The following is a 119,408-nucleotide window of genomic DNA, read 5'->3' as shown; positions in this document are numbered from 1 at the left end:
ACTTTAATTAAATTAGCTGTTAGCAATCTTATTTAGTTCTTTAATTTAATTTTAAAAGCCTTTATATATCTTATTATATAATAACTATAACTTAATTTAACTTCTCATTACTTTTATGCTAAGATTTAATTATTAATTTAATATTAATTGCTCGCAATTATTTAAATAATTGCATTCCCTTAGCATATAATTAATTTAATAACCTTATTAATCTTAGCTTAATTAGCTAAAGGCTTTAAATATTATTAATAATGCTTTAAATAATTATTAATAAGTCTTATGCTTATTAAATTATAATATTTATTAGCTTAATAGCTTTAATAAACTTTTAATTATTAAAACCCCTTAATTAAATAACTTTTAATTTTAATTTAAAACCATTTTATAAATAATTTTATAAGTAAAATAAGAAATAAGCTTCCTTAAAATATAAAAGAATATTTTATTATTGCTAAATTGCCTTAATTAAAATTAAATTAGCCTTTTAAATTTATTAGCGCATTAAAATCGGCTTAAAAAGCTTTTCCCATTTTTACATAATTAATACTAGCCTTTGCTTTTACTTAACAAGAACTTTAAGTATAATTTATAATAATTAAGGCATTAAATTATAACTTTCTTTTAATAAAATATAACTTAAGAAGGTATAAAGCATTAATTAAGCTTTATTAAGCTTTATTAATTTCCTTAATTTAATTTAATAACTTTTTTTAATTCTTTATTTTAAAATTCCTTAAGAGTTCCTTAGTTTTAAAAGCTAGCTATTCTTTATAATTAGTTTTTTAATTAAAATAAGTTTAATATTAGCCTATTTTCTTTAATTAAAGTTAATTAAAATAAAGTATATAAAACCTTTTTATTAAAATAAGCTAATAAAATAGCTAAGGTAGGATTATTTTAAAATTATACTTATTTATTAAGACTTAAGAATTACTTTAAGAAGCTTTATTTTAAACCTATTAAACGCTTTGCATATATTAAGCCCCTAGCTTTTCTTATATAAATATTTTTATATACTTAAAGCAATTATTTTTTTAATATAGCTATTATTTATATTATTAAGTAAAGTATAGCTTTAAAAATATACTTAAAGCTTTATTCCGTTATATTAAATTAACTCTTTACTTAAGTTTAATATATTATAAAGAACTTTAGCAAGGTAAAATATTAAAATTAAGTAGCAGCAGCTTATTATTTCTTTATAAAACTTATAAATATTACTTCTTCCTTAAAAGCTTTTTTTATATTAATTAGCTATTTTATTTTTAATTTTTAATAAGCCTTCTTTAAGCTAAAGAATTATAAAAATAAATAAAATATAAATAATTAACTAATTTGCTTTTTTTATTATAAGCATTGCTTTAATTTCCCTTATTTATTAGCTAAAGATCGCAGCTTTTTTAATTAATGCCTTATTTATAATATTCCCCTTAAATTAAATATAAAGGATAAAATTAATAATTGCCATTAACACTCTTGCTAAAAATACTTTCCTTAATAAGAAGCTTTTTGCCCTTAAAACTGCTCTTATTATAATTAAGATTATTATACTCAATAAAGTAATTTAAATTAAATATTTATATTAACTTATAAAAATAATTTATACTTAAAGTTAAAAGTATTTAAGTTTTATAGCTTTAAAATAAATATATATATTGCTTATATTTAATATTTTATAAAGACTTGCGGTAAAGTTATAATTTTTATTAATCTTTTTATTAAAATTATCTTAAATTTAAATTTAAATAGCGCTTATTAATTTATATTATTAATTAAATATAAGCAAAAAGATCTTATTAATAATTTAAGTTTATAAAAAGTTAAGCTTTATTAATGCTTTTATAAGAATTATAATAACCTTATAATTAAAATAAATAAAATATTTTACTTTTTTAATAAGGAAAATGCTTTATTTTTATATAAGTATATTAATAATAAGATTTATCTTTATAATAAGGCTAAAAAGTTAAATAAAAATATTTATATTTATTAAATTTATATTAAATTAAATCTTAAGTTATATATAATAATTATTTTATAAACTTAATATAATAAACTTAAAGATTTTAAGTAACTTATTAATTAAAATAAGTATAATATTTATTAAAAGTAGTAAAAGAATAAAAAAGCGAAAGAAGCTTAAAGCTATAAGATTTATAAATTATAAAAGTAATTTATTACCCTTTAAAAAAATAATAATTATTATAAAAAACTTAAATAATTTAATTATTTCTTATAATATAATAATTAAGAATAAATTTCTTACCCTTATTATAATGCTTATAAGTAAACTTATAATTATAGCTTTAATTATTTATATAATTTAATATATTTGCATAACTTTAGTTATAAATATAAAGCAATACATAATATTTTACTTTTAATTAAGAAGATAGTTAATAATTTTATAGCTAATAAAAATAAAGGGTATGGAAATTATTTTAATTAAATTACTTATAATAAGTTAAATAAGCTAAATTACTTTACTTATAAACATTTCTTTTTATAAAAGTATTAAAATGGCATTTTATAACCCTTTTTATAAGCATATATTATAAATATTAATAAAAAACTTAAAATCCTTTCTTAAAAAGTTTTTAATAATATTTAATGATTTTATAATTTAATATAGAATTTACTTAATATAAGTAATAATTTTAAATTAAACCTTAATTTAAAATTAAAATAAGAAAAATAACTTAATAAATGCTCTTAAGGATATATTTATTATATAAAAAGTTCTTAATTTCTCTTATTTTTAACTTTATTATAGCTAATATTATTATTAAGTTTTTAAAATAATTTCTTTATAACTTATTTTTATAAAAAAAATAATAAAAAGCTTAAGCTTATGCTAGCATTTATTCCTATATTTAAGTTAAAGATTCCTTTAAGATAGGATAATTTTATTATTTTAATAATATATAAAAATATTATAAAAAGCATTATTAATATTATTCTTTTATATTTAATAAAATAAAATGCATTTTATCCTTTTTATTCTTTATTTAAGTTAAATTATTTTTATATTATACTTATTATGCTTAATAAAAAGCTTATTAATAATATTCTTAATATTGCTTTAAGTACTTTGCTTATATCTTAAAAAGTACTTTTATTATATTATCTTAAATTAAAATATAAATTATTATAAACTCTTTTTTCCTTAATTAAAGTTAAAGTTAACCTTATTATTACTTATAAAGTTAAATTATTCATTAATATTCTTAATTAAAATAGGTAATCTTAGCTTATTAAGGAAGATGCTTATATTATTAATAATTTATTTTATAGCTTGCTTTTTAATCTTTCTTTTCTAAAAAAGCATTAATTATATATATATTATGGTTTTTTAAATAATAATAAATTAATTATTATTTTAAATATAAATTAAAAGATTTATATTACTTATATTAAATACCTTCTTGCTTAATATAAAATAGCTATTATTAAGGCAACTTATAAATATTTTAATTTGCTTAATAAAGGTTTTAATATTTAAATTTATTTTTAAGAATTCTTAATTTAAGCTTTTAAATATTTTATTAAGCTTAAAGTTATTTTAAATTATTATAACTTAATTTATAGCTCCCTTATTAATAGCATTATAAATAATGTTGCTATTATCCTACTCTTTTTTAATTTTAAAGATTAATTTATAATGATTTATAAAGGGTAGCTTTTTAAATACCTTAAGGCTATATTTATCGCTCTTAACTTAAAAATCTTTTTAATATAAAAGGATTTTATTTTAATTACCATTTTCTTATTAAATATACTTAGTAATATACCCCTTAATAAAAAGGAAAAATAATTCTTAAATAATTACCCCTTTAATATATTAATTTTAAATTTATAGTTTAATATTAATAATATAAATATAAACCTTAGCTAAGGCTTTAATAAGGTATATAAAATTAAATAAACTATTCTTTAATATATTTAATTATTTTAATTAAAGCTAGGATAATTTAATAATAATATAGAAATAAAGATTTTTTTAAATTTAAATGCTGATTTTAATAACTTAGTTTAAAAGCTATATAATATATTATAAAAAGATTATAAAGCCTTTAATAAAATTATTAATAAATTAATTAAGATGGGTGTAATGAAATTAGTTTAATTAAAAGAAAATTGCATAGTTATAACGCTAGCCTTTATTATTTAGCATAATAATAAATCTTAAGTAATTATTAACCTTTATTAAATTAATATTAAGCTTATTCTTTATAGCTATTTATTATTTTAAAAAGATAATATACTTAACTTTTTTAAAGATTATAATATATTTATTATTATAAATATCCTTAAAAGCTTCTTTTAGCAATTTATTACCCTTAGGGATTATTAAAAGATAACTTTTATTACTTTTTATTAAGGCCTTAAATATATAGCTATTGCTATTATAAGTCTTATAATCTCCCCCCCCTTTTTTTAATATTATATAAAGAGCCTTTTTAATATATATCTTTATAAATTTATATTAATTTATATTAATAATATTATAATCTTTTCTTACTTTATTAATAAATATATTTAATATTTTAAGCTTATCTTTATAGTATTAAAAAATAGTAATTATATAATATCTTTATTAAAGTGCTATTTTACTTAGGCTAAATTAAAGGCTTTTAAGCATTATATATTTAAATTTAGATTTTTTATAATTATAAATAAGATAAAGGCTATTTGCAACCTTAAAATGCCATTTAATTTTATAAAATTAAAATAAGATACTAGCCTTATAAGTTATTATTATAATTTTATCCTGGATTATATTATTATTGTTAATTTATTAAATAAATTTAAAATCTTAAAATTTAAAAGTAATTTATAAGTAAACTTATAAAGAAATACCTATGCTTAATATTATTTATTTCCTCTTTAAGTAATATATCTTGCCTTAAATATAAAGCTTAAGAAATTATAAGCTTAAAAGAAGAAATAAAAATATTATTAATAATTTTAGTTTTATTTTATTAAGGCTTAGGAATAGCTTAAGATAGTCTTTATTAATTGCGTTAATTTAGCTTTTTTAAACTTTATTAAGCTATTTATTTTTTTATATAAATATTAATAATAAGGGCATTAAAATTAGTTTATATTAAATTTAAGTAAATAATAAAAGCTAATTTACTTTATTCCTTTTTTATACCTTAAATTTCATAAAAAAGAATTATTTTACATTAAAGTTAAAGATGCTTGGATTTATTTAAGCCTTGGAAAAGTATTTATATTATTTTAATTATAATATTATTTAAGTTATTATAAATTATAAATTTATTAAATACTTTTTTAAGATAACTATATGTTTTTTATAAAATGCTTGCTATATTATTAAATAGCAATTACTCTTTATATAATATACTTATAAAATTATAATTATTTATTATCTTAATAAAATTTATATTAACGCTAATGCTTTATTATAATTGCTTAAGGATAAGGAGCTTATTATTAAAATTAAAAGAATAATAATTAAATTTTTAATATGCTTTTATACTATTATTTAAAGCTAGGCTTATTATATTATAAAATTAATTTAATTTAAGTTATAAGCTTTTAATATTCCTTGGATTTTAATAATCTTATTAATTCCTTTAATATATAAAATAAATGTTTTATTAAAACTTATTATTAAAATACTTATATATAATATACTTTTAATTAAAATAATTATAGCTTAAAATGCTAATAAAATTATAACGTAGCTTTATATATTTAAACCCTTTTAAGAGGATATTATTTAAGCCCTTTAATAAAACAAAATATTCCGCTTTATTTATAACTGCCTTACATTTTAGCTTAATTAAATATAGGATAATTTAAAAGGCTTAAATTTAACTCTTTATAATTTTATTATATATTTTTAAAGTTATTTCCTTTATTATTTTAAAAAGAATGTTATGTAGCTAATTATACTTATGTTGTATATTAAGTGATTGCTTTGCTTAACTTATAATAACTAAGTATATATGGGAGTTAATTAAACTTTAGATTATATTTAAGATATAGCCTTTTTTTTATAAATAAGTTATTAAGTATAGGAATATATTGCTAATTATGCAACTTATAATGCTTATAAATTAGCTAAATATTTACCTTTTAATAATTTACAACCTATTAAAACTTTTAAAATCTTATTATTTACGCTTTATCTTAATTTCATTATTAGCTTACCGTTATTTATAAAAAGTTATAATTATATCTTTTTTATAATATATAAAACTTTTAAGTTTATTTATAATTTAATTAATAAGATTAACTATATAGCTAAAAATTAAGCTAAGCTTTATATTAAGCATATTTACTTAAATTAAGGCTTTTTAAATATTTTTGTATTTAATATAAATAGTAAGTTTATAAGCGCATTATAAAAAGGACTTTATAAACCAGCTTGCATTAATATTTATATAATGGCAGTAAATTATATTATAATAAATATATAAGTAAAATAATTTATTTAAATTATTATTGCTAGCTTAATTATATATATTAATATATTATAAAACCTTTCTTCTTAAAAATGTTATTTATTATATATTTTATTTATTATAAATATATTTTAATTAGCTTTAATAAAGTAAATTTTATTTATTATGCTTTATAAATATCTTTTAAAAGGCTTTTTGCTTATTATATATTTAGCATTTTATAAATTTAAATTAACTTAATAAGTAATATATAAAGAAGCCTTTAAATATATATAAATTATATAAGCTAAGATAAAGGCTTATTATAATAATAAGCATTAATATTTACTTACTTTAAAAAAAGGAAACTTTATATATATTAAATTAATAAAACCTAGCTATTATAAATATTATTTTAATTACTAAATAAAGCTTTCCTTCCCTTACGTTAAACTATATTTAATTATTAAAAAGATTAATTTATTTAAGTATAAACTTAAGTTTCCCCCTTAACTTAAATAGTTTAAAGAAATGTTTATTAAATATTTTTAACTTATAGCGTTAAATTATGCATTATAAGTGCCTTTATTTTTAAGTCTTTTAATATAAGATAATTATAAAAAATTCATTATTAAATTTATTATTAATTATATTATATTAAAAAAGCTAAGTAATTGCTTTAAATAATAATATTATAAAGTTAAGTAAATAAACTATAAAAAAATAACTTAAAAGCCTTATAATACTCTTATTTTTAATATTCTTTATTTTATTAATAAATATTAAAGATATTATAAACTTAAGAAGTTAGCAACCCTTATATTTACCTCTTAAAATTCCTTATAAATAATATACTTATATTATATTGCTAAATAATTAATTAATTATATTAAATTTTTATTAAGAGTAAGTATTAATAAAACTTATCTTAACTTTAATGCATAATTATTATTAAAAATAAATTGCTATTTATTATTATAATAATAATTTTAATTTATTTATAAGTAGCTATTTTAAAAATTAAAAACTTTTTAAAGCTTACTTTTAATTATTACCTTATTAATATTAATTTTTACCTTTAACCTTTACTTATAATAACCTTTACTTTTTACTTTTATTTAATTTAAACCTTTTTATATATATTATTTTTAATTATATAATAATTCTTTCTTTTTAAATTCATTTTATGTATTATTAAAATAGCATATAATAAAATAATTATTATTATATCTTTATATATATTAATAAATGCGCTTAAGTATCTTTAAAAAGGTACTTTTATTTTATTTAATACCTTTATTCCCCTTTTTATAAAGATTATTATTTCTCCTATTTATATAGCTATTATTCCATATATTAATGATTTTATAAATAATCTTTTAAGTAAGTTATATTTATTATTATGGTTATAAAGTAAGGCAAGTAGTTATAATAATATTGCTAATTTACATTAAGTTTAAAGTAAGTTTAATTTTAATATTTAATAATTTAAATAAGATAAGCTAAAAATAAGTAATAACTTTCTTAAATGGTAATTAAATAACATTAATAATAGAAACTTTATTATATTTAAGTATATTATTACCTTAGAAAATAGTGAATATTTACTTAAGTATAATAATATAATTAATATATTAATGAATTTTAATTCTTTTATAATAAAGGTATTAATTAAGGTTAATAATAATATTAATTTTATTATTATTTTAAATAATATTATTAATTTAATAATTAATTATAATTTAAAATAATTAATTTATAAATTATAAAAGGCTTTTACTTAAGATGTTTTTATAATATAGGATATAGCCTTATTTTACTTTAGCGGCATTTTATTATAAGCTAATCTTTTAATTATATCTTCCCTTAATATTATATAATAAGATTTTTTATTAAACTCCTTAAATAATATTTTATTTAATATAATGTTAAATAAAAAGCTTTTTTATAATAAGTAATTTTTATTATTCTTAATATTTAAAGAAAATGGTTTTAAATTATATTAGCTTATTTATGCTTAAAACTTAAGGCTTAGCCTTGCTTAACTTAAGGAAAAGGAAGAAATAAATAAAGAGTTAATTAAAAAAGTTAAGTATATTTTCCTCTTTTTTATTTATATTGCTTTTATCTTAGGGAAGTTAATAATATTATATACTTAAGAAACCGCGGCAATTATTAGCAATATTCCTATATTTAAGTTTATTATAATTATTTAAATTTTTAATTATTTATATTAATACTATTAGCTTAAAATAAATATTAATATTTATTATAGCATAATTAATATAAAGATTACTTTTATTTTTATTCCCTTTAATAGCCTAGTTATTATACTTTAAGTAATTATAATATTATAAAATTAATTAAAAAGCTTGCTAGCAGCATAAGGTTTTGCTAAGTTGCTATAAAGAAGCACTTTCTTACTTAATGTAATAATAATTAATAATAATATTAATATTAATTTCCAAAGATATATAATAAATAATCTTTATAATTTATATATGCTTAGTTTTATATAGCTTTATAACTTTATTAAAATAGCCTTTTTTATTAAATCTTTGCAGCTTATCTTTTTAATTATTAAGGAATGGAAAAATTTTAATAATTAATTTTTTTATCTTAGTTAAGAATATATAAATTTCCTTTTTAATTTAGTAGGACCCTTAAAGATTGCCGCTTGCAATTAGCTTATTATTATTTATAATTATATTATTAATTTCCTTAATAATGCTTATAAGCTGTTAATTTATATATTTTTTTATAATATAAATAAAATGCTAATAAGCTTAGGAAATAATGCAGTATATAAATTTATTTATAAGAAATAGGTAGCTTTAAAGCTTAATAAAATTAATTATAAGGTATTTATAATATTAATTAATACCTAAATATATATTATTAAGTAAGATAAAAAAAAAGTTAAAGTTCCTTACTTATATTACTTTTTTATACTTAAGATATTTAATAAGAAATAATTTATATAATTAATGCTATTTATAAATGCCTTATGCAAGGTTTAAGTATAAGTTTTATATATTAAGGTCCCTACCTTTATAAATAATAAGTTTAAAAAAGAAATTATTAATATAATTATAAAAGCAATATATAATTAGCTTTAATTTTATTATATTCCTTATAATAAAAATAAGATAAATATTAAGTAATAATAAATTAATATATATGCTATAATTATTAAGTTATTTATAATAATAAAGAAGTTTAATAATAAAGAGAAGCTTATTTATAGCTTTGCTTATATATTTTTATAAAAGCTTTAAAAGCATTATATAAATAAGGAAAATAATATTAAAGGTAAAATCCTAAAGGAATATTACGTTAAAACTATAAAAAAAGTTAATAAGTATTATAATTACTTTATATTGCTAATAAATATAATAATTAATATTTTATAATTTATATTAATTTATATATTGCATAATAATTTATTAAATAAGCTATTTAACTTTTAATTTATAATATATTAGCTTAAATAAATAAGTTAGCTTAAGAAGGAATTAATAATAGCTTTAGCCTTATTTCTTAACTTTAAGTAACCTTAATTTTCTAAATATAATAAATTAAATAAATTTATAAAGATTTTTAGTTTTAATAAAGAAAAGATAAAAAAGTTTATAATTAATCTTTATTTTATTAAAGTTAATAATAATATTATAGCTAAATTAAAGGTTTAAGGTCTTCTTAAGATAAAGAAATTTTAAGATACCTTCTTAATTTAATAATTTATTATATTTAATGGTAATTTTATTACTATAAATATTATGCAAATTTCTTTTGTTTTAAGTTAAGTAATATCTTAATTTTATTATAACTTAGCCCTTTTATTTTATAAATTAAATAATATTTAAAATAAGTATAAAGGTTTCTTTTACTTAAAAATGCTTTAAGATATAAATAATAAAATCATTATCATTACTATATTAAAGTTTTAATATTATAAAGCTATTATTATTTAACATATCTTATAAATATTATATATATATTTTAAGGATTAAAGGCATATCTTAATTATGCTTATTAAGGTGCCTTTTGCAGCTTTAATTATTAAAGGCATTCTTAATAATAGCAAGATTATATTAACTTATATTATCCTTCTTGCTTATATATACTTATTTATTTAAAATACATTATATATAATTTATTAATTAAAAATAATAAAAATCTTTAATAAGAATAATACAAATCTTAACTTCTTAAATAATAAGCATTAATTTAATAAAAATAATATATGGTATAATATTAAGCTAGTTATTATAATATCCTTAAATAATAATAATAATGCTTATTTAATTAAAGGTAAGTAATATAAGAATAATATTAATAAATATAACTAAAAAGTTTAAAATTGCTATAAAATTCTTAACCTTGCATTTAACTTAAGTCTTGCTTAATAATAATATATTTATTAATTTATTAAAGTAAATATTATAAAGTAAAAGATATATTATAAATTTTTATTTATTGCTATTTAAAATACTTATTATTATAACTTTAATTATAATTATTTTTCTTTAATAATAAATAATTATGCTAAGTTAATTTATAAGAAGTATTAAAATTTATAATACTTATTAATATTATTAATAATAAGGTTTAAGGATAAAACTATTTATAATATAATTTTAATTATAAAGATTAAGGAAAAGGTAATTATTATAAATAATATTTATAAAGAAATGGCTTTATAAGTTAAATAGCTTAAACTTAAAAACTTTAATTATAATTCTTAAGTTATAATTATTATTAATTAAAATATAAATAATAATAATATTATAATCTTAATATATAAGATGTTTAATATTAATTTATAATTTAATAAATTTATTATTTATGTTATTAATTTATAATTAAAAAGTAAGGCATTAAAGAAAAGCTTTTACCTTAAGTATAATAAGGGTATATATTAAGTTTTAAGAATTTTTAATATCTTATGCTTAGGTATATAACTTAAGAAGCTATATAATTTTATAAATTATATTAAGGAGTTTACTTATAATAAGTATAATAATATTTAAAAATTAAAAAACATTATACTTTAAAAATTATAAAATAAATATAAGCTTAGCTTAATGCGCTTATTATATTAACTTAATAATTTAATTAATATTTTAACTTTAAATAAGATAAAGATTTTAAATAAAAATATTAATAAGTTTATAAAAAAGATTTTTAATAAAATTAAGATTATTATTTATATATTTATTATTGCTTAATTCTTAATATATAAGGAACTTATAAACCTTATAATTATTTTTATTAATAAAGCATTATAAAAATTTAAATTATATATTCATTAAGCGTAAATTGCATTTAATTACTACCTTTTTATACTTATTAATAATTATTGCTAAGATAAATTATTTATTAATAAATAATATAATACAAATAATAAATATAAAAATATTTACTTTAATTAGCTTTTAATACCCCTTTTTTATTAAGTTATAGCTATAAAATTTAATTATATTACCTTTTTTATGAAAAATTATTAATAATATAAGAAACTTTAAGATTTTGCATTTAATGTTTTTTATAAAGGAAATATATAAATTATTTTTAATTTTTATACGCCTTTTAACTTAACCTATGCTTAATATATATTTATTTAGCAGCTTATTTATAATATATATATTTTTAAAATAAATTTTAATTTTATTAATAGTAAGATAATTAAGTTGCTTTTTAATAATTATATCTTTTTAATATATTAATTTATAATAATTAAGAAAGGCATTAGCTTTATTAATATAATATAAGCTTAGCTATTAATAGAAATAATAGCTTGTATTTATTAATCTTATATTTTAAGTATTAGTATAATAATAAGGCTTTAAATTTATATTATTATGCCTTATAATGCCTAAGTTAATAAGATTAAGACTTACTTTTAAGCTTTATTTAATAAGAAAGTTTATTATAATTTTATTAAAGTTTATACTTAAATAATTATAATAAGTAGTAAATAAGATATTATAATTTTTTACTTTATTTAAGATAATAATATAGGATTTCTTTTTAAAGTTAATTATATTAATATTATATAAATATGCTTTAAGTATTTATTAATTAATATTTTAAATAAAAACTTTTTTATTAAGCTTAAAGGATAAAATATAAAGATTATAGCTTAATATATAGCAATTTAAGCATTTTATAATATATATTATAAGGATTTTTGCAATTAAGGCAGCGTTTATTATTAATATTATATTCCTTATTATATTATTAAGAAGGTTACTTAAAAGAATTATAATAAGCTTATTTTTTTTAATAAGTTTAAACATTATTATGCTTATAATTATTAAAAAAAGGGTTTGCTTAATTTAATTATAAATCTTAATATTATTAACCTTTTATAATAAAATATTAAGTAAAACTATAGCAATAAGGAGATTATTAATTAATAAAAAGATAATAAATATAATCTTAATATAAATTCTTTTATATAGCTTAAGAAAGATTTTTAAATAAATTAATAAAATAATAATAATAATGTTAATTACAATAAGATTAAGAAATTAGCAAAGGAATTTTACTTAAATTTAAAGGCTTAATTAAATGAATTGCTTTAAGATAATGCTTTAAAAATACTTAATATATAGCCTTTTATTATATTAATAAAAGATATAAAGCTTAATGAATTTAAATAGTTTAATAATAAAGATAAAGAGAAAAATAAGGATTAAGTTAAAGACTTAAATAACTTTAAAGAATTCTTAATAAGCAAGAAGATTATTAAGCTTAAAAAGGTTTATTAAGGCTTAAAGAAGAAAAAGAAAAGTATATAAATTAATGTTTATATTATAAATAATAATAAAGTTATTAATTAAAATCCTTAGGTTATAGCTATTAATGCTTTTATTTTAATTATGGCCGTTATAAATATATTTATTATAAATCTAGATTTAGCTTTTATTAATTAAGCTAATAAGTTTAATTAAGCTAATAAATTTAGTTAAGCTGTTAAATTAAGTAAGTTAATAAATTTAATAAGTTTATTAAATAAGCTATTAAACTTAATAAGTTTATTAAATAAGCTGTTAAACTTAATAAATTTATTAATTAAGCTGGTAAATTTAATAAGTAGGATAATAAAAACGAATAGTAAATGGATTGGGATTAAGGATTTTTAAAGAAGAATTAATTAAGATTATTTAATAACATTAAAGTGCATAAGGATATATACATTTTTTAAGGGCTGGGTATATTGGGGAATGATTAAGCACTCTCCTCTCTTTTAATATACTATATCTTTTATAGCCTGTTTAGCATTAGCTTTTCTTAATATATATACACTTTGCAAGATACTTTAATTAAATTGGCTATTAGCAATCCCATTTGGTTCCCTAATCTGGTTCTAGAAGCCCTCGTGTGTCTCGTTACAAGATTTGCCCTTTTCGAGACTATGTCGTTGTCGTCGAGCGTTGCAGCGATTCTGTCCATCATACCGGAGTTGACTTTAAAGTCTGCCGGCGATTGCCAATTCAGTTATTGTCCAAGCCCGTAGAACATTACGGGCACAAAGTAGTACGTGTTGCAGTGCTTCCGGATAGATCCATCTTATGGACAGCTATCTCAAGGTACCTATCCTACGAAGCTTGATCGATGTGATGTTCGATATGTCGAATATGGTGGCCATGTCCTTATCTTCATTTCTGCGTACATCATCACCAAGGCTGTTGTAGTGGGCGACCAATGTCTCCCTGCTTGTATTCAAGCCGTCAACCACAAGAAAGCTCTGGTTGTTGGTAGGTCTCTCATATGTATGATAATCGTATGGGGAAGCAATTATTTATTGGTGTTATTTTGTTTAAGTTTTAAGAAGCTATATGCCCTATAGGGAATAATTAAAATAGCTGAGTAAAGATAAGGGTTATGCTTGCTAATACTTATAATTTTCTTTTCTTTTAATAAATATATATAATCTTTATTATAAATATTATTAAAATAACTTAAAATTATAACTTATTATAAATTTTAAAATAAATCTTTATAATCTTTATTATTATATTATTTTTTAAATCTTAAATATTATATTTATTAATTTTAAATAAAAGCTTATTATTAAGCTTATTATTTTAATATTTAACTTTTTTCTTTATAAGAAAAGTTAATATTTATAAAATTAATATTAAATTCTTTAAATTATATTTATTTTTATTATATATTTTTATAATATAAATATTATTAAATTTATCCTTTTTTTATTATTAAAATATAATTAATATTACTTTAAATTAATCTTTTTAATTACTTTTTATTCTTTTAAAATTAAGCATTATAATTAATTTATTTATTTATTAACTTTTTCTTTTACTTTTTATTATTTTTTATAATTTCTTTAATAATTATCTTTTATTTAAATTATTTAAGCAATAATATATATTTCTTAATAAATTATTTTATATATTAATTTTATATATATTTATTAATACTTTAATATTAAAAGCGTAAATTTAAGTTAATATAATAATTTAACTTTTTAATAGCTTAATCTTTTTAATTTAATATATATAAAAAATACTTAAAATTAAAATTCTTATTAAATTATTTATTATAATAATATTATATAAGAAAAGTATTTTAATTTAAGTTATAATTATAATCTTTAGCTTATTAATTTTAATAATTGTTTAAAAATTAATTATAATAAACAGCTTATTGTTTTTAATTTCTTATATAATAATTAAGTTATAAGTATTTTTTATAATTTTTATTAAGATTTTATTAACTTAATTTTAATTATTTTTATTATTAATATTAAGTAAATAAGAATTATTATTATTAATATTTATATTAATATTTATTAAATAAGCATTATTAATAATAATATTATTATTAAAATTAATAAGTTTATCTTTATTTTTATTATAAGCTAGCCTTGGGTTGTTTGCTATAAGGTGCTTAAATAAAGTTTATATTTAAAGTATAAAGAAAGAAATCCGCTCCCTATTTATACCTGCGTTAAAGCTTATTTTTATAAGGCTAAAGCTCGCTAATTAATTATAATAAGCAAAGCTTAAACTATAATAGATTTTCTTTCTTTAAGTCTTTATAATAAGCCTTAAAGAATAGCTATATAATAAAAAATAAAGAATATTATAATTTAATTATAAATTAAATATTACCTTTTGCTTAATTACTTAATTATACCTTAATACCTTTTAAATATATTAAAGGCTTAGCTTATTCTTTATAATTAACATACCTTTAATTCTTATAATTTAATATATTAATTAAAGTAAATTAATAAAAGATAATTATTTAAGCATAAGTTAATAATTAAATTAACGGCATTTTTATAATCCTTTAATTTAAGCTTTTATATAAGCTTTTTTATTTAAAACTTTAAAATTATAAATTTATTATATAATTTGCAATTAATTAATGCTTAATTATAAATAATTTGCTTTATTAATAAAATTCTTAAATTTTAAGCATTTTATAATGCTAAATTAATTAATATATAGCTAGCTTGCTTTAAGCTTAAGCTAGCATTAAGCTAATAATATTTTAAATCTTACCTTATAAAAGAATTTTATACCCCCTTAAATAAATTCCTTCTTTTTATTAATCTTAATTAATAAAGATTATACTTTTATTTTCTTATAATAATTAAGATAATTATATTTATAATAGCTAAGCTAATTATATATAAAATACTTAATTTTACTTATTAAAATTATTATAATATTAATATTTATTACTTTATTATTTTAAGATTAAGTATTATCTTTCTTTATTATAATATTAAAAACATTTTTATATTATTATAAAGTAAAGTAAAAAGTTTTAAATATATTTAATTATTTCTTATAATTAAGCTAAGCTTTTATTATAAAGGTTAAAGTATTAATTATTAATAATATTTTATATTTATTTAATTAATTTTAAGTTTTTATTATTTAAGTTAATTAATTAAATTAAGTAAGAAATTTTGCTATTTCTTTTTTATAATATTATTATAATATAATTAAGCTAAGCTTAATATATTTATATTTAAAAAGGGTTTTAAGCATAAAGTAAACCTTTTTTAAAAAGCTTTTTAATTACTTTTTAAATATTTTTATAAAATTAATATAAAGTAAAAATTAATTATAAAAAGTTCTTAATTAATTAAATATATAAAAGAATTAAACCTTTTTAATATTAATTAATTTTTTATTTATTATAAACTTAACTTTTATTTTTATTAATTAAATTTATTAAGTATTTTTAAAATAAAAGTTTTTTAAAATAAAGAAAAGCTTAATAAGTTATTATTATGCTTTTTAAGTTTTATTATATTAAGTTTTATATAATTATATTATAAGTTTATAATATAAAAGAACTTTAAATATATATTATAAATTAATTTTAAATTATTTATTATAAAGTATTTAAATAAAGTTTATATTTAAAATATAAAGGAAAAGATTTGCTTTTTATTTATATTTATATTAAAATTTATTTTTATAAAGCTAAAGCTTATTAATTAATTATAATAAATAAAGCTTAAATTATAATAATTTTTATTATTTAAAGTTATTTTAACCCTTTTTATAATTTTAATAATAATTATAATTTTTATTTTATTATTTATTTAAATTATAATTATAATAAAGCTACTTTTAATATTAATTATATTAAAAATAATTATAATAATAATTATATTAAATACATTTTTAATATAAATAATAAATATAATATTTATTTAATACTTTTACTTATTATTATTATTTTTATAAAGTATATTAATAAAAATATTAAATAACTTTTATAAGTTATTATTAGTATTTTTTATTATAATAAAAAAAGATTTTATAAAAATTTAATAATTAAAATAAATTTTTATAATATAAAACTTTATAATTATTATATAATAATTATTAATAATATTAATAATTATAATATTATCTTTATATATAATAAAGTATTAAAGAAGTTTAAATTAAAATATAAAAATTTAAAGTATAAAAGGTTAGTAAGTTTATATTAAGGGTTTAAGTTTAAAAAATATAAAGTTTTATAATTAATAGTAATAAAGTTAAAAGAAAAAAAAGCTAGCGGTAAATTACTTTTTCTTTAATAAAAAAAAGGTTACTTTAAGTTTTATAATTAACTTATTTACTTATATATAAAGCTTATTATTATTAATAAGCTTTTATAATATAATATTTAAAATTAATTTTATTATTATATTAATAAAATTATCTTTTTTATTTATTTACCTTATTTTAATAATCTTTCTTATTTTATATAACTTTTATAATAATATAATATTATTTATAAGGTATTTATATAAATTATATAAGTTTATATAAATAATTAAAGATATATTTAATAATAAAAATTATCTTATAATTATTTTAATTATTATAATTAAAGAAACTTTAATATTTAATTTATTTATTATATTGTAAATTTTATTTATTAATATATTTTAAATAATATATTTATACTTTATTAATAATTAATAAAAAATATTATTAATTATTATAAATCCCTTAATTTCCTTATAAATCTTATTTATAAAAATAATAATATATTTAAATTATAATATTAAGTTTTAATTATTTATAAATAATTTATTTATAAATATAAAAAGTTTTATTATTTTAAACTTTAAGGGCATATATTTAATTCCTTATATATATAATTAGCTTAAATTATTATTTAAATTATAATATATACTTATATTAAGCTTATATTATACTTAACCCTTTTATATAATAAGGTATATATTTAAAAGATAAATTTAAAGTTAAGCCTTTTTAAGGCTTAACTTACTTTTTAAATATTATAATTTATAACTCCTTTTAAATACCTTTTAATAAACGTTTAAAGTTAACTTATAATATTAAAATATAATTTTTAAATTATATTAAGAAAAATATTTATATTATAATAATAAATAACCTTATATTTAAAATATTAAGCTTTTTATAAAATATATAACTAAGGATTCCTTAACTTATTTTAATATTAAGTTATAAAAATATTTAAGAAATACCTTAACCCCTTTAATTATTTATAGCAATATTTATTAATATTAATAATAATATTATTATATTTTTCCTTATAATAATACTTTATTAATTTATAAAGCTTAAAATATATATAAATCTTTTTAATTTATCTTTAATTTAATATAAATTACTTTTAATTAAGCCTTTATTTAATAATAATTAAAATAGCCTTTTAATTTAAAAGATTATAATATAATATAAATTATAAATTAATATAAACTTTATTAATGGTTTTTAAAAATATTAAATCTTTTTATAAAGTTAATTATTTATTAAAATATAATTATATATTATAATATTTTATAAATAAAATAAGCCTTAAAATAGCTTTAATATAAATAAATTCTTTAAATATTTAAAATATTATTATAAAAACTTATATTAATAAATAATTACTTTAATTAAACTTAAGATATTTTAAATATAAAATTATAATAGCTTTATTTAATTTTATATTTAATTTAAATAATTAATAATATAAATTAAGATATTTTAAATATAAAATTATAATAGCTTTATTTAATTTTATATTTAATTTAAATAATTAATAATATAAATTAAGAATTTTAATTAATTAAGTAAAGTAAAGTTAAATTATTTTTATAATTAACTTTTTTTATAGCTTTATAATAAGGTTATTAAGGTATTAATTTTATATATAAATTATAATAAAATAATAAATATATATTATTAAATTACTTATAAGTTAAAAGTATAAAACTTTAAGTAATAATAATATATAAGTTTACTTTTATATTATTTAAAGCTCTTAACTTAAAAATAATAAGTAATAAATTAAGATATAATAATAATAAATATAATTATAATAAATATAATAAAAAGCTAAAATATTAAAAATAAAAAATTATAAGAATAATAAAATACCTTTTCTTTTTAATTAATAAATAGCTAAGTTAAAATACCTTAAGTTTTTAAGTTTAAAAAGAAAGCTTAATAAAAATATAAGGTATGCTTATATTATAATTAATAAAAATACTTTATAATAAATTATAAATTCTTTTTTATAATTATATTAATTTAAGTTTAAATTATAAAGCTAGCTATATTTTATAAAGAAAATCTTATTAACTTTAAAAGAAAAGATTAACTTTTAAATAAAGTTTTACTTAAAAATATAAGCTTTTTTTATAAGCTTAATTTATATAAAAATAATATTAATAAATATAATTATTATATTATTATAAATAAATAATAAATATAAAAAGTAAAATTAAAATAAATAGCTTTATTTATTTTAAAAAACTTAAAAATAATTATTAACTTATTATAAAGTTAATATATTATATATATAATATAACTTTTTTTAAATATTAATATATAATAAGCTTTTATTTTAATTTATATAATTTTAAATATAACTTATTTCTTTTTATTAAGTTTATTTTAATTATATTATTATAATATTTTATTAAATTTAACTTATAATTATATAATAATTAATATAACTTAAAAAATAATTATAAAGAAAAAAAGTTAATAAAATATAAATAATTTAACTTAATTTATTTTTAAAGTAGCTATAAAAATATAAATAAATTACTTATTTTATAATAAAATAATAAATATTATTTTAATAAAAATAAACCTAAATAAGATTATATAAATATTTTAAATTATAATTTTTTTAGAAAATAATAATAATAATATAAAATAATATAAAGTTAAGCTTTTATTAAAAAAAGTATAAAACTTTATTAACTTTTTTAATAAAAAATAAGCTTTTATTTTTTTATTATATTAAAATTAATTTACTTATTATATTTATTTATTATTAATAAAAAATAAGTTTATATTAATATTATTATAAAGCTTATTATATAATAAATTTTAAAATTAATTATTTAAATTATAAAAATAAGTTATAAAACTTTATAATAAAGATTAAATAAAAGTTAACTTTTTATTATAATAGCTTTAATTTTCTTAATATATAAAATAAATAAAAAATAATAATTTTATATAAATTATTATATTTTTAATAAAATAACTTAATAAAATTATAATTTTCTTTTTTTTATTAAGGAAATATTATACTTTATTTTAATACTTAATAATTTATAAAGTTAAATATTTATATAGCTTTTTATTAAATATAAATAATAAAAAAATAAAAGCATTTAATAATATTTTAAATTTAATTTAAATTATTTAAATTATTAATTTACTTATTTTTTTCATTTAATATATTAATTTAATTGTAATTATAAACGTGCTATAAAGGGATAACAGCACTAGGCATTATAGGCATTATAAGCAATTAGCACTAAAGCATTAATAAGCAAGGATTATGTATAGCAGTATGTAACCACCCTTAAATAATTTATAGCTAAAAGAAAGTTTTATAGCTTATGGCTGCAACCCTTCTTCCTTTTATATAGCTAATTTAAATATAATTAGTTTATTATTAATTAATATATATTAACTTAATTAATATTAATTAGTAATTACCTATAAGTAATTATAAATAGTAAGGTAAGTAAGTAATAAATTTATATTATTATTAATTAAGTAATAATTATTAATAATAAAAATTATTATAATTAAGTTGCGATATTTATATTAAATACTTAATATTAATATTATAAAGGTAAGTAATTATTAATAATAAAACCTTACTTAACTAAATGCTAATAGCTATATTATAATTAAAACTAATAAAAAGAAATTAATAATGCCTTAATCTTTTTATTATAGAAATTCAACCTATTAATTAATAAATCCTTAATAATGCCTTGGATTTATTAACTATATAATGCATTTTATTATATAATTAATGTTAAAAGTATTTATAATTACTTTATTTTAATATAAATAACAACTTATATTTACTTAAGTTAATAAATACTTTTTAATAAATACTTTTTTATTATATAATTAATACTTTCTTTCTATATTTTAAAATAACCTTATTATATCCCCTTAATTACCCTTTTTCTTTTCCTTTATATATAAATTACTTAAATATTTTAATAATTTAACAAGATAGCTAAATTTAATAGTAATGCTAAGGAAATATTTTTAAATATTAATAATGCTTTTATATAAGAACTTTAATTACTTTTTAACCTTAATGAAAGATTTTAAAGTTAATAAATTAATCTTAACTATTAAGATAAACTAATAATAAAGGTAAATAGCATAATTAATTAAGTAAACATTATTATTCTTAAATTTATAAAGAAAATAATAAAATGTTAAAATATAAATAATAATTTATTTTAATGCTTTATAGAAAACTTTGCTTTTTAAAATATAATAATATTTAAAAAATTAACCATTATTTAAAACTTTAAGAAATTCCTTTAAGAAAAAGAAATTAATATTAAAGGAAGCGCTAATAAGTAATATATTAACCTAAAAGTATTACTTATATATAATAAATATTCTTTATAGTAAAAAAAGAAATTATATAAAGCAGCTAATATGCATAAACTCTTTAAGTTTTATACTTAATAGCTTTAATTTTAAAAGCTAAAAATAATAAATACTTAAGAAATACCTATTATTTAAAAAATTTAAGAAACCTTAACTCTTAATATAATTTCGCTATTTATAGCTTTTACTTCTTCTTATTAAAATTTAAAGCAATTAATTCCCTTTATTAAAAATAATAAAGAATCTTAAAAACTATAATTTCCTTATCTTTAATTATTTATAAAATTAAGATAAAACTTTATTTAACTAACTTCCTTATAATAAGTATTATAATTATTATCTTATAAAAAAGAAACCCTTAATTAATTAAATATAAAGGCTTTCTTAAGATATTAAGAAATATTATTTTAATAAAAACTAAGTTTATTAAAATATTTAAAAACTTTATAACTTAAGGAATAATTTATAAATATTTCCCTTAAGGAATTAATAAAAACTTTATACTTAATATTACTATTTATTATAGCATTAAAGCCTTTATAAATATATAATTTATATTAAAACTTATTTCCTTAAAAAATAATAAATAATCTTTTTAATATTAATAATAATATATAATTTAATAAAATATAAGATAAAAATAAGAATTAAGGTAGTAAACTATATAATTTACTAAATAATAAGATAAGGATTTTCCTTAATATTTATTAAATAATAAATATTAAATTTAAATAATTCCATGCAATATTTCCCTTAATTCTTAAAGATTATATTAAGATTTATTATATTTATTATATTAATATAAGATTCTTTATTTATAATATATATTTAAAGCTTAAAGCTTACTTTAATATAAAGGTTAATTATTAATAATACTTTTATAACTAAACCTTAATTATATTTAATAAAATGCATGCTAACTTAAAAAATATTAGCAAATATCCTTAAGAGATTCTTATTATAATATTTAATAAATTATAATTATATTAATAAGCACTTAGCATACTTTATTAAGAAAATAACTTTTTATAAATAATAATTATTTACGCTTATATAAGTATATTAAAATTATAATATATACTTTTTAATCCTAAGTACTTATATAAAGCATTATTTTTAAAATTAAAATCTTTTCTTAAACTTAATCTTTAATATAATGCTAATTAATATTATAATAAAAATAATTAAAATGTTAATAATAAGGGAAATAAAGTATATTATATTAACCGTTAATATTAAGATAATAAGCTGTTAAATTATAATAAATATAGCTAAAAAGGCTTTAGCTATAATAACTTTAATTAAAATAACTTTAATAATAATAATTTTTATTTTTAATATAATTCTTATTATAATAATTAATATAATACCTTAAGAAATAAAAAGTATTATATTTATAGCAAAACTAGTTGTTAATTTTTAAATTACTTATTAATAAAGCATTAATAATATTATAATTAATATCTTATATAAGCAAAATATATTAATTATAAAGTTATTAATATTAACTATATTGCATTCCTTATAAAATATAAAGTTATTAATATTAACTATATTGCATTCCTTATAAAATATAAAGAACTTAATATAAGAATTACTTTTAATAAGAAAGAAAATAATTATAAGGATAATATAGCATATTATTAAACTATTATAAATAATGCCTTTCTTTATAATTTCTTTTTAAAAAACATAATTATTAAGAAGAATAATATTAATAAAGATAAAAAAAATATAATATTTACTTTTACTTTTTAATTTACCTTAATTAAAAAATATATTTATATTTAATTTTAAAGCATTATTCTTAATATAAATATTATAATCTTCTTTATAATAAAATATAAATAATACCTTATTCTTTAATGCAAAAATCCTTTTATTTAACTTAATACCTTATAAATAAAAAAGTACTTATTAAATTTAATAAGGAATTATAAGCTTTATCTTTAAAAATAATAATAATAAAGGTTATAATTAATTTAATTACTTTTTATATTATTAAAAATATATCCCTTTTTTATTTTATATAAATAATATAAATAAGTTATATATTTATTTATAAAATATAATAAATAAATTAATTTAATAATAATTAAATAGCTTTAAAAAGATATTTTTAATTACTTAAAAATAAAAATACTTATAATACTTTCCATATACCCTTACTATATTCTTTATAAAAAAGGAATTATATTAATTATATTAATATTTTAAATACTTATTAATTAAATATCTTAATTACTTATTAAAAAACGCTAAATATAATATAAAGATAAAAACTTTAAAAACTATTATAAAGTTTTACTATTATTATTAGCTTTATAATTTTACTTTATAAAGATTTAAGTTTACTTTAAAAAATAATTATAACTTTAATTATAAATTATTATTAATATTATATATTTTTTTAAAAATAAACTTATTCTTTATATTATTAATTTAATAATAATATTTTAAGCAGCTTAATTTCTTAAGTTACTTTTAATTAAAAATATATAAAAAGCATTATATAAGTATTAAATTAATACTTATCTTAGCCCCCTTAATTAAATCCTTTATAATGTTAATATAAACTTTATATTTACTAAATTCCAAGGAATAGCATAAATAATAAGAATTGCTTATAAATAAGTTTTAATAAAAGCTTATTAATTTATTAATAAAGTTAAACGCTATTATACTCCTTTTTAATAAGCATTTAATATCTTATATATTAAGTTAACTATTACCTATATAAAAAAGATTATTCTTTAAATAATAATAAAGGCTATTAATAATACTTATAGCTTTTAAGGCATTATACTTATATTACTTATCTTTAAAGCTTATTTATATTTTATAAAAAACTTAGCTTTAACTCTTTTAATATAAAAGTAAGCTAAAGCTATTAAAATAATTATAAAGTTTTTAAGAAGAATAAATATTAAATAATAAGTAAATATAGCTTTTAATACTTATAATAAACTTAATATTATAAAAACTTTTAATTTATTATTATAAAGTAATATAAAAGTATAATAAGAAAAGAATAAATAATAAAGCCTATATAAACTTTTTGCTATTAATAATTATAACCTTACTTTAAATCTTTTAAATAGCTTAATAATCTTTTAATTTATAATAATATAGCTATATTATTATAATAAAATAAAGAATATTATAATTTAAACTTTATAGCTAAATAATAATTTACAATATATTATATATTTTAAGCTAAATCCTTTAAATATATACTTAAATCCTTTAAAACCAAGATAATAAAAATAATCTTTAAAAATAAAAAATAAGCTAAAAATTCCTATTAAGGCATTTTTAATATAAATATTTATTATTTAAATATTCCTTAATTAAATATTTATTACTTAATGCAAGAAAAATAATTATAAACTTATATTAAAGCTTTAATAAAACAATATAATTATTATACTTAAAAACTTATTTAAGAAATTTAATTATAAGAAAGTATTAAACTTAATTAAATGCAATATCTTTAAGTTTATACTTTATAATAAGAAAATATATAATAATATATAATTCTTTAAATTTTAAATAATATATAAAATTAAAAATAAAATTAAAAAGCCTTATAAAAAGTTATGCCTTATAATAATTAATTATAGTAATTATAATAAGAAAGAAATTTTTATTTAATCCCTTATTATTTAGCAATTAAGCTAATAACTTTTAATTACTTTAGCATTATTTCTTTTTTAATAAGGAATGCATATTAAGCTTTAAGATATTACTTAAGCCTATTTATAATTAAAATTAAAACTTAAATATATAATATTTATAAAGTTATTGCTAAAGATTTATAATAAGTATTTTCTTAATATTATTATATTATTTATATATATTATTAAATCTTTATATAACATTATTAAGTTTAATATATATTAATAAATAACATATTATAAATATTATTATAAGAAACTAAGTATAATTATTTTTGCTTATAACCTATATTTCCTTATTTTAAATAATAATATAAATAACTTTAGCATTATAGCTATATAAATAAATAACACTCTCTTTATTATTACTTTAACATTTTTAATAATAAAGAAAAAGAAAATTAAAAAGGTAAATATTTAATACAAGCTAAAAATAATACTTACCCTTAAAACAGCACTTAACTTTAATAATATAAAAATCATTATTATAAAGAATAATATTATAAATATATATTAAAAGGGCTAAAACATAAAGATTGCCCTTATTTAAACTACTTCTCCTAATTAAGGATAATAATATATTAAGCAATAAATTTATAATGCCTACTTAGTTTTTATTTATTAATTAAAAGCTGCATTTAATTTATTTATAGCTACTTAAATTATTAATTTAAGCAAAGAAAACTATATTAAGCTTAATAAAAGGCTTTAATAGCAAGCTAATTATCTTAAATATAATATATAATATATATTACTTAACTTAACTATAGCTAAATTACTTATCTTTATTAATAATTTTTTTACTAATAATTAAAATCTTAACTCTTAAATAAGCTTTATTATTACTTTTATTAATAAAACTTAAGGTAATAGCTTTATGGAATTAAATATTTATAGCAATATTATTTATTAATCCTTCATTAAATATAAAAAAGTTATTAAAAGCATTTTAGCTTTTAAAATTTATAGTATAATTTATAAATTTAATATAAGTATTATTTTAGCAGTTACTTTACATTAAATCACCACTTATCTTAATATTAATATTATTCCTTTTATAATTTATATAAATTTATACTCTTTATATAAATGCTTAATTAAGCTTAATATAATTAAAAAAACGCCTTATAATTAACTTAATAGCACTTTAATAATTATATAAAAAACATAAAATCTTTAAAATTTAATAAATTGCTAATAACTATAACTTAATAAACGCCTTTATAAAAAGTATGCTAAATAAAACTCTTAAGCAGCTTATAAATATTAATAAGATTATAATTAAGATATAAAGATATATTAATTAAAAATAATTATTTACTTAAGTAAAAAGAAAAAGTATATTAAGGCTTATTATATTACTTATTATTAAAGAAAATATTTAAATAAGAATTAATAAAAGCTAATAAGTTAAGTTAATTATAAATAAGGCCGCAAAGAAAAGATTATTAAAGCAACTTAATCTTTATTTTTATTTAATAAAAGTATATAAAATTAATAAAAGTTTAAATCTTCTTTTTATTAATTAATTATAAATTACCTTAAGGAATAATATAATATAACTTATATTTAAAATTACTTCCCTTTTAAGGGTAAACCTTATAGCTAAGATTTTTATAATAATGCCTATATATTAAAAGTTTAAGTAATAAGGGTTACCATTATTTTATAAATACTATTATGGGCTAGCCTTGAGTTGTTTGCCGTAAGGTATTTAAATAAGGTTTATATTTAAAGTGCAAAGGAAAAGGTTTACTTCCCGTTTGCATTCACGCTAAAGCCTATTCTTATAAGGCCAAAGCCCATTAATTAATTATAATGAATAAAGCCTAAACCATAATATATCCTCCTTTTTTAAGTTTTTATAGCGAGCCTTAAAGGGTAGCTATATAATAAAAAATAAAGGATATTATAGTTTAATTATAAATTAAATATTGCTCTTTGCTTAGCTATTTAATTATACCTTAGCGCCTCTTAATTACGCTAAAGGTTTAGCTTATTATTTATAATTAATATACTTTAATCCTTATAATTTAATATACTAGCTAAAGCAAGTTAATAAAAAATAATTATTTAAGTATAAGTTAGCGGCTAAGTTAATAGCATTTTTATAATCCTTTAATGCAAGCCTTTTATATAAGCTTTCTTACTTAAAATCTTAGGATTATGAATTTATTATATAATTTACAATTAATTAATACTTAATTATAAATAATCCACTTTATTAATAGGAATTTCCTAAATTTTAAGTATTTTCATAAGGCTAAATTAGCTAGCATATAACTAATTTACTTTAAGTTTAAGCTAGCATTAAGCTAACATTACTTTTAAGCTTTACTTTATAAAAAAAATTTTATGCTCCCTTAAATAAACTCCTTTTCCTTATTAGCCTTAATTAATAAAAACTATATTCTTATTTTTTCATAGCAGTTAAAATAATTATGCTTATAATAGCTAAGTTAGCTATATATAAAATACTTAACTTTACTTATTAAGATCGCTATAATATTAATATTTATTGCTTTACCATTTTAAGGTTAAGTATTATTCTTTCTTATTATAATATTAAAAACGCCTTTATATTACTATAAGGTAAAGTAAAAGGCCTTAAATATATTTAGCTATTCCTTATAATTAAGCTAAGCTTTTATTATAAAGATTAAGCTATTAACTATTAATAATATTTTATATTTATTTAGCTAACTTTAAATCTTTACTATAAATTAATTAATTAAATTAAGTAAGAAATTTTATCATTCCCTTTTTATAGCGCTATTATAACATAATTAAGCTAAGCTTAACATACCTTTGCTTAAAAGGGTCCTTAAGTGCAAGATAAACCTTTTTTAAAAAGCTTTTTAACTATTTCTTAAATATCTTTATAAAATTAATATAAAGTAAAAAGTAATTATAAAAAGTTTTTAATTAATTAAATATATAAAAGAATTAAGCCTTTTTAATATTAATTACTTCCTTATTTATTATAAACTTAACTCTTATTTTTATTAATTAAGTTGCTAAGTATTTTTAAAATAAAAGTTTCTTTAAATAGGAAAGGGCTTAATAGGTTGCTATTATTCTTTTTAAGTCTTGCTATACTGGGTTTTATATAATTATATTATAAGTTTATAATGCAAAAGGACTTTAAATATATATTATAAGCTAGCCTTAGGTTGTTTATCATAAGGTGTTTAAATGGGGTTTATATTTAAAGTATAAAGGAAAAGGTTTACTCCCTGTTTATACTTGCGCTAAAGCCTATTCTTATAGGGCTAAAGCCTATTAATTAATTATAATAGGCAAAGCTTAAACCGTAATAAATACTTAAATTACTAGCTTATATTTAATAAGCATCCTTAATTAAATTTTATAATTTAATACTTATATATTAATTTTATATATATTTTTATTTACTAATTTAATTAATATTAAATAATTTCTTAATACTTAACTTCTTTCCTTTATTTAAATACCTTATTTACCAACCCCTATAACTCATCCTACCCATCCTTCCTTTATAATTAATTAATCTTTATTTAATTATAAAGATTAAGCATAATTAAGCTTAAGCTAAACTAAATTAAAGTATATTATAAGCTAAAGATTAAATAATAACATTATTAATCCAAGAATTAATTTAATCCTTATTTAACTTAAGCACTATAAGTAATAAAAGCATAAATTTATAAAATGCATTATAAATAAAATATTTATATAATAAAAGCAATAATTTACACTTTATTAATTAACGCAATTAAAATAATTTACTATATATAATTATTAAAACAACCTTTATTTATTAATTATGCACTTTAATAAAATAATTAACTTTCAACCCCTTAATAATAACCTAAGTTTTTTTATATACCTGCCTTTTATAAGCATTTAATATAATTAAATAAGCATACACCTTTAATTAATTTAATTAATTAATAAATCTAAACTTAGCAGCTTTAAGTTTAATTTAACTTCTTTTTCTTATATACTTTTTAAAAACATATATTAATTACTTAATTAAAGATTGCTAATATAATTATAAATATATTATAAGAAAATAGCAGCATTAAGCATAATAAGCATTATAAGCAATTAACATTAAAGCACTAATAAGCAAGGATTATATGCAGTAGCATATAACTACCCTTAAATAGTTTATAGCTAAAGAAAGGTTTTGCAACTTATAGCTGCAACCCTTTTTCCTTTTATATAGCCAATTTAAATATAACCAGTCTGCTATCAACCAACATATATTAACTCAACCAATATTAATCTTAATTAATATTTTAAAAGATTATATAATAATATATTTAAATAATATATTAATATTTTCTTTAAGCTTAAAAAGAAATTATATAAAAAAGGTATAAAAAGTTTTATATTATTTATAAAATATTAAATTGAATTTAAATTAAAATAAATATAAATTTATAATAAAAAAGGTAAAATATTTAAATTTTATTATTATAATTAAAATAAATATTTAAATAAATTTAAAAAAAATTAAAATAATTTAAAAAAAATTAAAATAATTTAAAAATAAAAAGTATTATAAATAATTTATAATATTTAAAACTTTATAAAGTTTATAAACTTTTATTATAATTTTATTAAAAACCTTTTTAAAGTTATTAATTTCTTTTCTTTATTTTATTATTAAAAATTTTTTTTTAATAAAACAATAAAAAAAATAAAGCTTTTTATTATTTTAAAGTAATATTTATAAAGGTATTAATTTTAATTACATAAAATTTAAACTTAAGTATAATAATAAAGATAAATTACTTAAAAATAGCTTTTAATATATATTTATTAATTTTTAAAAAAAGCCTTTTATTTAATTATTTATTATTTTATAAAGCTTTTTTTAATATAATAAAATTATATTATTTATAATAAAGAGTTATTAATAATAATTAAGGCTTTAAAAGTATAATTATTTATATTTTAAAATATATTTTATTTATTTATAATATTTATAAATTATAAAAGCTTTAAATGTTTTATTAACTTTTAATTTCTTTTAAAAAATAAACTTAATAAATTAAAACTTTATTCTTTTTTTATTATAATTTTTAATATTACTTAAAAATATAAATATAATATTTTAATATATTATTATAATAAAAATAAAATAAAATAATTTTAAAAGAAAATTATGTAATTAAAATATTTTAATTAATTTTAATAATAATTTTTAATACTTATATTATTAATATTTATAAAGCTATAATTATTTAATAGGCTGCGTGGCGCACTGGTTATGCGTTTAGCTTTTCTTTATAAAGAGCATAGGTTTAAACCCTGCCGCGGCCATTAAGATCTTTTTTAAGAATTTTCCCCTTAATTACGTTATAGCAAATCGCGGCCTATTTACCCATAACCCCCTTAGCTAAAAAAGGGGCTTATGCTTAAAGCCTTAAAAACTTTATTAAAGCTAATAAAAATAAGTACTTAAAGAAAGCCTTAAGCCCTTAAAATCTTAAGTTAATAATGCCTTAAAATATATTTTATAAAAAAGCCTTTTTATAAAGGGCCTTTAAAATTAATTAATAAATAAGCCTTATTATAAACCTTAATTAACTTTATTAAAAGCCTTATATTAATAAAGGCAGCTTTATAATTTTGCATTAAAATAATCGCAGCCCTTAATAAGAAAGTAATAACTCCTTATTAAGTAATTATAAGGGATTTACTTATAAAAAACGGCCCTTATTAAGATTAGGATCAAAAGAGAGAATTATTAAGAGAGAGGAGTAAAGAAGGGCTTTATAAATCTTAGGAAAGGTTAAGGGAGGAGCTCTTAATTAAAAGAATTAAAAGGCGTATTGGTTTTTATTTAGCTTTAAGGCATGGTTTTTTTAATATGGGTGAATTTATAAAGGGACTGCATGCTAATTGGCAAGCTTTATATATATATATATATATATATATTATAGCTTTACGTAAATAAAATATTATTATTATTATTATTATAATTATTTAATAAATTAATATTAATTATACTTTAAAATAAGAAAGTTTAATAAAACTTATAATATAAAATTTATTTTAAAGTAATTATATTAAATTAATAATAATTTCTTAAAAAAATTAAAATAATAATTTAAATTATTAATTATATTTTTAATATATATAATATACTTTAATTTTAAAATTAATTATAATTTTTAAATTAAGAATTATTTATTATATTAATATTATAATAAGCTTATAACTTTCTTATAATAAAATATTTAAAATAAAAAGAAACCTTTTAAGTTTTTTTATATAATTTTTATTAAAATAATATATTATAAATTATTTAATATTTTATTTAAAATTATAATATATATTATTAAATTTAACTTAATTAATAATTATAATAAAGCTTGCTTTATTTTTTTTTAAATTATTATTAATTTTAAATATTTATTAACTTTATAATAAATTTATTAATTTATAAAAGCAGCTTATATTATTTAATAATTATTATAAATTACTTTTTAAAATAAAGTTTCTTAAAAATAATATACTTTATAATTATAAAAAATTATATATAATATTTTATTACTTTATAATAATATTATTATAAGTTCCTTATATTTATTATTAATAATTAAAGCTTTAATTAAATAAAAATATTTTAAGCTTTTTTATATATTTAAATAAATATAAAATACTTTTTATTTACAATATATTATTTTAAAATAAATAATAATATAAAGTAAATAAATTAAAAAATATAAAAATACTTATATAATATTATTATTTTTTAATAAAATAATTAAATTAATTACTTTTTAATTTATTAAATAATATTAAATAATAAAAATTTAATAATAATTAATTAATAAGTAAATTTAATATATAAATATTTTTAAGTTTTTTAAATATAATAACATTTATAATTAATCTTAAAAGTTAAATAATTATATTTTTAAATTATTTTTAAATTAAAATAAATATTACTTAAGCTATTATTATTTTTATTTAATAATAATAAAAGCAAATAGCTAATAAATATTATTAAATAATAAAAAGGTTTTGCATTAATAATTAAGTATAATTATCTTTTAAATATTTTTAAATTACTTAATTAATAAAAAAGCTTAATTAACTATATTAAAAATATATTATAATAAATATCTTTATGCCTTAAATAATTATCTTAAATATATTAAATTAAGTATATTATAAAGAATTTATTACTTACTTAAATATTTATAAATATTTAATTAAGTATTATATTAATTTTAAATAAAACAAATAAAAGCTAAAATAAAAAGTATTTTATAAAGAAAATTTTAATAATTAAAAATATATTAAAGTATTTATAAAATAATTTCCTTAAAAAATAAGTTTATATTAAATAAAAAGGCTAAAATATATTAATATAAAAATCCTTTAAAAATTTATAAAGATTAATAATCCTTAACTTATTTAAAGTATAATAAGGAAATACCGCTATTTATAAAAAATTATTTATTTAAAATAATTATAAAATAAGCTTATATTAAGCTTAATAAGCTTATTTAAAAATATAATATAAAATAATAAAAATTATAAATAAAAATAAAATAAAGATAAGTAAAATCTTATAATGCTATTATAAGCTATTTAAATAAAACTATAAGGCAAGCCTTAAATATTTATTATATTTAAGCAAGGCATAATAATAATAAAATTTAAACTTATAACCTTATTTATATATAAACACTCCTAACTAATTAAAACTTATTATATACCTACTTAGCAAATAAATTAAATTCCCTTTTTATAAAAAACTAAATAATATATTAAATTAAAAGAAAACCAAGCTATATAGCTAATCTCTTACAAGGTAAAACCATACCAAGCATATTACGTTTTTAAAATTCCTTTATCATTATTTATTTAAGTAAGCATATTAAAAATATTTAATTATAAAACTAAAAATTATAAAGGCTAATAATAAAGCTATAATAACTTAATAATAATAAGAATTAAACTTATAAACTTTTTATTTAAAAATAAAGCTTTTAACTACTTAAACTTATTATAATTATAATAATAAGCTAAGTTAATTAATACTTATAATATAAAGTATTATAATTAAAGAAAAGCAAGTTCTTAAAATCCTTTTCCTTATCTTCTTACTCTTTTTCCTTAAATTTATTATAAGTATAATAGCAACTTAAACCATAGCTATATTACTTAATATTAAAAACTTAATTAATAAAGGCATTTAAAGCATTAATCATTATATTAAACTCCTTATAATAATAATCCTTAAATGCATTAAAGTATATTTAAAATTAAATTAATATAAATATAAGAAAAAGATAAGAAAAATATTTATATTAAGGGCATGTATATTATTAATATAACAATTAACCTTAACTTTTTAATTATTATTAAAAGTTATAAAAGCATTTATTATTTTTTAAATAAAGTAAATTAACTAATAATTATTAGCATTAGCATTATTAATATAATGTATAATTATATTAATATTAATAAGGAATAAAAATATATTAATAAGTTATAATAAGATTAAGGATATATTTTTAATAAGGTTAATAAGGGCATTAATTAAGGCTATATTATAAAAATAAGTATAGCTACTTAAGTAAATAGCAAAGGTAATAAAGGGTAGCTTTATTAATATAATATTTATAGTTTTATGGAAATTAATAATAATATAATTAAAAGCTAAGGTAAATATAGCTGCATTATTATAAGTAAGGGTAATAAACTTAACTTACTTAAAGATAAAAATATAGCCATTATTAATAATAATTACTTTCTTTAAATAATATTATGCATTTTATAATAATAATAAATTAATAAATATATATATATACTAAATATACTTATACTTATAATAATAATAATTAATATAAGATATATTATAATTATTAAGAATATAAATAAGCAGCTTATTAATTTTATAAAAAGTTATAATATATAATTTATAAAGAAAGAGTAGCTATTTAATAAGCTGCTAATCCCTATTATTAAAATTACTAAGCATTTAATATAATCTTATAGCATAATATTCTTATATTTAATTAATAATTATAATAAATTTATATTAAGGGAGAAATAAGTTAACCTTAAGGGTTATATTGCTAGGGCAATAAGGCAACTTATTATTATTATTATTATTAATAATAATAATTACATTAAAGCCGCCATGTTAATTACTAAAACCTATAATAAAAGCCATTTCTTATTCTTCTTTTTATATAATAAGAGGGAAGCGGATGTAAAGGAGGATATTAAGGGACTAAGAGGGTATTAACGGGCTAAGAAAAGGGTGCTTAATAGGTATAATATAAATAAAAAAGGGTGCGTTAAGAAACCGTTAAGGGATTAAGAGAGTATTAATACGTTAAAGCAATGGCTTTTTAATGAAAAAGGGTAGCCATAAGGAAAGCATAATAAATATAAGGAAGAATGGTTAAAGGATTGAATTGCAAGGAGATTAAGGGATTATATAGGTATTAATTATGCTAAAAAAGGCTTCCTAGCTAAAAGTAAAATAAAGCAAGGGGGTAATTAATGCAAATAAAGAAATAACTATAAGGGTAATAAGAAGGTTATGTAAAGGTAATAAAATAATATATATAATAAGTAACGTGGTTTATTATTAAGTGGCGGATATTATTAAGTAGCGGATTTTTCCAACTTTACCTAACTTTTATTAATTATAATATTATATTAAGGTAAATAAATTAATAAAAAGTTGGCATTAATTCATATTAATTATATTTAATTTCTTATTTTTAATTAATTTTATTAATTTAAAAGTATTAATATAAATATAATGTTAGTTTAAATTAATTAACTTTTAATAAGAAATATATATTTATTATTAATTAATGCTAATTATATTATTAAAAATATAGTTTATTATAAATTAATAAAATAGCTATATTTACATTAATTAATGTTAATTAAGCTAAATTTACTATAATATAATTAAAATTTAATTAATTAAACTCTTTTTTATTTTTTTTATAAGTTCTTATATTATGCTTAGTTTTATTATAGTTGCTATAGTGTTTTTTAATTAGTTTGCCATGAATTAACTTTTTTATCTTATTATTTATTTTATTAGCTAGCCGCTTTACTTTTTATTTTTTTTTAAATAAAAGCTTAAGATTCCTTAATTATAAGTATTTCTTTAAGTTATACTTAGGTTTTTTTGGCCCTTTAACGTTTAGCAAGTGCTATGTTAGCATCTTAAAGCGTATGGATTTGCTTGCTTATAAGAGTAATTAAATGTGCTATAGCTTATGCCTTCTTTATTATTTAGTTAATAGCCTTTATAATTAATATAGGGGAGCTTTCTTAATAAGTAAAGATCTTACTCTTAATAAAACTTAATTATTGGATAATTTATTAAGCATTTAATAATGTTTAAGACTCTTATTTTTAAGGAGAAATAGGGAGAGATTATATTAAGGTTTGCAAGTAAATATTAAGCTTAAAAATTATAAAATTAAGGTCTTAAGGAGAAATTTCAATTTTTTTAAATATAAATTTAATGTTTTTTATTATAAAAGTCTTATTATAAGCTGCTTTAAATGCAAGAAAAAACTTAAATTTAATAATATAATTAATAAAGGATTAAATAAAGAGATTAATTTTATTATTATATGCATGCTTTAAAGGTAAATATAATATAATATTTAATGGCTAAAGTAAGTAAAATAAATACAACGGCATATTAATAGTAATAATCTTATTATCCTTGCAATATTAATTAAACTTAATTAATATATAATTTTTATAGCTATTTATAATTAATATTTAATAATTAGCATTTTTTTAACTTAATATGCTTATTAAAATATTAAATTTATTTTAAATTAATTTTATTATTTATTTATTTATTAAAAATAAGCTTAATAACTTAATTATTTAAAAAACCTAACTTTATTGCTTAGCTAGCAAGGTAATAAGTACCTTAAATAATTATAAATAATAAGATTTATAACTTACTTGCATTAATATATTTAATAATAATTACTTATTTTTAATTATTAAGCTAAATTAATTTAGCTTTTTTATATTTATTAATATATATAATAATTATTAATAAGGTAATTATATTTATTATAAAGTTAATTTTATTAAAATTATAAAGGTTATTATTAATAATTTAATACTTAGCTATTATATTATAAAAAAGCTTAAATTAATTCTTAATAATCTTTAAATCTTTATAAAGGGTTCTTTAATAATTATAAGAATAATTAAACTTAATCTTAAGGCTTAGTTATATATTTATAAAGCGTTAAGCTTAATGCTTATTAATAAATTTAGCATTATATAATATTAATAAAAGGTTAGCTATATTTTTTATATTAAAAAGTTATAAAGGGAAGTTTTAAGTATTTTAATTAATAATGTATTAAATAAGCATTTGCTTTTTAATTAAGTTAAGTTTATATTATTTAATATGTAATTCTTTAAAATTATATTATTAATTTATTTTGCGGCATAAAGTTATTTTAAGGATATTAAAGATTTTAATAACTTAAGCTATAAATAAGGGTTTAACATAATTTTTTTTAAAGTATTAAATAGCTTAAATAGCTAAGAATATTTTTATTTTTTTTAAATAAAGGATATATATCTTTATTATTAATTTCTTATGCATTAAATATTTAAATAAGTAAATTAATGCAGGATTAATGCGAAAATTAAGGATATAATTAATATTAAAAACAGCTTATCTTATTAAAACCTTAATAATTTCTAATTATATTGCATTATCTTCAGCCCCTTTAAATTAATAAAATTAATTAAAAATAAGGAATTAAATATAATTAGCATTAATTAATGCTAACTTTTTATTAATTTATTTACCTTAATATAATATTATAGTTAATAAAAGTTAAGTAAAGTTGGAAAAATCCGTTACTTAGTAATATTCGCTACTTAGTGGTAAATTACGTTATATTATAATAATAATATAATATTAAAAAGAAAGAATTATAAAAAAGAGTGTAATTATAAGGAAGTTATCTTAAGTAGTAATAATAAATATAATGCAAGGGTAATAGCTATAATAAGCAATATTAATATATTAATAAAGGCATGTTATAGCTTAAGGCTGGCAATATATATAACTTATGCGCAATTATAATATATTAATAAAAAACTATATATATAGCAATAACGTTATTATATTATAATAGCTTATAATATATATAATATATACTTTATATTATATTATATTAAATATAATATATAAATATAATTAATATAAAAATAAAATAAATAATTATTGCTTTTAAGGCGAATAAATATAGCCTTAAGATAAATGTATAGTAAGGGTAAATATATAATTAATATAAGATTATAAGAGCCTTAGGTTTAATCCTTGTTATATGCAATATAAGAATGGAAAGGGGGCTATATAATAAGCTTAAGCTATTGCTTAAGCCGTAATACATACTTATGCTAAGCTTATATTATACTTAACCTTTTTATATAATGGGGCATATACTTAAAAGATAGATTTAAAGTTAGGCCCTTTTAAAGCCTAACTTACTTCTTAAATATTGCAATTTATAACTCTTTTTAAGTACCTTCTAGCAAACGCTTAAGGCCAACCCATAACATATGTAATGGGCTTGGGCTATTGCCCAAGCCTTATATAGTGTGGCTAGATAATTCAAGGGAGCTTGAATTATTACGTACCTTTTGGCTTAGTTAAAAGGTTGCTGCTTTGCAGCTTATGGGAAAAGGCGCTAGCCAGCCTGCAGCCTGTGACGGTACGGCTTTATATACTGCTTGGAATAACCAATCCCAGATTGGTTATTATGGTCTTTTGGCTGGGAGGTGTAATTTGCAAGCAGTAATTATATATACCCTTTTAATAACCAATTTAACGGCTAGGGTTTAAGCCCCTTAGTTGAAAAACTGCATGTAAAGATGGGTGGGAATTAAACTGGTTGCAGTATTATAAAGGGCCGTTTATATAATAACTTAATTAAACTAGAAACTAAATGCCATTTTATATAAGTTTTCAGGCCTCTTATAAAGCGTGTATTGGCTTTAAACCATAGCTTAGTCCCTAATGGCAGTCTTAAAGCTTTATAAAAGGGCCTTAGGGGGGGTTATGACGGTACGGCTTTATATACTGCTTAGAATAACCAATCCCAGATTGGTTATTATGGTTTTTTGGCCGGGAGGTGTAATTTGCAAGCAGTAATTACATATACCCTTTCACAGCCCCTTTAGGGCCAAGCCCATAATAAATAATCCAAGCTTTAGGGTTAAGAGTTTGAGTTATGGTCTTACCTAATCATAAAGAAGATCTCTGGCTTGAAAAGGCAATATTGCAGGTAAGCCTTGGGGGTAATTATATTATTATATTAAGGGGGTCTTGGGGGAAGGGGCTATATAATGGGCTTGGGTTATTACTTAAGCCTTATATAATATGGCTAAATAATTTAAGGGAGTTTGGATTATTATGTACCTTTTGGCTTAGTTAAAAGGTTGCTGCTTTATAACTTATAAGAGAAGGTGCTAGCTAGCTTGCAGCTTTTTTAACGCCGAGCTTATAATAAATAAAAAAGTTATTATTATAAAGATTTTATTATATATAACTTATTAAAATATTTATTAAATAAATAATTAAATATTTTATTAATATTCTTTATATAAAGGTTATAAATTATAATTTTAAGTTAATATATTTATAATAAGTTAAATTAATTAAAGTTTAAATAAGCATTTTATTAATTATATTTATAAGTTTTTATAATAAATATTATAAGAAATAAATTAATAAAATAAAAAGGTAATATTAAAGTAAATAATATTTAATAAAGTAAGTTAATAATAATTATTTAAAAATTATAATTATAAAAAAAATTATTAATTTCCTTAAGCTTTAAAAGTTAAAAGTTTCTTTTTATTATTAAATTTATTTATATTAATTAAATGTATTTATGACTTATATTTACTTATAATATAACATTATATTAACTTTAATAATTATAATAATTATAAGCTTTATTTATTAATTAAATAAAGTTTTATTAAGTTTTATTAAATTTTAAAAAAAGTTAAAAATAAATTTATTTTTAATAAAGTTTTATATATAATAAATATATATTTCTTAAATAATAATAAATATATATATAAATATTATAAAAAATATTATTTAATTTACTTAATTTTTATAATATTTATTTAAAAGGTTTAATAATATAAAAAGCCTTAAGGAAGTAATTATTATTATATAATGCTTATTAATAAAGAAGATATAATTTTTAAGTTAAAAAAATCCTTATAAAATTATCTTTTTTATTTTATTAATTTATAATACTTATAATTATTAATTAATATTAATAAATTTCTTATATATATAATAATTATATAAGAAAGCAATTATTTATTAATATTATTTTATTTAAGTTTTAAGAGGCTACGTGCCCCATAGGGGATAACTAAAGTAGCTGGGCAGAGGCGAGGGTTGTGCTTGCCAACACTGGTGGTCGTAAACTTTGAGGAAGAGCGTGAACCTGATTCCTGAAACAGGAGGGAGGTTTTAATAATCGGCCTACTCATTACTTCGGCTTAAGGCAATTGCATCAGATCTCCAGCCAACATCAGGTGTATCGCCAGAGGAAACGTATTAGATGATGTGTTAGACATCAATTTTATCGCCTTACATTTCCGCAAACTGTGACGTGGGACGCCTCACAGCTGGCATTCGTTGAGTTCAACAGTCTATTCCCCAGGCCGGTTTGGATGAAGGCGTCTAACGCACAGGGACAGAGGCGTGATGAGCTGTCCACTCGCCCGCCACTGTCTGGTGTGCTTCATTTAAAACATGATAATTGTATCTTCATATAATCCACGCCTCCGGTTCCGGACTTCACACAGGATATTTGAAAAATACCCAAGCAACCAATGGCGCCGCATCCAATCCACTGGTAGAGAACACTTACGAAGTAGTTGTTTGGGTGGCCACATTGAATTAAGGAAGACAGCTTAGAACCCGAGGTACTCACCTCTCCGCCTCTCTTCCTCCCTCCATCTGTCTTTCTCCGCCCCTCCCCCTTTCTTTTCTTTTCTTAGAATTAAATCTTGTTAAAAAAAAGAATGCCGGCACAGAAGCAACTGAGAACGGAGAAAGGAAACAGTCCGTCGCAGACCCGGATTTAGAAGCAGCAGAAACACCCTCATTCCCTCAGGAGTCCTCACGAGGCTTTCTTGGTACCATCGGCGATCGACCCGGACATCGCGGTCTCGGCAAGCTGATGGAAACGTAAAAAGGACACCACTGCCCAGCAACAGGTGGGTAATCCATGTGATTGTGCGCGTTCTTACGCCTGAAGACTCGCGTCGTCCTCCAGCATCTGGTGAATCATTTGAGTCATATCTAGACCATCTCGCATGAAGTGAGGCCACTCCCACAGTGAGGAAGTGTGGATCTGCTGGGGATTTAGCTTTAGAAGCAGCGGCGATGTGCAAGTCCTGGCATGATCTCGACCTGGCAAGAGTCGTGCTTCAGCACCGAGGAGCTGGAAGAGATCCACCACCTGTCATACACAAAACACGGACTGAATTTCCCCAGATTAAAGGTGGGGAGGAAGCCTCGCGCATATGATGTGGGTATATGCATGCCGAGTATTCCGCCAGCTGGGAGGCGGTGTCCGACGGCCGACTGATCGACTGCTCCGCCGCCGGGCTGTGGGGTTGGGCTGAGTCCTACCGGTACCCGGCGGTGCCGGCAGCAAGTACCTCACGACGGCTTGGCCACAAGCCTGTCGTCAGCTCATTGTTGATGGAGAGGGCTGGAATGCTCAGTCTCGCAGTTTTGCTACACTGAAACGGCAACCCGAAAATTACGAGTACCTGTGTAACACAGATGAATTTTGCTACAAAACAACTCACTACAACTAGAATCACTAACGGGTAAGTGCTCAAGCTAGGTTATGGGTCCATTTTCTTTTTTTGGAATCATCCCCATTGTCTGGAATTCCATCGAACATAGGGCTAGATTTAAGGTTCACTTTACAGTTCTTCTTGGTATACAGAGATGGCGAAGACAGCGGTGATCACAATACAACTTGACTCGAATGCTTGGCATCGACTATGCAACACACAACTCGGACACACCACAACACCAGAACTGAGTAAGATCTTCGAGTCAAGCACCGTGTGCCCAGCTGTCGTCAGCATCACCAGCAAGAGTCGGACTCACCGTGTCTCCCGACTGTTCGACTATATTCAGGGCCGTCACCAAGACCAGTACTCAAGAGCGATGGCGATGAAAAAGTATATAAGCAGCGGGATGAGTGCTGTTGAAGTTGGAATTTTTTCATCATCATCATCACACTCCAACAACTCCAACACTTCACACACACGATCATTTCATACAAACACCAACAACCAACACTCTTTCAAGATGCAGTTCCTCGCTATCGTCTCTCTGGCCCTCGCTGGCCTTGCCTCCGCCGCTTCCATCCCCGAGAAGCGTGCTTCCACCCCTGAGGGCTGCGCCAGAGCCTACTACAACGATGGCTCTGACGGCTCTACTGGCGGTTGGGGATGCATTGGAAGCGAGACCTGGGGCAACTGCGAGAGCTACTACTGGAAGGAGTCTCCTCCTTTCTGGTCTGTAAGTAAATCGGCTGTCTACCGTTTCTTGCTAGGAAGAGATTATTAACAATTCCTTTCTCGATCAGTGCAACTAGATCCGCCCTATCACCAGGAATGGACACCTTGGATTCGACGATGCGCAACATCATTGCTCATTCCCTGCGCTATTACCATTCTTAAAGCAGACTCAGCTCTGTTTGAGCAATGGGGACAACTTGGCTACTATTTGTGAGGGAATTGGGGCAGTCTTGGGCGCATACATTGATTCCTAACGGGCATCACTTCATTTGTATCATATAAACGGAGTCTCTTCGTTGGTTGTCAATAGTGATCGTGTCAACTCGATGGAAAATATTTTGTGTATCCTTCTCACCCAGAATCAAATTTTACTATACACAAAGCCAGAGCTATAATTATCTCGCTCTTTGTTACTGGCACTAGTGGCTTGAAATACCACCTTGCCGGCGTGCTTGTAATTATGTCTGGCTGTTTACATAGAGCAAGAGTTAACCGCAATATGTTTATTACTGCACTTAGCCATGCCTCGTCTGCAAACAAGGCACAAAGCATACTATACAAGACAAAGTGTTGGCAAGTACAACCCTCGCCCCTAAATGGCTACTTTAATTATTCCTTATAAGGCACATAACCTTTTAAAACTTAATTAAAATAATATTAATAAATAATTACTTCCTTATATAATTAATAATTATAAGTATTATAAATTAAAAGGTAAAAAAAATAATTTTATAATAATTTTCTTAATTTAAAAATAAATTCTTTTTATTAATAAGTATTATATAATAATAATTACTTTATTAAGCTTTTTTATATTATTAAATTCTTAAATAAATATTATAAAAATTAAATAAATAAATTAATATTCTTTATAATATTTATATATATATTTATTATTATTTAAAAAATATATATTTATTATATATAAACTTTATTAAAAATAAATTTATTTTTAACTTTTTTTTAAAATTTAATAAAACTTAATAAAATTTTATTTTATTAATAAATAAAGCTTATAATTATTAAAATTATTAAAATTAATATAATGCTATATTATAAGTAAATATAAGTTATAAATATATTTAATTAATATAAATAAATTTAATAATAAAAGGAAACTTTTAACTTTTAAAGCTTAAGGAAATTAATAATTTTTTTATAATTAAAATTTTTAAATTATTATTATTAATTTACTTTATTATTATTTCTTTATTTCTTTAATTTTATTTTTTATTACTTTTATTATAAAAACTTATAAATATAATTAATAATATTAAAAAGCTATTAACTTTAATTAAAAAAAATATATAATTAATAAAGTGCTTATTTAAACTTTAATTAACTTAATATATTATAAATATATTAACTTAAAATTATAATTTATAATTTTTATATAAAAAGTATTAATAAAATATTTAATTATTTATATAATTATAAGCATGTTATAAGGAAATAATAATATTAAGTATAATAAATATTATAAATAATTAATATTAAAGTATTAATAAATAAGAATTATATATTATAATATATAATTATTTTTAAATAATTTATAATTAAAGAAATATTTTATAATTTATAATTATAACCTTTATTTTATATAATTAATTTAAATTTAATTAATTTATTATTAATAAATATATATTAATTTAATTAATATTAATTAATAAATATTTATAAATAATTATTAATAATAAAATAAATAAGTTATAAATTTATATTATTATTAATTAAATAATAATTATTAATAATAAAAACTATTTTAATTAAATTATAATATTTATATTAAATAATTAATATTAATATTATAAAGATATTATAAGCTAGCTTTATGCTTTTAAAGTTATAAATTCTTAAATAAGGTTAATATTTAAAATATAAAAAAAGAAGTTTATTTTTTATTTATATTTATATTAAAGTTTATTTTTATAAAATTAAAGCTTATTAATTAATTATAATAAGCAAAGCTTAAATTATAATATTACATTATATTTTTCTTTAAAGCATATATATAGCAATAAAATTAATTTCTTTATTTAAGCTTTAATTAATTATATTATTAAGTTTAAATTCTTTCTTATATTTAAGGCAGCTTATAATAAAACCTTTATAGTAAAAAATATTAAGTTTATATTTAAAAGAGCTAAAATTTCTTTTTAAAACCTTAGCTTTATAATTTTTAAGCTTAATATTCGCTTATAAGTTTTAATATAATTTTTCCTTATTTCTCCTTAAAAATAAAAGTTTTAAATATTATTTAATACTTAATAAATTATTTAATAATTAAGTTTTATTAAGAGCAAGATTTTTACTTATTAAGAAAGCTCCCTTATATTAATTATAAAGGCTGTTAATTAAATAATAAAGAATATATAAATAATAATAAATAAGATTATTTTTTAAAAAAATTAAGTTTATATTTTTAAGGATATTAATATAGCACTTATTAAATATTAAAGGGTTAAAAATACTTAAGTATAGCTTAAAAAGCATTTATAATTAAGGAATTTTAAGCTTTTATTTAAGAGAAATAAAAGGCAAAATAATTAATTAATAAAATAAGTAATAATGCTAAGGAAGTAATTTATAGTAAATTAATAAAATAATAATATAATAATTATAATAAAACTAAATATAATATAAAAATTTATAAAAAAGATAGAGAAAAGTTTAATAAATTAAATTTTAATTATATTATAATAAATTTAACTTAATTAATATTAATTAATATAAATATATTTATTTTATTAATTTATAATAAATTATGTTTTTAATAATATAATTTGCATTAATTAATATTAAATGCATATTTCTTATTAAAAGTTAATTAATTTAAATTAATAAAATTAATTAAAAATAAAAAGTTTAAAGTAATTAATATTAATTAATATTAACTTTTATTAATTTCTTTATATTAAATAAATATTATAGTTAATAAAAGTTAATAAATATTATAAAAATTAGCTATAATATAATATTAATTATAATATAATAAATTATATTATTATAAAAAGCATTAAAAAAATAAAATGCTTATTAAGCTTAATTTTTAAGGAATTATTAAAATTAATAAGTTAAAAGTTATAATTATAGCTTAAGTTAAAATATTTTTTCTTAATAATAAAATAATAATTATTATTATTTAAATTGTTAATAATTTTTAATATTAAAATAAAAATAAATATTTTTTAATAATATAATTAAAAAGCTATATATTTATAATAAAAATATTAAAACGTTTAAGGTAAAATTATATAATATTTTTAATAATAAGAATTATTAAGATAATTATTATTTTAAATATAAAATTATTATAATTTTTATAATAAATAATTTAATAAAAACTTTAATTTTAAATGTCTTTTATATATATTAAATTAAAAAAATTAAGTTAATAAAAAGTTAAATTATTATATTAACTTAAATTTAAAACTTTTTATATTAAATTATTAATAAATATATATAAACTATATATATATAAAAATTTATTATAAAATATATATATTATTTATAAAGTTTAAATAAAAAATAATTATTAAATTAATTAAAAAATATTAAAAAGTAAAAAAAGAATTAATAAATAAAATAATAACTTATAATGCTTAACTTTAAATAAATAAATAATAATTAAAAAAAATAAGTTAAAATAATATTAAATTTAATTTAATAATAAAAAGAAAAATTAAATTAATTTTAATAATATTTATATTATAAAAATATATAATAAAAATAAATATAAGTTAAAAAGTTTAATATTAACTTTATAAGCATTAATTTTCTTTATAAAGAAAAAAGTTAAAATTAAAACTCTTTTAAAGAAATTAATAAGTTTTATAAAAAATAACTTTTAAAGTTTAATATTATTAATAATAATAAAATAATAATTATAAATAATAAATATAATATTTAAGATTTAAAAAATAATAATTAAAAATTATATAAATTTACTTTAAAATTATTTTATAATAATTTATAATTTTAAGCTGCTTTAATAATATTTTATAATAATAAATATTATATGTATTTATTAAAAAAAGAAAATTATAAGTATTAATAAATATAACCCTTACCTTTAAATAGCTACTTTAATTATTCCTTATAAGGCACATAACCTTTTAAAACTTAACTAGAATAATACTAATAAACGATTGCTTCTCCATATGATTATCATACGTACGAGAGACCTACCAACACAAAGTGTCCGTCCAAATTATCTAAGTCTCAAGTCACCGGTGTTGCTCTGGTACGCTATTCAGCAGTTGGCTTGAGATCCGATTATTTCGGGGCTAATTCTTGCATATCCTGACCTTACCTAAGTATGCAGTTTCCAACTGGACCAGAAATTGAAAATGAGCCAAGATCCACGATCCTGGCTTCGGCTGTCTGCTCTCTGAAGGTTCGCGCAACTTTCTTCAATCAGGCCGAACACTTGACCCTGGCCAGGTTCATCAGACAAGTGAGAGTCTGGCCCAACAAACATGACCTCATTTTTCCAGAACCGGCGTCTTGAAACCGAAGGCAAAATTCCAAACCCTTTGAGATAATTGCATGGAGCTTTATTGCATAAGTAGTGGTGTATGCAAGTTCGCCCTTTAGCATTCATTACGGTGCCTATCTGCCAACGTACCCACCTAGGGAGGTGTCTGTGTGTTCGTACATAGAAGCACGTGCCCCACTTCGATGCATTTGATCACTACCCTGCCACGATGGCAGGTACCCAGGTACCTTAGGTACCGACTAGCCCGTTTACCCCCCAAAGCGGTCGTAGGTCTGACGCAGCCAGGCAGCTCCTCCCAATGGTTATGTACGCACCCTTCATGGATTCGCAAACATCCTCTCAAACTACGTTTCCAGATCACCCTCACCTAGCAACTAACTGACCAATTTGCCGCCATAGCATCCGTTTCATTTCATTGCGCCATCTCGGTTCAAGATGTCGGTAAGCATCGTCCCCTGGCTCATCTCCGAAGCATGAGCAGAAGCCGGGACTCAAACACCAGACGAAGCTCGGTTCATGCGCCTACCCACTCCTAATCAAAGCCATCTTGACTGACAACTTTTCCAACTCCAGGACAAGGTACCAGAATCACCCACCACAGTCAAGCCACTGGACTATTCCGACGACGAAGACGTTCAAGAATCAGGCATCATCAACATGGACGACGGCACCACCAAACCGAACCCCGCGCCAGGGGCGGCCACAGGCGCATCCGCGGAGGCCTCAACTGGCACCTCGGCCCCCACGAACCCATCGACAACTGCTTCTCAGGAGGTGCCTCCCCCGAAGCCCCCTCGACCAGTGACCGAGCAGCAGAAGAATGAGGCCATCCTCAAGGAGGCATTTCCCAGCATCGACGCCGCTGTCATCAAGGCGGTGCTGATCGCAAGCCGGGGACAAGTCGACCCAGCATTTAATGCGCTGCTGGGCATGAGCGACCCGGATGCTATTCAGCACGACGCAGAAGAGCAGCCTCCACCGCAGCCTCCGCGTCCACAAAATGCCCAGTCTCAGCTCGAGGCAGACGAGGCCTATGCCCGACAGTTGGCGCAACACTACGAGAGTCAAAGTGCCGCATACGAAGCCCGGACCGCCAACAGAGGCCCGGGAAACCCGCCTCGCCGGCGCCAGCAGACCGGCCTGAATCCGAACGAACTACACGATGACAGGGATCACAGCTTCATTGATGATGACCTCCCAGTCATACAGGAGCAGCTCAAAAAGGGCTTCCAGGAGACGCAGACCAAGGTGAACACCTGGTTCCAGGGTATCAAGAAGAAGTTTGACGAGCAATTTGATGAGAACGAAGCTTCGTCCCACCAGCAGGGCGGCCGTGGTCCCTTCGCGGGGCGGGGCAGTGGGGAGTCATCGAGGAGGAGCAGGGACTATGAGCGGTATGATGCCGATCCAGAGTTGCTCAGCGACGACTTTGCCGGGATGAAGTTCCACAGTGACGGCAGTAAGTATAAATTCGAAATCACTCACCGGACCAATACCTTATGCTGACATGTAGCTCAGCACCTGCCGGCCGTCAGCAGACGCGGAACCCCAACCTGTTCAAGCCGCCACCACCCTCATTGTCCCCAAAGCCACATGATGGTCGAAAGGTGTCCTTCAAGGACGGCGTCGAGGACATCGATCTCTACAGCACCTCCCCCAAGAATGCGGCCAAGGACTCGTCCTCTGCAGCTTCTGGCGGCAAATCCAGCAAGTGGCAGCCACTGTCCTCGGTCGAGCCGAGCCCCATCGCGGAGAACGACCCCTTCAGTCTTGGCGACAGTGATGATGACAAAGACGCTAAGGATAAGCCAGACAAGGCCGGCATCAAACTGGAGGATACGGAGGACTCGGAGGAAAGGCTTAGGAAAGCTGCCGCAGAGGCGATGGCAGATAGTCTGGTCGATGACAAGGCCAAAAAGGAAGACGTGAAAAAGTAAATCAGCTCACGGGCCTACCAAATCCCTGAGCAGCCCGTCGCTGGCACTGGACCATGGGTTTTGAAACGTCGTCAGGATAAGTCTCGCGGCGCACAGAAGAGCGCTTTCCTTGGTTTGAGCGCCGTTGAGGTTGCGCATACTGGGTGGACGTGAAGCACCAAGACGTCATGTCTCTTATTATTCGGATATCCCTAGAAACATAAGCCTTGATTCCCCCAAGAGAATTTCTCCAAATGACGTTGCAGTGCAGGAGGCACAAACATGCCGCCATCCTGCGCAAGGTTAATTTTCCGGAATTGAGGCTGTAAGCATGGATGAGAGTTCCGTTCGCGAGAACATGAATCCCATCTTCTCATCTCGATAGACTATCCCAGAGAGGTAGGAGATTATCACACAGGAGGGAGGATGATATCTTGCAGGAAACAGGAGTTTATACCACTGGTTGTTATCCAACGGGATATTATCAAACAGGAGGTCATCCAGCAGGAGGTTTCCCAATGCAATATTACCCCAGTGGAGGCTACGCCTTGCCATTCTTGGATTTTTGAAGTCTCTGGCAAGGCGCATTCGGGTGACAGGTGTGAGACGTGCCAAAGATGGTCGTTTCCGAGGTCATCATGATGACATGCTCAGAAGCCCTATTTAACCATGAAAATTCCCGGTTTGACGAGCGCGTCAAGCGCATCGCAATTCGGGATGGCGAGTGGCTCGAGGTGGTCGTCTGGTACGGGGCAGAGCGGACTAGGTCTTGACGGAGCAACTCAGACTCGACTCCCCACTTTGGCGGTCCAGGGTTACGGGGGTAGTCCGGAAACAGCCTGGAGCGCTGGGCGCACGTTCCTCGATGGCCGGGCGTGATTGGACGGCCCCTACCGGACTTGATGATCCCAAGGGACGAAGAAAGAGCCTCAAGTAAGGCACGATACTGGGAATGGGTGTGTTCGGCGGGAAAGAATTGAGTAACCCGGAGCTGTCGCTGCTTCGCATTGGGATCGCAGTACCTGTCAACGTGCCTCGTGCCTCGTGGACCTCGGGAACGCGCCCACTCTTGGGCACAACGCACCAGGTCGGTGTCCCGTGCCCTCTTCCACTCTGACTCGGGCTTTCCGTACCTACACACAGCAGATACACCTGCCGATGTTGGAATACCTCGACCACACCACGTTCCAAAGAAGAGCAAATCATTGTGAGCACACCCTTCCAACTCATCTGTCCTACGGTCCTGCCTGAGAGAACAAGCTCTTTGGGATATTCAACCACGGCTCGTGATCGACCGGTTGGGCTGTTTCGAGGTACATCATCAACTCACCGTCACCTTCAAGTTTTGATGTTCAATTTAGACCGCACAAGCTGTGATTGTCAACCCAATCAAGACTGATCGACTTGGGACTTCACTATCAGACAGGTCTCTGGAACCAAAACGCTGTCAAATCTACTGCAAGATCTGCATAGCGCCCACCCCCTTCCCGTTCACACAGAACGTCTGCAGGCGGCTCGTCTAAAGCTACCCTACCTCCTGGGGACTTGTAGCTTACCTGCACCCATACAACTACTCACCTTCAGTCACCTGGCTCACCAACGCCATCTCAGCAGCAGGTGAAGCCCGGCGTACGCCCGTCGAGGGTTCCAGTCCGCGGCTGTTCCGTCTCCTTCAACCCCCAGCTTCACCCAACCCAAAGGGGCAATTCCGCGACACGCCAGCCCAGTTACATTCGACTGGCCCGTCACATCACTCACTGGCTTACTTGTTTACTGCCCGGCTGAGTAAGTCTATTTCTGTTCCTACTTTCTTGTCTTGCGTGGGGGTTCGTCACTCTTGTAGCCTCTGCGAGAAAGTACGTGTCGGGCCCTCTTTCCCAAACAACTTTCCGATACCCTCCTGCTTTTCATGAGTAAGAGTCATGATTGCGTTTTCTATTGTGACCCAGACTATTTTCCATGTACAAGTTCACCCCTTCCCTCGTCCGGAGGTACATTCGACCAACAGAGTGGTGTAGTGGTCACACATGGCGTGGTCCTCCTGCAGGACTTTTCTGCTGCGGACCCTCACTTTAGCCTTGACAGCCGCTCCACTGTCTTTGGAATTTCAAGATATTTGAGCGGCGGATGCTCCCGCTCTATGAGGCAATAGAAGAAAAAGGCCTGCGGGTCTCGTCTGACCTGCAACCCAGGAACTTCAGGAACTGTCTCTGATATCCTCCTTGCCAGGTTCCACAGAAACTACGTTACTTCTCCCCACTAGGAGGAGACTCCGCGCAGCAGTTGAAGCCATACTCCGTCCTTCGTGCTGGGCCCTATTGGTACTGCAATTCCGATTGGCAAGGAGGAAGCCCAACACCGGACGGCTCATCTCCACCTGCTTGTCGGAAGGGTCTCGGGTCCCCATCCGCGCGGAAGCAAGTCCAAACAAGTCGCACAGTCCAGAGCCGGCTTGTCCATCCTCAGAGAGAGTCACTGATCAAATCAGACGTCACACCTGCATGGGCTGTTCAAGAGGGGCCGGTGGCTGATACGTCCTTGATCTTTTCCGACCCATCATTGTCTGAGACTGTCCGAGTCGATAAAACAACGGCCGGTTTCCATACTTGATTGAATCTTTGCGTCACAGCTTGTGGCCTCCCCAGGTCGGCGGCTTCAAATTCGCACTATGTGAGTCACCCCTGACTCCATGGCCGTGGCCCAAGTCTCTGCGCTCTACTCAGCTTGTGGCTTGTGCTGCTGCTGTGCGTCCATGTCAGCTTTTGCTGATCCTCCAGCAGGAAGTTTGGCAAGCAGATCCAGAAGCGCCAGCTTGAAGTCCCTGAGTATGCTGCCAATTTTGTCAACTACAAAGCACTAAAAAAGGTGTGTCTTGCCTCCAGGGCCTCCCCTCCGACCGCCCACTCTCCGCTCTGGGACCCCGTCCGCTCTGAAATAGAAAGGGTACCACAAAAATTCTCTAGAACAGCAAGCGAGGAGTACACTGGAACCACAGAAGCCGTGTTTCCCACGGGCCACACCGTCGCGCGAGTAGGAAGTTTGGGCGAGAGACTTTTCGCTAACTGCATTCCCATATAGCTCATTAAAAAGCTTTCCGCAACTCCGACGCTCCAGGCCCAGAATGACCACCTTCACTCCGCCGCTACAATAGATTCACAGGCCGCTTTGCAGGCGAACAAAGCGACGTTCTTCTTCCAGCTGGTATGATGGCCTCTCGGAAGCGCGAAAATGAGCCTGAACGCACCGATGCTAAATGTGGACCAGGAAAGAGAGCTGGAGAAAGTCAACGCCTTTTATCTTCAAAAAGAGGCAGAGGTAAAGTCCCGATGTAGCCGCCACTGGATTCCTGATGGATAATCTGACGTGCAATCTGTAGCTCAAAATCCGGCTCAAGACCCTCTTGGATAAGAAAAAGGTACTCCAGTCACGCCATGGCATATCAAGACGGTCAGCCAAGTTTACAACCCTTCAAGAGGGTTTCCAACAATTTGCGAACGACCTCAACAAGTTGCAGCAATTCGTCGACATAAATGGGACGGCGTTTTCCAAGATCTTGAAGAAATGGGACAAGACTTCCAAGTCCAAGACGAAGGAGCTCTATCTCTCCAGGGCTGTTGAGGTTCAGCCCTTCTTCAACCCGACTGTCATCAGTGAGCTCTCTGACCAGGTCACAACGAGCCTGCAGGAGCTCGGTGCATGGGCAGACGGGGACCACGTCAGCTTTGAAGGGCAAGGACGACCAGACCACATCGTGAGCAGCCATCATCTCCTGGGTACCGAAGAGGGAGATGCAGACACCATCCTCCTCGAGACGGTCCTCTCGGGGAACCTCGATTCTTTGAGAGACCTCCTAGGGCGTATGAGAGAAGCAGTGGAGCCCAACTCAACAATGGATCTGTCTTTGATGGAGAGGATCACCAGAACCTTCCTTGCGTCCATCAATGAAGCTCCACAGGAATCTCTCCAGCTCCTGCTTGACACAGGCTTGGTGGACATCCAGTCCGAAGACGACATCAATGAGCGGAATTGCTTGCACCAAGCAACGATCTACGGCAATTACTTTGTCTTGAACCTCGCACTGGAAAAAGGCGTTGCCGTCAATCGAACGGACGTCTACGGTCGGGTGCCGTTGCATTATGCCAGTATGCATGGCCGGTTGGACATGATTGATGCACTCTTGGCTGGTAAGAAGGGCCCTTTTCTCGCCTTACATTCATTTGCTGACCTAGACACAGTTGACGCCGACACCATCAATCTTATCGACCATGACAATTTCCGACCGTTGGTACATGCCATCATACACAACAACTTGGACTGCGTACAGATGCTTGTGGAGAAAGGGGCCCGGCTGAATTCCATCTCAGAGACCGACCATGCCCCTCTAAACCTGGCATGCAAACATGGTTCGTATGCCATCGTGGAGCTTCTCCTCACCAAAGGCGCTCAAATCCTACCCGATGCCGAAGGTCTGTATCCCCAGCACCTTGTGGCCAGATCTGCCAGGAATCCCGAGCTGCTGAGCCTACTGAAGCACTTCGGGGCTGACCTCGATCAAATCGACAAGCTGTATGGATGGACGCCACTCGTACATGCTGCTAGCGAAGGAAACGTCCCTTGCTTGCGAGCACTTCTGGATGAAGGGGTTGACGCAAATATCCTTGACGAGAAAGACCTTTCAGCGCTTTATTATGCAGCGTGGGAGGGTCATCTCGAGTGCATGAATTTGCTGATATCCCTTCAAGGTACACCGAGCCAGGAACCGAGCCCCAGGACGACACAAGTATTGCCGCCCTCATTAGGCCCAATGGCACAGACCCAGGAGCCCGAAAGCATGTCACTCGATCCAGATGGAATCCCAGACCTCGAATTACCGCCACCCATCATCCCACTGCGTAGATATGGCCACAATTTCCTGGATACCAAGACCGTCGTACAGATCAACTTTGGTGCAGATGCTGAACAACCTCTCGTGTTCTTCCACGATGGCAAATACCCCGCCGCTCGGTTGACCATCTCGTCCAAGGCTTCCGACTTCATTCCTAAGAATATAATCCTCCCCTTCACAGAAGATACCCGTCTTGTTTCTTTCCAGGTCGACAATCTCGATGCTTTCACGTTGGATTTTGACGTGTTTCCGACGTACGGAGCTAAAGTCATTGCGAAGACGGTGGCTTTGCCCAACACCTTCCGCGCCTCATTGAGCAGTTCCGGCAGCTGCTGCCTTCCCCTGTTTGATCCCAGACTTCGCGCGATCGGTCAAATCAGCTTCAACACGCAGGTTATCAAGCCTTTCCAAGGCAAGCCCCTGGAAATCACCGACTTCGAGACATATTGGAAGGCAACCAGGCAGTTTGATCGCCATATCAGCAGCTTTGTTACCGGGTCGAGTCTTGTTGGTAATTTCGTGAGACTCTATGTGCAGCAGACAAAGGATGGCGTTGCAGTTCTGTGGCCCACACGGACAGTGGACATGGGCACAGAAGGTATGGCCGTTCCTCTGTCATGGGTAACCCACGCACAGTTCGAGCAGATGGCACGAATTTCACCTTCGAGAAAGGCCCTCGCAACAGGAATCCTCCATCAACAGACTGAGCTTCAGGAAATCCACCGCCTCTTCGCATCAGCGGGACTCACCCTCACTGAGGCCCTCGACATGCTACCCTCCAGCGTGAACTTCAACCTGCATTTCATCTACCAGATAGCAGAGGATCACGCCCACCCGCAACCCCATGAGTCAAACAGCCGCGGCTTGAACAACTTTGTTGACTCGGTGCTGGGAATCGTGTTCGACCACGCGCGTGTGCAGCGTGCACAGTCCCAACAGAGTGGAGGCAGTACGGCCGTCCGGACCGTCGTGTTCAGCTCGTACAGCCCTAGCGTCTGCACCGCGCTCAACTGGAAGCAGCCTAACTTCCCCGTGTTCATGTGTAATGACCTCGGCCGCGAAGAAGTCTCGATGGCGCCCCCGCAGATGATCGCCGCGGCCGTGAACCATGGCCGTAGATCCAGCTCGATCAAGGAGGTGGTCAGGACGGCCCAGGGCAACAACTTTATGGGGTTGGTGGTAGCTTCAAGGCTTCTGGTACGTCATATCAAATCCCCTTTTGGCACCCGCGATCACCGGACGTGTGCCCGTACTAATTATAATGGCAGAAAATGGTGCCGTCGCTTGTGGACGCCATCAAGGCCCAAGGACTCGCCCTTGTGGTCGACAAGTCTTCCGAGGCTGGACCACTCTCTAACCCTCCGCCTGAAAAGCTGCCACCAGGTGTCGATGGCGTTTTCAAATACACTGGTGTGCTGAGATTCACCGATTCGATAGATATGTAATAGCTTGTTACGAGGTTTTGCATTTCCGAAAAGAAAAGAGAACCCTAGATTACGACCGGAAATGAATGAGATATTGCAGAAAAGTATGGAGCTTACAAGAGCCCACATTACCCGCATTATGATGAGGTTGGACATTGTTCGAGTCAAAGCCAGAGAAGAATGGGATGATTAGGTCTGATCTGGTCTGGACGATGCAATGTCGCGCATTGAACGCGACATTTGAGCTGGACACATTTGGCTTTACACCGGCAAGCTCACATACCAAAATAAGCTTTGCAGGCAGATATGTGTGACAACAATCCAAACGTTTGAGACGCATTGTGTTGTCCATAGAAACCAGCGATTCTTACCGTGCAGTTCACTAAGCCTCCAAATTTCGTGATCGGGAGGGATGCGGCAAGACCGGTTTCTTTGGGTCACTCAGTGATACACTCGGCAGAGAAATTATGGCCTATTTTATCTCAGCAAGAAGCTACGCTGGAGTCAATGGGCCAAGGTCTTCCGATAATGGTCTGGATATGGGTATCTATATCAAACGAAGCATACTTTCGCGTTTCTCATTCTCGTGGAACAGCCATTCGACCAGTGCAAATCAACAGTAACGCCTACAAACACGGCAGCCTTTCCCCGACGGCAGAGCACATGGCCGGCTTGGCCTCTCAGGCCCCCTTATAGTCGTACTTCAGCGCCGTCAGCTCCCTCTCCGGGTCGACGTTCGCCATCAGCAGCTTGGCCACGATGACGACTGCGTACACGATGGCGGGCAGGTTCCCCAGGCCGAGCCAGCCAAAGTGCTGGCGCTGGTCCTCGCTGCCGTCATAGTGCTCGCTGGTCCCCCCGCCGCGCCGCTGCACCAGCAGGCCGTACAGGACCAGCACGGCGCAGAGTCCGACGTTCAGCAGCGGCAGGTGCCTCTCGAGCGGGCTCTTCTGCGGCGCGACGCTGAAGCTGCTCGCGCGCCGCCTCCGCTGGCGCCGCTGGCTGAGGGTGCTCATCCCGCTAGGGCCACCGCCGCCCGACCCGGACGCCGACACACCTGGGCCATCGTTGCCGTCGCCACCGCCCTGCTGGCCTCGCGTGGAACCCGAACTGGCCCAGGCGTCCAGCGCGTGGATGCCCGTCTCGGTCGGCGGGAGGCTGAAGAGGAGGAAGGACGTGCTTGCCAGGGAGGTCAGGCCCAGCACGGCGATGAGGGTCGTCGAGGGGCGGAAGAGCGCCAGGAGGTAGGGTATGCACGAGAGGATTGGCAGTGCGAGGAGGATGATCTGGTACTGCTGGTTGGTGGTTGCGTTCTGCTCTGCGAGGGTCTGAATGAGCTTCTCCTGTTCTGTTCGGGGGAAGGTTAGCCATCCGTGCACATGGAAAGGTTACATGTGATAGTATTCTACTGATAAGGGCCTGGGAGCATACCCTCTTCATCCAGGACCTCCGGGGTGCTCCCGTTGGAACTCTCATCGGTGGGGTAGTGGAATGTGCGACGGAGTCGCGTCCTTGCGTTGCCTATGTCCATGTTGCTTCACTCTCTGTAGGGGAGGCCGCGTTGAAACAGCCCCGCTGTGGTGCTGAGGACGAGCTCTTAAGTGAGGGCGACCTGAAAGTGAGGCGGCAAGCTATGTGCTGGCGAGGTTACATGGGATGAAGTGAAAGTAGCAGGGCGGATCGCAAATAAGGTTCGAGAGCTGAACTTCTACCGAGCTATGTACCGCGGCCTAGCAGCCTAGGTGACGTCGATCTACCCCAAGAGCCGCTGCCGGCGTGAGAAACAGGGGTCTGGGGTTCCACAGTGAGGTGGGATGATCGACTTCAGCCCTGAATTATTCCAACGTCTTTCTCCATCCGACGACCAATCTGCACACACACGGTCGCAGACATGTTGCCAAGGCCGATATGTAGGACGTCAGTCCTCCGGGCACTGAGGGTGCCCGTCTCCAGGAGAGCTTTGCCGCAAAGAAGGTCGCTCATCGCCGCACCGAAGCCCGGAGATGGACCTCTGATGGAAAGACGGGCCGACAGGGAGCTGCCAGGTGAGCCCGGCCGTCCTCTTTGCCCACATGGCCCTACCAGCACCGTCCGCGGATGACTGGACTGGACTGACTGACTAACATGGTGGCTCGCAGACGTCGAGGCAAACCGCTTCCGCTGGTCACGCACGCTGCCCGTCTTCTTCGCCATCGTCGCCGCCGCCAGCGTTGCCATCTTCAACTACCAGAAGAGCTCGTCGCCCGTGGTGTCGTCGACGCTGTACGCGCTGCGCCACAACGCCAGGGCCCGCGAGTACCTCGGAGACGAGATCTACTTCCAGCAGCAGATCCCCTGGATCAGCGGCGAGATGAACCAGCTGCACGGCCGCATCGACATCTCCTTCGCCGTCAAGGGCACCAGGAACTCAGGCGTCATGCACTTCGCCAGCTTCAGGCCCACGCCCAAGGGCGTCTTCGAGACCACCGAGTGGAGCCTCGAGACGAGCGACGGGAAGAGGATCGACCTCCTCGACGACGGGGACCCGTTCCGCGCGATGAGGATGGCTGGTGGGCTGGACGATGATGAAGATGAGGGGACCACGAGGGGATTCAGGCACTAGATGGAGTTCTATGGCACGCGAGGCGATGTCGTCTCCCACAATGGAGGTGTGTCAATGATTTCAACGAACGGAACGACGTTCGTGGTCGCCATTCTCGAGTCGTCAGCGATATGCTATTAATGCATAAGCATGCATAAGCATGGAATATGAACCCATAGCAGCAGGAGTGCGCGTTTGAGCAACACTTCGCGAGGTATCCAGTTACACAATGATCTGGGCTGGATATGCTCAAGGGGGCTCATGAGGTACACCGTATGCCTCGGCCGGTCTTCGAATCAGGACGGCAAGAGTTGTCGGGATTGCAGCAAAGAGACCTGTGTATTATTTGGTAGACACGCTGTACAATAGTCTCAGCATTTGCAATCACAAGATTGGCGCCAATGAGTTGTTGACCTGAATACTCTTCCCCGTTTTGAATCGCTCCTGAGTCTTGTACCCATCATCAGAATCCGTCGCAGCAGACAGCAGTAGCTATTGACGGGAGTTGATGCTGAGGCATGAGTCTCACTCCTTGTCTCATTAGCTCTCCCGAAGATATATGGGCTGCGATGCTCCAAGGTCCCGACGCGCAGGTCGGCCAGCGCAGCCTTCCTTTGAAATGAACTATCGGGAGAACCTGCTAGATATTGTGGTGACAAGCCGTGTACCCGCATAAAGCATTGGGAACTGTGAGAGCTGGTCTGTTTGCCGTAGCTGGTTCATGAAGTATGTCAGTATGCTCCAGGAACATCTCATCAGTATCATTGCGTGCTCCAGAGTGTTCTCATGTACTTTTATTTTGCTCGCCAGGGTACATATCCTACACAGCGATCGGCGTCGCAGCCTCCTCAGCGGTCTCATGCAAACCCATCTGAACAGCCTCCACTATCCTGCCCTCCTTTCTCAACTGCTTCAGCTCCAAGTGCATCTTCCGTGCCCCAGTGAGGTCTTGTTCGGCATTGGGGAATCTCTCGTTCAGCGCTTGGTTCATCCTGTCAATGAACTCCTGCGGTGGTGGGTCCTGCTTGACCGCGTCCGAGATCCTGACCAGCGCGCCCTTGGGTCCCGGGACACACCCCTTGACTACGATGATACCCAGGTCGTTGTCCGCCCGCAGGACAGCCAGGTTTTGCATCGTCACTCTCTCATTGCCCATGCGCCCGGGCATCTTCTTGCCGGGCAGGATTCTCGAACCGCTTCCTTGCGAGGGGCCCGCGCTACCCATAGTCCTGTGGTTCTTCGAGTTACCGTGACTCGCCTCTTGTCCGCTGAACCCGTGCCTCTTCATGCCACCCGCGAACCCCTGGCCCCTCGAGTTCGCCCTGACGTCCACCCACTGTCCCTTATGAAACCAATCCGGCAGCAGCTGCACTCCCACGGGCGGTGCCAGCCCCGCCTCGTCGCGCACCTGGAACTCGACGATGTGCTCCTTGGGCGGGATCCCCTTGGCCTCGTAGTACCCCAGCTCCGGCGCGGTTACGTTGCCGGGGCGCTTCGACCCGCAGCCGATCTGCACGGCGCAGTAGCCGTGCGTCTCGCGGTCCTTGTGAGCGACGACCTGGCACTCCTCGACCTGGAGCACCGTGCAGGCCATGCGCTTGCCGTTCTGCGTGTAGTATGCCGTCATGCCCTTCTTGGTCGCCAGGATCCCCGTCCGGAGGGGTGTGTTGCGCTGCTTGCGCTTCTGGGCGGCCGCAGGGGATGTCGTCGGCTCCGGCAGGCCGTTGCCCGAGTTGTATTTTACCTGGAAGCTCGAACGCTTCGGGAGGGTGCTCCAGCCGTATTTGACGCCGCGCGTCTGGGTGGTCTGCGCGGCGGCGGCGACGGAGAGGGCGGGTCGGAAGGCTAGCGACGTCGTTTGGGGGCGTTGTATGCCGGCGATGAGGGCCGAGGGCGCCCTTGACGGTCGGGGTATTGATGCCCAGCACCTCGCGGGTATGTTGGGCGCCATTGTCGCTACGCTGCGTGTCAAGCGAACGAACGGCGATGTGAGGTCGTGGGTGCGAGGGTGAGGTGCCAATCCACCCGAAATTTGAGGTTCTGGCGTCGCTGTACCCAGCACCTGCTGCAGCCGAATGAGTTTGCCTGCCACGGCCGTCGAAGAAAAGTTGTGGAGATAAAATACAGTACAGCCGCAGCGTAAGTTACGGGCTCACAGACCCCCAGCACCACCAACCCCCTGGGCAGCCGATGCGACGAACCTGAGAACTTGCAGGAGGGACATTCACCTCACCATTTCTTTTGTTTGACCTGCGACTCTCGTTGACCCCAAGATCCAGAATGGTCTACTACTTTACCTCAACCGTGGTCGACCCGCCTGCCTATGTTTACGTAGGCAAGGACAAGTTCGAGAGTGCGTGGACTCGTGCCCAAGTGCCCACAATCGTTGTAAAGAGGCCGAGTGACAACTGACACCGTTCCTCACAGACGAGGATCTCATCAAGCATGGGTGGGAAGAGGATGTTTGGTAAGTTTTATCTGGGTACTGGCGGTCTGCGTTTGCTGGAACAACGTACTCACAAGGCTGCAGGGTATGAGAGAGAGCCGTACTTTTGCGGAATGCCCATCACCGGCCTGACTTGTTTGTGTGGTATTTCTAGTTTCATGTGGACAAGCTTTCTAGTGCGCATATTTACCTGCGGCTAAGAGAGGGCGAGACGTGGGAGAACATCCCCGAACCTCTCGTCACGGATCTGGCACAGCTTACCAAGGCCAACTCGATCGAAGGTATGCCATACCGCCGTCAATTGAACGGAGACCTGAGTGCTCAGAGAGATATGTTCAGGCAACAAGAAGGACAACATCACCATCATTTACACACCATGGTCGAACCTCAAGAAAGACGGCAGCATGGCAGTCGGCCAGGTCTCCTTCCACAGCGACAAAAAGGTTTGCTATTCCTCAGACCATCAGGCGTTGGGACTCCTTTTCTGACTTCTTTACTAGGTCAAGAGGGTCCTGGTGCGTGAGAGGGAAAACGCAATCATCAACAGACTCAACAAGACCAAGGTTGAGAAACATCCCGACCTGAAGCAGGAGAAGGACGACCGGCAGCGAGAGCTGCGGAAAAAGGACCAGGCTGCCCAGCTGGCACGAGTATGTGTTATTTGCTACCCATCTCAGCGGCTGTCAGTCGATACTAATTCCCCCTCCAGAAGAAGGAAGAAGCCCGGATTAAGAAGGAGAGAGAGCAGCTGAAGTACCAGAAGGATCATGCGTACGATGATATTTTCAGCGAGGAGAACATGGCAGCATCGAGCAACCAAGACCGAGACGAGAACTGGGAGGACGATTTTATGTAGCTACCAACGGGATAGTGGTGGTACGCCATATGGTGGCTCGATAATCGAAGCTGATAATATCGGCTGGGACAAGCATTGAGATACTGCCATCCTTCGCAAATCTGTAGCATACAAGTGAACTACCCGCTTGGATTTCTCCCAGGTAGACCACATCTCTACTGGCCCGGACCACGACCGCCAATTCCGCTGCCCATCTGATTGATGTCCGTACCCTTTATCTTGTGGTCATTTGGATTTGCCGCGGCCTCGTACTGCAACATCTCAAATCAGTCACCTCCATCTTTAAGAACCAGGGTCAAGGGAAGCCAGTCTGCAGCACTGCATCCAGGACTGTGGAAATATTGAATTCGCTGCGGCTACCCTCATGGAAGTGCAGTCCCATTACACAGTAATGACAGAAAAGCAATGACATTTCCGAGAGCGTGATGGGGAGGGGAATCACTCACAAGGATATTGGCCGGGGCCCGGCCCAATTGCATCCATTCGCCCTTGAAGCCGAGGTACGAGATCCTCGTGACGTCCTCGTCGCCGTCGCCAAAGTTGTCCGGGAAGAAGAGGGCCAGGCGCTGGACCTTGCCGAACTTGGCGCGCTTGACGGGCAGATCCTGCACCTCGGAGGTATGCGAGAGCTCGAACTCCTGCTCGGCGGACGCGTCCTCGGCCGCCTCGAAGTCGATGTCCTCCCTGTTCTGGAAGACCTTGAGCGTCTTGGGCGCGCTGGCCGACTGCGACGTGCGGATGAGGATCGAGTGCAGTTTCACCTGCCCGGCGAAACTGCAAGGCCCAGTGCTGTCAGTCGACTTCTATCTGCATCTCTCCCTCTCTCTTTCTGTGTGTGTGGACGTGTGTATGTATGGGTGTGTGTATGTGTGGGTGTGGGTGTGAGAATGTGTGCGAGCGGATCTTTCGTGCTTGGTCGTTGTTTGAGACTCACGGGATGTTAATGATCAATTGTTCGTCGGCATCGCTGGCCACCTCGGGCTGGCCGCTCAGTCTGTCGGTCCATTCCTTCTTGGTTATGGCCTTGCCCGAGCCGTGGACGCTCTCGTTGAGGGTGGTGATATTATCGAAGTCGATGTGCTGATACAGTGAGAACTGCAGCGCCGGGGTAATATCGTCAGAATGATCGTGCTCATCACCACCATGATGGTGATCATGCTCATCGTGACAGTGAGACATCCTGGGCAATGATTGTTGATATGAAAAGTTGGGAGAATTACGAGTTGAGTGTGACGGTGAGTGAACAGGTTTAACTGTAGCTGATGACTTTTGTAAGTCACAGCCGGGAGGTTGCAGATCGGTCCACTCAGCTCGACAATCCCGCTATCTTAACAGTACCTACCGCCAGCCAACACTCAACCACAAACAAGCATACCAATCCAGATTTCGTAGGGGTACCTCACACTTGAGAAAAGAGTATTCACTCCGCTACTTTAATGATACCATTCGATAGGAAAGAACTGATTTCTGTCCTCCCTTGACGGGAAATGAGTTCAATATCCACGGTCAAAACTGTCTCTGTCCGCCGAAGACACAGGTTGCACACAACTTTCTCGACCTCCTCTCAAGGCTGAAAGAATCAAGGCTTCTACTTAAAACCCGACTTTGCCTTGTGCTTCCCCTTGATCTTCTTTCTGAGCACGGAGGTTCTAGTCCCGAACTCACCGCGGATCGGCTGGGACATTGTCTGGAAAGGACCGAAGTTCTGGCTCTGGCTCTGGCTCTGAGCTTGACTCTGGCTTCCGAACCCAAAGCCCTGATACTGTCCCTGGCTCTTCGCGAACATCTGAGGCGGCGGACTCGATCGGACCTCATCCGGCACAGGCGCCTGACTGAGCGAGTCGCCAAAGCCCTCGAGCTTAATCCCTAGCTGTGCTTTCCTCTCGGCTCTCCGGCGCCGGCGTTCCACTTCTTTCTCCCGCCTGCGCTTCGCCGCTTGTTCAAGTCCATCCGCCCCCTTCCCCTTGCGCGAGTATCTGTAATCCTTGGGGTCGCTGCCTCTCTGCTCAGGCCAGAGAGACATAACGCGGCTTTGTCCTTGCTTTGCTGGAGGAGTGAACTTGCTTGATGGAAGATACATACGCAGGCGCGTCACGGCTGGACATTCCCGATCAGACGTGTCATCTTCCTCTTGCGTCTCGAACGATTCGGCAACTTGGGAGGTTGCTCGAGATGATGACGGTGTTGCTGAAGGTGTCGGTAATGTCATTTCTGACCCTGCGCGAGAAAAAGGTAGCTCTTCATACAAGTCATCGACTGCGGATTGACTGTTTCCTTCTCTCGGCTTAGCCCTTGAGGCAAGGTCTAGAGTTGGTTGAGGTGCCATGTAGATGCCTTTCTCTGACAAGTACACTTCGGCAGCCATTCTCTCCAACGCAAGCTGCATGTATCTCCATTGGGCTGCTGCCAGCGACTCAGCTGCCATCCGGCTGGACCAATCGATGGAGAACCGTTCGAAGAAAGCGGTGACGTCGAGTGTCGGCCCAAATGTGCCGCATTCAAAGAGCTGGACGTCGCTCGATTTCTTAAGCCGCTCGAGGTCTCGATTCCACAGGGCATCCAATCTTGTGAGATCCAGAGCGTGCCATTGGTCTTTGAATCCTAGCAAAGGCTGCAACGCGACGTGCTCGTGTGTTTCTCGCTTCTCCGATATGTCTTTGATGGAACCAAAAGGCCCGACGCCGTTGTCACCACCCGACACGAAATCGTATTCCCTAAAGAAAGCGACGTTGATCTCGTGCATGAGTTTGACCAGATAGTATCTCAATTGGATTGTGTTGTGATTTGGGAAACTCCTGATCCGACGCTGGCGACTGAGCTGTCTGCCGTCTTCGACCGCATCAGGAACGACAAGGGCATCTTCGACCTCTCGTAGCCTCCTTTTTCTCAGTGAAGTCCTCCATTGGGTGTCATCCCACGCAGTTTTCGTCGATTTTTCAGGCCATCCCGGCCACTGAGCATTTCCAAATGTAATGGCAACAGCTGATGAGGTCAGGTTCAGGTCATTGGCCAATACAAAAAGCTGGAAGAGTTGAAGCTTGTTGTTGTCGACGTGAGCACCGGCAGCCTCGCTTGCTGGACTATGGCGGCCCTTCGATGCGGAACGTCGGAGAGGTACTGCATGTAGCGATGCGATTCCTGCAAGCTCATCAAGATTGGTGTGAGAGCCCGGGAGTTGCACCACCTGATGATGAAAGCTTGCACTCCCATCTTGAGAGTTGATCGTGAGGTGAAATAGCTGCACGCGGGAATTGCGACTAGAATAAACCAACACGAGGGAACTAGCCCATTCAGCAGAAGATTGCAATCTCACCACAGACATTTTCAGAGTTTGTTTGGTCTGACCTCTGAAATGTGGGCATGAGATCAGTATACTCGGGTTCCTTGCTTCCTGATCTCCAATACTGCTTGTGTCTAGCACGTAAAGCTTTTCTGTGGTGAGCACCAGGACATGGGATGGACATCCTTCGATAGATTGAGCTTCAAGCAGCACGTCTGCGCTGTGACGCCTGGAAAAATTGAGATGCGGATGGACTTTGGATCCCTCAGTGTCCAAACCCTGGACACGTGCGTTATCGCAAATAAGCAGTCCATCGTACTTTGGGTCGGATTCAACATGGCCAGTGAGGTAGTCAGTGTGGAGCGAACGGGATACCGATCCATGGGTCTCCGATGGGCTGCTGTCACGCTCCCAGTCATCGACTCTCGCCGATTTGCAGACCCATGCAATCCGGTAATTGTTCTCGGAGGGACGCGGTTGATTGGAAGGCCAAGACGATGGCGAGAGTCCACAAGTTCCTCTGGTCTTCGGAATGGCTGTATAAATTCCTGGCCCCCCATGGTGATTACCCTGGCTATCAATGAACCAGACCGACCAATCCCCACAGATGTCCACAATCGCAATCTGTGCAGCATCTGTTTCTGAGCCGACGTTGACTGAGAAGTCAGAGTGATCAACTCCTCCGGTAGCATCCTTGGTCAGCGTAACAAGAGGGCCCAGTGCAATGTGCTGCACATCTGCATCGCCCAATATCGCCGTTTGCGCCGCTCCAGACGTAGGTTTCGCGCGAATCTCTGGTTGGAAGATGGTTGTTGACGTTGACCTTTGAGCGATGAGCCATCTAATCGGGTCATATTGTCTCGGCTTGGTGGCGAACAGTATCTTAGATATGGAGGATCCGTCGCTGCTCCAAGTCCCATGAAACTGTGACTGAGGTGCTCCTATTGGGAGCGATGACTCGGCCCACGTCCACTTTTCCAAGGCAACCATGGACACCCGAAGAATATGGCCAGCCTCGCCAGCCGCCATCGCCACGGCTGGCCGTGATACGGGGTGAGAAGGACTTCTCAGGTCGGAGATCTCTCCAACTGCGAGAACCGATCCTGCTTGACTTTCCACGCCATAATCATGCGACCGAGAGGCACGAAGCTGTTCCGATATTGTCCCTTGCAGGCTTAAGTTTCCGAGGAAAGCCTCCGGGTAAGTCTTGAGCAGCCAGTACTTTTGAGATTTGATATCCTTGAAAGTGCCTGCATGGGGTGCACCGGACCTTGTCCGTGTTGGCGGGAACCACTGCTCGGAGGGCAAAACTTGTTGAAACGATGGCGCTACGGGCTTGGTCAGTATCATGCCCACCTAGAAAACAACAGGAGCCCAAGTGCCGTTGACTGGTCACGCACGGTTTTCAACTATCCGACTGAAGCCCAGGTCTCCAATGTCTGTATGCTCATCACGGGCAGAGTGGTATGAGAGTTGGCCCACATGACCGAGTAAGACGTCGTTCACTCGATGAATCTCAATTTTGTCGGATATTTTGTTTTGAGCTACCTGGTGATGCCCACCACCGCCCGACTTGGGGCTGCCCTCAGCCATAAGCTTTATCGGTCTTAAATCTGTTCACTAAATTCGGGGTTGGAGCATGCATAGCGATGGCCGAGCCAGCACGAGCTTTCCAGAAAAGTGTTATAGGAAAAAGATATGGGTGAAGAATGTCCTGGCTTGTATCGAGAGAAAGTAAAACTTTATCCCCCAAAAAAGGTAGTGAGAGACGGGCCAGATCCACTGCGAGTTAAAGTGAGCAGCCAATGGACCGACACCCTAGTTGGACCCCTGGCCGCGGGTACGTACCTTATTAGCGTGCTTGGACATGACAGGCGTGCACGATTATTGCTCTGGCAACGGACCGAGATCTACAGAGACGGGAATCGGCTTTCGCATTCACTTTGGTCCCTCACCCACGCTCCATCTGGCACTGCGACATTCCTCCGCCCAAAGCAGTCACCTCATCTCGAAACGACGCCATCAAATTCCACACGAACCACCCATCAAATATACTGCCAGAAGATGTCTACCGTATTTGAGCCCAGGAGCTCACAGAGCCGACAAACAATGGCCACGCCATCCGTGGCGGACAGCCTGCCGAGCATCAACTTCGGATTCGACGAGCTGCGCGATCGCATGGCCAGGTTCACGGCCAAGTTCGATGCCTTCATCGAGCAAGGGCGAAAGAGAGTGCTGGAGGAGAAGAATCAATTCGTTATGCAGGTCACAGAGCTCCAAGGTGGGCGCCTCCCTTGCGCTCCCCGACACACCGCAATGCTGGGGCTGACTTGAGCGCTATCTAGAGGACCAAAGAATGAAGAGAAAAGATATCGACATACTCCAGATGAAGACGAACACACACCAAAACAGCATCGCCAAGGAGGCAGCCGAAACCCGCGAGATGCAAGCCGCCATCGCCTCGCTCAGCGCGGAGCGCGACAAGCAGCTCGCGCTCCGGGACACGCTCCAGAAGCAGATTGAGGAGACGCAGAAGGAGATCGACGCGCGGCTGGCGGCGCAGCGGGCGCACCAGGCCCAGCAGGAGGCGCAGGCGCGCTTCAACGTGCCGGAGCTGGACTTCTGGATCACGAACCTGTGCCTCAAGATCGAGGGGGCCGGGCAGGACGACAGGCTCAAGTTTGTGTTCTCGCACATCGACGAGAAGGACTGGGAGCGCGAGGCGTGGTTCGAGCTGAGCACGACGTCGAGGGACTATGAGGTGAAGCACTGCAGGCCGAAGCTGGACAGGGAGAGCGTCGAGAGGGTTCTGGAGAGGACGAACGAGACGAGGGAGCTGGCGGTGTTATTGAAGGGGATGAGGGAGCTGTTCGTGGAGGCTTTCAAGAGCTGAGCTGGCGCAATTCTGCAATGAAGTTGGAATTTGTGCGCACGCACGGGAACTGCAGGAAGGTTTGAAATCGAGCAGCCTAACCACGATCAGGGTGACTGTGTGATTCCAGCTGTCTTCTTGTCCATTTGGAGTGCCTGTATGCCGTCCACCACCAGAGTGCCTGATCCCACAAGAGGAAGGCAGACAAGGGAGTCATGGTGGCAGCCTCACAGACTGCAGTGGCTGAGACGAGTAATGACGCGAATGAAATATGACACGAAACATTTCAATCCATACCGTTAGAATGAAAGGGTAATGGAATACAGAACACCACAATATCTTTCACGACGCGAAGGTGGCGTTCGTTGTTTCCGCATAACATGCAGGGTCCACGAAGCAGCGCCCCCACCAGGAAACCCGCGGATTCGTTTGGCTTCCATGTAGGTACCTTATCCGCGCTCATTCAGAACCTCAACTCTACCACACCAACATACAACCCAGAGACAACACAATATGCCGCCTCCACCAGAAGAAAACAAGCAGGCCTCGGCGCAAGTCGCTGTAGACCTTCTCTGGGAGATCTCTCAGATCCTCGTGAGCAAGCCGCCCAATCCTCCATCGTGCGCGACCATCCGCCGTAACACCTATGACCGCGTGCTGATCGCGTGCGCCCAACACAGAACTGCCACCTCGACCGGCGAGAGATATCAATATGTACTTCCTTGATTGAGCGGGGAGTCAATCCGGAGGCGCTTGCTGTAAGTCTGTCACGTGTGCTTCCTCGTTTCCCCTGCGCTGTCCCCTGCCTGGCGTTCGAATCGCTCACTTTCGCCCGACTGCAGACCACCATCAAGGAGCTGCGCAAGGGCGCCCAGGAGACCAAGATTGAGCTCGAGTCGCGCAAGCAGCAGCAGCAACAACAATGACTGAGCCTGCGCTTCAGATGGTTCATGGAGTTCGGCGTCTTTGTCACCAAGTTATGCGTTGCTTTTGATCATTACTATTTTGAGGGATGCGTCGGCGGACACCAAGTTTTCTGGAAGCACCCGAGGTTTGCGAATCGATTACTTGCTATGTGAATACCTCTGCACGGCTTGTGCAATTAAGTCAATATGGCCCCCGGGCGTTTACCAACAGCCGTTTAATCAAACAGCCACCCATCCACCAGACGCCGAATGCCCTGCGCCGAGCCCAAAGTTTTCCAACCCCATCGAATGCATGTGTGCTAACCCAACTGATCGTCCCTCACCGAAGCCCAGCCGGTTGCCTCCGATATCAGGTATGCCGAACGCCGTCGCCTTTCAAAACACCAATGGCAATGCAATCTCCCGAAGTTTCCCGTAGACGAGTTCCATGGCTCCTCACCTATGGCCGAACAACATGATATCTTCGTCCTCGTTGTCGTCATCCTCCTCCTCGTTCTCCGAGTCCTCGGCGTCTGTGTCGTCTTCGTAGTCGTCGTCCTCTTCGCTTTCGGGCCCGCTCCGGGCCTCGCCTCCCCAGAAGTCGAGTTCTTCGTCCTCGTCGTCTTCAATCGTGGGGTATGGCGCCGGGACTGCCTGCGTACGTAGGCTAGTCGGACTTGTGGCGTCTTGGCTCAAGCTATAGTGCGCATGCGAAGGATTTGAGTGCAGTCCTGGGGTAGAGCTTGACCCATTGGTGCGGTCCTGTAATGAGCGCTGAGGGTGCGCCTGCGTTGCTGTGGTCGCTGGGACTGAATGTCCGGGCGCGGGTGCTTGCTCACTCTCAGCCCTCTCACCGGGCATCTCAGACCGCTCTAGTTCCACTGTGTTATATGAGCGGCAAATCTGGCAACGCAAGCCCAGGAAATGGTATTGCGTGGTGCATTTTGCTGAACAGTCGTTGCAGAGGATTATCGACGTGACGTTCTCGAATTCTTCCGGCATCGGCTGCTCGCGGATGATGTTCGCCAGGTTTGTGAACAGCGCCTCCATGTTCACAATGCTCTTGCTGCAGATTGGGCATTTGTAGGATGAGGCCATGTACTCATTGAAGCATGTGCGGTGGATCGAGTGACCACAGTCCATGAAAATGACGGTCTTGTGCGAGGCGAACATGTTCTCGCCGCAGATGGGACAGTCCGCGTCTGTCGCACGTTCTATGCATTTGTGGTTGTTAGTCTGTGTGATGGATATGCATGCGCGGCAGGTCTGTGTTTAAGAAAGTTAGCATCGCACGTGAAATAGTGAGGGCATCGCTGAAATGCACATACCTTGCAGTGGAAGAAGTCCTTGTCCAGCCCATGCCCAACTCGACAGATACCACAGTCATCACAATGATATATGGGTTTGTTGACGTCGTCGCTCCACAATTTGCAGATGTTGCAATAGTACTGAGCCGCGCACTCGCCACAGTTCACGCAGGTATCGGATGCCTTTTGCGCGTAACCACACAGCATGCACAGCATGTGTTTGGTCAGCTTCCGGGGCAAGATGTGCTCCTCGACCTCGTCATGACACAGCCTGCAAGTGTACCATTTCTCGCACGCCGCACACTGGAGCTTGACGTTCCGTCTGTAGTGCAAGCAGCCCAGTAATTGAGCCTCGGCGCCGTCGGCATCCTCCGCCTTCCCAGCGTCATCTTCCATGTCTTCCTCGTCATTGAGAATGGCCGTGGCGGGCACATATGTAGGTCGGCGGTCTTCATCTGAGACGTGGAGTCTGGCCCTGTCCTCGAGTCCAGTCCAGGACTTGAGCGTCTCCAGCGCTGAAACTCCAAAGCCGATATCTCGAGAGGTCGAAGCTGAGGCATGCTCAGTGGCGGGGACAGGCGTTGCGGGTTTCCCCTCAGCGACTGCCTTGGCGAGCCTGACGCTGGTATATTTTTCGGTAAGGAGCTGCTGTGTGAGGTATCTCTTTTGGTCGAAAGTGATATTGCTAGACTGGATACTGAGAATCCGCAGTCGCATTGCCCGCATGCCGTCGTCTGCAGGTAGCCTGCGGGACTCCCTCTCGGCCTGTGCGCCAGCGTCAATGGCACCCTCTAGCTCGGCGGCGCTCTCCGTGTCGGACAGCTCATGGCGCTCCATCTCGAGTCGTAGAGGAGCAATTGAGGGGACTGTCAATGGGCGTGACAGTTCGTCTGTGACGGGAGCAGTGACTCCCCTTCGCATTTGGGGGATGAGAAGAGGTGGGGACCTGGCACCAAGGGCTATGTCGGGAGTCCTTGTGAACCTTGCGAGGCTGGGGAAAGGAGTTGAAGGTCCGTCGCAGTCGGCAATGGCGTCGCCATTTTCCTCTGGGTAGTCGCCGCGTGAGAAGGGATGACGGGGCTCGGGCGAAGGTTCCACGGTGAAAGGGCTCGAGAAGCGACGGACGACGGTCTGGGTGACGGGGTTGATGATGTAGTCGGATACTAGGGATGACATTTGGAACCTGGTCGGGCAGGGCGATGCGGAACTGAGCGGCGGCCCATGTGAGGTGCCTCACAGAGACCCTAGGAGAATATGCAGAGGGGTCACAACGATAGTATAGGTTCTCGGCAGTTCGGACGGGGGTTATGGCAATTGGCACCCCAAAGTCAATCTGCTATCTGGGAAATGGTGGAATGGTATGCAAGTCAGTCTACTGCGTAGGGGTATGTTCAGATCTTTAATGTCGCAGCCTATCCCAGCACCTAGCACCGGGTGGAAAGCCAGGTGGTCTCGGCCCAGCACCGCTACGCTGGTAGTGCTGGGGTATGCGCCCGGGAAGGTGGGAACTGAGGCAAGTCAGCGACCTGGCCGCCCCGGCAGCCCGGTCCATCACATGCAGCGAGAATGACAACCTAACATCTCCCCAGTATCTACCCATTGTCAGAGCGCTCCCGTTCCGCACGCAGCTCCCAAGGGTCTTGACGTTTGGCGGTCACAAATGAGGTGAATACATTACACTCTACTCTTTCCGCAGAATAATCCCGAACGGAAATCACACCCAACAACGGATGCATAAGATCCCATGAATTGGGTTGTCCGGGTGTCTGTGGTCTGCCATAAAGTCTATTTGGTATTGACTGCTTGGTCTACACAGCAGTATACATGGCACATGTACCAAGTGGGGCAGCTCTGCACTTGACCGTGTCCTTCTTTCTAGTGTACCTCCGGTAAGGGGCTTTTGACCATGGGCGGGCTACTATGGACCGCTACTCAGTCAGTAGTCGTCCGATATATGAACCGGCCAGCTATTCGGTGGACAGATCTCATGGGCGGCCGCTCACTTTGCTCCCTTGGGTGAAAATTTCTCTCCTCTCGTGCACAGAGAGAAACCTCACGCTTTCCACTACCCCTTCGTTGGTCAGGTCTAATCGCAGTGCCCCCAAACTACCGAGATGGGCACGAAGAGAGAGCCGCATTATTGGACAGGAATCAGCCGCCTGAATAGACATCGTACATGACAAGTTTCCTGTGCCACGCCGCCCCGGCAACGGGGAGATTTCGTGCAACCTCCAACATGTGCCGAATCTGGCCACTCCTCCCCCGCCAGCCCGGCTTAAGTGTTCACGTAGAATCGATTAATTCTGACAGAGCCTAGGGATCTACCGGCTCGTGTCCGTAGGTCTCCAGAAACCTCCAGGCAAATGGAGGAAATGCCCGAGTCAATTGGGAACCATGGTGACTGTGGTATAATGAAACGAGCATGTAGTTTGATATAAATCAAACAAAACATGCACATGTAGCTGTGTTAGCAGCCCACAGCATACCACGGAACTGTGGGTCAATCGGGCCTGGGCCGCACATCCTTGGCTGTCACTCAGTACTGCAAGGGAGGGAGGGCGGATGTGCTGATCCACTCGCCTTGGCGATCAATTTGGAGCTCTCAAGGTGCTGCCGTACTGCACGGTACCACCGGCGTGGGCAGCTCAGGCAGGGTTCTTCTTGACACCCTGCGGCTGCCTTGTTAGCAAGCTACAAGCGCGGACCCCGGGTACCTAGGTACGAAGCCTACGCGCTACCCAGGTACTACACAATCTCGTCCCTGATCCAGAGCTGACGGCTGCTCCTGCGTAAAGGCCACGATTATTTTCAGTAATCCTCCCCTCCATCCCTTTCCCTCCAGCCAAGCTCTGTCTTCGGCCACACTCTCTCCACTCCCACAAGAGGTCGTGCATCCTCTATCGCCAAATTGTCCTTTCCACCGGGCAGCCGATGTCTGCGCGATAGCCTTTTGCATTCTCATCGCAGGACCCCCGGACCTTGGGATCCTACTTTGCCCACCCCCCTTTTTCGACACTGTCTTTCACCACATTTATTATCTCCACTTCCTTTCCACCCTTCTGGGACTATTCTTCTCAAGACGTGATCTTGAGCTGAGCTTACTTCAGACCGCTGCCACCATGGCCGCAACCGAACGGGCCGTCGCCTCTGGCGCAGACGTCGGCGATGATGCCCTACGGAGGCGCAACGTCCCTTCTACCCAGCCCGGTGCCCTGCAAGGCCAGCCTCAAGCCGACGACAAGGAGAAGGTCAAGAAGGTCAGTTAAGGCGATCATGAGTCATATGCCGTGTAGAGCACGTACTGACATGGGCAACTTTAGCAACCATCGATCATCCAAGTCCTCGACGAATGGGAGTTCCTCATCGCCCCCATCATCTTTACCGCCCTCGCCTTCTTCACCCGCCTCTATAATATCGGACGGTCCAACATTGTGACCTGGGACGAAGCCCAGTACGTTGAGCACCCGACTGGTGTTAGCCACCAGCAAGATTCGCTGACCTTGACATCGTGGCAGCTTTGGAAAGTTCGGATCCCACTACCTGAAGCATGAATACTACTTCGATGTCCACGTACGTTGGCCCCCACCAGAATCTTATACCAGACAATATTCTAATGCTAGGGTAGCCGCCTTTGGGAAAGCTCCTTGTCGGCCTGTCGGGGTATCTTGCTGGATACAACGGGTCCTTCGAATTCAAGTCTGGGGAGACATACCCAGCGGATGTCAACTACACCTTTATGCGCCAGTTCAATGCCTTCTTCGGTGCTATTTGCGTTCCAATGGCCTACTGGACTGCCAAGGAACTCAACTTCAGGCGACCAGCAGTCTGGCTAGTTACGCTCATGGTTCTCTGCGAAAACTCGTACACCACCATCAGCCGATTTATTCTCCTCGATTCCATGCTCCTATGCGGCACGGTTGCGACGACCCTCTGCTGGGCGAAGTTCCACCGGCTGCAGGACAAGAGTTTCGAACCCGAATGGTTCTTCTGGCTGTTCATGACCGGAGTCAGCATCGGCTGTGTTACTAGTGTTAAACTGGTCGGGCTCTTCGTCACTGCGCTGGTTGGCCTCTACACGGCTGAGGACCTTTGGAACAAGTTCGGCAACATCCGGATGCCCTACGCGGAGCTCGGAGCCCACCTTGCCGCGAGAGTAGTTGGCCTGATCGTCCTCCCATTCCTGATCTACATGCTCAGCTTTGCCATCCACTTTGCCGTCCTCACCGACAGCGGACCAGGTGACGCCCAGATGAGCTCACTCTTCCAGGCCAACCTGCGTGGCACTGAGGTTGGCCAGAACAGCCCTCTCGAGGTAGCCTATGGTTCTCGGGCAACGATTAAGAACATGGGTTATGGCGGAGGACTCTTGCACTCCCACGTCCAAACTTACCCCGATGGTTCTGGCCAACAACAGATTACCTGCTACCACCACAAGGATGCCAACAACGATTGGTTCTTCTACCCGAACCGCCGCGACAAGGATTATGACGAGAATGAGGAGCCTCGCTTTATTGGAGACGGCGAAACCATCCGTCTGATCCACGCTCAGACCGGCCGCAACCTGCACTCTCACGATATTCCTGCGCCTGTTACCAAGGCTGACAAGGAGGTGTCCTGTTACGGTAACTTGACAATAGGCGACGACAAAGACCACTGGAAGGTAGAGGTTGTGCGAGACGTTGCATCTAGGGACCGCAGCAGGGTCCGAACCCTGACCACCGCGTTCCGACTGAGACATGAAAGCCTTGGCTGCTACTTGCGAGCTGGTAACGTCAACTTGCCTCAGTGGGGTTTCCGACAGATCGAAGTGACTTGCACCAAGGAGAACAATCCCAGGGACACATACACTCACTGGAACGTGGAGGCGCATTGGAACGAGAAGTTGCCTCCTGCAGAACCTGGCCAGTACAAGTCGCCCTTCATCCACGACTTCATTCATCTAAACGTTGCGATGATGACATCCAACAACGCACTGGTCCCTGATCCAGACAAGCAGGATGACCTGGCCTCCCAGTGGTGGCAGTGGCCTATTCTGGTAAGTTGGGTGTTGCCTCATTTTAGGGCGTCCTCTGTGTATCTTGAGACCTCTATGTGCTGATGTGAGACTTAGAATGTTGGCTTGCGCATGTGTGGCTGGGACGACCACATTGTGAAGTACTTCCTTCTGGGCAACCCCTTCGTTTACTGGGGCTCGACACTTTCCATGGGCCTCATTGGCGCGGTAGTTCTGTGGTACCTTGTCCGATGGCAGCGCGGTATCAAGGAGCTGTCACAGTCCGACATCGATCAGATACACTATGCCGGCCTCTACCCACTCGCGGGTTGGTTCCTGCACTACCTGCCATTCGTCATCATGGCTCGGGTCACTTATGTCCACCATTATTACCCTGCTCTATACTTCGCCATCCTGACAACGGGCTTCTTGGTGGATTGGTGCCTGCGGAACCGGAACCAGATCCTCCAGGCTGTCGTCTATGGCGGGTTTTACGCTGTCACCATTGGTCTCTACGTCTACTTTATGCCAATCTGCTGGGGCATGACTGGACCAAACAAGGACTACTCCTACATGAAGTGGTTCGACACCTGGAGGGTGACGGACTGAGCAACCCGCCGCAACCGAAGAGTCGATTGGGTGGCTGTCTTGGCCACACCAAAGCATTTGACACTACAGCCTGAAGCTAGGAGTCACTTCGGACTATCTCGAGGGTTGTGCCGAAATCTGACGGTTGGTTCACGTTGCTGTAGATGGCCTATTTGTCGGGACGGAGTTTTCGATGTTTGGTCATTTGGCAAGGATGCCTGATAGATTAGGACATTTGGAAGAGAAGGGATTTCCCCCACCTCAAGAAGTAATACCACATCTCGTTTCTGGTTGCTATGTCATGCGATGCTCAATTTATCTATGCCTGATGCCGTGTGTCAGCCCAGCTTGCTGATTATGCATTACGTGCTGTACATTGGAGTCGTAGTACTGCCATAAGATTTGTTCCAGTCGGGTGTTATCAACCTGACGAGGCCTCGAACTTTTTTTCCTTGTTCCATGGGAGACGCCCGCGAAACCATCTGCGTTGCGCCCGCTTTTCCGTCGCCCGAGCCCCTTGTATTTGCGTCTCAACAACACATACCACCATTCGAACTCTTCCTCGCGTCAACTTTGACGCCAGAGCCCCCGCCCCACCCGGCGCCCTGCCCCTTGACGCCGGACCGCCTGTCGTTGAGGTCGTACTTTCCGGCCTGGATGTTCTGGTATATCCTCTCCGCGACGCCGAGGAAGGCCTCCTCGACGTACTCGCCCGTCTTTGCGCTCGTCTCAACGTAGCGCAGGACGCCGTTTTGGCGGGCCCAAGCAGTTGCCTCCTCGGCGCTGACCTCACGCCTCTCGCCGGCGAGGTCGGCCTTGTTCCCGACGAGGATGACGACGATATCGGGCTCGGCGATCTGACGCAGGTCGTTGAGCCAGTCGGTGACGTGCGAGAAGGTCGACTTGCGCGAGATGTCGAAGACGAGGAGGGCGCCGCTCGCGCCGCGGAAGTAGGAGCGCGTCACCGACTTGTACGTCTCCTGACCCGCCGTATCCCAGAGGGACAGCTTCATGTGCTTCTGGGGCTGCTGCTGCGCGTCCTTGGGGGCGGCGCGGGGCGGGTCGGGCAGGCCGTTTGGCTTGTCTGGTTTCGAGGAGGCGTCGGGGCTGGATGTGGACGGCGGGGAGGCGTCTGTGTGGGAGGCGGCTATTGCCTTGTTGGCGGGAGCGCCGACTGGTACTATCCTGGAGCCGAATTCTACTCCGATGGTGACATCGTGGTGTTGCACGAAGCGGCCCTCGCAGAGGCGGATGGTCAGGGACGACTTGCCGCAGCCGCTGTCTCCTATGCAGACCAGCTTGGCGATATAATCCCACGGTGGTGAGGACATGTGGACGGCGTCGGGTATCTGATGTGTGGATGTATGCACGGGACGACGGTCAAGAGGGCGGGGGGTTGAGAGTTTTGGTTGTCTCGAGACCGGAGTCGTCAAAGGTGCCGAGCGAGCGGACCGTTCGATCTGATAGGGTAAGGTGGCGATCTTTTTTTGGGTGTAGGCGGCTAGATAGACGGTTTGTTGGGCAAAGTTCGACTAGACAGAAAGCAGGAACAGGTCGCACGAGAGCACAGCGTGGGACAGAGTGATGTATCACGGGTTTAGCGGGTTGAGGAGGAAGGACGAGGCAGGGTGAGCTGCAAAGAGGGAGAACGGAACATATGGCAGGAATATGAGCATCACGAGTGACGTTGGACCGCTGATCCACCCGGGTGCTTAGTCTATGTATGAGCTCCGGGATCGATGTCACGCTGGGGTGGAGCAGCCACCTGATGACTAGGCTATCTGGATACCTAGGTACAAGGCGCAAATCCCCGGGCAGGAGACAGGGGCGGGCGCTATCGCCATCTACCGCTTATCTGCAGCCCGTGGGGGAAGGCATAAGGGGAAGAGGGGCGCCACCAAGGAACTTCGCCGGGAGAGAGTGAGTGGCTGGATACGGGAGGCATGAGGAGTACTGCAAGCATGTGTGATGACAGGATAGCTGCCTGTGACTTCGCACCCGTGACTGCCTGCCCGGCCGCGACCAGGTCAAAGCAGAGGAGCGGGACGACATGAATCCCTGCATTAGGCATTAGACCCTCAAGTGTACGTGCTCGCTCACGCCTAGTCATCCCGCCTCGGCTCTGGGCCTCTCTCCCACCTGGTCAGGTACTACAATGCCTTGGCCTTTACCTCTGCCTCTGCCCTGACAAGTCAGACCGCATCTCTTCTTCTGCATATCTCATCTACGTTCCCGCCCCAGATCGTCCCCAAAGGCGATCCGGCCGTTCTCATTCATTCCAGTTGTATCCTCACACGTCATTCCGCCGACCGCTTCTGCCAGGCACCACCGGTCTCGCTCGCCCGCCCGGCCTGACTGACCGCCACCCGTTGATTCGAGGCTCGCCCAGCAGCCGAAAAGCTGAGGAACCTCAGCCATGTTCTCAGAATGTAAGGTCCTTGTCATGCTCACATGTGCTTCATGTGTGCGTGCGTGCGCGTGCTGTCTAACGTGTTCTGCGCTCTGTGTTTTGTCCCTCGTGCTCAGCTAATCCGGCCCAGACGCTTCGAGGTTCCTGGCTCAGTCGCAGTCCCGCCTTTCCAACTTCCAAGGCCAGCCTGACAACGCCGACACACCACCAAGCAGCCAGCCAGGCGAGTGGCAACATCGGACATCAAGGAATGCGCATGGAAATAGGTCTTTCCTCGGCCGTGGCACAAACCCTTATCAGCCCGCCGCCTCTCGTTTCGGTCACCTCAGCTTCGCGTCCAGACTCGCGACCCCTCAAGATGCACCCCTTTTTCATAGCACTAGGGACGAACTGCGCGAAGAGGAAGATGAGGATGAAAGGGATAGAGAGGCTGCGGACCTCTACGCTCTGCAAAGGTCTCGTCGGGTCTTCCAGGCAAGCCGGCTGGAAGAAAGTACCGAGCCGGAGGACGAGGGAGGCCCGGCATCACTCGAGCACAGCGAGGAGCAGCAAGACAGCAGGGCCTTTTTGGAACGTGGACAAACCAGGGGTATAAAGAGCAGTTGGAACGGGCCCAGAAGCAGTTTTGCCCGCGCCGCTAAGGGGCGAGGTGGTCACGAGGGCAATCTCGAGAGAGTGGTCTCCAATAACAGCAGCAACTCGTCCGCTAAAGGAAGGATGGAGGATGTTGGTCTGGAATCGACAATAGCAGACAGCGAGCCACCAGCTGACCTGACCATGGAGCAGTCCAGCGACGATGCCCCTGCTTTCCAGAGGCTGAAGGGCTTCAACGCGACGGCTCGCGTGCCAATACGGCGAGATTCCACAATGGAATCGGAGCTAGGGAGCTCTCCATACGATGACCGACCGGACGTTGCACCGGCAGCGCCAGAGGGCGAACTCTTCAAGCATGACGCTTTCTTCGCCTGGGTCTATCTCCTCGCCCTCGCCTCGATGCTGGCCACCTTCATCCTAGTGTGGCTGCACACTTCCGCGCCTAGTGGGAAGAAACCCCTGGGTGATACGATATACACCGTTCTGCGATCTTCTTTCCACCTTTTGGCCGTGGACACCTTGGTGGCGATGATCGTCTCCTTCATGTGGCTTGCCGCTCTGCGGTACTTCGTCAGGCCCTTGGTTGGCCTGATTTTGGTTGCCGTTCCGATCGTCATGCTCTCCTTTTCGATATATCCGTTTGTATCGAGCTTCCAGGGCGAAAAGCACGGCTCGACTATCCAGGATGTTGTCATGCGATGGGCTTCAACTGTCCCCGGCGTCTTCGCGGTCGTATGGGTCTACATGGTGTGGAAGGGACGTCATGCACTGGGCTCGGCCATCGCGATTCTCGAATTCTCCAGCCGGATTCTGGCCGCAAACAGCGCCCTGGTGCTTGTCGGGATGGGCACCCTCGCCCTGATTGTATGTTGGACATGGGTTTGGCTGGCTATGTTCACCAGGGTTTTCCTCGGTGGCTCCTACTCGGGCGCTGTGTCCAAGTTCGTCCTGCAAGCATCAAGCTGGTGGTTAGGTACATATTTCCTCTTGATGTACCTATGGACGCTGTCCATGATCTCGGGCGTCCAGCGAGGGACAACTGCGGCGACAGTCTCACAATGGTACTTTCATCGCAACGCAGTACCAGCCGTGGCGTCTCGCGAAATCGTGGCGGCTGCCTTGAACCACTCCATGACCACCATATTCGGGACCATCTCGCTGTCCACGCTGTTGGCGTTGGTGGTCCGGATGCCCCTGCTTGTTCTCCACCGGCGTATCGCCAGCATCATCGCCGCTTTCTTCTATACCTTGATTCCCACGTCCATCATGGCCATGACGAACCCACTCACGCTCACATACGCAGCCATCCACTCCCAGCCTCTCGTGGACTCGGCCCGCGGCCTGAGCCAGATGGACTTCCTCGGCCCACAAGCGCCAACAACGACCCTGACGCCGCGCGCGTTCCGGCAACGAGGTACCGCTCCGCTACTCCCCTACCGCCTGGCGAAGCTCCTCCTGCAGGCGACCAAGTTCATCATGGCCACGGCTCTGGGCTTCGCGGGGTGGGTGATGACTGCGAGGCAGCTATCGATCTCCGTTCCCGATGGTAACCCCGGATTCAAGGGCAGCGCATATGCCTACGTGGTCGGTCTTGTGGCCAGCTTCATTGGCTGGGGTATACTAGGTGCTATGGAGGGCATATTAAGCTCCATCGTAGACGCGGTGGTAATATGCTATGGTAGCGAGACGAAGATGGCGAGTGGCGGTGGTGGCTATTGCATGGAGGCTGCGCAGCTATTTGGTGGGCGAGGTAGAAGGCAGAACTGGGACGAGGCCTCACAATATTGACGAAACAGGTGTTGAACGGCAGCAGCGACGGTGATGGCAGCGTGCAAATCATGTCATACGCGTGGAAGTGTTCATGGCAGAACATCCCAAACAGGGAACATTGTTTTGAAGGGAGGAAGCGTGGCGTTTTTTTGTCTAGTGTTTCTTTCGGGACTACGGCTTTCTAATTTCTTCAGTGGTCGATATGGCTCACGGCGCATACCCCGGTGTGGAATGGCTCCAGGATAGATGCCTAGACTGACATAGAAGGGTTGCAAATGGTACAGTACGTATGAGTCTCCAAGTGCTCATTGAAGTGCCGTTCCACGAGGGCAAGGCCTGCGTTTTCACCAGGCCGGATTTGGCACAATGTTAGACTGGAATTTTGATTACACTCATTTAAACAAAACGCAAGCCCATACGGTTCAGCAAAGCGGCAAGTGGTGATTATCAGATGGAAAATTTCCCGATGTTCGCCATGTTAGGACGTCCTGACTGGCTGCTGTGGCTTACACCACTTGCACTTGCCATCTCGGTCTAAAATTTTCAGGCCCCACTATAAACTCTCAACTCACTCGCATTTCTCAACATCCACCACAAAAGTATGCGACGGTGACAACCCACCCCCCCCCCCCCCAACATGCCGATAAGCTTACGGCAGGGCCTGGACCGTGATGTCTACCAAATCGTACGAAAGTACGAAGACGATTCGAATGGCTCCAAATTAACGATCAGTGGTGTGTACGAGTTTATCCAGCGGTCCAACTCGAGCCTGAAGAGGCAAAAGAAACGCATTTTAGAGGACTCGATTGAGAGGGTCATCGATGTGCGGCGGGAGGAATCCAAGGTCGACAAGGACTCGGATGAGGAGCTCGAGCGGGAGATCCAGGCACAGGAGAGCCGTGCCAAACGCTCGAGGGAGGAGAAAGATGCGGGGCTGCTGAACAGGCAGCTCACGAAGCACTGGAACTTCAAGGGCTCGGAGGCCAAGGCGACAGGCTCGGCCGCCTCATCCACGGGGAGGCGGACGCCGGGCGGCGCGGAGGCCATGGACGCGGACACGCCCACAGTAGACCGCCAGGCAAACGGCGAGGCCAAGCCGAAGCGGAGGCGCAGGGATCCCAAGGAGGTCGACCGCTCGCCGCCCCAGGACATCAGCCTCGACGACCTGGCGGGCGTCGACGGCGTCATCGACAGGCTCAAGGGCCCCGTGTGGATCCCGCTCCTGCGCGGGGACGACCTCGCCGAGCTGGGGTACCGGCCCAGCGACGGCGTGCTGCTCCACGGGCCCTCGGGCTGCGGCAAGACGACGCTCGCGCACGCGCTGGCCGCCGACCTCGAGGTCGCCTTCATCCCCGTGTCTGCGCCAAGCCTCGTCGGCGGCACCAGCGGCGAGAGCGAGAAGAACATCCGCGACATCTTCGACGAGGCGATGCGCCTCGCGCCGAGCCTCGTCTTCTTTGACGAGCTCGACTCGATCGCGGGCAAGAGGGACAATGCGCAGAAGGCGATGGAGGGCAGGATCGTGGCCGAGATTTGCAACGGCATGGACAAGATCGGGCGTCCCGGGAGGTCGGACGAGGGCAGCGACAGGCCCGGCAACGTGGTCGTTCTTGCTGCCACCAACCGGCCCGAGAGCATCGACCCCGTGGTGCGGAGGCGGTTTGGCGTCGAGGTCGATATCGGGATGCCCAACGAGCCGGCGAGGGAGAAGATCCTGCGGACCATGACGCGGGACCTGGCGCTGGGCGGCGACGTGGACTTTTCGGCGCTCGCACGGCTGACGCCCGGCTATGTCGGGGCCGATCTGAAGCATGTCGTATCCGCCGCGGTGTTCAAGAGCATCCAGGCGCGGACAGACCTGCAGTCAGAGATATTCGTCGAGCAGATCCCCACGACAGACGGTGAAATGGTAGAGCTCCTGAAATCCTGGAAGGCACAAGACGAAGCGGGGACCCGGTCGGCCAAGTCGGAAATCCGCATCATGAAAGCTTCCAACACCATGTACAGCGGGCCGTTGGGCATCACACAGGCGGACTTCAAGGCGGCTGTGTCGACCGTGCAACCAGCCGCCAAGCGAGAGGGCTTCAGCGCCATCCCCGACACGACCTGGCAGCACGTCGGAGCGCTGGGCGAGGTGCGCAAGAAGCTCGAGATGACCATCATCGGCCCCATCAAATACCCGGAGCGCTTTGCCCGCGTGGGCATCAAGTCAGGGGCGGGGATCCTCCTCTGGGGCCCGCCGGGCTGCGGCAAGACGCTGGTGGCCAAGGCGGTGGCGAACGAGTCCAAGGCCAACTTCATCTCGATCAAGGGCCCGGAGCTGCTCAACAAGTACGTGGGCGAGTCGGAGCGGGCGGTGCGGCAGCTGTTCGCGCGGGCCAAGAGCAGCGCGCCGTGCATCCTGTTCTTCGACGAGATGGACGCCCTGGTGCCCAAGCGCGACGACTCGCTCTCGGACGCGAGCTCGCGCGTCGTCAACGCGCTGCTGACGGAGCTGGACGGCGTCGGCGACCGCAGCGGCATCTACGTCGTCGGCGCCACCAACCGCCCGGACTGCATCGACCCGGCCATCCGGCGGCCGGGGCGTCTCGGCACCAGCGTCTTCGTGGGCTTGCCCACGGCCGACGAGAGGGTCGACATCCTGCGCACCATCTACTGGAACACCATCATCTCGACCAAGGAGGACAGGCGCGCCGCCGACGAGCGTCTGGGCGCCATCGCCCTGGACGAGCGCTGCAAGGGCTTCTCGGGCGCCGACCTGGGCAACCTGATGCAGGCGGCCGCCCAGGCCAGTCTGGAGAGGACCTACTATCACGGCGGCGGCGACATCAGCGAGGACACGGGCGCGGACTCGGAGATCACGCCGGGTGACTGGGAGAAGGCGCTCAACGAGGTCAAGCCCAGTGTCAAGAATGACGGAAGATATGACCCCAGGCAGTTCGAGAAAGTTATGTAGACGATGTTGGGCAGGCGTTGGACACTATCTACATAGCCACATGTGATCGGCACTCGAACGTCCATCACATGCATGTCTTCCAAACCGTATGGATCTGCGAACACAGCAGTCTCAGCATGTAGCCGGGAAACACATCAGAACAGTCACAACAGCCACGGCGTATCAAATGCAGGCGTCATTGCTTGTTCTCTTGGGAATTCATCATCTAAATTTTGAAGAGGAGAGTCATTATAGAAAGTCGAAAGACACACAGACGCCGCGCAGCCAGGGTGCAAGGCCTCTAAGGTCTATAGTAATACAGGTGTCTCCCGTCCGTCTTTCTTCTGTCTAATGCCGTAATGCAAAAACAAGCTGCCGTATCATAACACCGTCCCATTCGTCGCCGTCTATTTCGTAGACTGGCGCAGGTAACTGCCCAAGGCCTGTTAGCATGGTCTCGAAGGGGGGAATTGGCGGGTCGCCGAAACGTACGTGATCAGGTCGTTCCTGTCCTTCTCCTTCTTCAGGCCACCAAAGGCCATCTTGGTACCGGGGATGTACTTCTTGGGGTTCTCGAGGTACTCGAACTATGAGGAGAAGGCCACGTTAGTCGTGCCCGTGTCAAAAGTGAGCGCCGCCCCAGGAGGCGTCGCGTGAGCGCCTCGACGTACCAGAGTGTCCTCCTTCCACTCGATGCCCTTCTGCTTGTTGGCATCTGTGTAGGCGTAACCGTCGACGGAGCCGGTGTGGCGGCCGAACAGGCCGTGCAGGGCGGGTCCGATCTTGTTACCGCCGCCGGCCTCGACGGTGTGGCACTGGGCACAACGGGTCTTGAACAGACCAGCACCCTTCTTAGCATCACCTGTGCGACTGTCAGTACGGTGTCTTGGAGCCGGCTGGTGGTGTTTCTTGGTGTGGAAAAGCCGTCGAGCCTCGACGCGAGCATGACGATCCGGTGACGAGATCTTCCGAGCCGCTTCCTTTGCCCAACGAAATGCCTGCAGGCTCTCGATCGCTGCAAAATCCCCAGAGAAGCTCCCATGAGCAATCCGCGGCCTCGTGTGAGGCGTGATTGCAGTTGCGCAGGGAATGCGACTCGGGAAAATGCCTCAGGCGTGACAGCCCATCGAGCGGAATCGCGAGCCCGAATAGCGGCTTGGAGGATGCTTCTCGGTCTATTCTCGAATGCTCTGGTTCCTGACTCCCAGGCACTCCGGGCGGGAACGTGGTCTCGAGGCTCAATGGCGTTGAGTAGGGTCTGTGGTCAGCAGTGTAGACGTACCGTCCTTGAAAGGCATCTTGTCGAGTGTGTGCAATCTGAAAGACTTGGAGTCAAGTGGTGGTAGAGTGTGTGTTGGAAGAGATCTAGTGAAAGACTCTAGAGTGGTTCTGCAGTGTAGGATGTAGGAACGAGGTGACTTTGTTGTCAGGGACGAAGGAGAAGGAGGAAATTTTAGCAGGGAACGCGAAACCAGGTGCTGGCCGAACTTCTTGGTCCTAATAAAAATGTCGATGAGCTCAGCGTCACCCGGCTCAACCTTGGAAAGTCGGCGACTGCTGAGCTAGCCCGGGAAGGCTAGCGACAGCCACGCATCCAGGACCGCTCGGGCAGCGGGTGGGCCGAGGTGGGCCAGTCAGGGGCTGAGGCAGCCAATCACATGCCCAGGGTTGGTCAGGCTCAGAGTCGAGTTTTCGAGCCTGCGAGAATTTGGCGGAAGGAAGAATCCGGAGCAAAGGGAGCGACGGACAGAGCGAGCGAGAGATTGATTCACTGGCTGTTTGATGCGCCGCGGCCCAGCACTCGCTGCGATTCATACGGCCGAATTGGCTGCAGTCCGTGATTCACTTACCCCAACTCATTTCAGGCGAACAAGAGGCTAGGTCTACCTGCCATCCTTGAGGCACAAGCTACGTCAGCCAGCCTTGTCAAGGTTCTTTCTTTTCACACGTCTCGACTTGGCCTCCGCTGCCTCCGTCACACACTCTCCCGTTACCCTGTCGCCACCTTTTCCTCCGCCGACTGACCACACTACCCACACTCGGGTTTTGAAATGGCGGCCTCCTCATCATCCGCCATACCCAGGTTCCTGCTGCCCCAGTCCGGGCGCATCTGGCGGCGGGCAAACCTCGGCATCCACGACCGCCGCCAAATTTCAGACCCTGTCCTGCGGATAGTGCGATATGCATCCGCGTCCAGCAAAGGCGCGAAGGAGCCAGGCGAGCCTATCGTCCTAGAACAACCAACGAGGTTCAACCCGCCGTCGCACGGAGCTCGTTTACCTAGGAAGGATCGTCCCCAGCAACAACACTATGGCGGATCTTTGTCCAGCGAGGAGGTTTCCTCCCAGAGGAGGAGAGAATACCCCGGCCTGATGGCCCCCCAGGGCACCTGGGCGCATTGGTTCTGGAACAGCCAGGGTCTCCATCTGTCCATCACTTTGGTCAGTACCACCGGCCTGTGGACCACATGATGAAGAGGCGCACATGTCACTGACAGATACACCCCATTCGCAGGGCACCTTGGCCAGCCTGGCCATCTTCGTGGCCGCCGAGAGCTTCAAGAGCAACACGCCCTTCGCCGACATGCTCCCCGAGAGGTCTGACTTTTGGGAGCACCCCATCGTGTCACTGCACACCACGTACGACGTCTGGCGGCTGACCCAGCTCCACAACTCGGCCATCGTCGCCCAGAAGCGCAAGAAGAACGTCGACGACGTAGTCAAGCGCGCCGAGTACCGCAAGGCGCACGGCCTGGAGAAGGAGGGCGGGTTTGGGAATTGGACGGCCAAGGAGGACCCGCAGTCGCCGCAGGCCGAGCCGGGGAAGAGGGAGAAGTGGCTCGGGATCTTCTGAGGATATTTATGGTCAGGACTACTGCATTCATGGCTTGTTCGAAGGCCTATCTTTGGGCTTTACATATGCCATCGGCCGTCGCGGAAGGGGCACGGCCTGGCTTGCCTTTGGCGAGTGCTCAGGTCTCATCCGCATGGCGGGACTCTGGCCCTTGGGCGTCCATCTTGTCTGATGGAGAATGAACCAACGCATGTCCCGTAGATCAGACTAAGCTAATCATCTGGTCTCTGCCCCCCACCGGGCACCTCATCCCAGCTCTACAGCCTTCAGCCCGTCGAGCACCTCGGCCGCCACGCCTCCCTGCTCTAATGATTTCGCAATCATGGCGCCCAGAACTCCCCATTTCGCCCCTCCCCTCGGCGCCTTCCAGACGCCGTCCATCGGCTCCGTCTCCTGGGTCTGCTGCTCGGCCCGCGGTTTCGCCGTGCCGTCGGCGCCTTCAGCAGCAACATCGTTCGCCCTCGGGACACCTGGCGGCGTCAACCGTGAAGGGGGGTCTATCGTGCGTATCGACAACAACCGTAGGCTGCGCTTATCGGAACCGTCGACGTCCATCTTGTCCTCCGCGCCGCTGGGCGTGGCTGCATGTGCTACTGAGATTGCCAGCGCGCAGTCGGCGACGGCAAGCTCCTCCTTCGCGGGGTCGAAAATGATATTGTCGCCGACTGCCATTACGAGCAGCGTGACCGGCGGCCGTGCGCCAGAGGCTCCTTTGTCGTGGGGATACAGGTAGTTTGACGAATCCCAGTCGTCGTCGAATAGCGGGTCCTCGTCGCCTTCGGATATCAGGCGAGGTAATCGGGTTGCCAGCAGTGCGAGATGGGTTGTGAGGGAGAGGAGGGGCAGGGGGTAGGATAGAGGCGGCGATATCAGAAGGATCTGCAGCGCGCACTGTTGTCAGCAGAGATACTTGTGTCGCGAAGGGAACCCGCAAGTAGTCCGGCGACTGACATCAAGGTAGAGCTTCCAATGGAAGCGCCTGTTGAGATACAGCCTCCTGGCGAATTGTCCATCTGCCAGCAGCGCCTCGCTCAACATCTCGGCCAAGTAGATTGTGCTCGCGTCGTCGTCCCTGGCACCCGGTATCTCCACGGCGATCTCGATCCAGCTGCTCTGGCCCTCGATGTTGGCCCTGCCCGCGCCGCCCTCGCCGTCGGTGTCGTCGTCGTCCCCGCCGGCGTGGATGAGGTCTGTCTCCAGCAGCGTGTTGCCGGCGCCATACCGCGCCTGGGTCTTGCCGATCTCTGCCTTGACGCCGACGATGGCCTCGGTCCCGTCGGCGAAGCATATGCGGGCGCTGCCATTCGTGCTGGGGAGGATGCCCGTCTCGGCGCTGAGGGGGCGGAACTGCGTTGCTGATCGTCCGTCCGGTCGCAGGGGCGGGGTCAGCGAGAGCGAGGCGTGGAGGTAGGCCAGCTCGGCGGGCGAGAGGTTGACGTGCTGCGTCGAGGCCATGATGGGGACGGATGTATATGTGAGAGCAGAGAACAATCTGCCTGGCCTGTGACGCGAAGAACAAATAAATTTGAGCTGGGCGTGGGTGTGAGCAACTCGCTTCACAAGCCAAGATGTCGGTTGAGCTTTCGGATTGAAATTTTGGCGGCAGGCAAAGCCGGGCAGGCCTAGATAGGCCCAAGCCTGCCAGGGCTGCTAGGGTGACCAGGAGAGCATGCAAGCAAGTGCAGTGGATCCAGGCACTCGGGCAGCTCTCCCGAACCTTAAAACGAACGTCACCTGGGTACCTCGCTACACAGAGCACCCAATTAGGCGGCACGCAGCAAAGCTTAGCACTCGTGGAGGCCGGCCATGTGCTGACAAAGGCCGGACGAATGACGGCACCTTTTGCCCAGCTCTCAAGAATAAAGTATCCGGATCCCGTTCCTTCGCGCCCCGACCGCAACGAGTTTGTCCAACGGCCAAGCCTATTTCTAAGAATACTGTGGCTTATACAAAGCCAAAAGTGGCCGATGGTGATGCTATTGGGCCCCTTGGTGGGTTGCATGTGACGACGAGATGAGATGCTCGGAGGGTAGTTCTCGCGTTTCGGATTCCCATGCGTTTGGTTTCAACGCCCAATCAATACTCAGGTCTCTTCTCACAATGGCTCATATTACGGTACATACACACCAGCCAGGCTGGTCCATCCCTCCTATATGAACTCCCATCATGCCCTCCTCAATTGAACATGCGCCTGCATCTACAGTCCCGTCCCAACCCTCAGCCAGTCCTGACAGGCACAGCATCCAGAACAAGAGCAAGAGCAAGCACAGCCCCTTAAAGTCAGGAGTCAACGCCATCCCGCTCTTCCTGAGGACAATGTCCCTAAAGGCCTTCACCGGGAAATTCTTCCCGACCCCACTACCAGCAGCCAATGCCTTCGCCGGCCAGAAGGTCCTCGTGACAGGCGGCACGGCCGGTCTTGGCCTCGCCGCCGCCATACACTTCCTCAACCTCGGTGCTGAGGAGGTTGTCATCACAGCCAGGAGCGCCTCGTCCCCGCGCGCTGAGGGCGCAAGGCAGAAGATCCTCGCCGCCGCCGCCGCCGGGCACGGCTCTGCGAAGGGCGCGGCGGGCAAGGTCAGCATCATGGAGCTGGACATGAACAGCTACGCCTCGTGCGTGGCCTTCGTCGAGGCCGTCAAGGGCCGCTTCGGCGCCGGCGGCGGGCCCGACGTGATCGTCTTTAATGCGGGCGTCACCAACTCGCAGTTCCGGAGGAGTCCGGAGGGCATGTAAGTTTGCAGCTTCAGGGCCAACCCCCGTCCCGTTTCTGGTGACTGATTTATCATGTGCAGGGAGGAGATTATCCAGGTAAACGCGCTCAGCACAAGTCTCCTCCCACTCCTGCTTGTCCCTTGGATGAAGCAGCAGCGAGGCCAGAGGAGTACTCCCGCGCGTGTGGTCTTCGTCAGCTCAGGCCTGCACATGTCCGTCGATATCAAGCCTTGGTCCACCTATGCCGAGAAGGAGGGCGGCGTGCTAGCGCACTACTCCAAGGAGGAGAACTTTGAGGCCGGACTGACGGGCCCCATGTACAACTACTCCAAGCTGCTGCTGATGTACGCGCTTGAGGAGGTTTCCAAGATGGCCTTGGACCAGAATGGCGAGTGAGTGTGGCCTCTCACTACCGCTGGCATGTAAAGTCGCCGTTGCTGACAACTACGTCCCAGGCCGCAGGTCATCTTGACCAGCGTGTGCCCCGGCGCCGTCAAGACCGAGCTCTCTCGGTCGATGCAGGAGAACTCGTTTGTCGCCAGGATAGCCGCGCCGATCTTTATGAACTTGGTTGGGAAATCACCCGACTATGGCGCGCGAATCTACCTCACTGGTGCGCTCGCCGGGCCAAAAGACCATGTAAGTTACCAGAAACCCCAAGAGGGTGCCAGCTGTGACAGCCATGACCCCTGGTACAAGGCCACCATTGCGAAGTGCTCGCTAACGTCCCTCGGCCATACAGGGAAAGTTCCTGCGATATTACCTCACAGACTCGCAGTACGCCAGCCGATCTGCACCGGTGCTGACGAGCAAGGAGGCCCGGTTGATGCAGGCCGAAGTCTGGAAGGAGATTCGTGAAGCGCTGTCGATAAAGGTTCCCGCCGCGAGAGAGGCTCTATGATGCCGCTTCTGGGATGCAGAACGAGAGGGGAAGGAGTCGATCCGGGTGATCGAAGGAGTAATTGGGCTCTCAAAGACTGACACTAGACCACCCATACTGGCCCCGAGGCCGGTCCAACGCGTAATGTAATATTCTCTGTGCAAACTTGTTGAGAGATCAATTGTTCATGACCAGATCGCTGTTTTCGATGGTAGCTTCGGCTGTCTCTGCTTGCCCGTCCATCTCTTTCCAGTCCCTCGGTCTAACCCAACAACTAACCTGAAGACCGCAACTGCTCGCGTGATATATCTTCCTATGTCGATCACTTGGCAATCGATCAACCGGCCCGAGGCGAGTCCGCTACTGGCGCTATTTTGTTCATCGTCGCCCGTCACACTAGTAGCGTGTGCTCCTCACGTGCTCCTGCTCAGGAGGTCGGAAAAGGGGGGGGCGACAATCCTTGGATTGTGTGGGTATCTTGGGCTTCTTACAGATGGAACCAATACACTTCAAATGCTCAGCCAGTAGAGTCTTCTAAAATACTGGTATGCTACAGTGAATTGTCCCTTGAGTATCAACAATCGCCTAGTGTGCCAGAAATGTCTCTTGGCAATGTCTCTGCTGGACTGTGTGGCGGATGGGTTCTCGGTGGATTTCCAAGAACAGCACTGAGCTCCGGGTCCCCTACATCGAGTACGCGGCTCGGGGTTGTCTCTCGGTTGCACCGTCTTCTTTCACTGGCATCTCTTCCCCCCACGTGTAAGACCTCCTCCTGAACACTTCCTGTGAGGTGAACGCACGATGAAATTTGTCCTATTTACACCCTACTGCCGTTTCCGTCGGAAATCGAGACAGACCTGTGGAAGGAGATCAGGTCCTATTGCGGCGGCCAATTCCGCGATTCGGGACTTGAGGGACCCGACTTCACGTATGCTGCTGCGGTCCCAGATGTTGGCCTCGGCAGTGAAGAAGAAACCATCTGTGTTGTCAGACATGACACGGATGTGATCCAGGTCAAATTTGTTCTCGAGATCGGACACGGTCACGATGCCAGGCATATCGCTGTGGAAGAGCGAGATGTCTTCACCGTCGTCCTCGTCGCTGAAGTCCATCTCGCTGTCGCCGTCAACATTGGTGGTTTCGGCAGAGCCCTCGCCCGTGTTGTTGCTGGCGTCGTTTTCTTTACCCTCCATACCAGCTTGCCGGTCTCTAGACAGGCTGACGTAGTGCTTTTTGTCGAAGACGTCTAGGGCTTCTCGGTCCAACAGGTCCCAAGTCAACGTCTCCGGATCCAGCACGTACTGCGGATGATAGTCGATTTTGTAGCGCATCTTGGGGCAGCTGTGAATGTAATAGCCAGCCCACCAGTACCGATAGCCGCCTTCCATTGCCAGGGCGATCTCTCTCAACGCGCCGAGTTTACCGGGCTGGTGCTTATGTATGGACTCATGGTACATAAAATAGACAGCGCTGACTGCCTCGGGAAGTAGGTCGAGAACCCCAACCGCCACCAACTTGCCGTCTAGGCGATAGCATTGATGGAATGAGCCAACCTGCCGACTCTTTCCGTCGGAATCAGTATGTATACCTCTCCTGACTGGCGAGTTGCAGAGGAACTTCTTGAATCCTCTCTGGCTGATGCTTGAAGGAGGCTCCCCATGCACCAGTCTCTGGTAGTTATCAAAGACAGCGAACTTCTCATCAGTGAATGTGTCTGGCTCCAGTGTCACCTTGAGTTCATGCGCCGGCTGGGGTGGAGTCCTCAGGCGGTCTGCCTCTGCCTCATGGATCCTCTCGACCAGGTCAAAACAAGTATCGCGCTTGCGGGCCTGTTCTCGTGTGAGAGGATAGCGCCGGGCGGCCTCCTTCACATAGTCCTCTCCGGTGACGAACCGGTTGAACCGGTTCACTGCTTGACGCTGGTCCCGGGATGGTTTGAACTGAGCCGAGTCCAGGCGGAGGGTGTAATGCGGACAGCATGCGCTCTTCTGATTTGGTCGGTACAGCAGGGTTCCTGAGCGCCTCCAGCATCGATTTATGAGTGCTTCGTAGAATTCAGGGGTCAGAGAGTATCCCGACGCATAGTACGAATATCCTGCCCATAAGATAGCCGTCAGAATAGAGTGCGCCTTTGACACGAGGATGTAGGCTGGGTATGATTGGGCATCTCGAGACCAGCCAGCAGCGCGGCCCCGACGGGAGTAACGACCGAGGTGTATGGTGCTTCATCGCAGCATGTGAGTCGCCAAGGGCCTGCGAGGCTCTTTCACTCATGTGGATGGGGGTCAAGGAGAGATTCACGTTTGACGTCTGACTGACCGCTGCGAGTCTTTCGGCAGTATCCGCAGTCTGAGGAGTTACTGTAACCTGTATCACAACAGCATGTTAGTGGAAACGAGCACAAGTAGCCGCCATCCGGGCGCTTCCTAGCAGCCCCATCGCGAGTTGACGTGCAGTTAGATAACCCCAGGTGTTTGCAGAGTACGTCGCCAAACAGGAACACTACCACAGGTCCTACCGTCGACGGTTGTAACCACGACGGCCAAGGTAGAGCTACCTCGGCACTATGGAAGGAGGATGTTTCCCAGGAGTCCACGTCAGAGCAGACATCCTGGGACGTGTTACACCAGGGCACTGTTGAGGCCGGCGTTGCTTTTGGAGGGCAAGTCGCGAGTCGACACAACAACCAAATGGCACAGCAAGTGGAAAACTCTCACTCGAGAGCAGCATCAACTTGGATTGGCATTCCCTGTGCCGCTGCACAGGAAGCCAAGAGAATGGGCAAGAGTGTGTGCAGGCATATCTGGGTATCAAGTCGGCGGTGTGACTAGACCGCAGGGCCGACGTGGGATGTTTCAACCCATGACCCAGAGTCAGATGCGATTGAGCGGGCTGGCCGTACTCTGTACCAGCTTTGGTATTTGGCAGTCTGGGTGGTGAGAGGTGAGGTGAAGTAAGACGACACGCGAGGCAGCACGAAAACAGTAGTAAGGTTTGCCCTATTTCTGACAAGCAAGACAGCAGCCAACGACGTTGCAAAGATCTGACACGGGTCCGAATGGTTGGGTGAGATGCGGTGACATTGCACGTATAGGGTACGAACTCACCTACTGGGGCAATGTAGGACAATGCATCGTCAGGGGTCTGCAGGCTTGTGCTTTCCATGGCCGTCCTTAACTTTTCAACGGGACGCCTGGAACAAGCGACGCTGTCTCGGCGGCTCCAACGGTACGGTACGGTACGGTATGGGATTGCAAAAGGGGGTGGGGGGCCTACCCGTCGACGGAAGCCAGCGTTTTCCGCGGGGGTTGATGGGATGAAGGAGGGGGGAGGGGGAGGGGTTTGCCGCTCTCTGCCTGGTCTGGGGAACCTTGGGCCTCGTCTCGTCGAATTCTAAGCTATGAGACCACGCGCGACGATACGATGGAGGGCCTCTGGGTGCCTCGCCGGTTGGATCGGAGCCAGTGCTCAAAAATGGACTCTTGGAGGCGGGAGCTGAGCGGACTGGGCTGACCTCGACCTCGACGTTCGAAGCGGCGATGGGCTTGCCTGGCTGAGGTCAAGACCAGACTGGGTTGGCGGCGGTCGCGAGTCTTCCCGAGGCGACTGGGTCGTTGAAAGGAGGTTGATGGAACAGTGTACTGCAACTAAGAGGCTGTGCCAGGCCTGAGGGGAGCACTTGTGCTGTGACGGGTGTTGTTGACGGCAAGGGCGGGCGATAGACGCTCACTTGGACAGAGTGCTGGATCAGGATTCAGGACAGGTCGATGCAGTGTCAATCGCCGGGCCTTAGTGATCGTGACTGGCAGCCAATGCTGCTTCTCTGCCGCCGACGCCCAGGCGGGCTGGCCTCGAGTGCTGAGGTAGAGCTGAAGGGGCCCCAGGGATCCTCGGGATGGGCTCTGATAGGCTGCACGGTAGCTGGCTGGGGTCGAGGGTCGAGGTCTATCTGACGGTCGATATGCTGTAGGTACAGGTATATAGTCCAGGTCGGGACGTTACAGTCCATATTGTGTCACGAACTGAGCAGGCAGCCTCGACGTTGACGAGCATGGCCCATTCGTTTTCGGATCATAGGAAGCATCAAACCAGGGCCTGGGCTAGTTTCACAAACTGGCTCTCGTACTGGCAGAGACAAAAACGGTGGGAGGGAGGGGACGGCTCGCCATCCACCGTCCACTGTCCACCGTCCATGGCTCGCAGTCCACTTGTCACTTGGTCCCCTGTTCCACCATCGTAGACTTACTTGCAGTGCCAGAGTGCTTGGTCCCAGCTTCTCTCGAGCTGCATCTCAAGTGCCAAGGTTGCTGCTAGGCACGTACTAGTAGTAGAGGCTACATGCTACCTAGTCTGGGTACATATAGTGAGACAGACTGGCAGCGCCGTGCCTCCATCCCACAGCAGAGCTTGACCAGCAGCATGATCTAGGCTCCAGGCGACAGGCATGCATGTCATAGCTCCCGCCCTCGGAGAGGACACGTCCAACAGCAGCATCTCGCGTGGGCATGAGTCGGAGCGGGGGCTCATTGGGTGCATGATCGGGTTACAAAAATCCTGCCGCAGAAGGGGTCGCGGAAACTGCCTCGCTTCCGGCCCATGCCATGCCATGATGCGCCGAGCCAGCAGCTACCCATCCATCGGGGCCATCTAGAACACCTGGCACCTAGTAGGAGTGCCGCTGCCATCTGCGCTGGATCGGGCGACCAGAGCGCGCGTGGCATGAAGCCATTCTTGCGACGTGGGGATGGGCAGCACATAGTAAGGACTTGAACGGAGGCGACGGCTGGGCGAAAAAAGAGAGGGGAAAAAAAAAGAAAAGGGTGAGCGGACGACGGAGACGGAAGTCCCCCGGCCGGCCGACCAAGGTCGCAAAACGGGCAGCAGGCAGTTGCTGCCATGAGACGGAGAGTTCGCAGGTGGACGGCGCCAGCTGCTGTTAGGGCCGCGGGGTGAAGTTACAACGAGTCAGCAGATCTTCTGCAGCCTTGGAAAGTAGCGGGTACAAAGGAGCCCATTTGTCGGGGGCTGCACCATTCCAATCCAAGGGCTCCTTGCATTGCATTGGCGACTTTTTGAAGCGGCTCCACGCTCAGACAAGACAGTTGCGCCTGCTCCTGGGCCAGCAGCCAGCAAATCTCTGTGCTGAGTAGTCTACCAGTCTCTGCCGCGCAGAATCTCCAATGCCGACTGGCCCCTTCCCGAACTGTCCAGGACTCAAGCCAGACAGAGGAAGGCACTAGGAGAGGTGCAATGACCGACCCTGCCGGCCTCGTCTGGGCCTGCTCGCGTCACGGTAACAGACGGTACGTGGCTAAAAGGGCCTGACCATGTACCGCATAGGTACCCTTGGACGGCTTTCGCCCTGTAGCTCTGTGCCTTCGTGCCTTGGTGCTCCCGTGCCTTGCGCAGCATCACGTCAAACCTCAGTCTCGGGCCTCGGGAGAGCTGTCCATGGAACGAACCCTGGCCGCCCCCTTCTCTTCGTCCCTCCTTCTCTTCCTTGGGCGTCCTGTTAGCCTCTACGGTAGCTGACTGCCGCTCTATTGTGCATGCCCCATGCCCAATGCCATCCTGTCGCGTGTGCTCTCCCTCTCTCTGTGTGTGTCTCTCTGCGTGTGTGTCTCTGTCATGTATGCCTGTCTGTCCTTCTCTCTGCCTCCCCCCACTCTCTCGGGGACAGGCCCATCTCTGAGCGCTGAGCTCTGAGCTTTGAGCTTCTCCTGGTCCCTCGGGCGCATAGTCTTGTGGTCTAATGAGCTGGAAGTCAAGAAAGGTGGTCCGATCTGCGTGAGTGACATGAGTGGACTTGAGTGACATGCCAGGGGCCCCGGTACCTCAGGTTTGGGTGCAGGCCAGATGGACTACTCCGTATATAAAGCGAAGCCGACTTATTTTTTTTCTCGTCCGCCCCTCCATCCCTCCTGCTATGGCACACGACAAGTTGGTGCTCTCCCGGCGGCCCACGCCAGTAGAGCTCTACTCCTTGTTCAGTTTTCTGTCAGACTCCCCGACCAACTCTCTCATGATCCTGCCTCGTCACATTTTCTGCAGGCACCTCAGCAAACCTCTCCCACCGCTGCCTCCCTGACCCTGTCCCGCCCCCATCCAGATCCAGCCTTACTTCAACCTTAGCAACCACGCCGCCCCGGCGCTGGGCTAATCTCCCGGTCCGCCTCAATCTGTCGCTGTCGCTGCCACTCTCGCTGCTGCCGTTGCCTGGTCCCAAGGCTCCCTACGCCCCCTGTGCATCTTGACGGTCTTGAGCCAGTCACGCGCCTAGCCGATCCAGGGCCTGCGCGCAACCTGCTGTTGAGAGGCGCTCCAACACCACCACCACCCCCCCCCCTTGGTGCCAATGTAGCACGACCGCTGCATTCACTCTGCAACCCACAGCACATCATCTCCCCCTGCGATCCCCGGAGGAGATCGATCGCCAACACTTGAGCTCAGCGCGCCGACCGACAGCATCCTCAGGCGGCCCCCTCAATTCACCCGCGCTGTCTGTCTGTCGCCTGCTGTCAACTCATCACACCACCTGGGCGCGGCTCACTCTTCGCCACGGGGCCCACTGGAAGGTCCAGCTCCCATTGAGGAACTAGACTTGACTCTGGTGCAAGCTCTTGACGCGAACTTGGAACTGTCTGATAAACCAGCGTCTCACTGTACCGTCCTCCACCATGTCGCTCAGAAACAATTGAAAGACGCCAGGTCTTTTTGAGATCTAACTCGGATCGCGACCCCGTACAAGCCTGGGTTCTTCGAGTCCCGGGATCGCTTCCTGACTCTCTTCTCTGTCTGGGCTGTTCCGTTCACTCTCACCAACCTCCCACCAACCAAAAGTTCTGATTTTGCACCTGGATTCCTACGTCACACACACAACCTACACACACACGACACCGGATCACGCCAAAATGTCAGGAGGCGGCTCGAGTAGTCGGTCCATGGAGTCCCGGACCGGGCGTGCCAAGCAACGTGAGTTTTTATTCTGATCTGCCCATGACATGCCGAAGCCTCTCCGCTTCCCTCCTGGCGGACTGACCAACTCATCTGCTCCAGGATACAACTCTAAGGGCGAACGCCTCGTCGCTGGCGTTGTCCCGCTGACTGCGGACAAGAGATATGTCATGATGATACAGTCGACCAAGCGCAAGGGCTGGGTCTTGCCAAAAGGCGGCTGGGAGACGGACGAGGAGTGCACCCAAGCCGCAGAGCGCGAGGCTTGGGAAGAGGCTGGGATCTTGGTGCGCATCGACTATGATTTGGGCGACATCGTTGAGACGAGATCCTTGAAGAGCACCAAGCACAAGTCCCTCTACCGCTTCTACGAGGTTACGGTCGTCAAGGAGGAGCGGGACTGGCCCGAGGTGGAGAAGCGTGAGCGCAAGTGGATGACATACATCGAGGCGAAGGAGGCCCTCAAGGACCGGCCGGAGCTACGGGAGGCCCTTGACCGTTCGACAATGAAGCGGTAGCCACGCCGACTCTGGATCCATGAGACTCGCCATCAGGAACACAAGCATTTCCCCTCCGTACCCGGCCATTTGGTTTTGACCTTTCAACTACCAGTGCCGCCTGCAAAAGAAGCTTTTGCACTCGACAACAATTCCTACGTGTTGATGGCCCCTGGGTGAGAGCTACGCGCTTGGCTCGCCTCGCCTCCGTTTCGTCCTAGATCGTCACAGCACTGGCCGTGCTTGTGACCCCTCTCAACTCTTCTAATTCCCTTTCACAGTTTCACTAGATCGTTCATGGTCGCTGTTTTGTCTACTTGTCCATCAACCTCGGGCTGCTATACCTCCACAGTTGGATGTTCCAGAGCTGTCTCCAGGGGCAGGGCTCCTGGAAGCTCAAGGTTGCGACACCTAATTCTGGCACCTGGTCCCAGCCACGGGAACAACAATATTTCTGCATGCGGTCAACGCGAATTGGAGTTCAGGTTACGGCGCGTAGAAGGGATGCAAAAGGCCGAAAAGGAAGTTTGCGCGATATCAAAACGAAAAGCCCGGGGCTGAGACACAATCGAGGGCAGATACTGCTCCCTATGCGCACATGCGTTGTGTCCGATGCGCACGTCGGGAGTGCGCTTGGAAATTCACCATGATGCTACGATTCTGCGGATATGAGTGCAGACCGCGGATGATGTGTGTTTCGAGAAGCGGACCACAGAGCGGGATAGAAGACTAACTCAAGGAAGCCCGTAGTCCGAAGACGACATAGATGAATAAAAAGTCCTTGCTGAATTCATGCTTGCCAAGCTCCTAGATCATGCCTCGCATATCTTTGTGACTACATAGAGAGAAACTCACGCACCCATATTTATGTTGGCGTGCGCCTATTCGCTTGTCGCTTGCCCAGGGCTTTCCGGGCGGAGTTCCCTGCCTGGGATTCACTGCCCAATCAGGTACACCAAGACCACCCATTGGCCAGTCCCTGACCGACGTCTCTGGTGTTCGTCCTAACTAGCACAGCCCGCGTGAACAAGGCTGCGGTCCCAATGATGCGGAGCAGAGCAGGTGCAGGGTCCGAGTATCCTATTGGATCATTCCGGCGGCCGCTTTTAGACTGTTGATAGCCGTGACCGTATCTCAAGTCGAGATTACATACACCACAGAGCAAAGGCGACACGGTTCCGGTGGGCGGGCGTCTGCGTCTCAGGGCCGGCTCAGAAAAGGCCGGGTCCCACCTCCTGTGTCTCCCTAGAGGACTTCGCCCGCCTCCTTACCTGACGAGAACTGATGGCCAATTCTCATCGTCATGCACGCACTCACTCATTCTCTCCGGCTGTAGAGCGCATACATACCCTTTGGAGCTGAGAGGGGACAGAGGGGACAGCCTATTTGTTGGGTCAACCTCGTGCGGGAGCGACGAGAGGCTCGCTGCTTCCATATCACAAGACCTTGACGCGCAGGAGTGAAACGGAAGGACCAGCAAGTGGAACATGATGACCGATAGTGATGCAATACCCGGTTCGCTAGAAATTGAAGCAAATGTGACTACTATCTACCGTACTGTTAATGCGCCGTTGTCACAATACATTTTTTGGACTCCACTACCGTGCCCGCATACGCCTCGTCACAGTAACGACAAGCGACCGCATCGTAACACCAATCACAGTCTTACAACAATCCCCATTTAGCCCATAGGCCCGAGGAGCTGTTCATCGCAGGAGCTCGTCCACGACAGGCAACGGTGCCAACGTCGAGTTAGCCACTCCAAGTGATGCAGCTGCATCAAACCGCTGAGCAGCAGCGCGGTACTAGAACAAAGGGCACGAGTTAGCAATCATGATACTACGCGAAAAGAAAGACCAGTTAGGGCCTTGTTGGGGGTTGGGATTGCTCTCACCTGGAACACAAAGTTTAGCACGAGGGCAGCCGCCAGCGCGAAGCTGACCACCATGGGCCCGACGAGATTGTCAAAGTCCCTCCCGCTGCGGTCCACGATCATCTGTCTGCGCGTACGGTGCATGAGCCAGCCCCAGCCGCCGGCGAAGGCGGCGATGGCGAGGTAGACGATGCCGAATGCCAGGGCCAGCATGTTCTTGCCCGCGGCCGTGTACAGCGCGACGGCCAGGCCGCCCAGCAGCACGCAGATATGCTGCCACTTCATGAAAGTCCGCTCGTTGGCCAGCCACACTTTGGGCTCGACCTTGAGCGGGCCCTCGTTCTTGATCCACGTCTCGGGCTCGGTGACGCCCTCGGGCAGCTGGACGTTATCGCGCCTGCGCTGTCGCGACTTGGCGTAGCGCGTGATGATCGAGAAGGAGGGCATGATGGTGCCGTAGCCACGCTGCTGTGGCTGCCCGCCCTGCTCCTCCCGCTGCCCGCCCTGCGCGGAGTCGCCATTCTCGCGGGGGGCTCGGCCGGCCACTGCGGTGGACGCGGATGAGCCAGCCGGCCCCGCTCCGCTCTCGCTGGCGATCCGCTCTGCCAGGTACGACCTGCTGACAGGTGAGCTCTTGGACGGCTGGAACGAGCCCATCTTGTTGCCGAGCAGGCTGCCTACGACCTGCTCGTCGGCGGCGCGCCTGGCCTTTTTCTGCTCCTCTTCCTCAAACGCCGCCTGCGGGTCCTTGCGGATCTCCTTGTCCAGGTCGCTCAGCCAGAAGGGCAGGGTGTTGACGTAGTCGTCGAAAAGGACGGCAACACCGTGCGCAAACTTTGAGAAGCGAGCTGCAGGGTGGACCATATGGGATGAGATGAGGTCCTCGATCCATTCCGGTCGCTTGCGCCGGCCGTCTTCCTTCAGCTTGATCTCCAACAGGGCGTGGGGGAACCTCGAGACCTCGCTCTGGTTGATGTCCTTGAAGGGATACCCAATATTTCTGTTGTCGATATCAAGTCGGTGCCACTCGTTGGGGTCCCGACATGGCCGCCTGGAGTCCAAGGTGTCCTCGCGGACGAATGCCAGGTCAGTATCAATGGATATGCGGATGCGGTCGTCTGTCGGCTTCTGGAATGCTGTGCGCTTATAGTTCGCCCGTACTACAGGCTGCAGCTTGCGCTCCTTGATGAACTCTTGAATACCGTTCACCGTCGACTTGAACTTGGCAACCTCTTCCTCGCTCTGGCCCTGCCGCTCCATCTTGGCGATGGTCTTCTCCATCTTGTACTCGCCATCGATGAAAGGCTTGGCATACTTTGCCTTGATGGTGAACTTGCGCTCTTCGCTGCTGCCGCCCTCGTGGACGATCTTCTGTTCCAGGAAGATCTCGGGCGAGGCGCTCAACTGCCCATACCACCGTAGCCGCAAGGAAGACGCCTCGGTCTCGCGCTCAACTTTGCGCTTATAAAGGTCAAACTTGGAGTTGTCAAAGTACAGGGAAGTCAGGCTAGGGTCTTCGTTGCCGTCGACCTCCTTTGCCGAGACCTCGCTGTAAACCAGGTTAGGCAAGCGGCGCATAATGAAGGTCTTGACCTCGAGCAGGTTATCGGGATGTACCCAGACTATCCAAAAAGCAGGTCAGCGATTAGAGGTGACGTTGTGTCTTGGTGGTACGGGTGTCACTCACACTTGTGCGCCGAATATGTCTCGCCGTTGCGCGTCTCCTGCACGCCGTCTTGCAACTCTGCCATGACCCCATCGCTGACGCCCTCCTCTAGCTGCTGCTTAACGGTGAAGTATGCCAGCGACAGCCTGTGGATCAACGGGGCGTATGCCTGCTCCGAGTTGAAGGGCCGGTCCGACAGCTGCTGCATCATCAACGGCCGGATCTTGTAGCGCAGCCCCCTCTTGCGGTCGTGCTTCTTGACTATCTTCAGGAAGCCGGTGTAGTTTATGTTGCTGTACCTCTTGAGCTCGTTGACCTCGTTCGTGATGGCGTCCAGCTCGGCCTCGAGCTCCTTGAGGCGCTGGGTGGCGAGTTCGCTTCGCGGCTGGCCATCCTCGGAAGTGGGCAGCTCCTTGAGCTTCTCGAAGGCGGAGTCGACGCGGTCCTTGAGCTCCTTGAACTTTGCCTCGTGGAAGCTGGTGACCTTGTCCAGCTGGACGTTGAAGATCTCGTCGCTGAATCTCGTCTCGTCGTTTTCCGTCCAAGACTCGTCCTCCTCGTATTCGTCTTCACGAAGCATGCTCTTGAGCTTGGGGTAGTCGAGGTATTTGTCCTTCCATGGCTCGTAGAAGGAAGACTGAAGCGTCTTGCCGAAACGCATTTTGGCGGGAGGTCCTTTCGGCAAGGACGATTATACTCCAAAGCGATGTGGTCTGATTAGTGACGCAGTGGCTGGAGAGCGAGAGAGAGAGAGAGAGAGAGAGATCGGAGGCAGTCGATAACGATTGTACTTTAAGCGGCACAGTTCCTTGTCGCCGCTCTTCGCTAACGGTCCTGATCGGGAATCACACCCAATCTGTATATCAAGACTCGAAGCAGTACAAAACACAGCAGAGTCGAGACACAACAATTCATGCAAGGTGGAAGTGACGAGGTCGCATTGCAATGGGGAACAGTATGTAGCTAAGAAGCTCCTCTCCGCTGCGGTGCCGAGGGCCCCCACGCGCGGCAACGCACGATGCTTGTCTCTTGCCTGTGCCTCTGCGGCGCTAGCCGGCGTGCAATTGGCCTATCAGGTGGTCAGACGCTCCCACATGTTAGCTAGCCGTGGCATGCCAACCGGGTTACTCAGCAACCCATCCTGACTTCACACTTCTCACCCGAGATCAGCAAGGCTCACTGTCTACATAAGCTCGACTACCACCCCCTTTACCCAGCTGCCTTCAAAGTTTTGCTGGTCCTGCCTCAAAACCAGTCAGTTTTACATGACTGCGACCATGGCCATGCACCAGGACTCCGCTGCGGCCCAGGTACCGTCAGAGGGGACGCGCACGAGCGGGTTAAGGGGCCCGGTATCTGGCAACTCTCTGCTCAACACACGGAAGCCTGTTGCCTGGTTGTGAAATTATCGAGGCCACAGTTATATGCCGTCTTGGTTTCTTGGTTGGCTGAATTGCTGTCTTCCTTCCGTACGCAGGAGATCTGATAACAATCCGGGTTTATAGGACCTCATTGGGAGAAAAGAAAGGGACGTTCTTGTATGCCTTGAGACCCAGAAAAGGTACACGGTATTATCATCGAACATCGAAGTCTCTACCTCCGGCGGATCGTGAATAGCTCTTAGCCATTTGGAGAAAGTGGCCCTGAGGGAAACCAACGCATGTCGGGCTCCACTTTGCTACTTCCAGCCATGTCCAATAACTCGAGTTCATAATTCCCAAAGAAGAAGGAAAGTGACCCAATAATCTGGCATTAGGCATAGTGCCACCCAGGGCACAAGTGCTGTCCACCACCGTATGCTAGAGGCAACAATCACAGGCTATCGTGACAATTTCTCTACCTCTAGACTAATTGCTGCTGTTGGCCGCTACACCGTGCTGGACGGACCCACTCAGGTCAACTTGGTCTCAAATCCTGGCCTCGGAATGATACCGCCAACGCGCTCGTGGCTTTGGCAAGGCACACAGGTTCGCTATAATTGATAGCGTTACATGGTCCGTAGACATAGCAGAACCAACATTCAATTAAGTCAGTGTTGGTTGGACGAGGAGACAATGGGCCCCTTGTTGCCCACCAGCCAACACCTGCGTGCCCACTCAATATGTCACCAACCATTTGCGACCCAGCAGCCCGCCACCAAGTATTATTTCTCTCTTGTTCTGACTTCACACTTCTTTCGGACACCGTCCAACACTCGCCCACCTGGCAAGTTTCCCCGGCATCTTTCTGGCTCCGTTCTTGGCAGTGCAATTACACACAATCTAGTTCTCGTGCTGACTCTGCACTGGAACACTCTGTGAACTTTGAAATGAGTTTCAATCTTGCCGCTGCGGTGGCAGGTCTCACTGGCATCTACGTCTTCCTTTGGGCTCTGCTGCGATTTACTCAAGATGTGAGGGAGCCACCGTCAGTGGAAGATGCCTTTCCCTTCCTCAGTCAAATCGCTGGCATGATCAGAACAGGCTCGAGTTTTCACAGTCGTCTGAGGTAAGGTCTTTCTGTTGGAGAGTACAAGGACTCTACACATGCACCTCAAGAAGCTGACACAATTCCATCAGAAACAAATATAAGCTGCCCATCTATACGTTACCACTTCTGCAGAAGCAGATTGAATAGTCACCGTCTAAAGCCTTGCATAGCGAATTTGACTGCAATTGCCTATAACCTACATTGTCTCTTGTCCCATTAGGACAATCACTGTCGTTCCAGCTTAGTAGAGGAACTCAAAGAATACAAATAGTCTATACGTTACGACTTCCAGGATCACGCCTTTATATCATCAATGACACAGCTCTCATTCCCGTCTTGCAGCGTCAGGTCCGGACGCTGTCTATTTCTCCCATCATAGTCAGGCTCTTTTCGCATTTTATGAGCATTAGCGGAAAGGCTCTTGAGATTATGGGTCAGGGCCCTATTGAGAACCATGGCTTTGTGCATCAGATCACTGTTGAGACCAGCAAGGGTCTCACTCCCGGGCCTAGTCTCGACGAGTTAAATGCCAAAGCAGTGCAAATCCTCAACAGGAGTATGGAGGCACTGTGTGCCAAGAAGACGACCACCACCATGAACCTGTTCGCATGGGCTTCACAGGAGATTATGTTGGCTACGACAAATGCGGTTTACGGATCTAAGAACCCATTCAAGGACCCCACCGTCCAGGACGCTTATTAGTAAGTCAATCCCAGCGCCATCAGTCGCTCAATATACTTTATGTCTAGGCGTCCTAACTCAGTGCAGCAAATATGAGGCCGGTTTGATCACACTGATTACAGGCCTTATGCCATCAGTATTGGCCAGGCAGAGTCTTCAATCGCGAGATGTTCTGGCTGAAGCCTTTATAAAGTATTATCCTGAAGGCGGTCTTGACCAAGGCTCATCATCGGTCTATGCACGCAATAGATACGAGTACCCTTCCAAGCTTGGTATACCAATGAGAGACATTGCAAGGATGGAAGCAGGAGGCTCAATTGGGCTCATCAGTAACACAATGCCAGCAACATTTTGGACGCTCTACCACTTACTCTCTGACCCGGTTGCCCTCAGGGACTGCCGTGAAGAAGTATCCAAAGCTGTGAGCGAGAAGAACGGGGAGATCCATCTAGATCTCGCTTATATCAAGAGTTCATGCCCTGTTCTGGCTTCAACGATGCAAGAAGCCTTTCGGTTCCATAGCATAGGCATGTCTGCCCGCGCGGTTGTGGAAGACCATGTGCTTGGCGGAAAGTATCTTCTCAAAAAGCAAGTCCTCTCAGACTGAATTACGGCTTATGAGTGCTCGTGGTCCTCGGGCCGCCCCGAGCAGCCACTAAAGCACATGTAACTTAGGATAACGGATACAGGGGAAACACGGTTCTCATCCCGAGTACTGTTCAGCACAGCTCATCGCCTGCTTGGGGTGTCAACGTGCACGAGTTCTACTACAAGCGATTTGTGAAACCCAAGAAACACAATCCGGTCGCATTTCGCGCCTTTGGTGGAGGAGCCACACTCTTTCCAGGCCGCCATTTCGCCTCCACCGAGATTCTGGCCTTCGCCAGCGTGATCCTATTACGATTTGACGTCAAGCCGGTGGGCAGCAGTGGTTGGGGGACTGCGGGATACAAGGAAGCCAATGCTTCCTTCCGTTTGCCTAAACCAGATGTCGAGGTGGAGCTCATTCCTCGGGATAACAAGAAATGGGTCGTGTTTTTCTCAGAGCCTGGAAGGGCAATGGGGATCTCGAGCGAGGATATAACGGCAGCTGGAGGGCAGAGTCAGGTTGCTCATTAAGTAGACTGCTGGGAGATAGGGGCGTCTACAAAACCAATCTGCGCCCACGTCGTAGCTAAATGGCGGTGACTATCGCTTTACATGTCCTCATCAACGCGGAATCATGGAACTTTAGTTTCCAAGTTAAAGGCAGTTATGTCCTGTGTAGTGCGGGCAGGGGCGTTTGGCCCCTAAGGGCCCTAAATAGGCAATTTTTAGCTCTGAAGGTAGACTTAAACCTATTTAAGCAATATATACTCTGAATCCCTTAACTTATTTATATTGTTTATAATGCAATAAGTTTTCTTATATAAGTTAAAGAGTTTTATAAAGGTTTTGCTAAAACTTATATTAAAAAAGCTTATCCTTTAATTTAAATCTTAAAATTAAAGCTAAATATAAGTTAAATAGCTTATATAATAAAAATAAATTAATTAAGCCTTTAAATATAAATAAAATTAAAGTCTTTATTATTAAAAATAACATTATATTAATTTTATGCTATTATATTAATTAAATTATTAAGTTTTTTAAATTTATTTATTTTATTTGTTTTATTTTTATATATCTTTAAGTTAAGATAATAAAGTTTTACTTAGCTAAGTAAATATCTTTCTCTTAAATAATAAATTTAAATTTTAAGATTATAATTTAAGGGTAAATTAATAAATTAATTATGCTTATTATATGCCTTAATTTATAACTTTTTTAAGGATTTTATTACTTTATTAATATTAAAGGCAAAGCAGCTTATATTAATAAAAGAGCATAAAGTATATTAAAAAGCTTTATTAAGGTTTAAAACATTATTAAGGGGATAAATAAAAATTAATATTTTAAATTTTAAATTATTATTATTAAACTTAAATTTAAAATTTAAAAACCTTATTTTAAAGCTTATTTCTTTATTATTATAAAAAGAACTTTAAAATTACTTAAACTTAAATAATTTCTTTTTTAATTATTTAATTTTAAATTATAATAACTTATTTAAATTTAAAACCCTTTTATTATATTTAATAAAACCCTTAAATTATTTTATTAAATTTCCTTTTTTATTAAAATCTTTTTAAAACTTTTAAAAAAAGCTTGAAGAAATATATTAATAATATAAAATTATATAATATAAAAATAATACTTAATAATAAGGCCCTTAAGATTTAAAAAATAAAGGTAGCTTTTTATTTTAAGTTAAAAGATATAATTAAAATTAATTAATACTTAAAACTTACTTTAAATAAATAAGCTTAACTTAAAGTTTTTACCTTTTTTAAGAATCACTTTTAAATAAAAATTTTTAACTTAAATTATAAAATTAAAACTTAAATATATACCTTTACTTATAAGTTTATAAAATTAATTTTAAAGTATATATATTAAAATATTAAGTTATTTTATTAATATAAAGAAAAATAATTTTAAGAATTAATTTATTAATTATTTTTTTATTTTTTTAATTAAAAAGATAACAAACTTTATAATAAAGATTAAAAGATTTATAAGTTAATTATAATTTAATTATATATAAATAAAGAAATAAAAAATAATAATATTTTAATTAAAAAGTATATATTTAATAAGATTTATTAATATATTATTAATTATTACTTTTTATTTAATATTAAGATAAATCTTTTTTTAAAAAATAAGGTAATAAATAAAGCTTTTATAAATTAAAATTAAATTATAAGTTAAATAATAAATATTATAAAAATAATAATTATAAATTAAAGTAATAAATTAAAAATAAAATTTAATAAATAAGCTTATTTATATTTCCTTAAATTAAAATTATTAAATATAATAATTATTAATTTATATTAATTATATAAATTAAAGCTTTATATAAAAAGAATAAATTAATTATAATACCTTTTATTTTTAAGTAAAAAGTTAAGGTTTTATATAAATATATTATAATTATAATAAGGAAAAATATAATATTTAAATTTATATTTATTTTAATTAACTCTTTAATTAAATTAATAAAATTAAAATAAAGATTAAGGCTAAAAAGCTTATTTTTAATAATTTATATTCTTTTAAATATATAGCTTAAGCTTAAGCTTAAGTTATAAAAATATTTATTAAATTATTACTTTTAAAAAATTCTTTAAAATTAAAGAAAGTAATAAATAATATATTTAATATATAAAAAATATATATTTAAATAAAGAAAAAAGTTTATTTATTAATAATTAAAACTATATAAATTTAAATTAAAGCTTTATTAAAAAATAATAAGTATTTATATAAAGCTTATAAATTTATTATTTTATTTATATTAAAAAATATAATATAATTTAGTTTTTTATATTTAATAAGAAATAAAAACTTAAAGATAAAAAAGTATTAAAAAACTTTAATTAAGTTTAAAAAAGCTTTTAAAAAAACCTTAATAAAGAAGTTAAATTAAAAGGCCTTTAAGGAAATTATTTTTATTTTAAATATTAATAAATAAAATAATAATAAATTTAATATTAAATCTTTATTATAAGGTATAAAAATTAAGTTAAGTTTAACTTAACTTTTAAATTAATTCCTTTTATTAAGAATTTAAATAATATATAAGCTAAGCGCTTAATTTAATAAATATTTAAAATATTAATTTAAAAGAAAAGGTAAAAAAAAAGTTATAAATATAATTAAAAAGTTAATATATTATAATAAATCTTTACTTAAAATTAAAACTTTAACTTTAAAATATATTAAAAGTAAGATAATTAGCATTAATATAAATTAATTAATAATAAATAACAGTTCCTTAAGAAAATTAATTAAATTAAAGATAATATAATATTTTAACTTAATTATAAAAAAGGTTAAGTAAGAAATATACTTTAAATTAATTAATAATTTAATAATCTTTATTTATTATTATATTAATATTTTTATTATAATTAAAAGGATTTTAATTATATATTAAGCTTATATTATTAAAAATAATAATATTTATAATATAATATTAAGTTAAACTTAATTATAAAAAAATTAAATAATTATTAATTATAACTTAAATATATTAATTTTAAAAGATTAAATAAATATTAAAGCATTATAAAGTTTATTAAAGTAAACTTTTTTATATTTAAATTGCTTAATTTAAATTAAAAGGGCTTAAAAAAGTAATAAAGGTAATTTCTTAAATAATAAAAGTAATTTCTTAAATAAAAATAATAAATCCTTAATAAATTTATATTATATTAAATTAATAACTTTTTTAATTAATATAAAATTAATAGAAATATTAAAATATAATAAGAATATTAAAATATAAGATATTAATAAGTTTTTAATATAAATTTAAAATAATAAGGTAAAAAATAAATTAATAACTTTTAATTTTAAAAAGGTTTACTAAACTTAATTTATAAAATAAAATAAAATATTTTTAAATATATTTAATTTATAAACTTAATTAAACATATTAATTACTTATTATTTTAAGATTATAATTAAATAATTAAGTTATTATTCTTTATTATTAAACTTAAATTAAAAACTATAATAATAATATTTACCTTATTAATATTATTAACTTATATTTTAATAAATAAAAAGAAAGTATATAATATAATAAGCTTATATTTAATTAATTAATTATTAAAGATAAATAAGCTTTAATAAAGTTAAAAAAATAATAATAAAATTATAATATTAATTTTAACTTTAAATAATAAGAATAAAATAATAAAGAAAATAAATTAATTAACTTTCTTTATATAAAACTTAAATATTTATAATAATATAAATTAAGCTTTATTTATTTTTAAAAAAAATAAAATTAAGGTAAATAAGCCCTTAATATTATATTTAAAAATTTAAGTTAAATTAAAAAAGATTCATTATTAAATTTAATTGTTTTTATAAAAAAAATAAAGGTTAAAAAGAAAGTTAATACTTTTAAATATAATTAGAAAAATAATAATTAAAATTGCATATAAGTTAATATTATAAGGGGTTTACTTAAATTAAAAAGTTAAAAGGCGTTTTCTTTAATAATTATTATTAAAGGAAACTTAATTAATAATTAATAATTAATTTAAAAAAATAAGCATTACCTTAAGCAATGTAATAAATAATTAATAACGTTAAAATTAAGCTTAAAAGTTAATATATACTTAAAAAAGTTATTTTATATTATCTTTAAATAAAATTTAAACTATTAACTTAATTAATTATATTATTAAATTATTGCTTAATGTTTTATTATATTAATTAAAATCATTATTATATTTAAAAAAATAATAATAATTTATTTTAAAGTTTTTTAAAGTAATAAAAAATAAAAAAAAAATAAAAAATTAAATTATAAATAATATATATTAAGTTTTTACTTAAAGTTAATATTTTCAAGGTAGTATTTAATTATTAATTTATAAGTAATATAATTTTATTATTTTAATAACCTTATTATAATTAAGCTTATATTTTTAAAAATATTTTTTAATTAAATTATAAGGTTTTCTTTTAAAAACATATAATATATAAATATTATAAAGTAATAATAACCTTAAAAAATAAGTATAAAGCGATAATAATTATTTTTTATATATAATACTTTATAAATTAAATGCTTTAAGGCATAATTAAAGCAAGTTATATATATAATATATTAAAAAATATAATTTTTAAAGCTTAATTAATAGTTTTAAGATTTAAAAAATTAAAATTATTATTAATAATAAAATATATTTTATATTTTAATACTTTACTTAATAAGTTTATTAATAATTATATAATCTTTATTAAGTTTTTTAATAATTTATTTATCTTTTTATACTTATATTATTTTTTTAAACTTAAATATAAAAGGATTAGCTTAAAATTATTAAAAATAATCTTATTTATAAAATAAATTATTATTTTAAGCTTTAAATTAAGTAATAAGGCTATAAAATTAATATATAAATATTAAAAAAGGTTTTAATAATAAGTATAGCTAAAGAATTATTTAAAAATATAAGAAAAGTTAAATACTTTTTTATAACTTTTATTATACTTAAGGAAATTTATCTTTAGCTAAGTATTTTTAACTTAAATTTTAAAAACTTTATATATAAATTAAATATAAAAACTTATATTAATAAATAAATAATTTCATTAAATATATTAATAAAATTATAATAACTTTATATAAAATTAAAAATATATTAAGATATTTATAAATATATATAATAAAGTATAAAATATAATTAATATTATATTTAATAAAAATAAATAATTTTATCTTATTATAAATATATTAAATTTCATGATTAACGCGGTGCTTTTTTAATTTATAAACTTATTAATAAGGATTAAAATAATTAATAAAATAATTAAAAAATATATATATAATTATATTTATATCTTTTTAACTTTTAAATATAAAGATAAGATATATTATTAATAAAAAGGAAATATTAAAAGTTATTAAGAAGCTTTAAAAGTTAAGAAATTATATCTTGCTATTTTAATTTCTCATTATTATATATATTAATTATCTTAATATATTTTAATTTTAAATATTAATAAAAGATTAATTAATTAAATTATATTATAGTTAAATATTATAATTATTTTTAATTTTTACTTAATTTATTATTTAAATATAACTTAAATAATGTAAATAATAAATGGCTTATTTTAATTAAAAGAAAAAATAATAAATTTATTATTATTTAATGCTTTAAATATAAAGATAATAATTTTAATTTATTTAAAATAAGTTAATATAAAATAATAAATATAAGTTTAAACATTGCTTATATATTTATTATATATTATTTTATTAATAGCTTTTAAAGTTATTATTAATATAATATATATAAACTTAAAATAATATAAATAAATTATTTTATATTTGCTTAAAAGAGATATATTTTTAAAAAAAACTATTTAAATTAATTTAATAATATATTAAGAAATAATTAATTAATTATAAATTTATAAATAAAGCCCTTAAGTTTTAATTATATTAAAGTATATTTATAATTATTATAATTATTTTATTATAATATTTTTATTTTATAACTTAAAAAGGAAAATATAATAGCTTATTTAATATTTAAATATAAAACATTATATTAAAGGTTATATAATATATTAATTTTAAAATTTAAAAAACTTTATTTAAATTAAGTTTATATTTATAATATTTTTAAAACTATAAAATTTAATTAATATAAATTAATTAAGCAAGATTATATTATTTAAAGTTAATAAATTAACTTATTTTTACGTATTTATTAATTATTTTAATAAGTTTATTATTTTTTTAACTTATATTTAATTAATAATTATAAGAATAATAGCTTTATAAAATTTAATTATTAATATAACGAGATTTTTAAAATAAATATATTTAAATAATACTTTTTATTTATATAATAATTAAATTTAAAGGTTTTTTAAATCTTATAAAATTAAGCTATTATTTAAATTTATATATTACTTAGCTTTAATAAGAAAAGCTAAGTTTATAATAAAGATAATTAAAAAGAAATTAAAATAATAAGCTTAAAATTAATAATATAAATAATTAAACTTATAATTAATAACTTTATTTAATATTATAATTAATATTAATAATTACTTAATAAGGAAATTAAGATATATATTAATTAAAATAATGTTAAGCTAGTTAATAAAGAAAGAATTAAAACCTTTAAATATAAATATAAAATTAAAAAAAATAAAAAGTATTAAGCTTAATTAAAAAGCAAACCCTTAATAATAATATTTTAATCTTTATTTATATAAAAATATTAAGTTTATAAAATTTAAATATATTAAAAAGCTATTAAAAGTTATAATAAAAAAGATGCTTAATTAATATTTTAAAACCTTTAAAGTAAATAAATTAATATAAGAAAAGATTTTAATTATAAGGAATTTAAAGATTTAAAACTTTTAAGATAAAAAGTTAAAAAAACCCTTATAATAAAAAAAGGGTTAAAATTTTTTAATTAAAGTAAATAAGTTTTTAAATAATAATTAACTTTATCTTAAATATAATAATTTATATTATAAATTTTATATTTAAAAATAAAAAAAAATAAAAATTTATATAAATAACTTTAAATTATATTAAATAAAGCCTTTAAAATTAAAAGATTATTAAATAATATAAAACTTAAATAAAAAAGGAAAGAATTATAAAAATAAAGTTAAGAAAAGATAAAATATTAAATAAAGTTAAGCTTTTAAATTTATATTTTTATATTATAAATTCTTTAAAATATATTTAATATAAAATAAAGGAAATTTATAATATTAATAAAAGTATTATAAAAGTTATAAGGTTATAACTTATAAAGTTAAAGGCATTAAAAAGTATATATACTTAATTTATATTATATACTTACTTAATTTAATATTATATACTTATTATTATTATAATATTTAAATTAAAATTATAAGAAATTTTTTTAAAAAGTTTTTTATTAAAATAATTAAAATTATTTTAAAACTTTTATTTTTTTTATTAAGTTATTTAAACTTTTTAATTTAAAATAAAGAGAAATAATTTTTTCTTTTATAAATAATTACTTAAAATAAATCTTTATTTTCTTTTATTATAATCTTTTATTTTATTAATTTTTTTTAAATCTTTTTAAATTATTATATAATAATATAACTTTAATATTTAAATATATAAAATATTATTATAAAAATATAATAAACTTAAAACTTATAAGTTAAAAGCATTATAATATATATAATTAAGTAATACTTTAAGCCTTAATTTATAAGCTTAAAAAGTTATTAAAAATGCTTTAAATAAATATATTAATTAAAAGCTTTATTTTAAATTAAGATTAATTATTAAATTCTTATAACTTTATATATTAATAAACTTAATATTTTTATTTAAAAGTCTTTATATTAAAAAATATATAAAGAAAAAAAATAATCTTAAAATTAAATAAAAAGTTAATAAAGGTTTTAAATATAAATTAAAAAAAAGCTTAAAAAGGAAAATTATTATATTTATAAGCTAACTTAAATAAGGAAAAGGCTTAATTAATAAAATTAAAAAACTTTAATAAAAATAAAAAAAAGTAAAGCCTTTATATAAAGTTTAAATATAAACTTATTATAATTAATTTAAAAGATTTTTATAAACTTAAATATATTAAACTTATTTTATAAAAGAATTATTAAAATTAATATCTTAATTTTACCTTAATTATATAAAACCTTAAATTAATTAAAAATACTTTAAATTATAAATTTTAATATAAATAAAATATTAATTTACTTTATTATTATATAATATTTTTAAAATTAATATTAAAAAAGCTAAAAAAGCTTTAGCTTAAAATAATAATAAATTAAAAGCTTAAAACTTTATATTATTTAAAATTTATAATAATTTAATCTTAACTATATCTTTAATAAAGCTTATTTATAAGCTTATTTTAACCTTAAAAAAGTTTATTTAAGCCTTAATTTTTACCTAAAAAATACTTAAAATTAAAAAATAAGGATTAATATTAATATATTTATTACTTAAAAAAATTCTTTAAAAATTAAAAATTAATAAAAATATAAAAAGTAATATTAAAAAAGGTAATAATTAAGATTAAGTTATTAAATAAATTTTTTATAAATATAAAATTTATTTAAATTACTTATATAATAAACTTAAATTTATTATATATTTAAATTAAATTTATAATTAAAGTTAAAATAAGTTATTTAAAGTTAAAAATAAGTAATATAAATTTAAACTTAATTAATAAAATTATTTATAAAATATAAAATTATAATATAATAAAGGGATTTAAATAAATTATTTAAAAAAGTTTAAAAATATTAATTAAAAATATTTTATCTTTAAGTTTATTATTTTAAAAAGAAATAAGTTTAAAAAATGCTTATAAAAAATACTTAATTTTTTAATTAAATAAATATATAAATAATTTAATATAATAAGGAAGTTTATAAAGTAATTTTTAATAAATTATTAATTATTCTTAACTTTAAATTATAAGAATTAATATTTATTTTTTATTATATATTAAGCTTTAATTTTTAAGTTTAAAAAATAAGCCTTTATTTTAATTTAACTTTTTAAGTTTTATATTTAATTAAGCTAAAATATTAATATTATTAAAAATATAAATGCTTAATATAGTTTTTATATTAATTAAGTTATAATTTTTATAAATAAATAATTTATAAGTTTTTAAATAAAATTATTTAAATTAATGTAATATATTTTTATAATTTATAAAGCTAACTTTTACTTACTTTATATAATAATAAAAAGAAAAGGAAAAGTTAAAACTTAAATTATATTATATAAATTTTATATTATAAGGAAATAATAAAATATTATAAATTAATTATTAATTTAAATTTTAAAAACAATTATAATTAATAATAAGCATTTTAATATTAAGTAATAAATTAAGATAAATAAATTATAAATATTATTTTATATTTTAATAATTAACTTTATAATTAAAATATAATAATAATAAATCTTAATAATAATAAAGCAAAGCATTAAATAAAATTATTAAAACGCATATTATATAAAAATTAAAATATATATATAAAGTTAATAATAAAAGAATTAAACTTAAATAATATTTTAATTATATAGCTTTAAAATAAAAACTTAAATAAAAAAAATAATATATAAAAAGTAGCATTATTATTTAACTTAAAAGTAAAAAAAACTTTATTTATAAAAAGTTTTATCTTTAATTTTAATATTTTAATTATTTTTATTAATTAAAAAGGTAAAATTATTAAAAATAAATAAAATAATAAAGATATTAAGTAAAAAAAAAATATATTAATTTAAGATTTTAACTTAAATAGCTTAAATAATAAAAGTAACTTATTTAATAATAATAATAAAAGTTTAAAACTTAAATTTAAAAAAGATTTTAATAAAGAAAAAAAAAATAAGGTTTAAAAATAAATATTATAATTTAAGCTTTGCTTATTATAATTAATTAATAAGCTTTAACCTTATAAAAATAAGCTTTAATATAAATATAAATTATTATAAGTTAGCCTTAAATATTTATTAAAAAGTACTTAAAAGGAGTTATAAATTATAATATTTAAAAAGTAAATTAAGCTTTAAAAGGGCTTAACTTTAAATCTATCTTTTAAGTATATACCTTATTATATAAAAGGATTAAATATAATATAAGCTTAATATAAGTATGCATTATAACTTAAGCAATAACTTAAGCTTATTATATAACCCCTTTTTTATTCTTATATTATATATAGCAGGGATTAAACTTAAAGCTTTTATAATTTTATGTTAATTATATATTTACCCTTATTATGCACTTATCTTAAGGTTATAAGGAGTTTAATGTAATAATTAATGCCTTAAATGCTCTTATTAATTAAGTTTTTAGCATTAAGTAATGTAATTATAATTTAAGTTATTATTATACTTATAATGAGTTTAAGGAGGAAAAGTAAGAAAATAAAGAGGAGGACTTTAAAAACTTTCCTTTCTTTAATTGCAATACCTTGCATTATAAGCATTAATTAACTTAACCTATTATTATAATTATAATAAGTTTAAATAATTAAAAGCTTTGTCTTTAAATGAAAAGTTTATAAATTTACTCTTATTATTATTAAAATATTATAGCCTTATTATTAGCCCTTATAATTTTTAGTTTTATAATTAAATATTTTTAATATACTTGCTTAAATAAATAATAGTAAAGGAATTTTAAGAGGGTAATATGCTTAATATAATCCCGGCTTATAAAAAATTAGTTATATAGCTTAGTTTTCTTTTAACTTAATATATTACTTAATTTTTATAAAAAGGGGATTTAGTTTATTTATTAAGTAAGTATATAATAAATCTTAATTAATTAAAAGCATTTATATATAAATAAAATTATAAGTTTAAATCCTATTATTACCGCGCCTTGCTTAAGCATAATAAATACTTAAGGCTTACTTTATAACCTTATTTAAATAGCTTATAATAATATAATAAGATCTTATTTATCTTTATTTTATTCTTACTTATAACCCTTATTACCTTGCATTATGCCTTTAAATAAGCTTATTAAGCTTAATGCAAGCTTGCCTTATAATTACCTTAAATAAGTAATTCTTTATAAATAATAAAATTTCCTTATTACACCTTAAATAAATTAAAAGCCATTAATTCTTATAAATTTCCAAGGAATTTTTATATTAATATATTTTAATCTTTTTATTTAATATAAACTTGCCTTTTAAGGAGATTATTTTATAAATGCCTTAGCATATTTTTAATTATTAAGATTTTCTTTATAAAATATTCCTTATTTTAATTCTTATTTACTTTATTTAAAATTAATATAATACTTAGCTAAGTATTTATAAATATTTAAGTAAGTAATAAATCTTTTATAATATATTTAATTTAATTAATATTAAAGATAAAATAAACTTAGCTTAATATATTTAAAATAATTATTTAAAATATAAAAATATTTATTATAATATATTTTTAATATAATTAATTAAGCTTCTTTATTAATTAAGTAGTTTAAAAGTATCTTAAAGATAGCTATATTTAATTATTAATGTAAAATATTTTTACTATTTAATAATATTTATTAGCTGCCTGCTCTTATTGCTATTAAGTAAAAATAATAATAGCTTAAGCAATATTTATTTTAATTTAAAAGTAGTTTAAAAATATAATCACTTAACCCTTAAAATTAGCTATAAACGTTATTATATTTAAGAAGCTTAAAACTACTTATATATTAAATTTATTTATTAATTAATTTAAGCTTTAGCTAATTATTATTAAATCCTTATTATTTAACGTTATTTAATAAATTAAAAGGTAATTAGCTTAATTATCTTATAAGAAAATAATAACATTATATAAATACTTTTATACTTTTTAATTTATTTGCTTTATATTATTATTTATTTTAAGGTAATATATTATAAATAAGAGGCATTTTATACTTACTTAAATGCATAAAAAAGCTTAAAACGCCCTTATTTAATTAAAGCTTTAGTTATTAATAATAAATATAAGAAACTTATAATAGCGTTATTATAAAATAATAAAGCATTATGCATAATCCTTTGCAATTATAAAGTATATTACTTTTAAGAAAACTTATTTTAAGAAATAATTTATAATAATTATTAAGTAATATAAGCCGCCCTTATAAGCCGGTAAGTTTATTATAAAGTTAATAAATATTTAAGGTTAATAGTAATTTAAAAAAGAAATAAGGCAAAGCAAGCCTTATTATAACTATTAATTAAGCTGGGTTTAGTAATATATATTGTAATTTTAAATAAAACATTAAATAACTTATAATATATTATCTTAATAAAAATTATATAAAAGGACTTAAAAGGTTCCTTTTTATTTTAAATACCTTATTATAAGAAAATTATAGGCTTGTTATAATATTAATATAATAAGCAGTTCTTAATTTAAAAGCTATAGCTAGCCTTAAAATTAAAATATGCTATATGCATTAAGAGTATAATTAATAATTTAAATTATTATCTTAGCTTTTTTAAGGAATTATTGTTAATTAAATATAATTACTTTATAATAAATCTTATATTATAAGTTTTATTAAATTTTATTATTTTAAAATATAATTAATATTAATTTATTAAATAATTATAGCCTTATAAGTATAATAATATAAGCATTAAAGATTGTTATTAAGATTAATTAAAGCATGTTAATTATATAATTCTTTTTTAAGGTTATTTTATTTTATTTTTATTATAATAATATATTAAAACGCTATATTTATATTTTTAAGTAATATTAAAGATTATAATAAAAAAGAAATAAAGTTTTAGCTTATTAAGTTTATTTTTTTAAAAGAAATTAAAGATTAATAAAGTATTTAAGGCCCTTATAATTTATAAATATTATAAATAAGTAAAATATACTTTAAAGCATAAATAATTATGCCTTTAAGGCCTTAATTACCATTAATAGCTCTTTATTATAAATAATATAATTTTATTATATTAAAAAAAGCTTTATAAAGTAATAAGTAATTAAGTAAAGAGCTCTTTTTTTTAAATTAATAAATATATATTAAGGGCTATCTTTAAGCAATTTATCTTTATTATTATACTTAAGTTTAAATCCTATTTAGTTAAGATTAATGCCTTTATAAATATTACCTTAAAGTAATAAAAAGCTTTATCCTCTTTACTTTCTTATTAAAAAGAAATCCTTTTAATAATAAAATAAAGAAAGAAGTTAATAACCTTAAAAAAGTTTTTAATAAAATTATAATAAAAATTTATAAACTTTATAAAGCTTTAAATATTATAAATTATTTATAATGCCTTTTATTTTTAAATATCTTAACTTTTTTTAAGTTTATTTAAATACTTACTTTAATTATAATAATAAAGCTTAAATACTTTATTTTTTTTATTATAAACTTATATTTATCTTAATTTAAGTTTAATTTAATATTTTATAAATAATATAAAACTTTTTATACCTTCTTTATATAATCCTTTTTTAAGCTTAAGGAAAATATTAATATATTATTTAAATATATTATTATATAATCTTTTAAAATATTAATTAAGATTAAGTTAATATATTATTAAAATATTATAAGTATATTAAATAAATTAAAAGTATAAATTAGCTATTTAAATAACTTAAATTAAATTTAAAATATTATTAAATATTCTTACTTTTTTACTATTTATATTTAATAAAAGGCTGTATAAATATTTAATTTTATAAATTATTAAGCATTAAAAAGAAAGCATAATATTTCTTTTATAAAAAGAAAGGAGTAATAATCTTATTAAATTATTTTATTAAAAGCATAGTAATTTACATAAAACCATTACCCCTTATTTACCTTATGCATTAAAAAAATTAAGGCCGCTATAAGTAAAAAGCTAACCCTTACTTAACCCTTATTATAAAGTTTTATAACTTATTTCCATAACTTAAATAGTTAATCCTAAGGCATATTATATAATAAACTTTATAATAATGTTAATATAAACTTATTCTTTATTAATAATAAATAAATATAATAATTAAATTAACTTTAATATAATAAAAAGGCGGAAACTTATTCCTTATTAAAGAAGCTAATAAAGTTTTATATCTTTTTTAATAAAAACTTAGCTTTATATTACTTTATATTATTATTATTTCTTTCTTAAAAAGCTATAGCTTAAAAAATTTATATAACTTTATTTAAACTTATTTCCATTAAGGTAATATCCGCTATTTTATTATAAGATAAGCAATTTATTTATGCTTTTATAGTTATTTTAAAGATTAATTAAGCTAAATTACTTATATTTTATTAACCCTTTTTCTTTATAATTATCCTTTAAACTATGCTAATTATTATATAATTATAAGTTAAATTTAATAAAATATTATAATAATATAATTAAAGCAAGCTTAGCAAAAGAAAATAAGCTATACTTAAAACTATATAAGCTAAGATAAGGGCTTATTATATATTAATATTTAAGGAAAGCTATATTATATATATAATATATTAGCTTTATAATAAGTTAATAACTATTCTTAAATTTCTTAAGGTAAGTAAAGTTATTAGCTTTAATTTTATCTTTTATATTTAATACTTATTTATAATAATATAATAATTATATTTATTATTTATTTAAGTAATAATAATATATTTATAATTTATAATAATAAAAATTAAGAAAAAAGGCTTATTTATTTTATTTTATATTTATTAATATTATTTTTATATAAATTAAGCTTATAAAAAAAGCTTATGCTTTTAAGTAAAACTTTACTTAAAAGCTAATCTTTTCCCTTAAAACTAATAAAGTCTTCCTTATAAAATATAGCTAGCTTTATAACTTAAATTTAAATTATTATAACTATAAAAAAGAGCTTGTAATTTACTATAAAATATCTTTATTAGCTATAATATAAGCATACCTTATGCCCTTATTAAGCCTCTTTTTTAAACTTAAAAACTTAAGGCGCTTTAACTTAATTACTAGTTAATTAAGAAAAAAAAGCGCCTTATTATTCTTATAGCCCCTTATTCTTAATATCTTAACCTTTTATTATACTTATTATAATTATATTTATTATTATTATATCTTAATTTATTATTTATTACCCTTAAATTAAAAGCTTTAAAGAATATAAAAGTAAGCTTATATATTATTAATGCTTAAAATCTTATGCCTTTAACTTATAAGCAATTTAATAATATATATTTATTGCTTTATTATAATTTATATATAAAATTAATGCCTTAATAGCCTTATTATAAAGCTATAAAAAAAGTTAATTATAAAAGTAATTTAACTTTATATTACTTAATTACTTAAGGC

General features: G+C 35.2%; 24 protein-coding genes and 1 non-coding gene across 25 annotated transcripts; 15 read left to right on the top strand and 10 right to left on the bottom strand.

Moving 5' to 3' along the window:
- The first annotated feature begins 30,755 nt into the window (after positions 1-30,755).
- Positions 30,756-30,828, top strand: INS49_011333. Its single transcript has one exon. It is a non-coding gene; the product is annotated as a tRNA-Lys (tRNA).
- An 11,086-nt stretch (positions 30,829-41,914) lies between these two features.
- INS49_011332 (uncharacterized protein) lies at positions 41,915-42,203 on the top strand (the record flags this gene model as incomplete). The annotated part of the gene is made up of 2 exons (XM_043172051.1): positions 41,915-42,127; positions 42,195-42,203. 2 exons carry the CDS (start codon positions 41,915-41,917, stop codon positions 42,201-42,203), a joined length of 222 nt encoding a protein of 73 aa, XP_043023796.1.
- A 4,856-nt stretch (positions 42,204-47,059) lies between these two features.
- INS49_011331 (uncharacterized protein) lies at positions 47,060-48,561 on the top strand (the record flags this gene model as incomplete). Its single annotated transcript, XM_043172050.1, has 3 exons — positions 47,060-47,065; positions 47,198-48,083; positions 48,143-48,561. The coding sequence occupies 3 exons, from the start codon at positions 47,060-47,062 to the stop codon at positions 48,559-48,561; spliced, it is 1,311 nt and encodes a 436-aa protein (XP_043023795.1).
- Positions 48,562-49,157: 596 nt separating this feature from the next.
- INS49_011330 (uncharacterized protein) lies at positions 49,158-54,870 on the top strand (the record flags this gene model as incomplete). The annotated part of the gene is made up of 8 exons (XM_043172049.1): positions 49,158-49,285; positions 51,321-51,405; positions 51,619-51,741; positions 51,805-51,855; positions 51,917-52,724; positions 52,776-53,282; positions 53,340-54,622; positions 54,694-54,870. 8 exons carry the CDS (start codon positions 49,158-49,160, stop codon positions 54,868-54,870), a joined length of 3,162 nt encoding a protein of 1,053 aa, XP_043023794.1.
- Positions 54,871-55,529: 659 nt separating this feature from the next.
- Positions 55,530-56,380, bottom strand: INS49_011329 (uncharacterized protein; the record flags this gene model as incomplete). Its single annotated transcript, XM_043172048.1, has 2 exons — positions 55,530-56,197; positions 56,281-56,380. The coding sequence occupies 2 exons, from the start codon at positions 56,378-56,380 to the stop codon at positions 55,530-55,532; spliced, it is 768 nt and encodes a 255-aa protein (XP_043023793.1).
- Positions 56,381-56,740: 360 nt separating this feature from the next.
- Positions 56,741-57,451, top strand: INS49_011328 (uncharacterized protein; the record flags this gene model as incomplete). Its single annotated transcript, XM_043172047.1, has 2 exons — positions 56,741-56,894; positions 56,988-57,451. 2 exons carry the CDS (start codon positions 56,741-56,743, stop codon positions 57,449-57,451), a joined length of 618 nt encoding a protein of 205 aa, XP_043023792.1.
- Positions 57,452-58,250: 799 nt separating this feature from the next.
- Positions 58,251-59,381, bottom strand: INS49_011327 (uncharacterized protein; the record flags this gene model as incomplete). Its single annotated transcript, XM_043172046.1, has 1 exon — positions 58,251-59,381. The coding sequence occupies one exon, from the start codon at positions 59,379-59,381 to the stop codon at positions 58,251-58,253; it is 1,131 nt and encodes a 376-aa protein (XP_043023791.1).
- A 329-nt stretch (positions 59,382-59,710) lies between these two features.
- Positions 59,711-60,732, top strand: INS49_011326 (uncharacterized protein; the record flags this gene model as incomplete). Its single annotated transcript, XM_043172045.1, has 6 exons — positions 59,711-59,783; positions 59,858-59,897; positions 60,054-60,157; positions 60,216-60,319; positions 60,377-60,526; positions 60,586-60,732. 6 exons carry the CDS (start codon positions 59,711-59,713, stop codon positions 60,730-60,732), a joined length of 618 nt encoding a protein of 205 aa, XP_043023790.1.
- A 155-nt stretch (positions 60,733-60,887) lies between these two features.
- On the bottom strand, positions 60,888-61,911 carry INS49_011325 (uncharacterized protein; the record flags this gene model as incomplete). Its single annotated transcript, XM_043172044.1, has 3 exons — positions 60,888-60,983; positions 61,179-61,506; positions 61,667-61,911. 3 exons carry the CDS (start codon positions 61,909-61,911, stop codon positions 60,888-60,890), a joined length of 669 nt encoding a protein of 222 aa, XP_043023789.1.
- A 409-nt stretch (positions 61,912-62,320) lies between these two features.
- Positions 62,321-63,475, bottom strand: INS49_011324 (uncharacterized protein; the record flags this gene model as incomplete). Its single annotated transcript, XM_043172043.1, has 1 exon — positions 62,321-63,475. One exon carries the CDS (start codon positions 63,473-63,475, stop codon positions 62,321-62,323), a length of 1,155 nt encoding a protein of 384 aa, XP_043023788.1.
- A 2,646-nt stretch (positions 63,476-66,121) lies between these two features.
- INS49_011323 (uncharacterized protein) lies at positions 66,122-66,905 on the top strand (the record flags this gene model as incomplete). Its single annotated transcript, XM_043172042.1, has 2 exons — positions 66,122-66,293; positions 66,358-66,905. The coding sequence occupies 2 exons, from the start codon at positions 66,122-66,124 to the stop codon at positions 66,903-66,905; spliced, it is 720 nt and encodes a 239-aa protein (XP_043023787.1).
- A 492-nt stretch (positions 66,906-67,397) lies between these two features.
- INS49_011322 (uncharacterized protein) lies at positions 67,398-67,810 on the top strand (the record flags this gene model as incomplete). The annotated part of the gene is made up of 3 exons (XM_043172041.1): positions 67,398-67,478; positions 67,565-67,642; positions 67,727-67,810. 3 exons carry the CDS (start codon positions 67,398-67,400, stop codon positions 67,808-67,810), a joined length of 243 nt encoding a protein of 80 aa, XP_043023786.1.
- Positions 67,811-68,245: 435 nt separating this feature from the next.
- Positions 68,246-70,272, bottom strand: INS49_011321 (uncharacterized protein; the record flags this gene model as incomplete). Its single annotated transcript, XM_043172040.1, has 2 exons — positions 68,246-69,055; positions 69,118-70,272. 2 exons carry the CDS (start codon positions 70,270-70,272, stop codon positions 68,246-68,248), a joined length of 1,965 nt encoding a protein of 654 aa, XP_043023785.1.
- Positions 70,273-72,215: 1,943 nt separating this feature from the next.
- INS49_011320 (uncharacterized protein) lies at positions 72,216-74,698 on the top strand (the record flags this gene model as incomplete). The annotated part of the gene is made up of 5 exons (XM_043172039.1): positions 72,216-72,353; positions 72,417-72,547; positions 72,612-72,666; positions 72,722-74,131; positions 74,207-74,698. 5 exons carry the CDS (start codon positions 72,216-72,218, stop codon positions 74,696-74,698), a joined length of 2,226 nt encoding a protein of 741 aa, XP_043023784.1.
- A 509-nt stretch (positions 74,699-75,207) lies between these two features.
- Positions 75,208-76,008, bottom strand: INS49_011319 (uncharacterized protein; the record flags this gene model as incomplete). The annotated part of the gene is made up of 1 exon (XM_043172038.1): positions 75,208-76,008. One exon carries the CDS (start codon positions 76,006-76,008, stop codon positions 75,208-75,210), a length of 801 nt encoding a protein of 266 aa, XP_043023783.1.
- Positions 76,009-77,093: 1,085 nt separating this feature from the next.
- On the top strand, positions 77,094-79,469 carry INS49_011318 (uncharacterized protein; the record flags this gene model as incomplete). Its single annotated transcript, XM_043172037.1, has 2 exons — positions 77,094-77,106; positions 77,218-79,469. The coding sequence occupies 2 exons, from the start codon at positions 77,094-77,096 to the stop codon at positions 79,467-79,469; spliced, it is 2,265 nt and encodes a 754-aa protein (XP_043023782.1).
- Positions 79,470-80,088: 619 nt separating this feature from the next.
- INS49_011317 (uncharacterized protein) lies at positions 80,089-82,407 on the top strand (the record flags this gene model as incomplete). The annotated part of the gene is made up of 1 exon (XM_043172036.1): positions 80,089-82,407. One exon carries the CDS (start codon positions 80,089-80,091, stop codon positions 82,405-82,407), a length of 2,319 nt encoding a protein of 772 aa, XP_043023781.1.
- A 386-nt stretch (positions 82,408-82,793) lies between these two features.
- On the bottom strand, positions 82,794-83,684 carry INS49_011316 (uncharacterized protein; the record flags this gene model as incomplete). The annotated part of the gene is made up of 4 exons (XM_043172035.1): positions 82,794-82,818; positions 82,879-82,973; positions 83,058-83,248; positions 83,669-83,684. 4 exons carry the CDS (start codon positions 83,682-83,684, stop codon positions 82,794-82,796), a joined length of 327 nt encoding a protein of 108 aa, XP_043023780.1.
- A 753-nt stretch (positions 83,685-84,437) lies between these two features.
- On the top strand, positions 84,438-85,239 carry INS49_011315 (uncharacterized protein; the record flags this gene model as incomplete). The annotated part of the gene is made up of 2 exons (XM_043172034.1): positions 84,438-84,827; positions 84,901-85,239. 2 exons carry the CDS (start codon positions 84,438-84,440, stop codon positions 85,237-85,239), a joined length of 729 nt encoding a protein of 242 aa, XP_043023779.1.
- A 246-nt stretch (positions 85,240-85,485) lies between these two features.
- On the bottom strand, positions 85,486-86,694 carry INS49_011314 (uncharacterized protein; the record flags this gene model as incomplete). The annotated part of the gene is made up of 2 exons (XM_043172033.1): positions 85,486-86,118; positions 86,191-86,694. 2 exons carry the CDS (start codon positions 86,692-86,694, stop codon positions 85,486-85,488), a joined length of 1,137 nt encoding a protein of 378 aa, XP_043023778.1.
- Positions 86,695-87,339: 645 nt separating this feature from the next.
- On the top strand, positions 87,340-88,855 carry INS49_011313 (uncharacterized protein; the record flags this gene model as incomplete). The annotated part of the gene is made up of 5 exons (XM_043172032.1): positions 87,340-87,354; positions 87,487-87,971; positions 88,035-88,346; positions 88,410-88,593; positions 88,697-88,855. 5 exons carry the CDS (start codon positions 87,340-87,342, stop codon positions 88,853-88,855), a joined length of 1,155 nt encoding a protein of 384 aa, XP_043023777.1.
- An 803-nt stretch (positions 88,856-89,658) lies between these two features.
- Positions 89,659-91,999, bottom strand: INS49_011312 (uncharacterized protein; the record flags this gene model as incomplete). The annotated part of the gene is made up of 4 exons (XM_043172031.1): positions 89,659-90,356; positions 90,423-90,929; positions 91,154-91,201; positions 91,942-91,999. The coding sequence occupies 4 exons, from the start codon at positions 91,997-91,999 to the stop codon at positions 89,659-89,661; spliced, it is 1,311 nt and encodes a 436-aa protein (XP_043023776.1).
- A 3,746-nt stretch (positions 92,000-95,745) lies between these two features.
- Positions 95,746-96,306, top strand: INS49_011311 (uncharacterized protein; the record flags this gene model as incomplete). Its single annotated transcript, XM_043172030.1, has 2 exons — positions 95,746-95,806; positions 95,891-96,306. The coding sequence occupies 2 exons, from the start codon at positions 95,746-95,748 to the stop codon at positions 96,304-96,306; spliced, it is 477 nt and encodes a 158-aa protein (XP_043023775.1).
- A 1,685-nt stretch (positions 96,307-97,991) lies between these two features.
- Positions 97,992-100,485, bottom strand: INS49_011310 (uncharacterized protein; the record flags this gene model as incomplete). The annotated part of the gene is made up of 3 exons (XM_043172029.1): positions 97,992-98,090; positions 98,180-99,780; positions 99,846-100,485. 3 exons carry the CDS (start codon positions 100,483-100,485, stop codon positions 97,992-97,994), a joined length of 2,340 nt encoding a protein of 779 aa, XP_043023774.1.
- Positions 100,486-102,692: 2,207 nt separating this feature from the next.
- Positions 102,693-104,093, top strand: INS49_011309 (uncharacterized protein; the record flags this gene model as incomplete). The annotated part of the gene is made up of 3 exons (XM_043172028.1): positions 102,693-102,994; positions 103,062-103,395; positions 103,650-104,093. 3 exons carry the CDS (start codon positions 102,693-102,695, stop codon positions 104,091-104,093), a joined length of 1,080 nt encoding a protein of 359 aa, XP_043023773.1.
- Positions 104,094-119,408: the final 15,315 nt, after the last annotated feature.

This window comes from Diaporthe citri, assembly GCF_014595645.1.
Source record: "Diaporthe citri strain NFHF-8-4 chromosome Unknown scaffold_5, whole genome shotgun sequence".
Taxonomy (NCBI): Eukaryota; Fungi; Ascomycota; class Sordariomycetes; order Diaporthales; family Diaporthaceae; genus Diaporthe; species Diaporthe citri.
Note: the sequence above shows the minus strand (reverse complement) of the source record. Positions and strands in the feature narration are given on the sequence as shown.